General features: G+C 38.5%; 16 protein-coding genes, 1 long non-coding RNA gene and 6 other non-coding genes across 34 annotated transcripts; 14 read left to right on the top strand and 9 right to left on the bottom strand.

Moving 5' to 3' along the window:
- The first annotated feature begins 7,990 nt into the window (after window positions 1-7,990).
- On the top strand, window positions 7,991-10,138 carry LOC121772209 (pentatricopeptide repeat-containing protein At5g39980, chloroplastic). Its single transcript, XM_042169219.1, has one exon. The coding sequence runs from the start codon at window positions 8,046-8,048 to the stop codon at window positions 10,020-10,022; it is 1,977 nt and encodes a 658-aa protein (XP_042025153.1). The 5' UTR covers window positions 7,991-8,045; the 3' UTR covers window positions 10,023-10,138.
- A 914-nt stretch (window positions 10,139-11,052) lies between these two features.
- LOC121772636 lies at window positions 11,053-13,033 on the top strand. 3 transcript variants are annotated; one of them, XM_042169821.1, is made up of 4 exons: window positions 11,053-11,111; window positions 11,194-11,689; window positions 12,198-12,483; window positions 12,740-13,033. In XM_042169821.1, exons 2-4 carry the CDS (start codon window positions 11,333-11,335, stop codon window positions 12,796-12,798), a joined length of 702 nt encoding a protein of 233 aa, XP_042025755.1. In that variant the 5' UTR covers window positions 11,053-11,111; window positions 11,194-11,332; the 3' UTR covers window positions 12,799-13,033. The 3 variants fall into 3 exon arrangements, with proteins under 3 accessions (XP_042025755.1, XP_042025754.1, XP_042025753.1); XM_042169820.1 differs by having other exon boundaries at window positions 11,067-11,689; window positions 12,743-13,033; XM_042169819.1 differs by having other exon boundaries at window positions 11,068-11,689.
- A 1,365-nt stretch (window positions 13,034-14,398) lies between these two features.
- LOC121772169 (inositol hexakisphosphate and diphosphoinositol-pentakisphosphate kinase VIP2-like) lies at window positions 14,399-23,990 on the top strand. Of its 4 annotated transcripts, none has more exons than XM_042169167.1 (28): window positions 14,399-14,864; window positions 15,075-15,134; window positions 15,266-15,312; window positions 15,393-15,476; window positions 16,064-16,127; window positions 16,795-16,948; window positions 17,059-17,129; window positions 17,658-17,762; window positions 18,367-18,459; window positions 18,647-18,721; window positions 19,248-19,333; window positions 19,535-19,741; window positions 19,822-19,921; window positions 20,009-20,079; window positions 20,156-20,237; window positions 20,372-20,656; window positions 20,729-20,791; window positions 20,878-20,952; window positions 21,055-21,183; window positions 21,270-21,511; window positions 21,583-21,627; window positions 21,747-21,813; window positions 22,024-22,095; window positions 22,338-22,591; window positions 22,702-22,795; window positions 22,880-23,047; window positions 23,192-23,266; window positions 23,386-23,990. In XM_042169167.1, the coding sequence occupies exons 1-28, from the start codon at window positions 14,796-14,798 to the stop codon at window positions 23,650-23,652; spliced, it is 3,204 nt and encodes a 1,067-aa protein (XP_042025101.1). In that variant the 5' UTR covers window positions 14,399-14,795; the 3' UTR covers window positions 23,653-23,990. The 4 variants fall into 4 exon arrangements, with proteins under 4 accessions (XP_042025101.1, XP_042025102.1, XP_042025103.1 ...); XM_042169168.1 differs by having other exon boundaries at window positions 22,738-22,795; XM_042169169.1 differs by lacking the exons at window positions 14,399-14,864; window positions 15,075-15,134; window positions 16,064-16,127 and having other exon boundaries at window positions 15,276-15,312.
- A 4,297-nt stretch (window positions 23,991-28,287) lies between these two features.
- Window positions 28,288-28,390, top strand: LOC121773079. Its single transcript, XR_006044655.1, has one exon. It is a non-coding gene; the product is annotated as a U6 spliceosomal RNA (small nuclear RNA).
- Window positions 28,391-32,941: 4,551 nt separating this feature from the next.
- Window positions 32,942-38,511, top strand: LOC121770589 (plasma membrane ATPase 1-like). The gene is made up of 21 exons (XM_042167333.1): window positions 32,942-33,001; window positions 33,072-33,169; window positions 33,258-33,377; window positions 33,484-33,582; window positions 33,897-34,034; window positions 34,112-34,246; window positions 34,352-34,531; window positions 34,637-34,843; window positions 34,929-35,048; window positions 35,133-35,252; window positions 35,403-35,525; window positions 35,605-35,709; window positions 35,808-35,952; window positions 36,121-36,285; window positions 36,441-36,679; window positions 36,876-36,908; window positions 37,054-37,135; window positions 37,241-37,401; window positions 37,493-37,693; window positions 37,767-37,949; window positions 38,026-38,511. Exons 2-21 carry the CDS (start codon window positions 33,116-33,118, stop codon window positions 38,296-38,298), a joined length of 2,883 nt encoding a protein of 960 aa, XP_042023267.1. The 5' UTR covers window positions 32,942-33,001; window positions 33,072-33,115; the 3' UTR covers window positions 38,299-38,511.
- A 325-nt stretch (window positions 38,512-38,836) lies between these two features.
- On the top strand, window positions 38,837-38,909 carry TRNAA-AGC. Its single transcript has one exon. It is a non-coding gene; the product is annotated as a tRNA-Ala (tRNA).
- A 533-nt stretch (window positions 38,910-39,442) lies between these two features.
- TRNAA-UGC lies at window positions 39,443-39,515 on the bottom strand. The gene has a single exon. It is a non-coding gene; the product is annotated as a tRNA-Ala (tRNA).
- A 258-nt stretch (window positions 39,516-39,773) lies between these two features.
- LOC121770590 (protein arginine methyltransferase NDUFAF7 homolog, mitochondrial-like) lies at window positions 39,774-43,087 on the bottom strand. 4 transcript variants are annotated; one of them, XM_042167334.1, is made up of 10 exons: window positions 42,712-43,087; window positions 42,536-42,597; window positions 42,310-42,453; window positions 42,018-42,128; window positions 41,716-41,920; window positions 41,460-41,518; window positions 41,164-41,216; window positions 40,854-41,076; window positions 40,382-40,490; window positions 39,774-40,250 (listed from the first exon to the last, which is right to left on the bottom strand). In XM_042167334.1, exons 1-10 carry the CDS (start codon window positions 42,935-42,937, stop codon window positions 39,988-39,990), a joined length of 1,455 nt encoding a protein of 484 aa, XP_042023268.1. In that variant the 5' UTR covers window positions 42,938-43,087; the 3' UTR covers window positions 39,774-39,987. The 4 variants fall into 4 exon arrangements, with proteins under 4 accessions (XP_042023268.1, XP_042023271.1, XP_042023269.1 ...); XM_042167337.1 differs by having other exon boundaries at window positions 42,310-42,448; window positions 42,536-42,616; window positions 42,712-42,853; XM_042167335.1 differs by having other exon boundaries at window positions 42,536-42,616; window positions 42,712-42,847.
- Window positions 43,088-43,236: 149 nt separating this feature from the next.
- Window positions 43,237-43,309, top strand: TRNAA-AGC. The gene has a single exon. It is a non-coding gene; the product is annotated as a tRNA-Ala (tRNA).
- Window positions 43,310-43,842: 533 nt separating this feature from the next.
- On the bottom strand, window positions 43,843-43,915 carry TRNAA-UGC. The gene has a single exon. It is a non-coding gene; the product is annotated as a tRNA-Ala (tRNA).
- Window positions 43,916-49,513: 5,598 nt separating this feature from the next.
- LOC121772376 (protein arginine methyltransferase NDUFAF7 homolog, mitochondrial-like) lies at window positions 49,514-52,782 on the bottom strand. 2 transcript variants are annotated; one of them, XM_042169455.1, is made up of 10 exons: window positions 52,400-52,782; window positions 52,224-52,285; window positions 51,999-52,142; window positions 51,707-51,817; window positions 51,405-51,609; window positions 51,149-51,207; window positions 50,853-50,905; window positions 50,543-50,765; window positions 50,072-50,180; window positions 49,514-49,940 (listed from the first exon to the last, which is right to left on the bottom strand). In XM_042169455.1, the coding sequence occupies exons 1-10, from the start codon at window positions 52,623-52,625 to the stop codon at window positions 49,678-49,680; spliced, it is 1,455 nt and encodes a 484-aa protein (XP_042025389.1). In that variant the 5' UTR covers window positions 52,626-52,782; the 3' UTR covers window positions 49,514-49,677. The 2 variants fall into 2 exon arrangements, with proteins under 2 accessions (XP_042025389.1, XP_042025390.1); XM_042169456.1 differs by having other exon boundaries at window positions 51,999-52,137; window positions 52,400-52,479.
- Window positions 52,783-59,207: 6,425 nt separating this feature from the next.
- TRNAA-AGC lies at window positions 59,208-59,280 on the top strand. Its single transcript has one exon. It is a non-coding gene; the product is annotated as a tRNA-Ala (tRNA).
- Window positions 59,281-59,954: 674 nt separating this feature from the next.
- On the bottom strand, window positions 59,955-66,036 carry LOC121772374 (ATP-dependent RNA helicase DEAH12, chloroplastic-like). The gene is made up of 3 exons (XM_042169454.1): window positions 65,020-66,036; window positions 61,484-64,631; window positions 59,955-61,297 (listed from the first exon to the last, which is right to left on the bottom strand). The coding sequence occupies exons 1-3, from the start codon at window positions 65,899-65,901 to the stop codon at window positions 60,060-60,062; spliced, it is 5,268 nt and encodes a 1,755-aa protein (XP_042025388.1). The 5' UTR covers window positions 65,902-66,036; the 3' UTR covers window positions 59,955-60,059.
- Window positions 66,037-73,265: 7,229 nt separating this feature from the next.
- Window positions 73,266-75,931, top strand: LOC121769813 (50S ribosomal protein L6, chloroplastic-like). The gene is made up of 4 exons (XM_042166572.1): window positions 73,266-73,356; window positions 73,677-73,757; window positions 73,878-74,186; window positions 75,460-75,931. Exons 2-4 carry the CDS (start codon window positions 73,723-73,725, stop codon window positions 75,794-75,796), a joined length of 681 nt encoding a protein of 226 aa, XP_042022506.1. The 5' UTR covers window positions 73,266-73,356; window positions 73,677-73,722; the 3' UTR covers window positions 75,797-75,931.
- A 520-nt stretch (window positions 75,932-76,451) lies between these two features.
- Window positions 76,452-78,667, bottom strand: LOC121769731 (probable RNA 3'-terminal phosphate cyclase-like protein). Its single transcript, XM_042166475.1, has 6 exons — window positions 78,309-78,667; window positions 78,003-78,152; window positions 77,708-77,886; window positions 77,433-77,608; window positions 77,113-77,320; window positions 76,452-76,893 (listed from the first exon to the last, which is right to left on the bottom strand). The coding sequence occupies exons 1-6, from the start codon at window positions 78,511-78,513 to the stop codon at window positions 76,684-76,686; spliced, it is 1,128 nt and encodes a 375-aa protein (XP_042022409.1). The 5' UTR covers window positions 78,514-78,667; the 3' UTR covers window positions 76,452-76,683.
- A 3,169-nt stretch (window positions 78,668-81,836) lies between these two features.
- LOC121772534 (probable auxin efflux carrier component 8) lies at window positions 81,837-84,831 on the bottom strand. Of its 3 annotated transcripts, none has more exons than XM_042169670.1 (7): window positions 84,371-84,831; window positions 83,723-84,163; window positions 82,885-83,059; window positions 82,675-82,760; window positions 82,409-82,566; window positions 82,235-82,311; window positions 81,837-82,152 (listed from the first exon to the last, which is right to left on the bottom strand). In XM_042169670.1, the coding sequence occupies exons 1-7, from the start codon at window positions 84,456-84,458 to the stop codon at window positions 82,086-82,088; spliced, it is 1,092 nt and encodes a 363-aa protein (XP_042025604.1). In that variant the 5' UTR covers window positions 84,459-84,831; the 3' UTR covers window positions 81,837-82,085. The 3 variants fall into 3 exon arrangements, with proteins under 3 accessions (XP_042025604.1, XP_042025603.1, XP_042025605.1); XM_042169669.1 differs by having other exon boundaries at window positions 82,885-83,065; XM_042169671.1 differs by lacking the exon at window positions 84,371-84,831 and having other exon boundaries at window positions 82,885-83,065; window positions 83,723-84,362.
- On the top strand, window positions 82,459-86,318 carry LOC121772535. Its single transcript, XR_006044357.1, has 3 exons — window positions 82,459-82,589; window positions 84,862-84,900; window positions 85,131-86,318. It is a non-coding gene; the product is annotated as an uncharacterized LOC121772535 (long non-coding RNA).
- Window positions 86,319-87,421: 1,103 nt separating this feature from the next.
- Window positions 87,422-89,218, top strand: LOC121772533 (probable pectate lyase P59). Its single transcript, XM_042169668.1, has 2 exons — window positions 87,422-87,716; window positions 87,935-89,218. Exons 1-2 carry the CDS (start codon window positions 87,529-87,531, stop codon window positions 89,073-89,075), a joined length of 1,329 nt encoding a protein of 442 aa, XP_042025602.1. The 5' UTR covers window positions 87,422-87,528; the 3' UTR covers window positions 89,076-89,218.
- A 2,234-nt stretch (window positions 89,219-91,452) lies between these two features.
- Window positions 91,453-96,859, bottom strand: LOC121772262 (FACT complex subunit SSRP1-like). The gene is made up of 16 exons (XM_042169283.1): window positions 96,718-96,859; window positions 95,692-95,877; window positions 95,348-95,453; window positions 94,993-95,129; window positions 94,320-94,403; window positions 94,149-94,243; window positions 93,953-94,061; window positions 93,704-93,790; window positions 93,514-93,606; window positions 93,083-93,280; window positions 92,845-92,990; window positions 92,596-92,749; window positions 92,365-92,463; window positions 92,099-92,278; window positions 91,934-92,012; window positions 91,453-91,859 (listed from the first exon to the last, which is right to left on the bottom strand). The coding sequence occupies exons 1-16, from the start codon at window positions 96,769-96,771 to the stop codon at window positions 91,732-91,734; spliced, it is 1,935 nt and encodes a 644-aa protein (XP_042025217.1). The 5' UTR covers window positions 96,772-96,859; the 3' UTR covers window positions 91,453-91,731.
- An 8,028-nt stretch (window positions 96,860-104,887) lies between these two features.
- Window positions 104,888-106,608, top strand: LOC121771096 (AP2-like ethylene-responsive transcription factor At1g79700). Its single transcript, XM_042167887.1, has 7 exons — window positions 104,888-105,161; window positions 105,306-105,314; window positions 105,397-105,485; window positions 105,571-105,644; window positions 105,728-105,778; window positions 105,872-105,948; window positions 106,032-106,608. The coding sequence occupies exons 1-7, from the start codon at window positions 104,888-104,890 to the stop codon at window positions 106,589-106,591; spliced, it is 1,134 nt and encodes a 377-aa protein (XP_042023821.1). The 3' UTR covers window positions 106,592-106,608.
- A 1,196-nt stretch (window positions 106,609-107,804) lies between these two features.
- LOC121771958 (AP2-like ethylene-responsive transcription factor At1g79700) lies at window positions 107,805-109,446 on the top strand. The gene is made up of 7 exons (XM_042168862.1): window positions 107,805-108,091; window positions 108,206-108,214; window positions 108,303-108,391; window positions 108,473-108,546; window positions 108,635-108,685; window positions 108,769-108,845; window positions 108,941-109,446. Exons 1-7 carry the CDS (start codon window positions 107,845-107,847, stop codon window positions 109,444-109,446), a joined length of 1,053 nt encoding a protein of 350 aa, XP_042024796.1. The 5' UTR covers window positions 107,805-107,844.
- A 449-nt stretch (window positions 109,447-109,895) lies between these two features.
- LOC121772245 lies at window positions 109,896-112,076 on the bottom strand. Its single transcript, XM_042169268.1, has one exon. It carries the CDS (start codon window positions 112,021-112,023, stop codon window positions 110,014-110,016), a length of 2,010 nt encoding a protein of 669 aa, XP_042025202.1. The 5' UTR covers window positions 112,024-112,076; the 3' UTR covers window positions 109,896-110,013.
- A 480-nt stretch (window positions 112,077-112,556) lies between these two features.
- Window positions 112,557-117,134, top strand: LOC121770788 (V-type proton ATPase subunit d2). The gene is made up of 10 exons (XM_042167558.1): window positions 112,557-112,842; window positions 113,497-113,617; window positions 114,346-114,453; window positions 114,532-114,634; window positions 115,092-115,172; window positions 115,274-115,359; window positions 115,434-115,493; window positions 115,567-115,615; window positions 116,340-116,474; window positions 116,656-117,134. Exons 1-10 carry the CDS (start codon window positions 112,662-112,664, stop codon window positions 116,785-116,787), a joined length of 1,056 nt encoding a protein of 351 aa, XP_042023492.1. The 5' UTR covers window positions 112,557-112,661; the 3' UTR covers window positions 116,788-117,134.
- The last annotated feature ends 6,987 nt before the right edge of the window (window positions 117,135-124,121 follow it).

Below are 124,121 nucleotides of genomic sequence, written 5' to 3' on the forward strand. Positions count from 1 at the left end.
TGGAGCTGGTATTCTACTTATCGCTCCCGACGGACACGAAGTAACTTATTCACTTCGGTTCTTATTCCCAACCACTAATAACGAAGCCGAATACGAAGCCCTTCTTGCCGGACTTCAGTTAGCGCAACGTCTACTTGTCAAATCTCTCAAAATTCATTGTGATTCACAAGTCATAGTGAATCACATGCTGGGTACAAGTGAAGCCCGGGATGAAAGGATGAAAAAATACTTGGACAAAGCGCAAAGTATTAGCCGAAATTTCTCTTATTTTCGGATAATCCACATTCCCAGAGCGGGAAATAGCCGAGCAGATACTTTAAGTAAGTTGGCCTCATATCCGAGCTCAAAGGTGGAGGAATTACCGCACAGAAGCATTGATGAAGCTGAAGTACACTCAGTAACCAGTTCACCAAACTGGATGACGCCAATATTAAAGTATCTAGATCAAGGACACTGCCCGAGGATAAGAGAGAAGCAAGGAAAATCACATGCCGAGCACGTCGGTATGAACTTCATGAAGGAGTCCTATATAGAAAGTCCTACCTTCAACCGTTATTGCGATGTGTAGGACCAGAAGAGACGGATTACATCCTTAGAGAAGTTCATGAAGGATCTTGCGGTAGCCACATCGGAGCTAGAGCATTAGCTAAAAAAGTTCTGAGATGGGGATATTATTGGCCAACTTTGGTACAAGAAGCAGTACAGCTAGTTAAGAAATGTACGAAATGCCAAATCCATGCAAATATCCCAAGGATGCCGCAGACTGATCCATGTGCTATGCAAAGCCCTTGGCCTTTTATGCAATGGGGCATAGACATAGTAGGACCACTACCACAAGCTCCCCGGCAAATGAAATTCTTGATCGTTGCCGTGGATTACTTCACAAAGTGGGTGGAGGCTGAACCATTAGCTACGATAACAAGCTCAAAGGCATTAGATTTTGTCTGAAAGAACATAGTTTGCCGATTTGGCATACCCCATATCCTCATTTCAGATAATGGGACTCAGTTTACTGACAAAACATTCAAGAATTGGTGCCAAGAGTTGAATATTCAACAGCGGTTCACTTCGGTCTCTCACCCACAAGCAAACGGACAAATGGAAGTAACAAACCGTACTTTGGTGAAAGGATTAAAAACTCGGTTAGAACAAGCCAAAGGACAATGGGTAGAAAATCTTCCTCAAGTCCTATGGTCTTACCGAACTACACCAAAAACCTCCAACGGTGAAACTCCGTACAGTCTAGTGTACGGCACTGAAGCCGTAATTCCGGTTGAGATCGGCATACCCAGCCCCCGAACCCTTAATTTCTCAACAGAACTGAATGACGACGGACTGAGAGCCGAACTAGATCTTGCCGAAGAAAGAAGAGAATTGGCCTTCATAAAAGAAGCCAAGTACAAGGAGCAAGTAACCCGGTATTATAACCAAAGGGTGAAAAAGCTGCAGTTTCAAGTGGGAGATCTCGTATTGAGAAACAATGAAGTAAGCCGAGCAGAAAAGCTGGGCAAACTTGAACCCACATGGGAAGGTCCGTATCGGGTGTCAGAAGTCCTGGGAAAAGGGTCTTATAAATTAACCCACATGTCAGGAGAACAAGTACCCCGAACATGGCATATTTCCAACCTCAAGAAGTTCTATTTGTAAGAGACAAGGTCCGGTCAGTCTTGTGTCTAGTTCGGTCCTAGGGTTATGTGCTTTCATGTTTTTATTGCTCTTGTGTCTAGTTCGGTCCTAGGGTTATGTGCGTTTTGTCTCTTACAAATGTTACTGAGGTATATTGTTCCTTAAAGGCTGATCCCCTTTTTTTAGAGCATGTATTAAAGACAATTGTGAGTCCAAGCTTCTAAGGAAGATACAAGATTCCACAATTCAGCTTAAGAAACAAGCAATTCGTCTGAAACGAACTGCAATAAGCCGAAAACCACTTCGGTTAACTAGGGAAAGTCCAATCCAAGCGATAAAACTCGCCAAATAAGGACACTAACTAAGTCCGGTCAAAGAAGAGTTTACTTCATAAGACCGAGGACGAGTACAGGGAAAGTCCAATCCAAGCGATAAAACTCGCCAAATAAGGACACTAACTCAGTCCGGTCAAAGAAGAGTTTACTTCATAAGACCGAGGACGAGTACAATAAATGAAATAAAAAATCGCTGAACTGTAAATACGCAGTGATAGAAGCGAAATGAAAAAATTTCATTTACTAAGTCTTGTTGGGCATACAATTCCGCTGCCCTACGAGAATGCGTTACACCATTACAAAGGACTACTCTACTGTCTACGGTTGCTAAAGTTGAGCCACCTATCCAAAAAGTCCTCATGATGCTGAGTTCGGGCGTTCCGAGCAGTTGAAGAATCAGTAGGTGGACGAGATGCTCTGACCGACCTACCGCCTCTTCCCTGAGTCCGGGAAGTTCTAGCACCTCGGCGGCGAAGAGTCTCTTCACGAAGCATTTGCTGATCTTGCTCACTCATATTCACAACTCCTCTACGAACTTCAGGGCGTTCTTGTCTTGACGTTTCCGGTTGCTCCTGAGTCCGTTGCTGATTTGGAGTAGAATTTTGAGTAAGTGGATTAGAGGTTTGAGTTGGAGTGTGAGCATCTGTTAGCGGGAAACGGCTAAGGAATCTCTCGATTGAGGGACGCCGGGAAAGAATGATGTCGTACAGAGAAGCCAAGCGCCGCAATGATTTCACAACTTGTTGGCAAGCCGAGCTCTCCAGCACATTGTTCTTCCGGAGTACATGAAGCTCCTCCCACAGTTCATCAACTTGATTCTGAACTTCAGATATAGTCATTCCCCCGCGCCCGCAGATGAAATCTTCATATGCAGTCCTCTCAGCGATGACAGTATTCAGCTCGGCCTCCAGATCTTTCTTTATGCACTCTAAGTCCTTATTGTTGGACTCCAGCTCCACTAAACGAGCCAAGAGTTCATCATACCTCATCTGGTCATCTATAGCTTTTTTCTCAGCTTCATTTAAAGCCAAAGAGTATAGCCGCTTCCAGTGAAGTACCTCCAGCTCCTTAGAGTTAAGAATACGAAGTAGCTATGTCAGTTCGGCATTTCAGTTTACCGAGCAGGCAGTAAACCACAATAGGAGTAAAAGAGATTAAGAAGAGCTATAAGGAAGACACGAGTGTAGAAAGAAGAATTTTTTCCATTCACAAGAAAAAATTTACACAAGGAGGGCTTCAAGGCCATTTTACAAATAGAAAGAAAGAAACTAAACTAAGAGAAGGGAGACGAAATCATACTTCGCCAGTTTCGTCTCCGGCTTCCCTGGGGATTTCAGCTTCTTTCTCCTTATCTACCTCGGTCTCAGCCTCGGCCTCCCTACTCCCTCCCTCCTGCTCGGCGCCCCCATCGCCGGTCTGCTGATCCTTCTGCTCGGTCTCCTGGCCGGCCTCATTTTCCTGCTCACCCGCTTCTTTGAAAATTGAAGCGGGTGAAACAGGCCCCAAGGAGGCAAAGATGGCCTCCATGTTCTCGTCACGGTCAGCCCGGCAATTACGGACTCGTTCAGCAGAAAGCAGGACCGATGAAGACGCAAGCTCCTCAAGGAGCGGCAGACTCTGGAGGCGCGCTGCAATCTCTCGGCCATACAGCGGCAAAACGACTTCGGGTTCCTGCTCAGCGTTATCGGTCATCAATTTCAGCAGATCGCCGATAAGGGCCGAAAATTGATTGCTCAAAAAGAGTTTCTCCGTGTAAACACGGAGAGCCTCCCCCTGAGCAACCACGGCAGCAGCCTCCCTCTGTTTCGACTGCTCTCTCTGGATGATGAGCTGGTTTTTGGCACGCTGGGCTTCATCCTGAGCCGAGATCCTAGCGGCCCTTGCCTCCTCAAAGTCTGCCCGAGCCTGTTCGGCCTGGTGACGAGCAGCATTCAAATTCCTCTGCATCTCATCATAATCGCTGGACGCTTTAGAGAGTTCAACTGTGACGAGCTTGCAGAGCATATTGTTCCTCTGAAAATGGAAAAAGGAAAAAAGTCAACAGAGGGGCCACAAAAAATATAGGAAAGAAGCAAAACCAGAAAATCAAGAAGGAAATTCACCTCCACAAAGTCCTTTGGCCATAAAAAGGGCTCAGAGATATGTTCCGAAGTGGCCGCAACCGCTCCGGATCCACAACCCCCCAGGACAATGTCTCTTTGTGGCGCTTTTGGGGGTTTCTGAGTCTTCGCCTTCCCCTTTGCCGAAGTCGATTCCGGCTTTTTTGGATCCGAAGACTGACTCGAAGAGGTCTTCTGCCTCTTCGGATTCTTCTCGGCATCAGACGCCGAGCTGGTGGCTCTCTGTTTCTCCGGCTCCTTGGATTCGGAGGATTTGCGACCTAGCCTGCTTAGCATGTTCACTGCCAAAAAGCGAGAAAACAAAGTTAGTTTTCGCCGCTAAAGCAGTAAAGCATAAAAAAGAAATCCTCACCCTCAGTCTCTTCGTCCGAAGACGAGGAATCGAACACGAAGTCACCCTTGACGAGCTCAGATTCCGAATACTGTTTCCTAATCATGGGAATCTTATTGAGCTCGCCCTCGAGCTCGTCCAACGGTTCTACCCGAGGATGAGGAATTACGGACTTCGGCCCTCTCCAGGAAAAGTCCGGAGCCGCTGTCCTATTGTAAAAAAAGAAACGATTTTGCCACTTCGGCCATTTGGTTTTACAGAATGCTCTGAAGGGCTGTAAAGGGATCAAGTAAAATCAGGATCCCTTTCTCTTAAACTGAAAGAAATTAAGGATTGCCCTCAGAGACAGATCCTTTTCTAGTCTACGCAGCTCGGCAGCAAAGGCCGATAAGTGCCTCCAAGAATTTGGAGTCACCTGACCTAAAGGAAGTTGAAAAAAATCAAGAAGCTCTACAAAGGCAGGGGGAAGAGGGAAACGAAGCCCGCATTCTAAGCAGGCTTCGTAAACGGTGGCATAACCCTCCGGCGGCGAGTTAGCCCTATGAATGTCGTCGGGAATCACCACTAACCCCCCAGGAAGAAAATATTTTCCGTGTAAGGATATCACAGTATCCTTACTCAAAATGCTGTGAAAATATTCTACCGTCTTCTCCCCGGACTTTTTCCGGCCAGAAGATCCCTTACCCCCCTTCCTACCACTACCTGATTCAGAAACAGTTTCAGAAGAAGAAGACATGATTCTTACTCTTTGATGGTCGAAAGTCTCTGAAGAAATTCTTGAAGAAGCGGAAGAAAATTTTACGAAAAAGAGAGAGAATGCAGAAGAAATAATCGCAAAAGTGTTCCAATGATGAAGAAAGGAAATATTTTTCAAATTCGTCGCACCGTTTCAAATCCCACTTTTTCTGGATTCTCTGGCCGGATTTGCTGTCACATTTAATGCAGACACGTGCAGAGCACGTCCCCTGACGTCAGCCTCCCCCTTACACTTATCCGAAATGCCGAAGTGATTCACTTCGCTTTTCAGGGGGGGTGGTGATGGGATACGAACTAAACAACTAAACAATAATTGCGAGCCCAATAGCAGTGACGGCCCATCAGCCCAAAACCCAAGAAAGAGTATCAGTTCGGCACAACCAAAGAGTTCGGTCACAGCCTATAGCTCGGTAAAAGCCGACCAATCGAGCTCAACTCTCAGATCGGCAAAAGCTGATCGGCAAAGTTCAGCAGTTCGGTCCAAGAAAGAGTATCAGTTCGGCACAACCAAAGAGTTCGGTCACAGCCTATAGCTCGGTAAAAGCCGACCAATCGAGCTCAACTCTCAGATCGGCAAAAGCTGATCGGCAAAGTTCAGCAGTTCGGTCCAAGAAAGAGTATCAGTTCGGCACAACCAAAGAGTTCGGTCACAGCCTATAGCTCGGTAAAAGCCGACCAATCGAGCTCAACTCTCAGATCGGCAAAAGCTGATCGGCAAAGTTCAGCAGTTCGGTCTCAGTATTCGACCGAACAAGGAGATAGTGGACCCATGCAGGATCTCCACGACCTCCATTACACCCACGATCTATTTAGTGGTATTAAGCAGTTATCAACCTGCAAACCACGATCTTAGTTCGAATGTATAAATAGAACTTAGATCAGATAGACGAAGGTTAAGCTCTCTAGATCCTGAATCTTATAGCAAATTAGTATTGTAATCTGTAAGCGAGACCAAGCAATACAAATTTGCCCTCTCTTCTTCCCGTGGACGTAGATTTACCTCAGTAAATCGAACCACGTAATTTTCCGTGTTGTGATCGTTTATTACTTGCATTTATTCCCATCAAAAATTCGCTAAATCATCAGTCATTATTATGCTTATTCTCGACGTATTATAAACTACAACTGCAGTCAATTTATGGGAAATTCGTGATACATTTCTTTGCCCATTTTTCAGATCTTCTTCAATGTTAACTTAAATACCATAGAAGAACAATTCTTCAGAAACAAATGAGAATTATCATGGTCGGTCTAACGTGCTGTGACCAGTAAATTAATGAGACATTGACTTAGAATTTAGTTGGTGGAAAATAAATTGAACTTTGAGAAATAATAGAACCTTGCGTGGGCATAAATGATGCAAATACCGTGAGACGCAACTATCAAAATTGCCTAATATTTTGGACTTTGTACAAGTAGTGACCATGACGAAATTCGAATTTAGGTAAGAAACACTTTGGTCTATACTATAAGACATGGAGTATTTAGTGCACCCTAGCCCATTTGGATTGTTATTTACAATGTTATATTTACAAATTACTATATATAAATTAAAAGTTTATTTATTCATTTATTTGAACTATATAAAAAATAAAGATCAATACTCCCTCCGTCCATAATTTAAAGAGTCATTTTGACTCGACACGGGTTTTAAGAAATTGTTTGACTTTGTGAAGAAAAGTAAAAGGAGAATGTGAGTGAAATGTGAGACCCATTTAAAATATTAGTTTTATGTGGAAATTTTGAGTGTAAAAAGTTGGTGGAATGTGGGGTTTGCATACTAAAAGTGGAATAAAGTAAATTGTTTTTATAAATCGTGGACAAACCAAAATGACAAAATGACTCTTTAAATGATGGACGGGGGAGTAATAAACTTTATGTAAATTATAAACTTAATGAGAACAATAACAATTTTTTAAGTTAAAATAAAATAAAAATGGAAATAAAAACAAACAAATAATGCTAACATAGATTACACAGTAACCATGTCCAGAGCATTTGTCCTAGCGGCAAAGAGCTTAGACATTATTATATGAGGTGGCGAGTTTGAGCCCTCTTAACATTAATTGTAATTTTCACCTTCGTTTTGGAGTTTTTTTAAAAAAATTACACGATAACCACGTTCACAAATCACAGTATACGTCACACCAAAAAGTAATTTACTCCAATCATTTACACCAAATTCAAAATTTACATCATTTATGAGTTTTTGTCTCACATAATTTTTGCAGTAACACTATATTTGGTGTTGTTTAACAAAAAAATATAAAAAATGGGTTTGAGTTTGGTCTGGTGTATGACTGGAGAAGATTTCTATACCAAAACTCATTTTTGAAGTATGATTAGATGTTCTCAATAGAAATCCTAGCTGAGTTGAAGTTGGGAGTTGCAAACTCCAACCCAACTTCCAAGTAGCGGTGAGATGCAAACCGAAGTCATAAATTGAAGATTCGAACCTCAAATATTGAGAACAATAAACTGCATGCCCCAACGATGCAAATTAAAAGGAAATGGCATAAAATTGATTAAAATGATGGAATACACAGAGAGAAACTTCCAAAAAATAATATTGCACCTATTCTTCGACAGTTTCTAGACATAATCTCAATAGTTTTAATCTTATTCATAGTTCCGATTCTAATCTAAAGATTAAATTTTGATCTCTAATCGATTGTACTCCTACTCTATTATTTATTGATCACTAATTGACCACTCCTACTCTAATTTTTTTATCAGAAAAAAATCTTCTGAAAATAGTTAAGAAAAAACAAGTTTAATTGGGTGAATTGAAAAATCTGAATTCCAATAATTCCAAAAAGATGTAAACTAAAACGGATAATATGAATATCCACCTCACACAATTCGCGTAGATGACAGATGAGTTTACCCATTCCGCCGCACACGCCATTTCCCGCTCATCCTCCGCCTCCACAACTCCGCCGCGCCGCCGCCATCCTCCTCCCCTCCCACCATGTCAACAAACGCCACCCCCACTTCCCAATCCTCGCATCCTCCTCCTCCGACAACCACACCAGGCGCCCCGCCGCCGCTGCCGCTCCTCACCGGCCACGCCACAGCTCCGGCTTCCTCGACCACAGCGTGGACATGGAAGACCTCCTCTCCTCCATCCACAGCACCTCCGACGACCGCCAGCTCTTCGCCCTAATGTCCCCTTACAAGAACCGCTCCCTCTCCACCCGCTTCCTCGTCTCCCTCCTCTCCCGCGAGCCCGACTGGCGCCGCTCCCTCGCCCTCCTCGACTGGATGCACGACGAGGCCCGCTACACCCCCTCCGTCTTCGCCTACAACGTCGCCCTCCGCAACGTCCTCCGCGCCAAGCAGTGGGAGGTCGCCCACGGCCTGTTCGATGAAATGCGCCAAAGAGCCCTCTCCCCCGATAGATTCACTTATTCCACCCTCATCACTCAGTTCGGCAAGGAAGGCCTCTTCAACGACGCATTATCCTGGCTTCAGAAGATGGAGCACGATCGAATCGCAGGGGATTTGGTATTGTACAGCAATTTGATTGAGTTATCACGTAAGCTCTGTGATTACTCCAAGGCGATCGCAATTTTTTCTAGGTTGAAGAAATCGGGAATTACTCCTGATCTTGTAGCGTATAATTCAATGATCAATGTGTATGGAAAGGCGAAGCTTTTCCGTGAGGCAAGGTCTTTGATCGACGAAATGAAAGAGGCGGAGGTGATGCCGGATACAGTGAGTTACTCGACGCTCTTAACAATGTACGTTGAGAATCACAAGTTTCTCGAAGCTCTGTCTCTGTTCTCGGAGATGAGGGAGACGAATTGCTCGCTTGATCTCACTTCGTGTAACATAATGATCGATGTGTATGGGCAGCTTGACATGGCGAAGGAGGCGGATAAGCTGTTCTGGAGCATGAGGAAGCTTGGGATTGAGCCGAATGTGGTTAGCTACAACACTCTCTTGAGAGTGTATGGCGATGCCGAGCTTTTTGGTGAGGCGATACATTTGTTTAGGTTGATGCAGAGGAAGAGCATTGATCAGAACGTTGTGACATACAATACTATGATAATGATTTATGGCAAAACAATGGAGCATGAAAAGGCTAATAATCTCATTCAAGAGATGCAGAGCAGAGGGATTGAGCCGAACACCATAACTTATTCGACCATAATCTCAATTTGGGGGAAGGCGGGGAAGCTAGACCGCGCTGCCATGCTGTTTCAGAAGCTCCGAAGCTCTGGCATCGTGGTTGATCAGGTTTTATACCAGACTATGATTGTGGCATACGAGAGGGCCGGTTTGGTCGGCCACGCCAAGCGCCTTCTCCACGAGCTGAGGCACCCGAGCAACATCCCTAGAGAGACCGCGATTCTCATCCTGGCTGGAGCCGGGCGGGTCGAGGAGGCCACTTGGGTGTTCAGGCAGGCGGCCGAGGCAGGGGAGATAAAGGATATAGCGGTGTTTGAGCGGATGATGAGCCTTTTCTCGAAATACAAGAAGTACGGGAATGTGGTTGAGGTGTTTGAGAGGATGAGGGAAGTTGGCTACTTCCCGGATTCCACTATGATAGCGCTCGTGCTGAACGCGTATGGGAAGATGCAAGAGGTGGAGAGGGCGGAGGGGGTGTACGCGGAGATGCAGGAGGAGGGGTGCGTGTTCTCGGATGAGGTGCATTTTCAGATGATGAGCCTGTACGGGGCGGGGAGGGAGTACGGGAAGGTGGAGGCGTTGTTCGAGAGGCTGCTGGAGGATCCCAACGTTAACAAGAAGGAGCTGCATCTTTGTGTTGCTTCCATTTATGACAGAGCGAATAGGTTGAACGATGCTGCTAGGATAATGAACCAGATGAGTGATAGGGGGATTGTGTAGTGAGTTCTTGGAGGTGTGTGTAGATTTGGTTGCAGTTTTGTGATGTTTTTTGTGTTTGTAGATATTGTTTTTTACATCTGCTCCTTAGATTTTTGTCACTCCAAATTTGAATATCAGAATGAGGACATTGTCATCAATTAATTTATTTCTAGTTTAATAATTAATCAATTAGTAGTAATTAATAAGGTATTTTTTCGGAAGAAAAAGGTAATCCACTAGACAGCAATAATTGAATGCGAATGCAATTTCTCGTATCCACTTGCAATGCGAATTAATCCACAGTCCACTGTGTCCAAAATTATTCTGAAGTTTTGAACATTCTACTATACAATGTTCATTATTATAATTAATTATTTTTATTTTGAATTCGTCGAAATCTGTAGATGCTATTATCAGTATGTAAGGATAAAATTCACATTTTTAATAGTACTAATATATACAAATCACACTTAAAAATTAGATCTTGCAAGCTCGAATCTGAAATACTATAATAAATATAAAAATCAGAAGCATATGTATATAATTAAGTAATTAATTAATTAGTTAAATAACGAACGAGCAAACCAACTCGTGCCGACACCACCGTTCAAAATTCAACGGTCATTTGCTGCTCTCACATTCACAACTAATTGAAAATTCTTGAAATTAAACTCGCAAAGACTATCAGTTGTATACAATTATGCAGTGCGTGTATTTTTCAACATTTATTGTCTTAATTGTTATGGACTAAAAAATGACTTATGTGAGCACCACCCACATGTTTAATATTTATATACATATTTTATTTTATTTTATTTTAATACATTAAACATTAGAATATTTTTTGTAAATATTTATGAATAGAATTAATTAATGAAATTCGAAATTTATTTATTAAACATATTAAAAACGAAATAAGATACGTATTTATTAATTCTGAATTAATAAGAAAATAAGAGACACTAGTTTATGAGTAGTTAACGTCATAGACTGTTAACTGTTAAAATATGTAAACGAGATTAATGAAAAATGTATTAAAAAGTTTAAAAATATCTATTTCCAATTCCCTTTGCTGGATGTTTCCGCCATTTACCACCAATGAAAATACAGGTAAGAAACTGATCACTGCTCCTGTAAATAAAATTAAATCGAATCAAATCCGATCAACCGATTCTGCCATGGATTTCTTCAGCAAAGCCAAATCCGTGAAGCTGAAGAGCCTCCACGAGAAATACCTAACCGCCGACGCCGACGGCGCCTCCGTCTTCCAGGATCGGTCGGATTCCGCGGCCGCGATTTGGGCGGTGGAGTTCGTGGAGGGCGCGGAGGGCATGGTGCGGCTGCGGAGCTGCTCCGGCAAGTACCTGACGGCGAAGGACGAGGAGTTCCTCCTCGGCGTCACCGGCAGGAAGGTCGTGCAGTCGGTGCCTCCGAAGCTGGACTCGTCGGTGGAGTGGGAGCCCGTCAGGGAGGGGATGCAGGTCAGGCTCAAGACCAGGTACGGCAACTACCTCCGCGCCAACGGCGGATTGCCGCCGTGGCGGAATTCGGTGACGCACGACATCCCGCACCGGCACCACGACTGGATCCTGTGGGATGTTGAGGTTGTGGAGATGCGCTCCGAGGCGGATTTGTCGGAGGAAGACGTCAGGTGCTCCAATTTCAGTCTCCTCCTGCCGAGTAATCTGGTCAGTGTTTTTTTCTCTGTAAACCATTTCTTTGGTAAATAAACCAATTGAATGTCGCCGTGGATGAGTTGAATAACGTCGTATATTCAAAAACAAAATGATGCCGTTTAGTTAAAAACATAAACAATATATGTAGGTGATCAGATTTCTTCACCTTGGGATAACTGCGAAAAAATCAAATTTTATAGTAAGTAGTTGTTTTTCCTGCTGATTTAAGTTTCGTGATGAACCAGAATTTGATCAAGTTTCTGAAGTTAAAAAAAAACGATATAAATGTGAAGGTTTAGAAATAGAATGAAAGACTAGATTTTGCGTGTATTATTTTATTTGGATAATTAGCCGAATTGTTCCATCAACAAAAGAAGATCAAACTTTAAGCTTCTAAATTTGTTTAAGAGCCTATTTTAAGTGTATATTCATGAAGCTTGAACATGCATTGCGATTGGAGTTGTAGTTTTGTACAAGTAGTTTTTGTCTAGGTAGGAGGATTGACTGTTGTGATGATCAGTCTAGTTCTTCGGATGATTCATCGAAGAAATACGAAGGTCGCCTCATATACTACTATGTTGTGGACGATGATGGGAACGCTGATGATTCAGTTGAAGGGCTGAGCTTTCAGCTTAAAGGGAGTAGGCTAGAGGACTTGATTCAGAGGTTGGAGGAAGAAACCGGGCTTGTGGATATTATCGTGTGCTCACGTAGTCGTCTCTATGGCAAGCTCTATCCCCTTCGCCTGGCTCTGCCTCCAGACAACGCGCCTATGCACGTCTTCATAGTCCCCTCGACCTCTACAGGTATGCACTTCTCTTGAAATATTTGTTGAGGGGCTCTTTGGTTTCTTGATTATTATAATTCTAGAATACATTAGATTAGTACATCATGAAACATGAGTTATCTTTGCAATTTGCAAACACAGTTTCTCTTTTTTCTTGTCTGAAATCTAACTTATGACACTCTTCATATTACATTGGGGGTTGATCTGTTTATCTCTGTCCAAACTTTACTACTAGTTATGAATCGTTGTTCACCTTTTTCTTTTTCTTTTTGCAGCGGCAAATGAGTTCATGCCAGCAGCTTCACGTTCGCCTTCTCTTGCTCCTCATCCTTAGAATTTCTACTCTCAGGCACGACGTTGTCTATCTATCTATCTATCTGTCTATCTATTTATCGATGTGCCATCTTCAATGAATTTTTATGGCCGTCAGTCTAAAAACAACACTTTTTTGCCATGGGAGTACTATTGTTTCTACAAAGGAAGCTTAAGAGAGCATATTGTTCATTTGTTTGTCTGAAAAATGATACTAACACTGAACAAATAATTTCTATGTTTTTCTTGAGTTAAAACTTTTCTATTAGAAATATGAACAGATAATAAAAAGGCATCTTATTCTATCTTGGCTATAGACATTACGCATATATAGTCAAGGAGACTTTTATATGTGTCAGCTTTGATAGAATGGATATTAAAATAGCAAAAATTATAATTTTATGTATTCCTTTTTTTTAGCATTATATACTTTTAGTAGTATTTTGTTTGAAATTATAATTCTTTCCCTTCACTATCATCATCCGTTGTCAGTTCATTTCAAGATAATTCGTTTAAGCGAAACTTTTCCTCCTATAGAGAGAAAGAAAGAAAGAAGATTACATTTCTATCTAATTAAAGAAAATCAGTAGTTTATACTCTTAACTAATGTAAATGAATAATGTATAAAGCATGTTATTAATGAAAAGAGATACTAGTAGTAATTGTTTCCAACACTTTAGCTAAAGATGTGAAACGAGTTTCCCTATTTGAACACAAACTACAATTTAAGCTTAACATTATAAGTTACACAATTACATTCAAAAAGGTGATTTAGGTTTGTGTTTTTATCAGCTATTTGTCTAACATCTTGGTTTTGTAATATTTCAGTTACATACTACTTACATTATTATTAGTGAATAGATTTGTACTGAAATTGATGAATTACACGTGGAAAACTATGCTATAAATGTACTCAAGTTAAATCAATGATTCATCAAATTTTCTTTTAAGCCATCACAAAATATATTGAAAGAGTGAAGTATATTTGATTATAGAAGACCAACTCCACCCCTTTAAATCATCCAAAAAGGTATACATGTTCACTTTTTATAAACGAAGCACCCTTCAATCATGTCTTTTATATTGCTTGTCGCTCTCAATGTCCATAGCCAATCATAAAATGGTCCAAGTTTTCATAATTTATTATTTTTGATGTAAATGATTAAATCTCAAAGTACATATATATAATAAACACTTGACAATTGTTCGGATGGATTATCACATGAATATATTTATTTTAATTTAATTCATTGTATGTAAATAGCATTCCTAAGCGCATTCACCAACAGTCACTCTTAATCACAAATAAGTCCTTTTTTTATTAAAAATAATTAATTGCCATTAACATAAAGTTACTTTCATTTAAAAGAACAATTCCTTTAACAAAAAAACACTACTACTACTACTACTAGTAAACTTTGAAACAGAGTACTACTACTAGCTTTCACAAATAAGAGTATTTTTTTTAACTCATGCTTGTACAAATTTTTGTCATATTATTAATAAATATACATAAATACATAGATCACACAATTAACGTGCGTATCGTAGAAGGTAATAAAATCAATATAAAGCCCACAAATTCCTAAGAACCGTCACTTTCCATATCCATGTTCATCACTTTATCGTATATTCTACATTTAAATAAAAAAAAACTGATTTTCCAAAATACTACAAAACCCAGAAAAAATCACACGTTCTTGAATTTTTGTTTTGGGCCTGTTACCCAAATGATTCTATAAATTAATTCATTTTTAAAATGAAGAAGCTGACGAGTGATTTATGGCCTTTTTACCATATTGGTTGCGGATTTATTGCATCTGGCCTAACAACTTCGTAGTTATTTATGCGTTTTTTCTTTTGTATTTTTACATTTTTGGTTGCAACGAATTTGCGCAGGAATTATATTGAATGTACATAATTTGCATGAATGTGTGCCGGAATTTCTCCACTAATCAGCTCGGAGGAGATTGAGAAGTGGTGGGCAGTGCCCAAAATTTAATCTTTTTGCGGTTAGAAATGGTGGGCGGTGCTGTTTCTCGCTCTCGCAAGAAGGTTGCAATAGGAGTGTGTGTTATGGAAAAGAAGGTGAAATGCGACTCCGAAATTCTGTTTGTTTCTTTTTGTTTTATGTCACTGAGATTTTTGCTCCAAAAACCAAGCACCTTTTTTTGTTTTGTTTTGTTTTATTTTGTTTTGTTTTGTTTTGTTTTGTTTTGTTTTGTACACTGTTGATTTGTGCTGATTAAATTATGGAGTGGTGTTTTTGTAAACCTTTTGTTTTGGGATATTTTTCAGGCCTTTTCTGGGCCGATGCTGCAGATTTTGGAGAGGCTGCAAGCATTTGGAGAATTTGATGTGAGTGATTCTTTGCCAGCTTTGGGCAGTGAAAGATTCAATGCAATGATGTTTGAGGCCAAACTTGGTTGTTCAATTTTGGATACTCCTCTGTTTATTTGACCTTTTTTTCGATTTCAAAATGATTGTAGATTGTACATTTTGGGGACAAGGTAATCCTTGAAGAGCCTATTGAAAGGTGACTTCTTATCCCTTGCAAATTTTAATGTTTAGTTCTTACTTTCTTTGGAAGAAATTGAGATAAATGTATAACTGCAGATGGCCTATATGTGACTGTTTGATTGCCTTCTATTCTACTGGGTATCCTCTTAAGAAGGCTGAAGCGTATGCTACTCTAAGAAGGTAAGCATACATCTCTAATTACTCCAATGTGCAGCCTCTCATTGTGCCCTTACATTTTGTAGGCAAATCTGTTATATGCATATTATTTTTCTTCTTACTGTATACATGCAACGAGAGTTAGGGCGAGCACACATTGGATGATAACGATGTTGAAGGTTTTCAGGAATATTGTAGTTCCTTTTTGCTCCTTCTGTTGGATATATTAGTCTTTTGAAGAAGAAGGAGCTACTAGGAAAGGCTGTGTTGCGCCTGAAGGCATATAGTTTGAAGCATTTGAGTTACGTAACATCTGTGACTTTGCTGCTGATGTTAAAACCATAGGAAAAGCTTGTTTGCTTCATTGAGTTCCCCCTTCTCCTATCCTTCTGGCATTCCTTTCTGGAAGTAGAAGCATTTTCAGTTGACGATGATGTTGTAGTTCCTTTAAATGGTACTTTTAGTTGGATCTTTCCGCGTCCTTCTGCATGCAACCAGTGCTAACATGATTAATTTTACTTCAAGCATATTTTCAAATTCAATGTATTTTGCATGCTATGTTTTCCAAGTATCCGTCAGTCTTGTTGCTTTTGTCATTTGGTTTGCTGTAGGCCTTTTCTTGTAAGCGAATTGAGAGATCAACATCTTCTTCATGATCGGAGGAGAGTGTATGAGGTTTGCATCCTTTTAATCCTTAAGAGAAAGTTGATATACGTTATAGACTTTGATATATTTTCTATTTCCTACTCATTCCTTCCCCATATCCGGTAAATTTGGAGCTGCGATGAAAACGAAAAATTGATTGTCTGGATTCTCACCCCCTCCCCCTTTTTCTTGACTTCCTCCCATATTATTCTCCCTAATCAATGCCAGAACTCTTGTATGTGCACACCTGTCTTGTTTCCTAGTATCCGCTTCACCCCCAAACTAAACAAGTAAACATCTTGTCGTTTTCTGGGGAGTGGTAGTTTTTCATATCTCATACTTCTCAAAACTCAATAGTCTCTACGTTTATGTCAGTGTACCATTTTGCAACTACAAGCGTAAAATTAATAGCAATATATTTTTCAAAATAAAAGTGTATCTCATTTATTTCTCTGTCTATCTAAATCATGCATTCATTCTTGAAACAGCCTACTTTTTCCAGACATAACCAAAAAGAGAACTGAAGTCCAGTGTTCAAACGAAAGTATACATGTGCACTGTGTGTGTTATCCACTGAATCGACTTCATACTACTTTTGACCAATATAATATGTAGTACTATTAGATAACTCTATGGTTTTCTTTTCCATCTAATAATAGAATGATTAAAGTGGTAAGTAGCCTTCATTTGATGGCAGAAACTTGAAATGTTTGGCATTAATGTTCCAAGATATGCCCTAGTGAACAGAGAGTTTCCAAATCAAGAGCTGGATTTTTTTGCTGAGGAGGAGGATTTTGTTGAAGTACATGGCAATCGGTTCTGGAAGCCTTTTGTGGAAAAACCGATTCATGGTATTCGATATTGAGCATATTCAACTGTAACCTTTTTATTCTGTGCACTCTTGTGTATCATTTTATTTTTCTAGAAATGAGTGCCAATTTTTATTCTGTCTTTTGTGAAGGTGATGATCACAGTATAATGATATATTATCCTAGTTCAGCTGGTGGGGGAATGAAGGAATTGTTTAGAAAGGTAAGAGCTTAGTATTTAAGTTCATTTCAGTTAGCCCTTGATGTCTCTAAAAGCTGTAACAAATAATTTTTTCTGAAAAATTTCACCTGCCGTGTCAGCATTATTTCCAGGTGTGATGGCCACTGTGGAGCATTGAAACTCGTTTTAGGCCACCGATAAATTTTACATTTCTCATAAATTATTGGTGTAGAAATGCATCACATTCACATAGTCCCAGGCTCTTTACTGGAGCTATTTCATATTTCATATTCAGATAATCATGTGTAAGAAAAATATTTAGATTATATCTTCATATTTGCATGTAGTATTCTGAAGAAATTATACTCGACCCCTTTTTACTTTACTCTCACCGGATATCTAATCCATGTGTAGTTCATCATGGTTGATAAAAAGTTTTTTCCTTTAGACAAATAATCTCAATATGACAAGTAATGTATAAGAAGCTTCCTTAGTTATTTTGGGTCAATTTCGGATGAATACGTGTTCATGTAATAGTGCGCATTACAGTTACCACCCTTTATTTCTCAGGTTGGTAATCGGTCAAGTGAATTTCATCCAGATGTGAGAAGAGTGAGGCGTGAAGGTTCTTATATATATGAGGAATTTATGCCCACTGGAGGCACAGATGTAAAGGTAGTTAATCTGCGCTGTTGAGTTTGATGAATCAATTCTTGATTGAACTTTTATCATATCTGTAGCTGCTCAAAATCCAAACAATCCAAAGAATGTGGAACTGGAATCATCTTGATATTCTTGAATCTATGAGAACTTCCAAATTGACTTGAAATTCCCTTGGGCTATTTAGGAAGATTTTGCAGAAGCATGTAAATGTATTTCTACTTAGTATCATGCAGTGACGAAGTCTTTGTACTTGAATTATTATGTTTTTCATTCTCTTGAGTGATCAGAATTAGGCTGAGACATTAAACTATAGTTAAGCAGCCACTCATCTTAAGGTTATAGATTTATGCTTTTAACATTTTTCCAAAGAACCTTTTCTTTTGGAGCTGCCTGATACAGTTTACAGTTTTTCTCGGACTAAATAGTAAACGATTAGTATAAAAATTATCTGACTGGAGTTATGTCGTAGAGTGATCTTGTGACCTTCGCCAAAACTACCCACAATGTAGTGGGAGTAGAAATAAACTTGTTTAGAATTCTTTCAGATATTTATTGCTCAATTCTGCTCGGGGATATTCTACTATAAACTGAAAAAGGTTTAACGTCTTATTGTTAGGTGTACACAGTGGGTCCCGAATACGCTCATGCAGAGGCAAGGAAATCACCAGTGGTTGATGGTGTAGTTATGAGAAACCCAGATGGTAAAGAAGTAAGTAACTTGTATGATCTTATTCCAAAAACTGATCTTGTCTTTTACGGCATGTAAGTTGAGATCTTAATATGAATTACTTGTAGCACAGTACAGTTAGGTTCTTTTTTACGATTACCAATTCTCTATATCCACTACATGAGGTCTAAAGTGGGATTATTGGCTATAAGAGTTTCTCCATGCGCAGGTTAGATATCCTGTTCTGCTTACTCCTATCGAGAAAGAAATGGCTCGAGAGGTTTGCATCGCATTTAGGCAAGCTGTAAGTAAATATAATACTTTCTGAGAGCAGTTGTCAATATTTATTCAATTCAGTTTTTATTCTTTGCCCCTCCCACAGTCCCCCAAATTACCCAATGATTTAGAAATGGTTGTTAGATTTGGTGGCCCCCGTTGTGGATGCCAGAAGTTTCATTACTGCCTCCAACAGCTTTGAATGATGACAATATCGTTTTTATGGCTTAGGAATTCATTTAATCGCTTTAGATAGTCTTTTTAATGGCTTAGGAATTCATTTATTCGCTTTAAATGGTCTTTTTAATGGCTTGGTATGTCAGTATTGCATTGTTTATTGTCTATATTTGATCATGCATTATAAGATATTCTCGATCAATTTCTTCATTATATTGATCTCATTGAACTTTAGAAAATGCTATTTTATCTTGGACTTTCTCAAGCTTTATTTTTGCTGTGTATGGCAATAATAGACCTTTTTAAGGAATATTTTTAGTAAAATTTCCTGATTTTTATGCGAAGTGGCAGCTTAGTTTCTCATAAACATGACACAGGTTTGTGGCTTCGATCTCTTGCGCTGTGAGGGGCGTTCCTACGTTTGTGATGTCAATGGGTGGAGCTTCGTCAAGAACTCTTACAAGTGAAATTTCCTGTTCATATTTCCATTGTTTTGTCAGATAGATTTTGTATCATTTGGTGAATTGGTTTCAACTAGCTAAAACTATGGACTAATAACATTGCAATGACCTCTTTTGAGACTTTGTTACACCCCTTCGTGTCGCTTCTCGTATCCCTTTTCTTTTCTTTTTTTTTTCTAAATATTTTGAAATTACTATGCCAGATATTATGATGACGCTGCATGTGTTATGAGGAAAATGTTTCTTGATGCTAAAGCTCCACATCTTTCATCAAAAATACCTCCAGTTCTACCTTGGAAGGTTAACGAACCTGCTCAGCCCTCTGATGGTCTAACACGGCAGGGAAGTGGGATAATCGGAACTTTTGGGCAGTCCGAAGAACTACGTAGCGTGATTGCCATTGTTCGTCAGTAAGATGTTGCCTTTTGTTTACAGTTCTAGTTAAATACCACACGTAGTATTATCCTTGATAAATGCTCCTTTTGCTCAGTGGTGACAGAACTCCAAAACAGAAAGTGAAGCTGCGAGTTACTGAAGAAAAACTTTTGAATTTGATGTTGAAGTATAACGGGGGAAAGCCTAGGGCAGAGGTGCTCGTTTATTCCTCCTTGCGATTCTTGTTTATTTTTAAATGCACCTTTTTTTCCTTTTTAATACCTTTCCATCCTTTCCTGCAGACAAAGCTCAAAAGTGCTATTCAACTGCAAGATCTTTTGGATGCGACACGAATTCTAGTTCCTCGTACGAGGTGTGTTATTTTTTTCCCCTAATTTAGTTGTATCCACTTATAACTTGGCTTTGTTTTGGTAATATGTATCTTGCAGACCTGATCACGAGAGTGACAGTGAAGCTGACGATATCGAGCATGCTGAAAAGCTTCGGCAAGTGAAAGCCGTGCTTGAGGAGGTCCATATCATTTTTCATTAGTAAAATCTCCTTTCATCTTACTTTTATTCCCCTACCATATATGTCTGCTCTGCTATTTGTAAGTGCTTTTTTGCTTGTAAGATTGTAATGGCTATCGATGCTGTGGTATCCAGGGCGGGCATTTCTCTGGCATTTATCGCAAAGTCCAACTTAAGCCATTAAAATGGGTCAAAGTGGCAAAAGTGAATGGCGAAGGGGAAGACGAACGGCCTACTGAGGCCCTGATGATTCTTAAATACGGCGGTGTCCTCACTCATGCTGGCAGAAAGCAGGCTGAAGAGCTAGGACGGTATTTCCGGAACAATATATATCCTGGTGAAGGTACGGGTCTGCTTCGTCTCCATAGTACATACCGCCATGACTTAAAGATATACAGCTCAGACGAAGGCCGTGTTCAAGTTAGTCTCCCTAGCTCTATAATGATGGCATATTCGGTGCATCTGAAACCTCTGTTTGTTTTCCATTCACAGATGTCTGCAGCTGCTTTTGCCAAAGGTCTTCTAGATTTGGAAGGGCAATTGACACCGATTTTGGTAGGTCAAACATTCATAACTTTGATTAATGCCTACGTTTTTTTCTCTGTAATCGCCATTTTCACATCTTCTTTAAACCGTCTAAGGTTTCGCTTGTCAGTAAAGACTCTTCTATGCTGGATGGGTCGGAAAACGCCAGTTCCGAGATGGTAGAAGCTAAGGTTAGTCTTTCGAGTCCCATTTTTTTGTGTTAGTGCATTTTTTATATGCCATCGTACCCTGAAAATAATATGCTTTTGTTTCGTCTTTGCTTTTTTCCCCAGGCCAGGCTAAACGAGATCATAAATTCCGATAACGATACCATTGAGAGCACTGATCCGCCGGGAGAAAAGCCTTGGATGGTAGATGGTAGTGGAGTTCCTCCGAACGCGTCCCAACTTCTTCCCGAAATTGTAAACTGCTGACTTCGTGTTACTCTTTGTTTTTGCATTTTGAGTATTATCCACGGACTGAATCCCTTCATCAAAACCAAAACCAGGTGAAGTTAACGAAGAAGCTCACGGAGCAAGTGAGAGTTCTAGCCAAGGATGAGAACGAGGAGCTTGCGGGGAAGACCTCTTACGATGTGATTCTGCCATACGATCAAGCAAAGGCCCTTGGCAAGACAAGTATGGATGTTGATCGGATCGCTGCCGGCTTACCTTGTGGCAGCGAGGGATTTCTTCTCATGCTCGCTCGTTGGAGAAAACTTGCGAGGGATTTGTATAATGAGCGCAAAGAGTATGTCTGTTCTCCCTTCATACTCTCACATTGTGCATCTTGAACTCAAAGTTACGCCCGTGCGATTGCAGGCGGTTTGACCTCACACAAATACCCGATGTTTATGATTCAAGCAAGTAAGGAGATGTACAGATTTTCTTTTGTAGCAAATCATAATATTTTGATTGTAATTTGCATCAGCAAGTTTCTTCAACTTATTTCTGATTTATCTTTGTTTCCCCTTTCGGCTTGACAGATACGATCTCTTGCACAATGCACATCTTAAACTAGAAGGTCTATACGAACTTTTCAAAGTGGCGCAGGTATGAAATAGCCAATCCTGTGATTTATGATCTCTTTTCGATTGCTGTCAATTGTACTGCTCCTCTTCGCACGGCCTCTACACGTAAATTGAAAGAAAAGTGAAGTACAATGGAGAATAATTATCTTCTTTGTGGCTGATGCTCTGAGGCCTCTCAATGGAGTCAAATGCTTAAATTTGTTGCATTAATTGAATTCCGATTTTCTTGTAGTTACTTGCAGATGGTGTTATTCCGAACGAGTATGGAATCAATCCGAAACAGAAATTGAAAATCGGATCCAAGGTATGTTGAACGAACCTACATCCATTTTGGACTTACCGCAGCATATTTTTTTATTGAGACGAATCTGCTGAAATATTTGTCTTCCTGTTTTCATCACAAGTAAATAATTTAACGAATCTTGTCTTGTTTGTCTTGTGCATAAATAAATGTATGAATCTTCTTCACATATAAGAAAAAGTTCACTGGCTAATCCACATATTTTTAAGCCTCAGTGCATCACCATGTAAGCTTTTTTTTTTCAGATTGCTCGTCGTTTGTTGGGGAAGATCTTGATCGATCTGAGAAACACACGGGAAGAAGCAATCAGCATTGCTGAATTGAAGAGCAACCAAGATAGCACTACAGAATTCCCTAGCATTGCAAGAGAAGATTCTGCAGATCTTCAAAAATCTCAGATTAATGTTGAAATTGCATCTAAAGCTAGTCTCGGGAGTGAGAAATCCGTGGATCTAGATGATGACGACGACAAAGAACCTAAGTACCGATTGGACCCAAAGTAAGTGTTTTTGCATAGTGTGTTTTTTATTTTGGCAGAGTTGTTTTTTTTAAAAGTTTTTTTCTTAGTAAAATTGGACTCTCAATTCAAACTGTTTGAAACTATGATAGTTTTTCTTCCAATGTATGTATGTTTACTCCCATCAGGTATGCAAACGTGAGAACACCGGAGCGACACGTGAGGACACGGCTATATTTTACATCGGTGAGTGAGTTTATATACTTTTCCCCATACAACTTCAATTCGAAACGTTAAACTCACCTGATTTTGCTTATTTTTGGTTCATAGGAATCCCATATTCATTCCATGATGAACGTTCTCCGCTACTGCAACTTAGACGAGTCCCTGCAAGAAGAGCCGAGCCTCGTGTGTGATAGCACCTTGGAGCGCCTGTGTCGGACAAAGGAGCTTGACTACATGAGTTACATTGTGTTCAGGTTATTCGAGAACACAGAGGTTCGTCTCTCTATCACTTAGCCCATTCGACATATTCTCATCCGTATCTATGCTACTACCATTGTCATACAAACTCAAAATTTAAACCAAAATATGCAATCTCGTGAGTTTATAGATGAATAATGGTATCTGAAACTGATGCAGTTGGCGTTAGAAGATCCAAAGAGGTTCCGCGTAGAAATGACCTTTAGCCGAGGTGCAGATTTGTCCCCTTTGGAGGTACACTTCAACTTTAACTGATTTGAATCCTCCTTTCTATCTCTCATCAAATGTTAGCAGCAAAATATAAGTATGCTGCAAGAAACCTACAGAAGTTCTTGATGTTCGATTTTTGGCAGGGAAATGAGAGAGATGCGCCTTCATGGCATCACGATCACACTTTGGCCATAAACGGCCCTGAGCGGCTTCAAGAAGTGGGATCATACTTGACATTTGAGAGGATGGAGAAGATGATCCGGCCCTTTGCAATGCCAGCAGAGGACTTCCCTCCGCCCACGATTCCTCAAGGATTCTCGGGCTACTTCTCCAAGAGCGCAGCTGTTCTGGAGCGCCTCGTCAATCTCTGGCCTTTCAACCGGCACTCATCACAAGCCAATGGGAAGTAGTTAAGCCGCATAGTCGTCAGCCTTGAAAAGTTTCCAGAGCATCAAGATCGATTTTTTCGCCCTTTCTCGCTCGAGATGATTGCTGCACGTGTGTTCAAATGGTGAGATTCTTCATGTTTGTGTTTTGTTAGATCAATGGTGACAGTTCTGTGACTTAGGAAAGTGGTTATGTTTTAATGTTTTTTTTCTGCAAATTTTTTGTTGTGGTGGGCCTGTAAATGGATCTTTTGAGCCCAACAAGATGGTGTTTTTAGGCCCCATTTGTTTCAAACCTACCATAAATATAATTATAGGAAATTTTGGGTTTATCTAGAATCTTAGTGGGCCCATTTCTTGAAGACATTTAATTTTTGGACGATGAATGAGTCACGACAATGACTCCTTACTCTCTCTCACACACAATCACAGAGATATATACACAACAAAAACAAACACAGACGCAGAGCCATTTTTGTCACACACACAACCTAAAACATTTTTTACCTTTTTCAAATTAAGATTTTTGTTTTCAAATCATAACCATACCATAATTTCTTTTCATAAAATTGTCAAATATTAGGCATTTTATTCAATTAGTAGACTTAAAAATTATGTAAAAGATGTCATCACCAAATTGCGACTCGTAACATATATCGCAATTTATGGTTTAAATTTTCCCTTTGAATAATAATCCATTTATCAAGAATTCCGGAAAAGGACAATAAATATCCATTTCAAATAGAAAAAACAAAGATACACACACACACACACACGTGTAATTATATGAGGTTTTAGTCCACACGGGTCCTCTCAATAATTAGATATTAGTGGTCCTTTTGTATTTATTTTGATTAATATATGTCAATAATATTCCTTGTTTAAACGGTTAAGTGTATATTTGTGGTTTGGAAAGTAGGAAATTTTATAATGTTACGAAATATCAACACAACTGTCCTTGGAGTTATTAATTGTAATAGTATTCTCCATTTTATTTTACTATTGGCTTAAATTATTTGAACATAAGTAATTGACCAAACAAACTAATTTGGTTTTCACCGAAACTATATTTTTATTTTCTATGTAATTATATCAGATTAATTGACTAGTACTCCTACTATTTAAGGTTGGTTCTTGTTTTTATTTAAATGTTCTCATTAGACTTTTAAATATAAAAATTGAAGAGAAAAAATCACAATCTAATTTGGCCTTGTTGGGTCCCCGGTGATGCACACCCGAACTTCACATTAGTATGATATTGTCCGCTTTGGGCAAAGCCCTCACAGTTTTGCTCTTGGGGTACTCTCCAAAAGGCCTCATACTAATGGAGTTAGGGTAGCCTATTTATATGCTTGCAACTCTTGTTCATTCTCCGATGTAGGATATGGTTTGCTTCACCACAGGCCAAAACTGGATGAAATTCCAATTCGCTTTGATAAACATTTTCAAAATAATTCGATTGATCAATTTTCACATTTGTCTTTAGTCGACGTACGATATGTAGCTTATGAATAGTCAGAATGAAATTAGAGTTGTTTTCACACCCACGTTTAGAATAGTCGAATGTCATAAATACTAAAACTAGGTCATAGTTAAATATGAATCAACAGTTTTTTTTCTTGATTTTTATTTTTTTTACTTTTCTTGAATTGATTGTATACTTTAGTTATTATCATGAACAAAAATAGCAACTTCTCCAAACGATTCACATTAGGTGCCCCAATTAACAACACTAAGGTTTTGCCAAATTATGCAGTAGTAGTTGTTTAGGTTGAATAATTATAATGAAATACTAGGAAAATCATATATACTTACCCATACACACAACTTTTTATGTTATTACGATCGATATTTATCGTATACAATATTATTTAAAAAAATATAAGTGGTGAAAGTTTTTGAAATTTTTTTGTTTCGAGCTTGTAGGGCTCTTAATTAATTGAGAATTGGCTTTGAGTTTGTATGACTCTCAAGTCTCAACTAATTTAGTAGCTATGTACTTAATTCTACCTGAATTAAAGAGTTGAAGATTATTCCACTCTGTGAGTGGATAATCATGGAATTTCTTTCGAATATCGATTTTCGATGAGTAAAAACAATAACTTGTTAAAATTGTGTGTGGTAAAACATGATAATTATTCTGGACCACGATAAAGTTACTTGAATTTGATAGTAATTATTTTAGACCAAGATAGAGTTTAACTTAGACCAAGATAGAAAAAGTTTCATGATCACTTGAGCCTTTTGCTATTTTGAACTGAAAAGTGATAGCATAATTTATACTATTAGTATTTGGTGGTTGGAGCATATTACTTTTATAATTAGAGATTTGACCTCATAATAGTAAACCTAATACCAATAATGTATATGATAACGTGTTTCATTCTAGTTCTCTTTACGTATTTAATTTGATGATGCCAATTATATTGGGGATGTGGTCATCGCTCTATTATATGTGCAATAACAACAAAGTAGAGAAATATATTCAGACTATAATATAGTCACAATTTCTTACTGTATTAAATATTGGATAGTCAAAAAAATCAATTACTTAAAATACTACCTCCTATCTACGTCCTTTGTTAACTGCGTTATTTTTTTACTGAAATTTTAAGAGAAAATGATGTTTAATTAATTAAAAATAATAATTTTAAAAGATTAAAAAGTATTGTTATTTTTAAAAGAGTGAAGATAGTATAGATACTTATTAGGAAACGTATGGAGTATTAGCAAATAATTTAATTAATTATACTCATTTGTAACTGATGGAGATAGAATACCCATAAATTCATTGTTAATCTTATTCTTTTCTGTGACATTCCAATTCCAATGTGAATGATTATTTCTTTTGGCATTCTCTTTCTAATTTCTTTTATTTCTCTGAACTTTATTTCTCCCTGGATAACTAAGAAAACTTTACTTTCATAAATTTTATGCCGAAAAGATTTACTCTCTTTTAACGAAGTATGGAGAAAGTATATATGCATGTTAAATAATACTCCCTCCGTCCCCGATTAATTATCACTCTTTGACCAGACACGAGTTTTAAAAAATGTAAAGAAAAGTTAGTTGAAAAAGTTAGTGGAATGTGAGACTCACTTTATAATATTAGTTTTATAATAAAATGTGAGTGAAGTGAGTTAGTATGACCAGAAGTATTAATTTGGATTTAATTTTTGAAATTATAGCACTAGTAAATAAAGATATTTAGAACGTCAGTCTGTTTTTGATACCTATACTTCCAACTCATGATGCGACACGCAATGAAAAGTGGAGACTTATGGTACCAATATTAACAATTAATTGCACATCAATTAAATTAGTAATTTACGTCATGCTTATTAGATGTGTTCATCGACTTACGAAAATTCCAAATAGAAGTGCAGAGGCCCAAATTAAATGAGGTAAAACATAACAAAATTGTGCAGAAGACATGAACAACGCGCGTCATCTCCAAATACAAAAATCAATTCTTAATTATAGAATTTTCTCATTAATTATTACCTCAATTAAAGTAATTTACTGTGCCTATAGGCAGGATAAAATTCAATCAGTAGTAAGTATGAAACCCATATAACTAAGTGCAATTAAGATATAGGACAAAAAATATTTATCTTTAGAGTAAATACCTTTGAAGTTGCAACTTTTAGAACGGTCTTAGAAAACGATGGTTCTCTATGTCATCATATGTTATATATTTGGATATAGTCTCACTGGGTCACAATTTATAAATTTTGTAACTATTAAAAAAAATTACTAATACTGTATTATATTATATATTATGGTGATATCGTTTTAGTTAGCTGGTGTAATATACGTAAACCATTGGATCGTTTAAAGTTTTTAACTTGAGATCAACTTTCATAAGATTTATATAAATGAAAATAGAATATTAGATTCATATTCACTGAGTTCCTAATTCAAGATCTCAATGCAATATTTTATATTTAAGCTTATAAATTTTATTAGATCATATCACTCCACCAATTAAATAGACCACACATGAATTACTTGCTATTAACAGAGGATATTGTCCAATTCATTTCTAAATTAAGCTTTCTTATTCTCAAAAAAGAGTTTAAAGGTCTCCAAAAAGAAGATTCAGCGTGATCCATGTGTTAAACATATTAATTATTATATCACCTTTTTTACTATAATCAGATACAAACAACTTTTAGCAGTTTTTATTTTTATTTATTCTCAAGCAGTTAATTTTTAATTGAAAAGCACGAGATGATTTTCCCTCGATAAACCTCCACCGGTTGAATTTTCACCTAAAAAATGCTCCAAAACTTTTCTGGGCATAATTGTCGAGAGATCACGTGATAGCTCATCCGTCACGTGAGATCGTCTACTTGGGCTAATAATTACGGTTCGTGAAGTCATGCCTGAAAACGTGGCGGATGAGAAATTAAAAATGAATCGTGTTTCTCAGTGGAATTCAGTGTCAGCGGCAGGAATCAGATACGGACAAGATTTTTGTCTCGACCGAAACGACGTAGTTCACCGGGGATAATTCCGTACGTCACTGCCGATTTTTAACAATTTTTTTGACTTTTTTCTCAACTTTCTGTCAAGTTACTTGCAGTAGAAATTCAAAAGACAAAAAGCCCTTAGAAAACACGAAAAATTAGAATCCTAGTCCAAGTCGAACGATTAGTCCCTTCGGGGACATCCGATAAAATTGGAACGATACAGAGAAGATTAGCATGGCCCCTGCGAATGGATGACACACATAAATCGAGAAATAGTCCAAGTCGAACGATTAATTTATTTATTTTCAATTGTTAAATGAGTATTTTCGTTTTAGTAGTAAGGCACCTAACGTTTACTTAATTGTACTTTTATCCTATAAAATTCAATTACTTAATTACCCACGACAATCACTTCTCCACTTATATCTATCAATTTTATTTATTAAAGAATAATTAACATGTAAAATGCATCATACCTGAATTCTATTTTGTACGTAATTCGCCCCAAAATACAATTTTCCAAATTTAAGATTGACAGGACAAACAGAACGACATCTTTTAATTATTATATTCTATTCCTAAATAAATGTCATACTTTCCTGTATATTTTTATCCCAATAAAAATGTTCACTTTTTTCCCCCAAAAATTAGCCTATAATTTGGCACATTAATTAGCACCACTATGGGATTATTTGAGGGAAACATGTTTTAAAAGGAGTTTAATTACTATTGTATTTTTGGTGGGTGTGTGAGTGTGAGTGAGAAAGATATATCTTTGCTTTACGTTATTTCTTATACTACTAGTATTATTTTTTCATCATTGCGTTATTTCTTATATGTTATCGTCAATGGATGAAGTTTCGAGGAAACATCTTGCACATAGGAAAATAGGAAGTGAACTATCTAATAGAAGATGGGATGGATGTCTTTATAAAACAAAAAAGAGTACAACCAAAAAAATTTCCTATCTTTAATTTTCCTTTTTCCTTTATTAATTTTCCTTTTTCCTCTTTCCTTTATAGGATTCTCATCCAATCCAAACCTCTTTTTTTTTGCCTTTACAAATCCTATCTTTTCAAAGCAAAAGTAACGAATGTCATGTCATGTTATTTTTACTAGTGAAGGTTGATGCACTTATTGCATGTGATTCGTGTGATTTCTCTGAATATATATGTTACTCAACAATGAAAAAAAGTTACAATGAGTCTAGAATATACAGTTGTAGATTGGTTACCAATATGAAATAAGAATTTAATTAACTAACATTATATGTGATCATGATATGACATGAATAACTTCACCGAATTTTTTTTTGCCAATTATTGACATCCATACCTCAAAAAAATTATTATGATAAAAGTATGTCATCACTTCACCTTGGAATTTGTACCTGATTCTTGAAAATTATGTCATAGGATCATATACGTGGTTTAACTTCATCCAACATACTATATACTATGATTTTGATACTAAGGAGTACTCCCTACGTCCGCCACTAGGAGTTTCATTTATTGGAGGCACGGGTTATAAGAAATGTTAAGAAAAGTAGTTGGAAAAAAGTTAGTGAAATATAGATATCGCTTGTATATGTTAGTTTTAAATGAAATGTGAGTGAAATGAGTTAGTGGAGGATGAAATCATATTATTATTTATAGTAAAAGTGAACCGGGACTCCTATTCGCAGACGGACTAAAATGGAAAAACGAGACTCCTATTCGCGGACAGAGGGAGTATAACTTAGAGGTTAACGAACAAAATTTGGTTTGTTAACAATTTATAGAGTTCGGAAGTATTATGAAAATATAAATTCTTATTTAACATTTCATGTCGGATGCTATATATGTACACTGTGATATTAATTGCTATATAAGTAGCATCTAACAATCAGTATAATAATTAAATGGTGCTACTTGAATTGCATGATGCCCACAAAAATGTTTGATATGAGTAAAATCTCGTGGCCATAATATTTTGGGGTTTTGTCAAAGATGACTAGTTTCTTAACAAGAAATGTCAAACAATAATATTCAAACTTTTAAAATTGTGTGGCTCGTGATTTATTAATTCATTTGACTAGTTGGCATATCATAATTGGCACGTAAGAAATTCTGGTACCTAAGAAACTTGGGTCGCATATGATCACATAAAAAATAAATAAAAAATCAATTAGTCAAGACCACATGTGTACGTGGTAGCTTTTACCAATATTAAATATTCAAAATATAATTAAAATAGTGGCCTAATTTTGTCTAGAATATTATAGTAGTAATAAATTATTTGTGTTTTAAAATCAAGTCGCTATTGTTAGATCAGTCTAGTTAGTTAAATTGAGAAACAGTGATATAATTCGATACATTCACAAATATGGATATGTAAATAATTAATCTTGTAACTTTTCCTTTAGATACATAGGAAATACTAACAAATTAAGGTAGGCAGGCAGAACACACGACTTGAAATACGTCTTATTTTATAGTATAAATATTTGTGTGACTATCTCAACTAACATGGATTAAGATTCAAATTCAAACTAATATTCTGAACGACATATATAATTTTGGTGATACTTGTGATCAATGGCGGATCTAGAAAATGAAATTCGTGGGGTCGAATATAGTAAAGAATATTTTTGTTATCTCCCGACTCTGATGGCGTCCTTTTCGTTGCTTCCTGCTCTGCTGTCGTCTTCATAAATCCTACTCCTTCCGTTCCATAGTAATGGAAACATTTTTTTTAGGCACGAAGATTAAGAAAAATTGTGTTAGGTGAGTTAAGTAAAGAGAGAATAAAGAGGAAAATGAAAAAGGTAAGAGAGAGTAAAGTAGCTATGGATAAATGTGTTGACTTTTACTAAAAAGGGAAATGATTCTATTATTATGGAACGGAGAGAGTACTAAAGTAATCAAATCTGCAAATATTATCAACATCTAAACTATTCTTTTCATGTTTAGCGAACTACATGTCTTAAAAATCGCAGCTTGCCGTAAATAATATTGTATCCTATTTTTAGTTCATTGTTAATGTAAAATCATAAACTCGATAAGAAGTCTTTTTGAAGGAAGAGTAATAAGATGAACAAATATATCAACATTAAAAATTGACATTTGACAATTGTTTAATTAGACAAAAATAATATGAAGCCTCTCGTAATGAATTAAAATTTTATGAAACACAACCTTTTAATATTATGAAATCATGTATTTTTAATCCTTTTAATAAATAAGATAGATATGTACATAAATAATTATCAATCCATGTATGAAAAAAAAAATAATTACTATGATTTATAGGTATTAATATGATACTAGTGGCCAATCACAGTTAATTATTACTTATAAAAAGTTTAATTATTGAGTGAATTATTAGAGATATTACAACAATTTTGTTAATTTTGAATACTACAGTACGTATTTAACAAAAGAGATAATAACAAACTAAAAGTTGGGTTTCACAATGAGTATTTTCTTTTTCATCTCCTTCCCTCTTCTCACCTGTAACTCCATTTTCACTCTCTGCAACTCAAAATTTTAAATTCTTCGTCTCAATTATTCAAACAACTCCTCTTTGTATATGAATTTCTTATCTCACACACATATGACCACCAAGAATCATGACTGCTCTTTTTCCCGCTCCGGTGCACCGTGGGGTCGGCGGCGACTTCAAAGGCCGGAACTAATGGACTCCCTCCTGCCTTAGCTGGCCGGCGGTGGGGTCGGCCGACCCCGCCCGACCCCACCTGGATCTGCCAGTGCTTGTGATCAATAATACTATGTCACTGTCATCTTAAAATAAGATAATCACACACAAGACCAGATTTTAAAAAATAGTATAGTTTATAAAAATATTTACTCATTTTATATGAATTATTATGAACCATAAACTCTGATTACCGACTTGAAGTTGGCTTGTTACCCATTATATATCTTATGGAAGTATTAATGGGTTATATAACAATATATTATAAGACGCATATGTAACACAATATATTTTTGATTTAATACTATAGTAAAAGGTTATGTGAACTATAGATGAAAAGATGTTTGAGCTTAACAATAAAGATTTGACCACTCAGTCAATTTGGAGAGAGTGACCCCACTCATCCAATAAATTACTTAGAAATGTTAGATTAATTCATCTCTGAGTTTGAATTCTATTCATTTTCTTAGGGTAAAATCAACGCTTACTATGAGACAAATAACATCAAGAAATTTCGTTCAGCACAAAAAAAAGAATCTTAAACACGATAGTTATAAATTCATCCACAACCCATACCTATGACATTACCATTCCCCTTTATTTATGCATGAAATATCTATTAGTTAAATAACATATATGGAAAAATGAAAAATTCATGCATGGAAATATGGAATAATTAATTATGGCCAATTCTCGTGCATGAGAAATTATATATGGAAAATTCATGCATGGAAGAATTATTAATTCCGATGCGCTCCATGCGCCACATCGGGCGCTACCAATAGTTGTGTGATCTCATTTTTAATATACTGCGATTTTGATTGCTTTTATTTATAAATTTCTACTGTAGAAGTAGGCAATAAATAAGATTTATTTAGTCATAAAGGTAAAGTAAAAAGAGGTGAGAAAACTGGGGTGAGTATGCAATTTCAACAGTAATGTGTCCTTGTAAATAATTAAAAAGAAAAGGCGGCTGAAATTTTGTACCCGCCAAGTACATGAACTTCTTACACCCACCTGCTTCATTCTGTACCGTACAGTGCTCTTTCCCGCATTCTCCCCACGCGCCGTCCCGCGCGTGGACAAATACATTAGAGAATTTCTATATATGTGGAAGGCTCACACTTGCTGCTTTTCCATTCCAACTCAATCACCATTTCACTTCTACACTGCTGCTACGTCCACTTCAGCTCATATTTGAGGTGATCTCTCTTTTTCTCTCTCTATTGTTTATACATTTACATGTATTTATCGGCAACTGTGAGTTTGCAGGTTTGCTGTGTTTGACTGAGGATTTTGACGTTTTTCTGGTAGAAATGGCGGAGAAGGATGATGCTATGGAGGCTCTCAAGAGAGAAGCAGTTGATTTGGTATTTTTTTGCTCCTCTGTTTTTAATTTTTCAAGTTTGCTCTGTGGTTGTTGATTGACATCCGATTTTATTTTAATTTTTTTGGTAGGAAAATATACCGATAGAAGAGGTGTTTGAGAATCTGAGGTGCACGAAGGAGGGGCTTTCAACGGAGGATGTTAACCGGAGGCTTGAAATTTTTGGTCAAAACAAACTCGAGGAGAAGGAGGTTAGAGTTTCTTCTCCTTAATTTTCTACCTCTGCTTTTTAATCGATTTTTGCCTCTTTCGGAATTTTCAGTATCTGATTTTACTTTTTTTTCATGATAATTGCAGGAGAGTAAGTTTCTGAAATTTTTAGGATTCATGTGGAATCCTCTTTCGTGGGTGATGGAAGCTGCGGCAATCATGGCCATCGCTCTCGCTAATGGAGGAGTTAGTTTCTGCGACTCTCTCTCCCTCTAAATATATATATATATATATATATAGGGTTTAGTATATATATAGTTTTGTATTGATCATTTTGTATTGAGATCAAGTTTTGTATTGATCATTTTCCTATATATATATACACATATACATACGTCTTTCTGTAGCTGATATTCCTACCACTTTTTTTTGTATCGGAAAACTCAAGTTATGTAGTTCTAGACATTTTGAGTAATTAATTAATTAATTAGTACTTTAATCAGAGAAACTCATGAATTGGATTATTTATTGATGATTATTTGTGTATCCAATGTGTTCAGGGGAAGCCGCCGGATTGGCAGGACTTCGTTGGGATCATTGTACTTCTCGTTATCAACTCGACCATCAGTTTTGTAGAGGAGAATAATGCTGGTAATGCTGCGGCCGCCCTCATGGCACGGCTTGCTCCCAAAGCAAAGGTTCGTGGTTTATGGTGTGCAACCTATTTAGCATTTCCAGCTCAGTGATTCGTGCTTAATGATGATATGTTGATCAGGTTCTTAGAGACGGGCGTTGGAACGAGGAAGATGCTGCCATTCTTGTCCCTGGTGATGTAGTTAGTATAAAGCTGGGGGATATCATTCCAGCTGATGCTCGTCTCCTTGACGGTGATCCTCTCAAGATAGACCAGGTCCTTATTTACATTACTTCTTGATTTGGAATATTTCATTGGATTTTGTATAGCTTTCCATTTGTTCTGCTGAATGCTGAGCTGTCATCCTGTTTTCTGTTGTAGTCTGCTTTAACTGGGGAGTCCCTGCCCGTGACGAAAGGCCCTGGAGATGGTGTGTACTCAGGGTCTACTGTCAAACAAGGTGAGATTGAGGCTGTGGTGATTGCAACTGGTGTCCATACCTTCTTTGGCAAAGCTGCTCATCTCGTAGACTCCACTAATCAAGTCGGTCATTTTCAGAAGGTGAGTACCATGAAGATATTGATCGTATCATAGCTATGTTACTACTCGTTTAATGGGAGCACCCTAGTATACACTGACATGCTTCTTTCATTTGTGCTTTTTTAGGTGTTGACCGCAATTGGAAACTTCTGCATTTGTTCTATTGCGGTCGGAATGATCATTGAGATCATTGTAATGTATCCAATTCAACACCGACCTTATCGTCCAGGTATTGATAACCTGCTTGTGCTTCTCATTGGAGGGATCCCCATTGCGATGCCAACAGTGTTATCTGTTACGATGGCGATTGGTTCACACCGTTTGTCCCAACAGGTAGAATGACCGGCCTCTTGGTTGAAACTGGTCTAGTTTGAAGATTTTTCTTACTATGAACATATTTTTCCTGCTAATATCTCAGGGGGCTATCACTAAGAGGATGACAGCGATTGAAGAAATGGCTGGAATGGATGTCCTCTGCAGTGACAAAACTGGAACGCTGACACTGAACAAACTATCTGTTGACAAAAACATTATTGAGGTTATTGCAACTATCTCTTGATTGGATGTGAAGTTGAATTAGGCCATTCAGACATCATTTAACATTTGATATTTCTTGTTGTAGGTCTTCACTAAAGGAGTGGATCCAGATACTGTTGTTTTAATGGCTGCCAGAGCCTCTCGGCTGGAAAACCAAGATGCTATTGATGCTGCAATAGTGGGAATGTTGGCTGACCCTAAGGAGGTATGAATCGTACGATGCTCTTCATGTAAATCTTGAGACATATGTAAACATATATCGCATGCCACTTTCTTCAGTTATTTGTTCTATGATGTGTCTTATTACAGGTGACCTCATTTCTTTGTGTTTTTAAAATGTTATCTTATTTTACAGGCAAGGGCTGGTATTCAAGAGGTTCATTTCTTACCATTCAATCCGACTGACAAGCGTACAGCTTTGACTTACATAGATAACGAAGGAAAAATGCATAGAGTCAGCAAAGGTGCCCCTGAACAGGTCTGCCTATATGTCCTAATAACTGATTGTTGCAGCATTTCAAATGGTTGTCTTAATCTGTTAAGCACTTGTTTTCCAGATACTAAACCTGGCATACAATAGATCTGAGATCGAGCGAAGAGTGCATTCTGTCATTGACAAGTTCGCAGAGCGTGGGCTACGATCACTTGCTGTGGCATACCAGGTGATGTGATGATTCCCTTGTTAATCTCCTGTATATTGTTGATACAGAAGCTGCGTGTGTCTCGGAGCTCACTCTTGTGTGGATTTTTTGTACTATAGGAAGTTCCCGAGGGAAGAAAGGAGAGCCCTGGAGGTCCATGGAAGTTTATAGGACTCCTGCCTCTGTTTGATCCTCCTAGGCATGACAGTGCAGAGACTATTAGAAGGGCTCTGAATTTAGGTGTAAATGTTAAAATGATTACAGGTGAGCATGTTTGGGCCTTTTTTCTCTTCTGTGCATATTTTGATGAACTAAACCCTCATGAGGTGTGAACTAAATATGGAAAAGAAGAGAAGTACTAACCCTGTGTACATACTGCATCTTTTTCACTGGTTATTAGATTTATATGTGCAATTGTGCAATCTTCTTCAGGTGATCAGCTAGCAATAGGGAAGGAAACAGGACGCCGTTTGGGAATGGGAACAAACATGTACCCTTCTTCTGCTTTATTAGGAAATGACAAAGATGAGTCTATCATTGCTTTGCCGGTTGATGAGCTGATTGAAAAGGCTGACGGTTTTGCTGGTGTTTTCCCTGGTATGCCTCGTTGCTCTAAATAACTAGCATGCTAGGGGCTTTGTATTCATCACTTGTAGCTTCGTCTCTTGCTTTCAAAGTGGTTGTTTGCCATCAATCATTCTTGTCTTCATAGCGCGTTATGGGCAATTAAAAATGTACACTCTCCTTTTCAGAGCACAAGTATGAAATTGTCAAGCGTCTACAAGCTCGGAAGCACATATGTGGGATGACTGGTGATGGTGTGAATGATGCCCCGGCGCTTAAGAAGGCTGATATCGGGATCGCTGTAGCTGATGCCACTGACGCTGCTAGAAGCGCATCCGATATTGTACTTACAGAACCTGGTCTAAGTGTTATAATCAGTGCTGTGCTTACCAGTCGAGCTATCTTCCAGAGGATGAAAAATTACACTGTAAGCTTCATTAAGCAACTAGAAACTGCCATTATATTGCTGTTTGAAACCAACATACTACCGTTAAATTTGATAAAGCACGTAGTTATATATCACTACAATATTGGAAATTTTGTCCACCGATTTCCATCATATTTTTAACTTTCCCCTTCTCATGCACAACTCGAGTTTGCTGACCAGTTCCTCTGAATTGCAGATCTACGCAGTTTCCATCACAATCCGTATTGTGGTAAGTCTGCAATACAATTATTTGACTAATGCTATTAAAGAATATCTTTGTCAAATCCATTACTAAGATAATAGTACTACATTACGCTCGAATTGATCCTATCAGTTTGTTTTGCTGAGTGACTACATTTGTTGCATTTTTGCAGCTTGGCTTTATGTTACTTGCTCTCATATGGAAATTTGACTTCCCGCCATTTATGGTTCTGATCATCGCCATACTAAATGATGGTACGTTTAATGGCTTATATGCATGATTTCATGGCATCTTGACTTCGTAGTTCTGTTATTATTTGTGTGTCTGTAGTAATAATAGGCAACATTCTGAAATTACAGGTACTATCATGACAATATCGAAGGATAGGGTGAAACCGTCTCCTTTACCGGACAGCTGGAAACTAGCCGAGATTTTCACAACTGGAATTGTTCTAGGTGGCTACTTAGCAATGATGACAGTGATCTTCTTCTGGGCAGTTTATGATACAGACTTCTTTCCAGTTAGTATCCCTTTTCACTTGAACTAGTGAAATCATAATGCCTAATAGTTTACATGTGAAAAAAATTGTATTGATGTGTCTCGAAATGCAGAGGACTTTTGGAGTCTCGTCGCTTGAGATACCAGCGGACCGTATCATGAGTCTCGACTTGAAAAAGAAGCTTGCCTCAGCTATATACTTGCAAGTGAGTATAGTCAGCCAGGCTCTCATCTTCGTGACAAGATCCAGAAACTGGTCTTTTATCGAGCGCCCGGGACTTCTACTGATGGGGGCTTTCCTGATTGCTCAGCTTGTAAGCCAACTCTCCCCTTAGATTCTGCATAGTATGTACCTTTTTCTCTCGTCTCAATATTATTTTCTGGCAGATTGCGACTCTGATCGCGGTTTATGCAAACTGGAACTTCGCTGAGATAGAGGGTATAGGGTGGGGTTGGGCCGGCGTGATATGGCTCTACAATATCGTGTTCTACTTCCCGCTGGATTTGATCAAGTTCTTCATCCGATATGCTTTAAGTGGAAGGGCTTGGGATCTTGTGATTGAGCAAAGGGTATGAATATAATCTTACTAAGTAATTAATTTGTTTAGTAGAATGTTAACACTAATCATCTATCTCCTTGATGCAGATTGCATTCACTAGGAAAAAGGATTTTGGAAAGGAAGACCGCGAACTGAAGTGGGCGCAGGCGCAGAGGACCCTGCATGGGCTCCATCCGCCACAGACAGAATTCAGCGAACGCAGCAATCACACAGAACTCAACCGGATAGCTGAAGAGGCGAAACGACGAGCAGAGATGGCAAGGCTGAGAGAGCTGCATACACTGAAAGGACATGTTGAGTCAGTGATAAAGATGAAGAATCTGGACATTGACACAATTCAACAATCGTACACGGTTTGAGTTTGATGGAAACGATCAATTGACAATGGAGGTCACTATCAACTTTTCCCCCTCTCTTTAGTCATATGAGTTGGGAAAAGCAGCATTTTGGAATCATAGCTATATACCTGATTTTGGTGTGTGTATATGTTATTCAGCTGCTGGTGAAAATTTCGCTGTATTTACGATTTAGGTTTCAGAACGCGACTCTAAATAATCGGCTACTTCTTACTACATTGCACTTGGTTCGTAACAACTAATAACTAACTTATGATCACAATTTCAAACTCACAACCATAGCGAGCTGGAATGCCATGCTTCTTGTTGATGATTGTCATGGATAAATAACGTGTTCCCATTCCGATAGACCTTTCCTGGTCCGGACGGACCCACCCGGAATGGGGCTTCGCCTACCTTGACGATCTGGTTAGTTAGACTTCTATTGAGGAACATATTTGGACTATACACATGCAAGATGTATATTAAAAGAATTACTACTATTTTACTTTACAATCATAGCTGGAATTTTAGTTCAAGAGACATAAAGGGAACATGAGATGGGGATGTAGCTCAGATGGTAGAGCGCTCGCTTAGCATGCGAGAGGTACGGGGATCGATACCCCGCATCTCCACTAATGTTATTTTTATTTAAAGTTATGTTTTTCTTTTTTTAAACTGCAGTTCTTTGTTTTTTCAGGGCTTGGACGAGAATAGTCAATGTGTTTGCGGTTGATGTGATATGATTTTTAAATTTAATATCTATAATTATGCAGGAAAAAAAAAGAATATGGAGTAGTTTCTGTGGGCATAGTCGATTGGTCTTGGTTTTTAAAATAGTAGTAGTAGTAGTAGTGAACTTTATTTTAGAATTCGATAATTTCTTATCTTTTCATTAATATAATTGCAATAAGTTTGCCTGTCTGTCCTTTGTTACTGAGGTGCCGTTTTAGTGGATTAATAAGAAAAGAAATACCGCAAAGATAACAATGTAGCTTATTTTAATTTGATTCATTGATTTTTTATATTTATTTAATTTTTATTTAAACAGGAAAATTAACTAAGAATCTTGAATATAAGGAAAATATTTAAAAAATTAAAACATACTTACCATCATGAGAAAATAATTAAAAAATTAAAACATACCTTTTTGTTTTAGAATAAATGTTGGAGATGCGGGGGATCGAACCCCGTGCCTCTCGCATGCAAAGCGAGCGCTCTACCATTTGAGCTACATCCCCTTTGGTTATTTCTTGTCTCGCATAACTATATAACGTTAAGTTAAAACGAATGTAGTACTTTAGATGATGGTATTTTGATTATTAATAGAACTTATAAATTTGAATATTCACAATAACAAAAATAGCCCACGAACATATACACTAAAAAATATATTGAAAAATAATATAGAAATACATAATGTATGTATATGAAATTTTAAAAATATTCAATTAAAGATTGATGTATGTTTTTCTGGACCTTATAACAATAACTTAATATACTAAATAAAGAATTTGAAATTAACTTAGATTATTATAACTTCAAATTCAATTCGCAATTCCAATATCATGGTACCAAACGGACTGTTAGTAAGCTACTATATCGTATACATCCAGAACAAGACTCCTCTTATGGTACTTCGTAACAGCAATTTCTACCAAGCCAATGCTGTTGTGTAGTAAGAAATGCATATAGCATACTTACACCAATATTCTACTCCTGATATGGAGCCGGAACGCCTTGCTTCTTGTTGACGATTGCCATTGCTAAATAACGTGTTCCCATTCCAATAGGCGTTTGCTCGTCCGCACCCTCCCAGAATGGAGCTTCGCCTTCCCCAACTAAACGCCAATATCCCGTCCTGAGAGATTCAGCCTGTTCTTCATTGCAGTTCTGCAACAGGGCTTCGGCCCGAAAGTTTATTCCCAGAGAACCAAGAAACTCGGACTGAGTTATTGGACCGTGGACAGACACATCTGCATCAACACGATCAACTGTTAGTTAGACTTCTATGGAGGCCATATATAGATACCGATGAAAGTTATTGGCCCTCTTTCTCTTTTCCGACTCATTTATAGATCTAAGCAATATGATGGACATAACATACTAGGAATTTCCTCAGCAGAATGCCTGATTGCTTCGAAATCAACGTATGCACTGAGATCAGCACTGCCTGGATTATCCAGTATGTCAACGAACTTATGCTTCCGAATTGCCTGCATGGTTCAATTGTGAGCTCAAAACTACATTTGCTAATAGTTGTAAAATATCAAGACCAGATAAACAAGCATGTAAAGGACAAAAAACCATAGTAGAGTATTTCGTAAAGTGCATAACTAGAAGCAACAGATTCGATCAACTCAATCTTCGCACAGTAATCCGGATATAAATAAATCAGATAATATAACAGCTCTGCTAATTGCGGAAGCTATATAATGGCAAGGTTTCATTTGAAGTTGGTTTCTCACTTTATATATTGGATACTAAGCATGATAGTCACAGCAAGTTAGACATAACATTTGAGTTTGTGGCCTAAATTGTGGTGTTAGAGGTGTGAGAATGGGCGGCCAGAATCAGACCTGTAGACTGTCTGCGATTACTCCATTGAGGCCATAATCAATCATGAGAGCTCCACCACCATCCACAGAAATTCTGTTGGCAATTTCTTGTGTTAAATCAATTGCTTTGGGGCAAACCTCAATTTGACTAAGCTTAGCAAATTCTTCAGCCCTAGACCACTTGCAGCGCTGTGCAAGATAGAGAGCTGCAGGTGTCGGTTGTGGAGATAAAACAAAACGGAACCTGCTCAATGAATTTACGAATATATGAGATAGTACATCAGTTCATCAAGCAAAACTAGTAGCAAATAGGATAGACTTGAGCCCTTACGAAGAATTTTCAGTAACATCAACCATCTTCTCACACCAACCACGAGAAGCTTTCTGCAAGACAATCGTGAACAAGCAATATTATCAAGATAACACTAATTCCCAGATCATATAATACATAACATGTTGAAATACCCACTCAACTATGGTCAGCAAACCATCATCGCTAAAGAACTTTCTCATGCAAGATTTGACCATTAATACAACTCAAGAGCACAATGGTCAGTTCTCTAGTAAAGAAAAGAGATCCCAGCAGAGAGCACAGAAACATCCAAATTTAAATGTTTCGTCAATCACCTGAAATTGGTGCACTGGCAAAGCATCATAGAACTCATGGGCGATGACAATTGTAGGCACTAAGAAAATAAAATAAAATAAAATAATTTCCATCAGATAATCCTTTAGAAAAATCAATAGCATAAAAGGTGTAGTGCGTAACTGCAATGTGGAAAATTAAAACCATAACGTTACAAATATATGCCTTTCATAACCATTCCACCATATTAGGTAATAAAGAAGCAAAATTATAAGCCATTAAACAGAAATTCCTTACATCCTGTAGGAACCTGCTCAAGCATTGCATGCCACGATACAGGGTTCCCTGCCAACGTGCTAATATGCCTCGTACCAGAATCTCCATCAACAGTTTCTTCTGTCGTGCACTTCAATTTCTGATACTGGAGTTTCTGTAGTGCTGGGCTACATTCAACCAAATGTAGTGCCAAAGAAGCCGTAAAGTTCTTGAACTTTGATGCACCCTATTTGACAAAATACCACTCAAAACAGTCAAAATTTGAACAAAAAACAATTGCATTTCTGTTAATTACATAAACCAGTGCTATATTTAAGCCATACACGAAGAAGATCAGCCATCAGAGTTCCTCTGCCGGGTCCAAGCTCGACTAAGTTGATCCTATCAGGCTGCCCCATTTGCTCCCAAAGGCACACTGCCCAGACACCAATCATCTGAAGGAACACAACAGTAACTACTCAGCAACTACTTCAGCTAAAATGTTTCTCTTGCTAGAGTGTTGACAATTCTATTGATTTTATTGAAGCCATTAAAAATTTAAAATGCAGAGGCTAACAATAACAGTTACCAAAAGAGGTTTTTCGCAATCATAAAATTAGAGAACTGAGAAATCACCTCTCCGAACATCTGGCTGACTTCCGGCGACGTAATGAAATCGCCTCCCTTGCCAAAAACATCGCGATTCATGTAATACCCGGATTTCGGATTCGTTAATACTTCCTCCATGTACTCAGCAACTGTAATCGGGCCACCTCTGAACTAAATTCAACAGCGAGAAATGTTATAGTAGAAACTATGCAATAAAAAGCTACACGAAAAAAAAATTGAAATCGCGTGACACCTTGATTACGTTCTTGAGGTGCTTAACTAGCTCCGAGTCGGCCGAGGGTTCGTGTGAATGCTCTGCAGGTAAATAAAACCTCTGATAAATCGATTAACAAATAGAGATAGGTAGCAATGTAGCATGGCAATTGCTGAGAAATTGCACTAAATTAGGAATGGAAGAGGGAGTATTACCAGTCGGATTGTACAAATTGGAGCGATCGATGGAGATGGTGGCGGAGGGCGGCGGCGGAAGGGTATCCTCCAACTGTTCGACGGAATGACTATGTGGAATGTGGGAGGATGAAGAAGAGGAGCATTGTCGGACGGGTGCGAGCGAGAGCGGAGAGGGAGAATAGGAAGGAGACGGCGGCAAGAGGCGGCGGAGGGCGGAAGGCCGGAGCAGCGCTCTTCTCAACATTTCTGCTGGCTGATTCAGTTTGAGTTGTTGTGCCTCTTCGATAAAGCACTAGAGTATTTTGCTTGACTGTATTGTGTATTAAGAGCATCCACAACCGTGCTCTTGCCAGCGGCATAGTTATGGGCCCGGCCCACTTTTTCTACCTGTTCTCTAGTGATGTGAATCAAATTTACATTGTTACATTGAGGAACATATTTGGACTATACACATGCAAGATGTATATTAAAAGAATTACTACTATTTTACTTTACAATCATAGCTGGAATTTTAGTTCAAGAGACATAAAGGGTACATGAGATGGGGATGTAGCTCAGATGGTAGAGCGCTCGCTTAGCATGCGAGAGGTACGGGGATCGATACCCCGCATCTCCACTAATATTATTTTTATTTAAAGTTATGTTTTTTCTTTTTTTGAACTGCAGTTCTTTGTTTTTTCAGGGCTTGGACGAGAATAGTCAATGTGTATGCGGTTGATGTGATGTGATATGATTTTTAAATTTAATATCTATAATTATGCAGGAAAAAAAAAAGAATATGGAGTAGTTGCTATGGGCATAGTCGATTGGTCATGGTTTTCAAAGTAGTAGTAGTAGTGAACTTTATCTTAGAATTCGATAATTTCTTATCTTTTCATTAATATAATTGCAATAAGTTTGTCTGTCTGTCCTTTGTTACTGAGGTGCCGTTTTAGTGGATTAATAAGAAAAGAAATACCGCAAAGATAACAATGTAGCTTATTTTAATTTGATTCATTGATTTTTTATATTTATTTAATTTTTATTTAAACAGGAAAATTAACTAAGAATCTTGAATATAAGGAAAATATTTAAAAAATTAAAACATACCTACCATCATGAGAAAATAATTAAAAATTAAAACATACCTTTTTGTTTTAGAATAAATATTGGAGATGCGGGGGATCGAACCCCGTGCCTCTCGCATGCAAAGCGAGCGCTCTACCATTTGAGCTACATCCCCTTTGGTTATTTCTTGTCTCGCATAACTATATAACGTTAAGTTAAAACGAATGTAGTACTTTAGATGATGGTATTTTGATTATTAATAGAACTTATAAATTTGAATATTCACAATAACAAAAATAGCCCACGAACATATACACTAAAAAATATATTGAAAAATAATATAGAAATACATAATGTATGTATATGAAATTTTAAAAATATTCAATTAAAGATTGATGTATGTTTTTCTGGACCTTATAACAATAACTTAATATACTAAATAAAGAATTTGAAATTAACTTAGATTATTATAACTTCAAATTCAATTCGCAATTCCAATATCATTGTAATAATGGAGTGCTCATTTCAGTTGGAAGAAGCTCGGCTAGAAAGGAGTTCGGTAAGCTCGGCTTACCGAGCTGGAACTAGCCTGGAACTAGCCGAGAAGAAGAAGGCAGAAGAGGGAAGCTCGGCTTTGAGCTGGAATGAGCCGAGAAGGAAGAGTTCGGTTGTGAGCCGAGAAGGAAGAGTTCGGTTGTAAGCCGAGAAGGAGTTCGGTTGTAAGCCGAGAAGGAGTTCGGTCTTGAACCGAGGAAGGAGTTCGGTCTTGAACCGAGAAGGAAGAAGCAACCTAGCCGAACTAGCCGTTGGAGCAGCAGTTAGTTAGCTGAGATGTAGCGGTTATTCTTCTTGCTTTCTTGATTCTTCTTGTAGTTAGTTAGTAGCAGTTGCTACTTGATTGTAGAGCTTTAAATAGCTCACCGTGTATGTAGTTTAGAGTAGAGTTTAATCAATAAAGAGTTTTCCAGTTTTCTCTCCAAGATTATCATCTTCAATACTCAAAGTGTGAGTGTGTGTGTTTTCTGCATTGTGTGATCTCATACAACAGTGAGTGTGTGTGTGTGATCTTCTTGAGTGTGTGAAAGCCTTGTGTGCGTAAATCCCAACAAGTGGCGCCGTCTGTGGGAAGGGATATTGAAGCTGATTTGCAGAGGATCAAACGGTTTCAGAGATGGCAGCAAGGCTTGATGCAGAAAAGTTCACAGGCAAGAATGATTATGGCCTGTGGAAGATGAAGATGAAGGCGGTTTTAATTCAACAAGGCTTGGCGGCAGTTCTTGCAAAACCAGAGGAGAAAGGAAAGGCTCCAGTGCTTGATGAAAAAGCTCAGGCAAAGATGGAGGAGATGCAGCTCAAGGCACATTCTGCAGTGATTCTGTGCCTTGGAGATAAGGTCTTGAGGGAAGTTCAAGAAGCCAAGACTGCGGTGGAGATCTTGGACAAGTTAGATGAAGTTTACTTGGCCAAATCCTTGGCTAACCGGCTGTATCTCAAGAAGAGGCTGTATGCCTATAGTTTTTCTGGAGATAGATCCATCATTGAGCAGCTAGAGGAGTTCAACAAGATCATTGATGACCTGGGATCTGTTGATGTCAAGATTTCAGATGAGGATAAGGCCATTCTCACATTGAATGCCTTGCCTAGCTCGTATGACCAGCTAAGTGATGCAATTATCTATGGAAGAGATAAACCTATCACCTATGCAGAAGTCTATTCAGCCTTGATGGCCAAAGAACTCCAGAAGACAGCCAACAGAGGCTCTGCAAGCTCCAATGTTCAAGCTGCAGAGGCCTTGAATGTGAAGAAGTTCAAGAAGCAGAACTTCAAGAAGAAGTTTGAGGGCTCTAAACCCTCAAGTTCTGATGCTCAGAAGGAAACCAGAGCTTGCTATTGGTGCAAGAAACCTGGACATTTGAAGAAAGATTGTCATGCATGGAAGAGAAAGATAGCCTCTGAGGGACACAACCAATCTGATTGTGTGGAGAGTGCTGATCCCCCGGCTCAACTCATGAATATTAGTGACAGTGGGGTCAGTCATAGGTGGATTATGGACTCAGGGTGCAGCTTCCATATGTGCCCAAATAGGAGCTGGTTTCATGACCTTCAAGAAGCAGCCGGCACTGTGGTGCTGGGTAATAATCACATTTGTCAGATCAGAGGAATAGGGAAGGTAAAGCTAAGCCTACAAGATGGCTCTATAAAGATCCTAACTGGGGTGAGGTATATTCCAGAAGTGAAGAGGAATCTCATCTCATTAGGAATGCTGGAGCAAAAAGGGTTCACCATATTGATGAGTCAAGGAAAATTGTTTGTTAAATCTGGAGATGCAGTGATGATGGAGGCTGACAGAGAGCATATTCTCTATTATCTGATGGCTAAGGCTGTTGATGGAGAAAGCAATGCAGTGTCAGATGATTCCATAATGCTATGGCACAAGAGATTGGGCCACCCAGCTGAAGGAAGCTTGAAAGAACTCATCAAGAAGGGTCTGATCTCGGGAGATTTCAACAAGATGAACCCCTGTGAGCAGTGTATACTTGGAAAAGCTAAGAAGGCACCCTATCCTACAGGTATTCACTCTTCTACAGCCCCTTTAGACTACATACATAGTGATCTTTGGGGGCCTTCACCGGTGTGTTCAATTGGTGGAGGAAAGTATTATCTAGCTATCATTGATGACTATACAAGGAAGTTGTGGGTATATATTCTTAAAGAAAAATCTGAAACACTCACAAAGTTCAAGATATGGTGTAAGGAGGTTGAGCTAGAGAAGGGTAGAAGTGTTAAATGCTTAAGGACAGACAATGGCCTAGAGTTCTTGTCTGCGGAGTTTGATCTGTTTTGTAAAGAGAAGGGTATGAAGAGGCATAGGACTGTTCCTGGTAATCCTCAGCAAAATGGTGTTGTGGAGAGGATGAATAGGACAATCCTAGAGAGGGTGAGGTGCCTACTTCTTGGTTCTGGTTTGAGCAGCAGATTCTGGGGTGAGGCTGTGTATACAGCAGCCTATCTCATCAATAAATGCCCATCTACTGCCCTGAAATCTGAAACTCCTGATTACATGTGGAATGGAGCTCATAGTGACTACTCAAAGTACAAGGTGTTTGGGTGTGTGGCCTATGCTCATGCTAGGCAAAGCAAGCTTGAAGCTAGGGCTCTGAAATGTATTATGTTGGGGTATCAGAGGGGTGTTAAGGGGTATAGGCTCTGGTGTATTGAGCCCGGTAAGCAGAAGGTCTTGGTGAGTAGGGATGTGGTGTTCTTGGAGGATCAGATGCCATACCTGAAAGATAAGCTGGACTCCAGTGAAGATGAGGGTGATTTCTTCAAGGTGGAGCCTGTGGGGGTTGGCCTAGGAGCAGGTGGAGTTATTGACTCAGGGAGTGAGTCTGATTCAGATAAAGAAGAGGCTCCAACTCAGGGCAACCAGGCTGGTGAGTCTATATCAGACTCTATCAGAGACTATCAGCTTGCAAGGGACAGAGTTAGAAGAGAAATAAGGCCACCAACAAAGTTCTCTGATGTTGTGTATTATGCTCTGTGTGCAGCTGAAAGTATTGATGGCGCAGATCCACTCACATATAAAGAAGCTATGCAGAGTAAAGATAGAGAAAGATGGATTGAAGCCATGAATGAGGAAATAGAGTCTTTACTCAAGAACAAAACATGGATTTTGGTGGACAAATCCAAGCTGAATACAGATGGAAAGGAGAGGAAGCTGATCAGTTGCAAGTGGTTGTTTAAAAAGAAGATTGAGACCACTGATAAGGATAGAGTCAGGTTCAAGGCAAGGCTGGTGGCTAGAGGCTTTACACAGCAGGAGGGAATCGATTTCAATGAAGTGTTTGCACCTGTTGTGAAGCACACTTCGATTAGGATTCTATTGGCTGTGGTGAATCAGCTTGACTGGGAGCTGCAACAGCTTGATGTGAAGACAGCCTTCCTCAATGGAGATCTAGAGGAAACTATCTTCATGGAACAGCCAGAGGGCTATGTGAAGATTGGAGAAGAAGGCAAGGTGTGCCTGTTACAGAAAAGTCTTTATGGACTTAAGCAAAGTCCTAGACAGTGGAATAAGAAGTTTGATGCACAGATGAAGAAGATTGGCTTCTCCAATTCAGAATATGATGATTGCATTTACATCAAGAAGGCAGGCAAGACTCCCATTGCCTACCTATTACTCTATGTGGATGATATGCTACTTGCAGGGCCTTCTATGACAGAAATTCAGAAAGTTAAACAAGATCTGAAGTCAAGCTTTGAAATGAAGGATCTAGGAGAGTCAAGGAAGATCCTAGGCATACATATTCAGAGAGATAGAGGCTGCAAGAAGCTGTGGATGCTGCAAACTGACTATATTGAGAAAGTTTTGCAGAGATTCAAAATGGAAAATGCAAAAGCTGCATCAACTCCTCTGTCCCAGAGTTTTAAGCTTTCAAAGGAGCAGGGCCCCTAAAACTAAGCAAGAGGCTGATGAGATGAAGGCTATCCCTTATGCTAGTGTTGTTGGGAGTATCATGTACACTATGATTTGTACAAGACCAGATCTTGCTCATGCTATCTCAGTGACTAGCAGATACATGGCAGACCCGGGGAAGGAGCATTGGAATGCTCTTAAGTGGATATTGAGGTACATGAAGTCAACTAAGGACTGGGGGATTGTGTTCAATGGCTGGGAAGGTGAATCTGAGGAGGTTGTGCAGGGCTATTGTGATGCAGACTATGCTGCAAACCTGGACAACAGAAAGTCCCAAACAGGTTATCTTTTCACCATGTTTGGAACTGTAATCAGCTGGAAGTCAGGGTTGCAAAGTGTTGTTGCTCTCTCAACAACAGAATCAGAGTATATAGCTCTCACTGCAGCTGTACAGGAGAGCTTTTGGATTCAGGGAGTGATTTCTGACTTTGGTTTTGATCAAAAGACAATGGTGATTCATTGTGACAGCAGCTCAGCTATGTGCTTGGCTAAACATCCGGGTTTTCATGAAAGGAGCAAGCACATAGACATAAAGTTGCATTTTATTCGAGATGAGATTGAAAAGGGGAGAGTGAAGGTGATTAAGATTAACACCTTGCACAATCCGGCTGACATGCTAACAAAGTCTCTAGGTAGAGACAAGTTTGATCATTGCAAGAAATTGATCAATGTTTGTGCAAGAACTGAGATGAGCCCTCAGGTGGAGAATTGTAATAATGGAGTGCTCATTTCAGTTGGAAGAAGCTCGGCTAGAAAGGAGTTCGGTAAGCTCGGCTTACCGAGCTGGAACTAGCCTGGAACTAGCCGAGAAGAAGAAGGCAGAAGAGGGAAGCTCGGCTTTGAGCTGGAATGAGCCGAGAAGGAAGAGTTCGGTTGTGAGCCGAGAAGGAAGAGTTCGGTTGTAAGCCGAGAAGGAGTTCGGTTGTAAGCCGAGAAGGAGTTCGGTCTTGAACCGAGGAAGGAGTTCGGTCTTGAACCGAGAAGGAAGAAGCAACCTAGCCGAACTAGCCGTTGGAGCAGCAGTTAGTTAGCTGAGATGTAGCGGTTATTCTTCTTGCTTTCTTGATTCTTCTTGTAGTTAGTTAGTAGCAGTTGCTACTTGATTGTAGAGCTTTAAATAGCTCACCGTGTATGTAGTTTAGAGTAGAGTTTAATCAATAAAGAGTTTTCCAGTTTCTCTCCAAGATTATCATCTTCAATACTCAAAGTGTGAGTGTGTGTGTTTTCTGCATTGTGTGATCTCATACAACAGTGAGTGTGTGTGTATGATCTTCTTGAGTGTGTGAAAGCCTTGTGTGCGTAAATCCCAACAATCATGGTACCAAACGGACTGTTAGTAAGCTACTATATCGTATACATCCAGAACAAGACTCCTCTTATGGTACTTCGTAACAGCAATTTCTACCAAGCCAATGCTGTTGTGTAGTAAGAAATGCATATAGCATACTTACACCAATATTCTACTCCTGATATGGAGCCGGAACGCCTTGCTTCTTGTTGACGATTGCCATTGCTAAATAACGTGTTCCCATTCCAATAGGCGTTTGCTCGTCCGCACCCTCCCAGAATGGAGCTTCGCCTTCCCCAACTAAACGCCAATATCCCGTCCTGAGAGATTCAGCCTGTTCTTCATTGCAGCTCTGCAACAGGGCTTCAGCCCGAAAGTTTATTCCCAGAGAACCAAGAAACTCGGACTGAGTTATTGGACCGTGGACAGACACATCTGCATCAACACGATCAACTGTTAGTTAGACTTCTATGGAGGCCATATATAGATACCGATGAAAGTTATTGGCCCTCTTTCTCTTTTCCGACTCATTTATAGATCTAAGCAATATGATGGACATAACATACTAGGAATTTCCTCAGCAGAATGCCTGATTGCTTCGAAATCAACGTATGCACTGAGATCAGCACTGCCTGGATCATCCAGTATGTCAACGAACTTATGCTTCCGAATTGCCTGCATGGTTCAATTGTGAGCTCAAAACTACATTTGCTAATAGTTGTAAAATATCAAGACCAGATAGACAAGCATGTAAAGGCAAAAAACCATAGTAGAGTATTTCATAAAGTGCATAACTAGAAGCAACAGATTCGATCAACTCAATCTTCGCACAGTAATCCGGATATAAATAAATCAGATAATATAACAGCTCTGCTAATTGCGGAAGCTATATAATGGCAAGGTTTCATTTGAAGTTGGTTTCTCACTTTATATATTGGATACTAAGCATGATAGTCACAGCAAGTTAGACATAACATTTGAGTTTGTGGCCTAAATTGTGGTGTTAGAGGTGTGAGAATGGGCGGCCAGAATCAGACCTGTAGACTGTCTGCGATTACTCCATTGAGGCCATAATCAATCATGAGAGCTCCACCACCATCCACAGAAATTCTGTTGGCAATTTCTTGTGTTAAATCAATTGCTTTGGGGCAAACCTCAATTTGACTAAGCTTAGCAAATTCTTCAGCCCTAGACCACTTGCAGCGCTGTGCAAGATAGAGAGCTGCAGGTGTCGGTTGTGGAGATAAAACAAAACGGAACCTGCTCAATGAATTTACGAATATATGAGATAGTACATCAGTTCATCAAGCAAAACTAGTAGCAAATAGGATATACTTGAGCCCTTACGAAGAATTTTCAGTAACATCAACCATCTTCTCACACCAACCACGAGAAGCTTTCTGCAAGACAATCGTGAACAAGCAATATTATCAAGATAACACTAATTCCCAGATCATATAATACATAACATGTTGAAATACCCACTCAACTATGGTCAGCAAACCATCATCGCTAAAGAACTTTCTCATGCAAGATTTGACCATTAATACAACTCAAGAGCACAATGGTCAGTTCTCTAGTAAAGAAAAGAGATCCCAGCAGAGAGCACAGAAACATCCAAATTTAAATGTTTCGTCAATCACCTGAAATTGGTGCACTGGCAAAGCATCATAGAACTCATGGGCGATGACAATTGTAGGCACTAAGAAAATAAAATAAAATAAAATAATTTCCATCAGATAATCCTTTAGAAAAATCAATAGCATAAAAGGTGTAGTGCGTAACTGCAATGTGGAAAATTAAAACCATAACGTTACAAATACATGCCTTTCATAACCATTCCACCATATTAGGTAATAAAGAAGCAAAATTATAAGCCATTAAACAGAAATTCCTTACATCCTGTAGGAACCTGCTCAAGCATTGCATGCCACGATACAGGGTTCCCTGCCAACGTGCTAATATGCCTCGTACCAGAATCTCCATCAACAGTTTCTTCTGTCGTGCACTTCAATTTCTGATACTGGAGTTTCTGTAGTGCTGGGCTACATTCAACCAAATGTAGTGCCAAAGAAGCCGTAAAGTTCTTGAACTTTGATGCACCCTATTTGACAAAATACCACTCAAAACAGTCAAAATTTGAACAAAAAACAATTGCATTTCTGTTAATTACATAAACCAGTGCTATATTTAAGCCATACACGAAGAAGATCAGCCATCAGAGTTCCTCTGCCGGGTCCAAGCTCGACTAAGTTGATCCTATCAGGCTGCCCCATTTGCTCCCAAAGGCACACTGCCCAGACACCAATCATCTGAAGGAACACAACAGTAACTACTCAGCAACTACTTCAGCTAAAATGTTTCTCTTGCTAGAGTGTTGACAATTCTATTGATTTTATTGAAGCCATTAAAAATTTAAAATGCAGAGGCTAACAATAGCAGTTACCAAAAGAGGTTTTTCGCAATCATAAAATTAGAGAACTGAGAAATCACCTCTCCGAACATCTGGCTGACTTCCGGCGACGTAATGAAATCGCCTCCCTTGCCAAAAACATCGCGATTCATGTAATACCCGGATTTCGGATTCGTTAATACTTCCTCCATGTACTCAGCAACTGTAATCGGGCCACCTCTGAACTAAATTCAACAGCGAGAAATGTTATAGTAGAAACTATGCAATAAAAAGCTACACGAAAAAAAATTGAAATCGCGTGACACCTTGATTACGTTCTTGAGGTGCTTAACTAGCTCCGAGTCGGCCGAGGGTTCGTGTGAATGCTCTGCAGGTAAATAAAACCTCTGATAAATCGATTAACAAATAGAGATAGGTAGCAATGTAGCATGGCAATTGCTGAGAAATTGCACTAAATTAGGAATGGAAGAGGGAGTATTACCAGTCGGATTGTACAAATTGGAGCGATCGATGGAGATGGTGGCGGAGGGCGGCGGCGGAAGGGTATCCTCCAACTGTTCGACGGAATGACTATGTGGAATGTGGGAGGATGAAGAAGAGGAGCATTGTCGGACGGGTGCGAGCGAGAGCGGAGAGGGAGAATAGGAAGGAGACGGCGGCAAGAGGCGGCGGAGGGCGGAAGGCCGGAGCAGCGCTCTTCTCAACATTTCTGCTGGCTGATTCAGTTTGAGTTGTTGTGCCTCTTCGATAAAGCACTAGAGTATTTTGCTTGACTGTATTGTGTATTAAGAGCATCCACAACCGTGCTCTTGCCAGCGGCATAGTTATGGGCCCGGCCCACTTTTTCTACCTGTTCTCTAGTGATGTGAATCAAATTTACATTGTTATTCCTATAACTTTACATGATTTATATAGTTTGATGCTTGCAAAAGTGTGTTTTATGGTGTAGGAAGAGGAGTAAATGGTGAAACAAAGAATGAAGCTCGGAGGGTGAAAAGCTGGGCAGAAAGTTCTCAAAAATAGTCACCCGGCCGGGTGAATTTTGTGCCCAATAATCCACTCGGCCGGGCAGATGAGCGAAGGCAGTTTATATTGCAGTTTCTTTTCCCAAGGTGGGGACGGTTCTGACTGAAAAAAAAGACGAAAAAGAATTGGGGAGAGAGAGAAAAAAACGGCTGAAGAAAGGGGACAATTGAGGAGCCACACAGGTGGCAGTTGAAAAAGGTAGCAGAGGAAAGTTTAATTGGGAGTTTTTAATGCCCAAATAGGGGGACAACTTGGGGCGAATTGGAGAGGAAGAGAGGAAGATTGGAGGCGCAACCATTCAATTTCCATCATTCCGGAGGAGATTTGCTACTATCTACACATCAATTTCATAAGTTCTTCTTGTTTATTGATTGTTGATGTGTAACTAAATTCCTACGTTGCTCCTAGTTTGTGAAATATGTGAATTACTTTAGGATTCTATGGATTAATGTTTTTCTATGATCTTTTCTACGGTGCTATTTACTTTGAATGATAATTCCGGCCTGATTTATTATTCAATCTTATCTTTTAGCCAATGTCTCTTTAACTTGGTTAAAAGGTGGAAACGTAGATAAAGAGTTTGAGATTTGTATCGTGTTCAGCATATGAATCTTGGATAAGTTGATTTACATGTCGTTACAATAATTGTTGTACATTTACTATGCGTCTGTAGGAATGTTCAATTGATTTTGTAAATGAATTATGTACGTTGGAACTTAGAAGTTGGATTAGAGCTTACTATGCGTCTGTAGGAGTGATAATCTGATGAGTACGAATTTGATCTTAGTGTTCAGCAAGGTTAAATTCAAGCATCTACGAACATGTTCAGTGCAAGTAGAATGAACGAGTTTTTTACAACTTTCATTAGATTAATCGTTAATCCATAGGTTAATTGGTCTGTTAAGTTAATTCACATCTGGAGCATATTAGGAGCAACGTTCTTTATCTCTTGAGTTTCTCCATTTTCGTACCTTAGTTTGTATTTTTTAGTTTATTAATTTTGTCAATTCTTGTTAAATAACCTACGCCTCCCTGTGGTTCGACACTCGAAGTACTACAGTCGACTCTGTACTCTTGCAGATAGATTGTAATATTAGAGCTATTTTATTAAACTTGTGTGTTAATAATCCATTAATATAAAAGCTCGAAAATTACACATCAAGTTTTGGCGCCGTTGCCGGGGAGGCAACTGGTTATTTAATTTAGGATTCTTTTTGTTTTTATTTTTGTATAGTTTTCTAACATTTTATTTTTTGTTTCAGAGTTGTAGCTAGAAGACTAAGTCGAGCCAACGACTTTAAACAAAGGCGCTAGTTGGGAGGCAACCCAATGAGTTTTTAGTTTTTTTTTTCTCTTAATAAATCGAGGGTTTTGTTTGCTCAATTCTTTCCTTCGATGTATTTTTTATGAATTGAGTATTTTTCTTTTTTGCTGTTTGAATCTTTTGTTTGTGTAGGAGCAACATGGAGATATGACTTATATTGGAGCTTATGATGAAGCACACCCACAAAGGAATATACACCCACCCTCCCACCCGAATGCACTATGGACATCATGCCAAGTTTGGGGGAGTATTCTATCCCTTTACTTTTTATGTTCTTCTTTGCATGCATTGAGGATAATGACGCATTCAATTTTTGGGGGTTGTTTGAGTTTGAATGATTTTTATGCATGTTTCTTGGGTGTATTGTATGATAAAAGTGTTTTGAATCATGTAATTGACGGGTGCATGCTAGATCTTTGGCTTTCTGGTTGGGAATTCCTGCTTGATTTTACTTGATCTTTAAAACTTAGGATGGATGGAATTTGTGCATGAATTTATTTGAAAAAGCATGTTGTGATTACAGCCGATTTCTTGAGTTGAGGAGAGTATGAAAATTACATGTCTTGTGGATATTATCTTGGATTGATTTGCTTTATCGAGTGAACCGCTTGTATTCATTTGTGTCAATGATTTGGGAGGATAAGGCATTAGGATGAACTCCATGGCCAAATGATCACATGCCTAGTCCTACAAATGATCCCCTAGAAGCCACCTTGAGCTTAATTCCCTATTATTTGTGTAAACACTTAGCCAATCACTTAGCCACTTAAATAAGCCTCATTTTAGCCTCATCAATGGACCTTGCTACTATTTGGGTGCTAAAAACAAGTTTGAGCTTTGGTGATTTGAGTTTTGAGTGTTGGGTGGTGAAATGTAAAGAGTAGACATATTTAGACTTGATGTAATGTATAGGTGAAAAGAATGAAGTTCTTAGAGAAAAAAAAAACAAAAAGAAAGAAAAAGACGACCTCCAAATTTGCAAAAGTCGAGGTCTTATATAAAAAAAAAGTTTGTGAAATAAAGTTAGAGCTTCTATTTGTTGCAATATGTAATCTTGTCTAGAATTGATCTCAAGTTTGGGGGAGTGAGAGTTTGGTTGTAAATCTTTGTTGTTTGATCTTTGGAAGGTAGTTGTAGGAGGGAAGAATTTGGCACTCAAATGTGTAGCCTTTGAGCTCACTATCCATATTTATCCCACCTCATCCCTAGCCATATTACAACCTTGAATTAAGACCTTGGACCTTATTGTTGATGCTTGTGAATGTTGTGTAAATAACTTGGTAGAGTTGATGAAGTTTGATTTGAAATCCGCGAGTCTAAGTGGTAAGTAATGCTTGACGAGTCAATGATGACGGTTTGAGTTGTTTGATCACATGTTTGGACTTACTTTGAAATGCACCTTGACTTGAAGTTCTAAGTTGATAAGTGATGGTTCATGAGAGTGGGAAATCTTGATTGGAATTGTTGGGGGTTTAGACTGTGTCATTCATGTCTCTACGTGATTCACTTTTTGAAAACTTTTGAAAAAACTTTTGTGAGTTGAGCTTCAAAGTGTTGTGTTTTATATGATCTTGCCCGAGGACGAGCAAGTAAATAAGTTTGGGGGTATTTGATGTGAATCAAATTTACATTGTTATTCCTATAACTTTACATGATTTATATAGTTTGATGCTTGCAAAAGTGTGTTTTATGGTGTAGGAAGAGGAGTAAATGGTGAAACAAAGAATGAAGCTCGGAGGGTGAAAAGCTGGGCAGAAAGTTCTCAAAAATAGTCACCCGGCCGGGTGAATTTTGTGCCCAATAATCCACTCGGCCGGGCAGATGAGCGAAGGCAGTTTATATTGCAGTTTCTTTTCCCAAGGTGGGGACGGTTCTGACTGAAAAAAAAGACGAAAAAGAATTGGGGAGAGAGAGAAAAAAACGGCTGAAGAAAGGGGACAATTGAGGAGCCACACAGGTGGCAGTTGAAAAAGGTAGCAGAGGAAAGTTTAATTGGGAGTTTTTAATGCCCAAATAGGGGGACAACTTGGGGCGAATTGGAGAGGAAGAGAGGAAGATTGGAGGCGCAACCATTCAATTTCCATCATTCCGGAGGAGATTTGCTACTATCTACACATCAATTTCATAAGTTCTTCTTGTTTATTGATTGTTGATGTGTAACTAAATTCCTACGTTGCTCCTAGTTTGTGAAATATGTGAATTACTTTAGGATTCTATGGATTAATGTTTTTCTATGATCTTTTCTACGGTGCTATTTACTTTGAATGATAATTCCGGCCTGATTTATTATTCAATCTTATCTTTTAGCCAATGTCTCTTTAACTTGGTTAAAAGGTGGAAACGTAGATAAAGAGTTTGAGATTTGTATCGTGTTCAGCATATGAATCTTGGATAAGTTGATTTACATGTCGTTACAATAATTGTTGTACATTTACTATGCGTCTGTAGGAATGTTCAATTGATTTTGTAAATGAATTATGTACGTTGGAACTTAGAAGTTGGATTAGAGCTTACTATGCGTCTGTAGGAGTGATAATCTGATGAGTACGAATTTGATCTTAGTGTTCAGCAAGGTTAAATTCAAGCATCTACGAACATGTTCAGTGCAAGTAGAATGAACGAGTTTTTTACAACTTTCATTAGATTAATCGTTAATCCATAGGTTAATTGGTCTGTTAAGTTAATTCACATCTGGAGCATATTAGGAGCAACGTTCTTTATCTCTTGAGTTTCTCCATTTTCGTACCTTAGTTTGTATTTTTTAGTTTATTAATTTTGTCAATTCTTGTTAAATAACCTACGCCTCCCTGTGGTTCGACACTCGAAGTACTACAGTCGACTCTGTACTCTTGCAGATAGATTGTAATATTAGAGCTATTTTATTAAACTTGTGTGTTAATAATCCATTAATATAAAAGCTCGAAAATTACACATCATCTAGCAAGAGCACAACACCCACAGCTGTACTCTTTCGCAAGGACAAGCACAATTAATTTAAAATTCAATTAAACAAAAACATTTCCATAATACTAAAATTCATTAAAAAAACCTAAATAATATTACAAATGACAAATAAAATAAAAACGACATAATTAAAATCCTAAAAATTAAAAATTACATAATTAAAATACTAAAAATTAAAAAAAACCACTACTCGTTGCCGAATTTCGCTCACATGTGTTTGATTAGGTCTTCTTGTAGCTGAATGTGGGTTCGGGTATCGCGCATTGTGTGCCTTGTCTCGATCCTCCCGGTCCCGATGGATGTAGCGGCGAGTTGATCTAGTTCGTTGAGGAGGAGGAGCGGGGGTATTCGCCGCGACATATGCTTCGTAAGCGGCACGATGTTATTCGTAGTATTCTTGTTCTTCGCGCTCCGCTTCCGCCATGAGATGGGTGAAATCCATTTGAGGTTTTGAGTGAGAGATGAATGTGTTGATAGTTTGTATGAGAATTAGGCCATCCACAACGCTGTTCCCCCACCGTTCCTTAAACTACTATTTGCGGGCCCCACTGTACTTTTTTACTCCATTCCTTAACTAAGGAACGAAACCTGCAACCCTCCGTTCCTTATCCGTTCCTTAAATTACTATTCATTCAATTTCATTTTTTATTTTTATTTCCAACCCAATTCAATTAAAACAAACACACTTCATTAAAATTAAAATAACATTACAACTTAAAATTCAAAAAAATAGAAAAAGACATAATTAAAATCCTAAAAAAATAAAAAATGACATAATTTAAAATATAATTTTATAGAGACAACCAAGAATGAGTTTGTCCCACATCGAAAGTGGAACATAAAACATTCAAGGATGTCTCTATAAAATAGAGACAACCAAGAATGAGTTTGTCCCACATCGAAAGTGGAACATAAAACATTCAAGGATGTCTCTATAAAATAGAGATAACCAAGAATGAGTTTGTCTCACATCGAAAGTGGAACATAAAACATTCAAGGATGTCTCTATAAAATAGAGATAACCAAGAATGAGTTTATCTCACATCGAAAGTGGAACATAAAACATTCAAGGATGTCTCTATAAAATAGAGATAACCAAGAATGAGTTTATCTCACATCGAAAGTGGAACATAAAACGTTCAAGGATATCTCTATAAAATAGAGACAACCAAGAATGAGTTTGTCCCACATCGAAAGTGGAACATGAAACATTCAAGGATGTCTCTATAAAAGAGAGACAACCAAGAATGAGTTTCATAAATTCGCAAGCCCATCAAATATATATGGGCTAATACGAATTTCTAGTATTCATTAATTTGTAAAAATTGTTTTTAAATATAAAAACAATTTTTATAAATAAAAAATATTTTTTAAAAATTCATTTTTTTTAAAAAAATGAATTTATTGCTTCAGCGTGACGACGCCCACTCGCGGGCCGGCGAGTGGGCGTCACGCACGACGCAGGGCGAGCCACGTCGCCGAAGCGCGTGGCGGCACGGACCGTGCCGCGGGTCGTGCCGTCGGCACCCGGCACGGCTTGGGAACGACACGGAGACGGAACGCACCTCCACAACGCGTCGCGCGCCGGTTCCGTTCCGCCGGCACGAAACGCGGAACGCGGGCGGCCCGCGTTGCGGGTGCTCTTATGAATGAGAGATGATTTGATGTGATAAATGGATGATGAATGTGTGTATTTATAGATGATTTTGGGGGGGGGGGTCCAAAAAAATTAGTAAAACGGGCAAAAAATGGCAATATTTTTGGGATTTGGAAAATAATTGTTTTTTTTATTTTTTATCATTATTTATAATTAAATAACGAATTTTAAATAAAATAAAATTATTCAAAGGCAACGGCTATGCCGTTGCCCAATCGCGTGCCGCCACGTCACCTGCTCGCTGGCACGGCGCTGCTCGATGCTCTAAGTAGTATTATTAGACTAATAAGTATTATATATAAACATACACAAGCAAATGGGGATGTAGCTCAGATGGTAGAGCGCTCGCTTAGCATGCGAGAGGTACGGGGATCGATACCCCGCATCTCCACTAATAATATTTCAATTTTTTACTCAAAAAATGAGAAAATGTTAATTTTTCTTTGTTTTTATTTTGTTCCAATTTTTTGGCAAAACAGTAGGGTGGATTAAATAACTGTAATTAAAAAGAAATAGAAAATGAGTATGTGCTGGTTAAGAGACAAAGTGGGTCGTGAATGTGCTGGGTAAATGGCATAATCGTTTGGTCGTGGTGCGGTCAATTTAATAACTGTGATTAAAAAGAAATTGAAAATGAGTATTATCGTTGGTAAATTCGTCAACTCAATTTAAAAAGTCAGGTTAGGTTGTCATAATTTTCAAATATGGATAAAGAACTATATGATCAGTTTGATTGGAATCATTTATAGCATATAAATAATTCGTTGGTAAATAAAAGACTATATTACAATTCGATAAGTTGTTATCTTTTTATAAACATAATTGCAGCTCGTAATCTATGTGTAGTCCGTGCAAAGCCTTTTGCTAGTGAGATGTCGGTTTGGTGGGTCAATGTGAAAATAAATAGCACAAAGAAAACACTACAATCTAAGTCCATGTAAATTATGCCAATATATATATGTACATCATCACAAATGCTTCACATCATCACTATTTCCTCTACTAAGAAAGAAATGTGTGATTTTGAAATACTAGAAAAAAAGGTGAGGCATAATGGAGAAGCAATAGAGAAAATTGCACTTCACTAAGCATATATACAAAGGCAGTTACCAATAGTCAGCTCTACTTCCTACAGATATTAAAAATGACAAACAATACTAATACTATCTTTCATAACACATCAAACTCAAACATATCCGGCTCAATGTTTGGGTGTGCAGACCTCAGATGGCTGTAGCAGTCATCAGAACTGTCAAATGAATCCAAGCATACCCAGCAAACGTGTCTCCCGCACCTGCACTCGACGTGGTTGCACCCGTCCACCTTCTCGACTGTGGACCCACACCCAGGGCAGGTCTTCACGTTATCTTTCCCCATGCACCACTCCTTGAGCGATGAGTCGGGATCAGCTTTGAACTCGCGATACTTCTCACAGGACAGGAGCGGGTGGTATTCCATGTGGCACTTCATACACGTCTCCATGAAGCACACGCCGCATCTGAAGGCTGCATTGGGCCCACTGGGATCCGCTACTCTGTAAACTGAAGGGCAGTCGGTCGATGGGCAAAACATCAAAGCACCCCCACTAGCTGCCACATACGCACCCAAGGAAGCCTGGAAAAGTTCATGAAGTCTCTCGGGAAGCAAAGACCTCAAATCAGCAACCAAGATTGGAGCCTTGCAACCCTCTTTGGCACAGAGCAACGGGAAACAATCATGATTTCTGATAGCAGATTCACACTGCTCAACCAAACATGACCGGCAGGCTTTGTGATGGCAGCCCTCAAGCATGTAAGAATCCTCCACTTCACATAAGCAAATGGGACAAGCACTATGAAAATCATTCTCCAGAATTTGCAACTCATTTGGCCGTGCAAGATCACGTATTATGCTTTCAACTTCTTGCTTCAATGCTTTGTTACCTACAATAGATATAGTGTGATGTCTTACATTTAAAGACAGCTCCACCCCCGGCACTTTATCTCTAAGTCCACAAAGATCTGGCCCGAAATGCTGAACAACTCTCTTCATCATATCAGGAGGTAAGACTCCATCACGAAGTCGAATCTCCAGTTGCCTGCTGTCATATAGGGCAAGGAGACCTTTCACAAATCTCTGTTGTGCATACTCGATCTTTTCTGGAGGACCATAGACTCTCAAAGTCATTTTCTGCTTATCGAAGAATATCTGCGTTCCAGTCCCTCGCTCAACGGATTTCATAAGTAAAACCCCATCACGCGAAAAAAGAATCTGAAGCACAGAAGGGGTTATATCCGGATGATGTATAATCGTCCCTCCAACGAGCTCCGACAGAGAATTTTTCAACTCAAAAACAAGTCTCGTAGCGCTAGCAGATATCTTTACTCGGATGCCACCATTATAGGTTTTCTCCAGATTCCATTCTACACCTGCACAAAAGAAAAGGTTAGAGAACATCAGCAACATAACAGCACATTTAAGGCATCTTAATATAGTGCATTTCCACATCAAAATCAAGTCTCGCTCAGAAAACCAACATAAATTCACCCAGCATATTATGATAATAATGAGCAAATGACTGAGTCAAATATAAAACTACTCTCAATGTGAAGTACCTTGATAATGCGGATCATGCCGAAGCCTTCTGAGGAAATGATGAAACTCGTTCCAGATAACATGATATACAGAGGCAGGGCAATACACAGAGGCATCAAATAGTCGATGGCATACAATTTTCTGCCACGAGTCACACCCAGGTAGTACTTTTCGGTCAATATGCTCCAGGGCCCTAGCTGCCTCCAAATGTAAACTTCCATCAAAATCAATTTGGGCTCTCATAAGACTATCCTTTGCTTCTGGTGGAAATACCTTAACATTAACAGGGACACCTTGATTCCTTCTAGGCATGAAGGGAGAAATTTCACGTAAAATGGCATCCTCACAAGCCGGTGGTGGTGGTAAAAGATCATCATTTGCATTCTCTAGCAGCAGAAAGAAGTCCGTGATATGCCTACTTGTCGCAGCTCTTATGACCGGACGTATATCTTCTTGAGAAAGCTCCCTGTCAAGCCCAGTAATTTTAATGCTGTCCGGAAACTTATCACTTGGTCTACACCAGACAAGCCTGTCACCAATAACTAGATTGGAGAGATCATTGACCATTGCATCAACATCATCTGGATTGCATTTCACAAATGCAATTCCTTTGCTGCGCCGACGAGGCCATGAGATTTTGGCTTTGATACGATTGGACAACATCATCCTGAGATCACTGTCATGATTTTTCATAGAAGGAATGACCTTTAACAAGCCACCACTTAATTCGATCTCATTTAACACAGCAGCCTTCTCTGCAGCATCAGGTGTCAAAAATGTTACCCTTCCCCACTTGTCCTTCTCTTCATTTTCCGGACCAGAGGCCACCAACCTGCTAACAGAGCAAACCAAACCTGAAGTGAAACTCTCAAGAAAGAGTAGAAGCTCTTTCTGATCAAGTGCGCTAACATTAGAATGATATATGTCCACAGACAGACATCTCTTCTCAAGTTCCAGATGTTTTATCTCAGCACCAGCTCCAAAGAGAGCAATGGAGTTCAAGACCTTAGGGCCATACATAAATTCTTCAACACACTCATTCTGTAACAGCTTCTTTTCATACTCCAATGCTTCTATAACTAAACCCATCACTTTCTCAATATCCTGTGAAGAAGCATAAACAAGCACCTCATTCTGGTCAACGTCAACTACAACACCAATCCTTTCATCAGCATAGGACTCTCTTATTTTTGATTCAAGAAAGCGCACATTGCTATTAGATTTCCCACAAAACCTTTTCAACTGAACACTTCCAAACCCTGATAAAACCCTCTTATGCAACTGTTGGCTGTTCATTACCAAGAAATCAAATGGTAGAGAAGGAGAAAGGGTCGAGAAATAATCAAAATCACAAGCTGTAACACATGCTAAATACTCATTTGACACAGATATAATTTCCGAGAAAACCACCCAGGCTGGCCTCTGGCCGAAATTGAACAAAGAACAAGCGGGATGCAACTGCACATGTTTCCTTGTTAGTGCCACTTCATAACCAAGTTGATCGTGGCCAGAGTACATAGCCACATTTCCAGGCAAGGAAGAGAGTATTACATTTTTCAAAATTTTGTCATGCTCTCCATGTATTTGGGGATTCCAATACCAATAGTTCGGCACAATGATATTCATTTCATTTTTAAGGCAAGCTTCCAGCTCTATAACAGTGTCCTGGCATCTCCTCAACGTCTTTGCATTTATGCTATTTTCCCAACACCAAGTGTTTCTCTTTTCACGCGGCACAGATTCCCACTCTCTGTAAACACCAAGTAATGTGAAGAGATCACCAGTGGGATGGCAAAACCTCACCTTCAGGCAATCAGATTTCAACTTGGCATCCACCGTACCAACTCTGCAAAATATGCTACTAGAATTTGCCATTACTGCAGCAAGAACAAGACCCTCTTTACCCAACTGCTGGCGGAAGGATTGCAAAACTATTTTACCAAGTCGGGGCTCAATACCCAACTTAACTATGTGTTTCCCATCAGTTGTTAACTCATACGCACCATTTTTTAGGACAATTGTTCCTAGCTGAATGAGATTTCTGACAGCCATATCTATGGAACTGGCACTAGGTGCATCAACAAAGTCAAACTCCTGCAGATCCTTCATACCCAATGCCATAATTTTTAAAATTGCTACGCCAAGATGAACCTTGCGAATTTCTGGTTCCTGGTGGGGCAGCATTGATTCAAAATCATCTTCTGAGTACAGTCTATAGCATGTCCCAGGTTCTGTTCTCCCAGCACGGCCAGCTCGTTGTTTAGCAGAGCTCTGACTGATTCTGCCAACCTTGAGAATATTCATGCCTGTAGCAGGTTCATACATGCTCTCTTTTACCATTCCAGGGTCAACCACATACTTGACACCAGGAATTGTCAATGAAGTCTCAGCAACATTGGTGCCAAATATAACTTTTCTTTTACCTGGGTAGGCTAGAAATACTCTATGTTGGTCTTCATATGAAAGTTTTCCATGTAAGGGCAACGCTACAGCATTAGAAGATTGAAAATTCTCGCAAGCCCATTCAACTTCACTCTGCGACGTCAAGAATGCAAGAATGGTGCCTTCCCTCTCAGTTCTGTTGATCTTCAGTACTGTATTTAGAACATCATGTACATATGACGGCATTAATTTAGAAGCTGGAGACACTTCAGAATGGCAGGGTTCATATTTAACAGCAACAGGAAAGTTTCTTCCAGTCACATGCAAGGTCCTACAACCAAAAAAATAATCAGAAAATTGGTCTGCATCCACAGTAGCAGACATTATAATAAGCCTGAGACAGGGCCTCTGACAGAGTAAAGTCTTGATCAAAGCCAGAAGGAGATCTGTGTTCAAGCTCCTTTCATGAGCCTCGTCAACAACTATGCAAGAAATCATGGATAGTTGATTGTCGCTTATGTAGTGCTGCAACAGGCAGTGATCAGTTGCAAACACCACATTGGACTCAAACTCCTGAAGTGATGAATATGATGGGTAACAGACAACTGAAGTATCATCATAGCAGCCAAAGCTTTCTTCTTTGACCCTCTCTGCCAATGTGATTGCAGCAAGTTTTCGTGGCTGAGTGCAAATAATGGCACCGTCTCCACATATTCCAGAATCAGCTAGAAACTGAACCAACTGTGTGCTCTTTCCTGAACCGGTCTCACCTACCAGTACTGTGACCTGTGAAAGTTCCCATCCAAACAATTAAAATACATTCCGAATGCTTTAACTACAATTGCAAGCTACATGAAATATCCGTATCAAAATCGTGGCAGCCAAGAGGTATGAATTGATTATGATAAAGTTCGGAGCAAACAACATTAATCAATCATTCCTATTAGAATAAGACCTCCAGAATGACCTTAAAATTTAACAGACATCAATTTTTGTTTCTTTATACATTGATTTAATATGATGTTATTCCCTTTTCTCAAGCATACCACGATTGAGTTGGAAATAGTCACTCTTTCTTTTGTATAACTTGCCATGGTTAAAACATGACAATTAATACAAGAGAATGAGGAACCAATTCCAAGTGTGGAAATTCAAACTAAGAGGTTAGAGCAACCTGTTGGCAGTGTATCTGCTTCATGATCGCCTGCCGATGGGCATAAATAGGCAGTCCATCATCAAGCCTCCTGCATTCTCTCATCATCAAACAATAAATCCTTCCCCAATCAATCTTTCCACGTACAAATCGAAGAACTTCAAAATTGCGTTCCTCCTTGTCCCCATCCTCCAAATACTCTTCAATAGACCTAATGCCAGTTCTGAATTCCTCAATCCTGTTGGAGATAAAGGTACTTTCTCCCACCAAAACCTCCTTTTTCTCCAACAGCTCATTGATAACCCGTAAGCTTGCCTTAAGACTCAAAATCCTAGAAATCCTTTTAACTTCATCCATCACAGTACCCAATTTCTTCACCCACTTCTCCACCAACTCACCCTCCTTCAATCCCTTCAATTTCTCAAGAAACAACACCTTCAACCGACCGTTCAATTCCAACCTATCCGACGGAAGCTCGACGTTCGAAACAAGGCGTGGCACGAAGCTAAACCCCTTATCGTCCAATTTCATCTCCCACAACTGAACAATCGTCGCTAGAGTCTCGCTCCACTGCTCGTAACAGAGTGCGGCGGAGTTAATATTCGACATAACAAAATTCGTTCTCTGCGGCTGGAATTTCAGTTTCCAAATCACGGCCTCAACATCAGCTCGTTTGACGGAATTCGATTTCTGAGAGTCGGGGCGTAGCTGGACGATAAAATTGGGGCGGGCTGGGATGTCTCCAGGGGGGCGATCATAGTTGTTGGAGGGAAACTGTGATCCGTATTGGTGTTGCTGGTACGAAGAGCGGCGGAAGGGGGGCTCCTGGGGGTTGTGGCTGAGGTGGCGGGGACGAGAGGCGAACGGCGGCTGACGGCGGCCGGAGCCGCAGGATTGTGACATGATGTGGTGTGTGATTTTAGGGGGGAACAGAAAATTGTGAAAAACCCTAGGGCGGAATAGTGGTGAAAATTGTGTGGGTCGTAGAAGGAAACTCAACACGGAATGAGTGAGAAAGAAAGGGGGAGATATATGAAGTTTTGGGAAGAGTGGGAGAGAGAAAGAGGGTATCGCCGCCACTACTAAATTACTAGAGCATCCACGGCGGTGCTCTTCCGCAAGGACGGCGTCTGTGCCGCTGGCACTGCACACCCATGTCCGTCGATGTGCTCTTGCCAACGGCACGATTCTGTTCGATACATCGAGCACGTCCGTGCCGCTAAGCAGGGCGACGTGGCATGTTTTTATTGGCGGTAGGCATTTTCATTTTTTTAATCAAAAATAATACTAAAAAAATTTCGGATTCCCAAAAATATAGCCATTTTTTTGAAATTTTTTAAAAAAATTAATTCCAAAATCATCTATAAATACACATTCATCATTGGGCGAAATTCGCCCACGAGTGGTGTGTTTTTTAATTTTATGAATTTAATTATGTAATTTTTACATTTTAAGATTTTAATTATGTAATTTTTTGTTTTTTTAATTTGTAATAGTATTTCGGGTATTTTTAATGTATTTTAATATTGTGAAAATGTTTTTAGTAATTTAAATATTTAAATTAAATATTAGTAATTGAATACGGAGGAAAAATACTAATACGGTACGAGAAAAATTATAAAACGGCTTTATGAATATGAATATGGAGGAAGATGACTCGGTTTTGGGCCTTGGAAAATACTACTACTACTAATATATTATTTGCAATTTTATTAAATAAGATTTCATAAATAATTCAAATCAAATCAAATCAAATCCTAAGCCAAATCTAAATCATGTGTCCTTTAGAGCATCCACAACGGCGGCCGTCCCGACCGGGACGTCCGTCATTAGGCAGCAGGGAGGCGGACGCGGACGTCTGCGGCATTCCGGGGACGTCCGTCGTGACGCCCGTTATTGCGGTGACACGACGGACGTCCCGGCAAACATCCCGATTTTTCATTTTAAAAAAACTCTATATATACGGCTCGTTGAACTTCATTTCATTAACACCGCTTGTTTTAACAAGTTTCTATCTCTCTCTACGTTTCTTTTATATATCCAAAATGGCTAGTGGTAGTGGTGCGGGTGATAGTGGTGGAATTTCTGATGACGTACGTCGGCGAATTAGAGAACAGTTACGAGTCGTTACGTCCAGGGGGATAAATCGCGCGATACAAGCGGCCTTGCAGCAGCAGCCGGTGGTACCTCAACCCATCCATCGTCGAACTATAGTACCCCGGGACCACATCGCTACACACTGTCGGTTGTATGAGGACTACTTCGCTCCGGAGCCGCGGTTTGGGAAGAACATGTTCCGGCGACGTTTTAGGATGCATCGTCCGCTATTTCTGCGTATCGTGGGCATGGGTGTTGGTCCGGCCGTCAGTTTCGTCGCCAACGGCAACCGGCAAAATATGGGCTATTATTTGACGGATGGGATGTAAATGTACCCTATGTGGCTCGTCTTTGTGAAGACGATCAGATGCCCAACAGAAGAAAAGAAGATCTATATTTGCGGCATGCGGGTCGTCAGGAGGCAGCGCGCAATGATGTGGAACGGACATTTTGTGTGCTCCATACTCGATGGGCGGCAGTGAAGGGTCCATCACGGCTGTAGTATATTGACAGCATCGCTGATATCATGTACGCATGTATTATCATGCACAACATGATTGTCGAAGATGAAGGTCCAGCACTGACTGATTGAGCCAATGATGATGTTGATGCTGCCGGTCCAAGCCACGGCGTGGCCACCGCCAATGTATGTATGGAGATACCCCATGAAGAGGCCGATCGAGTCCGTGCATTTGCCGACATAAGCCAACGACAAGTTCATATTCGACTCCAGAACGATATAATTGAAGAGCTATGGACGCGGATGGGTCGTCGTTGATATTTATAATGTAATTTGTTTAGACTTTATTTTGTTGAAATGTACTTTTTTTTATTTTTTTAAAATGAAATTATCATTGCATTGTCTTCGTCCGTATTCGTGTCGAAATTTTAATTCCGTAAATTGTTTAATTTGGTCAATTTGTGAATTTTTATTATTGCGGATATCCGTCGGGATGTCCGTCATTGTGCAGTGGGATGTCCTTATGACGTGGCAATGCAGTGGGATGTTCTTATGACGTGGCAGGAGGTGTTTTTGGATGTCCGCCGGGACATCCATCCCAATGTGGATGCTCTTATATTATCTTCTTAGGAATTACTAAATGTGGTGTATATGTAATTGCGGGAGCGCCACATTGTTTGCAGAGTTGAATTGAAGACGTCGGTTGCAAATGCGCATGTCAAAATTGAACTCGAGACGTAGAACAATTGCTTGTATAAAGATACTACTGGTATTTGTTTATTTTATGCGTGATTGTCTTTATGATTTAATTTTATGGTTTATATGATTTGATTATTTAATTTATATAAAAATATTTGATTTATTTTAGAATATATACCAAAATAAAGAAAATAAATTTAATTATAACAACATGAAGATCCACCACAATTTTATGTACTAGTATTATAAAATAGAAAGTACACATGGGTAAAAAGGATTGAACTTTAGACTAGGGTTAAATAGCAAGTTGTTATAGTGTTTTATGTGGATAAAATAGGACAATAATGTAAATAATAGTAGTACTTTCAGTTACATTTGACATGCGTGTTGCGTGTATTTTTTTCAAATATCCGTATGTTCTCGCTGCATCTATTATTAGATTTTTATGCTACTACTATTATTATTCAATGTAAATAAAGCTTATAACATGAAATTGCATGCATAGCATATATTCGGGTTTCTCTTAAAATATCGTATATTAGTTACTACGGAATACACGTTGTTATTATTATTATAAAGATAATTATTGCGAATTAAAAGTATAGATAATGCATATGTGATATAATAATACTACTATATTAGTAATACATATGCTAGGAGCTTTGTTTTTTATAGAATATTGTAATAAATCAGTTTAACCAATTAAATTAGACTTGATTAGCACGTTTCAATTAATGCTATATACTGAAATTGCAAACAAGGTAGTGTGTGACAGTGACAGTGTGTAATAAGTAATCTTTACTAATCTCTTTTTGAAGGGAAAATGAAAGCTTATTGCGTAATGAATTTAATTTATTTTTTACAAATATTGCCATTATATACTGTTTGGGCGAGAAAATGGAATAGAGATAAAAGGCATTTACATTGGGGCGGATGATAGGCCGCTCGATGTCTCGGATGTGCCATCGTCCGTTACTGTGGGTGCGCGGACGATGGACGATGCATCGTCCTCGCCCTAAACTTAGTCTCCGGACGAAGCGCGGATGATAGGGGGACGATGACGTAGACGATGCAACGCGTTTTTTATTTTTTTAAATTCAAAAATTGTGTTTATATAAATACTCATATTCCACATTTCATTTGTAACCTTTCAATTCAGTTTTCCACTCTCAACTTACACTATAAAATGGATTCCGGTGAATATTCATGTCCCAATAGCCCGATGTTTGGAGGCGATGCACGTTGGCCAGGTACACAACCTGACGAAATGGTTGATGTTTCTCATTTAATCGTTGTGTTTTTTAATAAATTTGCATTTATATATTTGAAAACATTTAAAGTAATTAACAAAACAATAGCAAAGCGCTCCAATACAGGCAGAAAGATAAGAGGATAAAATGCTGACTTGGCGGTACATAGGGCGGGCTTTAGGGCGCCCCGATGCTGATGCCCTAATGACCACAGCTGTACCACATTTTGCATATATATAACCGACAATAATGTCAGACTGCTGGGGGTAAGGACAACGGCGGCGTTAAAAAGAAGATAGGAGAGGGAGGCAGACGAGCAGTGCAGCCTCCCAGCCATCCCACACGGCGACGGCGGCAGCGGCAGCGGCAGCGGCGAGGTGGTGTAGGCCGGGCAGGGATGGCGGCGGCGGCGGCGTGAAGGAGAGAGGGGAGGAGGGGGAGGCGGACGAGCAACGCAGCATCGCAGGCCATCGCATTTGGCGACGGTAGCAGCGGCGAGGCGTGCTGGCCAGATAGGGGCGGCGACGGCGTGAAGGAGGAGAGGGAGATTGATGTTAGGGTTCCTGAGTTTGAATCAGTTTTGGGCGACAATGAAAATGAAAAGGCTGACTTTTTTTTATTGGGCTACAGATTTGGCAACTACCAAGAATTTGGACCATGAGTTTAATCAAAAGGAATGGGCTGGGCAATTTAATTAAATGATGGGTCAAATAAATTTCTGAATAATGTATGGCCTAGAAGAATTAAAGCGTTGTACGACCTTTGCAAAATATTTATAACATTTAATTATTATTTCTGTACTGGTCATCTTTTCACAAAATATTTTAGAACACTGAAATATGGAAAATAAGATAGATTATCATTACGAACACTTTTAACAAATTATGATAAATGAATTAAATGAAAATAAAATAGATATGATAGATGAATAAATTATGAGAGATAAAAAGAGTAAAGCAATGAATACAAATTCTAAATAATTCAACAGAAATAAAACTAATATCAATATATAAACTTTTAAAAAATGTACTTCTCTCTTCTTACTTTAAGTGGAGCATTTCTTATTCGGCACATGATTTTATATATTTTTATTTTGTGAGTTGAGTGGGTAAGGAATAAAGTAAGATATCCGATAAAATAAAAATAATTATGTTTCCATTTCAAAAAATGTGTTAATTAGAATGAAGCATGTCCAATTTATGTTTCCATTTTATATATGTTCTTTATCAAACTTTTTAAATATTTTCTTTTCCATATCATTAGTACCATCAAACATCATTACAAACTAAAACTTTTAATTAGTCTCTAATTAACTAAACAATACTACTAAGTTTATAGATTAAATTATGGAATAAGATGAAATTATATATATTTAAAATTAAAAATAACTTATAAAGTTTGTATAAATTCTTAATGTAAAGAGTAGTGTAAATTGTCACATTATTCAAAACAAACAAGATGCATAAAATATTATCGTTATTTTAAGTAATAATTTATTATTTTCAATATTAAAAATTCATTTAGTCTTTAGTCATGTATATCAAGCTATGCTATGGTCTGGAATTAAATGAAATAAATAAATTGTCAAATAAAATGTGATTACTAGATAATAATACAAATTTTCTAACTTGACTTCTCAAAGAAGTTTGAAATTTTATGATTTAATTATTCATATATTTAATGTGGATATGTTTAATATTCCATATATATTTTCAAATTATTATTTTTAATTAAACTATTAAATTTATATATTAATTTAGTAAATTCTTCATTAGGAGTGAGTAAAGATAAGTACATTTTTTGTAAAAAAATATTCACATTGCTTTGAATTCTTTTTTATATATTTATTATATTTTTTATTCATTATTTGAAATTCTTATGTCCCGTGCATAGCACGTGTGTTAATATTAGTACTAACAATATGAAAAAGGGTAAATCTATAAAAAAAATGTACTAGTACTCCTTTAGAGCATCCTCAACGCTTGGGGCTGGGCCGCAATGAGCGAGTCCCGACCCTTGCCTTGCTTTAAACGTCGACGAGTTGCGGCCTGGGACCGTCCCGAGGACGCAGTTGCGTCCCGGGGCCGCGCCTGCGGTCCGGCCCGGCTCAGGGTTAACGACGCCCTTGCTGCAATGAGCGAGTCTCGGCCCGGCGTTAGATGTCTTCGGGCCAGGCCACATGTCCCCTCGATTTTATTTTTTATTTTTTAATTTTGTTTGCCTATTTATACACTTGTTGTACTCCATTCTACCACTCTTCCACACAAACTCAATTTCATTCCTCTTGTATTCCAATATTTCCGGCTTCTATGGATTGGTTTAATAGCGACCAACGACAGATGGACGATTTAGTCAACGCCAACAACTGGCACGTGCCGCCGACGCCCGACCCAAATGCAACGCTTAGTCCGGGGTTGCCTACCAACATGGAAATAACATCGCCAGTTAGCACTGATGAGTACGACAATGTCGGAGTTCGAGCTCGAGTTGCACCATGAGATGATCGGATACCTTGCGCACAAAAGAAGACGAAGTAGTTTTTTTAAATTTTCAGGATTTGTAATTTTCTTTTTATAGGATTTGTAATTTTTTTTTCGACTGAACAATGAATTTTCCCGGGTTTAATTGTTTAACGTATTCTACTTTACGAGTAAGATAGGTTGGAGTTGTGAATAGTGCAATTTAATAGTTCTTGCCCGGGTTGGGGCCTGCAGGGTTAGAGGAGTTGTGGTCTGGGTCTCTGGGACTCAAATTTAGGGGAATAATGACGTGGAGGGGACTTGGAGCTTGAATTTAGGATCGGATTGGGGATGTTCTTAATACATTGTATCACTGTATATCTGGCATGCGTTTTTTATTCAAATAGTAGTAGCCGTACATTCTCGCTGGACGATTTCAATGTATTAGAAAAAATAATTGGACGATTTCAATGTATTAGAAAAAATAATTTTTTTATGGGTACAAATATTTTCATAATGCTACTTGTATTTACTATAATAATAGTAATACAAATAGATGTATATATGATTTATTTTTACTCCATAAAACCTAGCACACGAAAAATATCTGCAATACTATTATTGTAGTAATCTGTAGATACAAGACACAATATTACGGAGTATTTTTCTTGTTTTCAGCATATTACTATTTAGAATTTTACTAAAGATTATGTTTGATAGTTTTAGATCTTTGATGGAGTATTATGAATTGTTGATTTTTTGGTTAAAGAGTGACAATACCGTTGAATAGGACAGACAAAGCCAAATTATCAAATAGTAACTTAAAAGTTAAAACTTTGATGAAATAGTTTATTAAATGACATGGCGCACCACAAATACCTATTTCTCTGATATGATTTCTCATCAAAGATATACTAGCTTTTATATTAATAAAAATAATTTGTTGTTTTAGAAAACCATACTAAAAAAATAAAGGAATGTAGTGAATATGCTATCATAATTTTTGTAGAGATTACATAATATTTTAATACTATTAATTAAATGATTATACCAATGAATATCAAGGCCAAAATAAGAAATATATTCCCTTGATACAGTATAATCGATAATTTAGTTCCACAAAAATTAGTCCCTCTTTATTTATTTTTGTAAATTTATCTCTCTATATATCAGACTTATTTGCATTAATAATACCTTGATTATTATTTTCTGTAAATTTTTGAGGAGTATGATAAAATAGGAGTAAATTTCAGTACTATAAAATATTGACATTTGAGTTGCAAAAAAATGAATGAAATATTAGATTAACGAAAATATAACAATCTTATCCCCAATTTCACTGAAATTCTATCCAGAGCTAACTTCTTCTCTCACTCCCTCTCTTCTACCTCTGGTACTCTGCTCTTCTTCTGTGTGCGCGCGCTTGCGCGCTTATTTATGTTCATGTATTTGTTGTTTGTGCTTTCATTTGTTTGTGGTAATTTGAAACTGAAACTGCTCCTTCAATGATGTTCTGAATTGCTTCACAATTAATTGCACATGACATCAGTTTGTTAATTAATTTTCTACTGGCAGATGATAATGATAATTAAATGTAAGATCTTTTGACAATTAGGTTTGCAAGTGTGAGAGATTGAAGACATTTATATTTTCGCCAAGAACTCTTACATTTTTTAGGGATTACATTTTTTGTTCTTTGTTTTTTGGCTACAGGGTATTTCAAATTGTGTAGGTTACTTAAATTAGCTCTAGGAGAGCAATGTCGGCTTCTATCAGTGCTCCTGTGCAGTCGAGGTGAGTGCTAATTATCTTTACATAATCAATGTGTGTGCATATATATGTAGGTTTCATTTTTAGAGTGACTTTGATTTCTGATCATGAGGATTTTGACATGTGTTTTGGCCTCGAAATTAGCTACCTGAGGTGCTCGTTTCTCGGGGATGCAAATAAAATCCGTGTTTCTGGGGCATCTGCACCTCGGGTTGCTGTTGCGAGGAGGACTGTGGAGTGTAAGGAGTCGAGAATTGGAAAGCAACCAATTACAATCCCCTCCAATGTGACTCTAACGATGCACGGGCAATACTTTAAAGCTAAAGGGCCTCTAGGGGAGCTTGATCTCACTTATCCACGAGAGATTATGGTTGACAAGGAGGAATCTGGAGCTCTTAGGGTGAGAAAGACCGTGGAGACAAGAAGAGCCAACCAGATGCACGGATTATTCAGGCATTTCTCTCTACCTTTCTTCATTCTTCCAGCCCCATCTCACCTTTATACTTTCCTGCAATTCTATACATGGTTACTTGTGTTAGATGTCCTGTATTTTTTGGTGCTAAGTTGATAGTCTAGATCTCCGTGAAGAAAATAGGAGTAAACTGTATTAGATTTACTCTATTTTTGGTGCTAAGTTGCTAGTCTAGATCTCCTTCAACAAAATAGGAGTGAACTGAGAAGATTTCTTTATTGCTGTCTATTTTTATTTTTCGATATGGCTAGAACAGCAAAAGATGGAATTTTAAAATGTATTCAACCATACATTTCAAAAGATTGAGGATTGATGACCTTTTCTGGTAGGCTGATGCTCTTCTTTTATTTTCCTGACAGTCATTGTGGATTTTGCTTAATAAATGGAATTTACAGTTTAGCAGTTTAGCTCAACTCAAACCAGTGAAAATTAAACTTCTACATAATCCCTTTGATCTTGCACTTAATTTGCTTTATCAACATACATTTTGATATCAATAGGAGTATATGATAACTAAATGATATACTAGTATCTATTTCCTATTTTTCAGTGCATGTCAAAGTTCAAACTACGTCCACTCTAAATTCTCTAATATTATTACACAGAGATCAAGCTGTGTGTGCCTTCTTCTCTCCCTGGGTTATTTCCATTCCTTTTCTTTTCTTGGGTGGAGTGGCTTTCTCATGACTATGGATTGGTTAGATAACCTTTTTAGGGTAGAAAAACATGCCATATACATGATGATTCATGACATTGTGCACCAGCTTATCAGAATTTAAATTACGAAAACAAAGACATTGCAAATTTATTTTAGTTCCTTCAGTTTCTTGCATCATGTGTAGCATTTCCTCACCACTTTAGTCAGCCTTCAAAAACTGTATGGTACAAAAAGGTCGCATAACACCTGTTAAAATCCTCCTTTTTTCTTTTTCTATGCTATTGAATAGCTTAGGGGTTATAGACTACATAATTTGCTGCATGTGTGAAACCAAACATAATCAGAACTGCAGCCTAAACTTGTTAAGAAAATCCATTCTAAAATGTGAGTTATGATACATAATACCTGTATTGCAAATTTTCATGTTGTAGCCCTTCCCTTAGAGAATTTTATATTTCTAATGCAATACTATATCTGAATGTGGGATTTTTGAACAATGCTGATTTCTCACATGAGATTATACTTCCTCCTAAATCTCTATATGGAGGTTGGATTATAACTCTATATCTCATTTGTTATCTTGATCATCTCCTCAGGACCCTAACTGACAACATTGTGGTGGGTGTTTCCAAAGGATTCGAGAAGAAACTCCAACTGATAGGGACGGGGTATCGTGCTACAGTCGAAGGGAAAGACATAGTTCTCAATCTCGGTTTCTCTCATCCAGTGAGGATGGCAATCCCCCCTGGCCTGCAGGTGAAGGTGGAAGAGAACACTAGAATTACTGTGAGTGGGTATGACAAATCTGAAATCGGCCAGTTTGCTGCGTCGATTAGGAAGTGGAGACCTCCGGAGCCATACAAGGGTAAAGGAGTGAAATATGCTGATGAAGTAGTAAGAAGAAAAGAGGGCAAAGCAGGCAAGAAGAAATAAATGGGTTGTTTTTCATGTGATCTTGTCTTGTCTATATGATTTTGGAGGATGTTCGTGAACGTTGTTGTTGATTCAACGCGGCTGTAAGAACTAATTTATCAAATGTAGCAATTCATTTTGATTCCCTGCTTTTAATCATCATAGAACTTCGAGTTATTGTTGTATCGTTGATTCTCTTTTACATTCACAAGCAAGAAATAAAAGCTTGGATTTCAAAATACATCCCAATATTAAGAGTGAGGTCCCCCGTCTCCAACAACAGATCGTCGTTCTTCCAGAACCCCAACTACAACCGGATGTCACGAAATGGGCCAACAGTCAAGCTCATCATCCAGTAACCTCCTTCATAACCCAAATTACCGAATCACCAACAGCTCGTCGTTCTTCCAGAACCCCAACTACAACCGGATGTCACGAAATGGGCCAACAGTCAAGCTCATCATCCAGTAACCTCCTTCATAACCCAAATTACCGAATCACCAACAGCTCGTCGTTCTTCCAGAACCCCAACTACAACCGGGTGTCACGAAATGGGCCAACAGTCTAGCTCATCATCCAGTAACCTCCTTCATAACCCAAATTACCGAATCACCATACACAATGAGGTCAACTTGTTTCGGTTTGATAGTCGTTTAAAATAAATAAAATTAAAAAATTAGTTCTGAATTATGATGTAATTTGCAAGTTAATAGAATGTCTTAAACTGGTCCCCAAATAAAACATTCTAAGCACAATAACAAAATCAACTGTGAATTCACTATAAAAACTGGAAGGAACAAAATCATCAAAATTTTCTAACCGCGATGCTACAAGACACAGTAATTGATTGTGTGGTTCTGATACAAGAATAACTTCAGGCAACCTTGGCAAAGAAAAATGGTGACGTCTCAGGACGCCTTCCTTGAAAGATTCTTGAGACCGCATCCAACACACTTGAGAATGACCGTATTCGTTGCAGGATCAGGCTTTATACTAAACTTCACTTTGAGAAAATCAGAGATATGCCTGAGAACTTCTATCCCATAAGGTGAGAGCTTCCCAACACGAACCTTTGACACATCGGGAGGGCACAATGCACAAAGGAGAAACAACAAACCCTGAAAAAGCAGATGAGTGCACATTGTGACAATAGTAATGTGCACAAAGAAAGCATCTCGATAACACTTTAACTTATGCATATAGCATACTTCACATGAAATTGAAGGAAATTGGATAAGCCTAATCCTCTTTCAATAATCTTACTTTATTAAGGCAAATATCCTCAATCAATAAGCTACTTAGAATTTGATTTCAATTAAACCGAATGGGATACAAACCTGATGAGTCGAATCAACGACTCCCCCCTGCTCGATCTCAGCCAACAGGGTCGCTGCAATCTTCTCACCGATGTCTCCTGGAGGACTCAATTCTTTCTTCTCCTCAAATTCATCCTCCTCCTCTCCCCCACGGTAGACTGCTGTATCAGCAGAAATGCAGCAGCCTGATGTGGTCTCAGCAACCAGAGTAATTCCGTATCCAGGGGACCTACAAACAAAGAAAAGTTCCCCAAGGATAGATATTAAGCAGCAATATCACTAAAGCACCATAACACAGCCCTAACAAATGATATTTTGAAGAATGCAATGAATAAACATACTCTCCAGCTTGCACTCCCGCTTTGTGGTCAGTGTATATGTGAACATCTGGAAGCAAACGATTGAAAATGCCACGAGCTTTATGCAGCATTTCATTCTCAAACTGAGACGATACTCTAGCTGAAAAGGAGTATCCTCTGATCCTCCTCACCAAGCCCTCATCAATCCAAATAGCTGCCTATTCGATGTCAAATGAGCAAGACATTAACAATTGGGTTTCATAGAGCAGTGCGGAAATGTGTTTATACGATAAACAAAAAAGTATGAGAGTATTTACTTCCAGTTCTTTCACAATCGGAACAGAAAGAATAACTTCTCCGCCACCTTTAGGAGGAACTCCCCGGTTCACGATTTTCAATTCGAGCCCTTCAGGAGGTACACCAAACTGCTTCAGTATAGGTAGTGTAGTTTTTTGAAAAGTGTCCACAGATGGATCCTTGGAATCATTTGTAATACCTAAAAATTTCAGGTAAATCTTAATCCAATGGAACAGAAGCTCTTCATTTTATTGGCAATTTGAACAAAGCAAGAAAAGCACCATTCATTCCCAATCAGCTAGAAAATAAAATTACCTTTAAGCTTAATAGTGAGGGGCTTCTTCCCAAACAAACCTAACACAATCAGTGGCTCCAAGAAATACCCAATCGACCGCAACGTGCCGCAATCGTGAACCAAATGCCTCCCGCCCATCACAATCCCTGGCTTGTACTTGAACTTTGTACCTTGACTCCCAAAATCAAACAACCACAATTACAATTGTTTCCAGCTACAACATATCTAGCTAAACTTATGATAAAACAACAGCAGAAACAATAATAATACTAGTTATTATTATCAATCAATAAGTGAACAGTTAGAAATTTGATTTTTCCAATTACCGGTTTCGTTGATTTCGACGGAGCAGTCGTCGGAAACTTCCTCCAGGAGGCGGAGGAACGACAACTCGTACGGGCGGAGGCCGGGAAGCGTTTCCTCGGCTCGTATGTCTTCGATTATAATCGGTGTGGATGATAGCGTCGAGAGGAGGAGGCGCAGCCTCATGTTCTGGCTGCCTTTCAGCTGCTTGTACTGAATTTTCCCCATTTTCGCACAAGCTGAATTAACTCCCAAACGCGGCTGCGGATTCTAGAGTCCTTCAATTTGCTGAAGCGCGGTGGTTGTTTCGTCGGCTCGATGCTAAGCGCCGCCGTAGGTGGTAGAGAGAGAGAGAGAGAGAGAGAGCCAGGGTTTTACTAGGTTTTTCATTCGTACAACATAAAATCACTATATAATATATTTACGTAATAAAAATATAGTAATAGCAAAAAAGCATACATCCTTATAAATTCCTTTAAATAAATACTAATAGGCACATTAATTTGAACATGAATCACTAAAAATTAGAATATACCTAATAAAAATATAGTCCTAATCAAGTTGTAACTTGCATAATATACTTGCATAAACTATTTTTTATTAATAAAATTTATTCGTTTTATTAGGTATATTCTAATTTGCTCATTGTACCTTTAATATCGATTAGTCTGTATATAATATTGTTACTTTATTAGGACTTGTATTTTTATTTATATATAGTAAATAAGAGTAAAATATAGTTTCATGATCACTAAAAATCTCCTAATCTCATAGTATATAGTAATAAGAGTAAAATATAGTAAAATCAATATGAAGATAGTGAGCAAGAACTAAAACCAAAAATGCAGGATGAAAACTCCCCTGATTATAATTCTTTCTTCTTATTTGATGTGTACATGATGACATGGGCTCTTATTTCATGTTATTAGTTTCTTTCGGGTTTTCAATGATTTTAAGTAGTATTTGTTTTTTTAAGATTCCACAATTTTTGTCTATTTTGAGCCTAAACACCGATTAACCACTGATAATACTAGTTTTTCAATGAATCTTATATTGTTTTTCCTAATTTCCCACAAATTTTGGTGATTTTGAGCCTAAAAATCATTAAATCCGAAACCGCTGATTTCTAGTTCAAAAATATTGAAATTTGAAACCAAAACCGAACATCGACAATCCAGTTAGTTTGTCAAGACCAGTTATAATTTTAAACGAGAACCATCAGTAGTCAAGTTCTAGACCAAACCAACTGTTCTTGTTTACCAAGAGTTTTCTTATTGTTCTTATCAGTAGTATTATCATCCTTTTCCTATTTCCTTTCCTCCATTTTCTTTCTTCAATATCAAAAGAGAAACGAAATAGTGCAGGTTGCTAGCATATTGATTTGCTTACTAGTTTCACATAGAAATTCAATGAGGGGCAAGACCAGAAGATAGAGATATTGGGTGCAGAAAACTTTTGAGTCAAATCCGATGAGAAAAGGATAAATGTTCTAACACATATTAAGTGATAGAAATATAAACTTGGGAAAAGTAAGCTGAAGCCTAGACTATTGCTAGAAGTCTATCAAAACAAGCCGCCAAACTAAGCAGGTTTTCGGCCACCACATCGCACCTAAAACTCCTCAGTTCAAATCCAATCTTTAACAAGGACAGAATCTCCCACTTAATAAGGCTTCAGGGCCAAAGCCAACCCAACCCAAACTTGGCACTCTTGTCGATGGACTTGGTGTCCACCTCAGCTGATAGAGTGATGAGCTACTTGGGACGCCATTCGTGCTGGATCAGACCACTAGCCTTGCCAGAGTTGTTCAGACAAGCCTTTGCAAGGGTCCAATGGGTCCAGCGCGTGTTGTGTCCCAACAGTAATTGTGTTCTCGTTGCTTGAGAAGCTGTGAGTCACCTCAGCACCAACAACAGTGTTGCTCACTATGTGGTAGTAGGATGCGCTCAAGGTGTCAAACTTGTCATTCCTAAAGCAAGAAAATGCAATTTGTTTAAACACGCAAGAAAAGGTCATTGGTGAGCACACAACAAAAGAAAAAAGAAATTAAAAGGCCCGCAAGGGCGTAGCGCAGTTAGCATACGAGGGCAAATCTTGCTGCAAAAAAAGAAATTAAAAACATACAGTGTCAGAGCAGCAATCAGATCAGAATTCGTGAATTAACTTTGTTGGTGCAAATCACCAAATCCGATGTTAAATTAGTGCACACATGTAAAATTTAGTGATGTCAATAATAGTGACATAAATACTTATTAATAGTATAACACGGCGGATGCGGGGATGCGGACGATTAAACGACATATTTTAAATTAAAGAAACTAAAATACATAAAAAAATAAAATAAAACAAATTTAGTTAAACGTGATAATCTGAAACTTCGTGATTTATTATGTTAAAAATTGTATAAGACAAACCAATTGATCATATTTCATACTTTTATAGTTATGTGATAAAATTTTTAAAAGGCTACAACCAAAGCCTAAATTATTGATTTATTTTGACGTAGAGCGATTACCGCTGAGCTTTAAACAACTTTTAAAAAGGAACGCGACTTTAACTGCAAGCTTGATGCTCTCAATTCAGTCCACGCCTCTGCTTCTCTCTCCCGCGCGCGCGGAATTTGCAGTAAGATTCATGTGAATATTGCCTTTCAGTCGTGTTGAATGATCCTGCTTCTACTTTGTACAGTGCATACGTTTTCCCCTGCTGAAGTTAACATTCAAAAAAATAATCTGTTTGTCTGAATCTTAAGCTGCATTTTGACGTGTTGGTGTAGGTTCTATTGTTCTTATACACACTTGTTACTCTTGTTATAATGATTGTTTAATTGTGCTTGGTTTACTCAATTTCTGTTTCCATTAGGCTATGCGTAGAAAGCATTTGAAGAAGGAATGCTGATTTGAACCTGTGCAATTCATGAATTCAATTTGAGGTGGACGATCAATGTATCCAAGTATTTTTTTAAAAAGCGAGGTTGTGGCTGGCTACCATTTCACTGGAAGTACTTAGTTGTTTGAGTCGTGATGAGACATGCTTATTGCTTAAGTCTGAAACCATGACTATGTTCTGTGGTGCACTATCATTCCGAAAAAATTTGGGCACTAGGCCTCCATTTTTTTTCTGAACCTTGAAATGAGTGATTTAGGCACTTGCATAGAGTTGTTTGTTTGAGAATTTGGAGAATTGGGAGTTGCGGAATCAACAGAATACGGTAATAGTTAAAATAATGTTTGTCTAGAATGTTGACTTTAGATAAATATCGTATTCGAAACTTGAAATAGTTGTGGGGATTTTAATATGGAGACATTATTTGCTGTGATTTTAATATCGTGTCTGGAAAATGAGATTTAGAACTGGCATTTTTTGTAAGTTCTGTAAACAAACATATAGTGGAACTTGGAGTTCTAAATTGAATACTAAAGTTCTAAAACAAAATCTCAGTAAGTTGAATTGTTTGCACCAAATATGTGCTCCATTCATACAATCAGAAGCAGTTTTAAGTTTCTGTTATCCATTTTTCTCTATTTTCAAATTCTTGGTGCTATTCTACATGTTAAATGACATTTTGATGAATGAATAAAATGATGTTCATGAACATATTTCTTTTCCTCGAGTCTCTGATTTTGTTCTACAATCAGTTCTTTATTTAGTGTTTTTTACATATATGTTTGCTGCTAATCAACCTAAAACCTATTCTGCATTGATCAACCAAATATAGCTACAAATAAATGACACTCAACTATAGATTTGTTCCAAATGCATTTGAAATAATTCTCCCTAGTTGCCAGCAATACCTTTCTTTATAAATCCAGCAGGAAGTAGTATGCTAATCCAATTGGAACAGCGATGAGCAAGCCAAATATAACCCTATAGGGAAAATAAACAGTTTCTGAAAATTTTCTTGTTTTTGAGTTGGTAACAATTACTGAAAAGTGAAAATATTGAATACCCGGTGCTTAGTATAGCTGGATGTAGATTATACTCCTTTGCAAACACAAACGGAACTATCCCCTGAGGGAGAGCGGCCTGCATCATGTTTATAAATTCTTCTGCTAAGTTTTAACATTGAATAAAGAATAATTCTCAGGTACTGATATGAGTAGAGACAGTGATACTTACGCACCTGCACAATTGCAACTTTAAGTAATGTTCCTCTTAATCCAAGTGCTAATGAGGGCACGGACATGAGCAATGGGCCTACTAGAAACTTCATCGCCATGGCTAATACTGCTTTTCTGGTACCACAGGCAATCACTCTGGGTTGTGAAGCCATGAATAGGCCTGACCAGAAAAAGATTAAAGAGGTAGAAGGAATTCCCTTAAGCGTATGAGTGTGTTTTTGTGTGCATGAACGGCATCTGATAGAAGTAAAACTTTAAACATGCATACCTAAGCTGAACATAGCCATTCCAAGTCCTCCATCTGACAATAGTGTAACTGAATTTTCAATTATTTTAGGCAATTTTACTTCCCACCTGCACATAATGACAGTCACAATGTGAGACTCACAATTGATCCATGGTGTTCTGGGATAGTCGAACTCTTTACCACCAATCGGTTACAACAGCCAATAGTCTGCATGAGTTTTGTTTGTATTACCTGAAATGTATGCATGCCCATATAATGCCAACAAAGGTGGCATATGTATTGGGATTTCTGATGAGCTTCTTTCCTACTGTTGAGATAATAATTTTTATGTTTCTTTTCCTCAGATCTTTGATTCCTTCATCTTTCTCGTCTACATTCATTGCTTCTGCTCTTTGCGGGCTCTCCACTGCTCCTTCAAAGAGATGTTCACATTTATTAAATCAAAGTAATTGGCAGAAAAAGTAGCTCAATTAAAATATTTTCACCGTAGTAACATTCATGCAGCATTATTTAGTTTATGGCCGTGAAACTTTGAAATCTTAGTAAGCAAAGAAAACATGACAAATTCAGGTGGGTTTTAGCTCTCTGTTCCTGGGGAAGGGATTAAATGGGTGGAACCAATCCTGCAGATAAAATTAATGGATTTAGTAATATCTGTCATTGACTGGTCTGTTACATAGGCTGCTTGGCCAAGTATTTTAATTGGAGACTTGATTTTCTGCTTTCATTCAAATCTGTGCCTATTTCTATTTGTTCTACCTTGTCTTTGCTCCTTATAATGTTTATTGATTTACTTCTTCTAGACTATAGAGAATGATATTTTCATCTTTAATGGAGCTGACCAAATTCTTCCAGACTTGTTTGAGTATTCATATGTTGCAAGTGTAAATAACATTGGAGGAGGCAAAACTTAAAGTAGTAGGGCCCAAAAAATTTAGCAATCTTTAAGAATGAAGAAACTGACAACTAGCTATTTGGAAGATAACTGTTGATGGAGGGAGCATATAATAGAAGCTAGATGAGTCTAAAAGTAAAAAATTAATTATTAACATAAACTCTCCATGCATACCTGTTACTTCTGAAGATGATGTTGCATTGATGGATTCCTCTGTAGCATTAATCTCAAAAAGAACTAACAGAAGGTTGTACCAAATAAGGCTTTGTAATACAACTATCTGGGCCAGGAGGGTTGATGCTTCTTTCCCATACATAGCCTCTATCAGTGGGAGTCCTAATATCAATGTATTAGGCAATGTCGACAAGGAGAGACCCGTTATCACCCAACTCAGGCTCCCTCTGGATCTTATTTTGGCTATTGCAGCCAGTATGATGAGAGCAAGAAACTTTTGAAGGAAATCAGCAGATACCAGTTTCAGGTTCATCTTATAAGGATTGTTTGATGAGATTACCTTGAAAGATAAAAGGGGGATTGAAAAATTTGCAACAAATTTGTTGATGCCGGAACACTGATCTGGTGTAAATAGTTTCCACCATTTTATCGACAGCAACGCTGCAATCATAGCGACATAGAGGGGGATTATTGATGCAATAACATGGTAGACATCAGTCAGGGTGATCATTGCTTTTTTTTATTTGTTGGAAGTGGTGAATTGCTTCCTTTTTTTCATGCTCTGGAGATATATATGTGATGAGATTTTATATGCTTATGTTGATGCGATGCCTGATTATTGAAGGAAAAGGTGGCAGATTAGATTACCTCTTTTCAGAGAATCTTCCTCGAGTGATATTTCATATGCACAATATGCACAAGTTTCTCTGCAGATGTAACTTTCTAATTCCATCATTAATCATTTTAATAGGGCTAATCTCGAATAGATTTTGATTAACAGTCAGTCCATTGCAATCATCCTGATTCATAAAGTTGATTCCAGTTTTCTTCTTGTGGTTAGATCCTTTCTACCATCTTCGTTTAAAGCCTAGCAATCCTAGATTATAGGCATAGCGTGGAATATATAAAGGAAAGTAAAAATTCCTTGATTGGTGATGGTTCTCCTCCTTAGTTTAACTTTCCGTTCCAATTTTATTAGCCAATCAGCTCTTGAAAATATATATTGCATCAAGTTCAATTTGTTTGATTTAAACTGTTTTTCTCTTTGCTTTTTTTTCTTGCTGAACCATGTTATTTACTTTCCTCATATAAAACTATCATCTGTCAAATCGAACCTTAATCTTGAGCATTTGTGTCAGATCTTCGATGGAGGAATAAAGAAGTGCATTGCAAGAGAAGTAAGTTAAATCTTGAGTAACAACTACAGTGAAGAAAGAATTTTGCTATTTATGTTAAAAGTGTGAGAATAAGTGTTCTAGAGAACTGCTATAAAGCTTGAAATTTTGCCAGAAAAATAAAAGGTCATGGCGTTTCTTCTTCAAGCTCCCTTTTTCTTTTTCAGTTAAATTTTTGTGTTTACTATCTAGATTTGAGGTTGATTACTCATAACCACTTGGGCTTGGACCAGGGTTTGGAATCTTGCAAAGTTAGTGAATCTATCCGATCACTCGGCCTAGGTTGCTGTTGAGCGTCGACAAGTGGGCCATTGGTAAGAAATTTTCAGCTCAAATTTGTTCGAATTCTTTAATATGCTTTCAGAGATATCAGACAGATGGGGCCATTACTATTATTATTTTTATTTATTCTTGTTTTTATTCCCTAGGAACAAAGAATGTCGACCTTTTTTTCCACTTACTATTATAACTATTGAAATAAGCTGTGAGTTTTGTAGGGATGGTGTATTTATCAATCTCTAATTTTGATAACACATGGAATTATTCCGAGGTCATCTGTCGCAGAATGGCATATACTGTGAGGTAAGGAAACATAAAATCAAACACTATTTGCAAATTAGGACTATTGGTAATGTTTTATCTTGATATTTGTTACAAATGCATATTTATATGTTGGCGTTGACAATAACCAATTTCAAAGATTAAATAATATAGGAAATCTAGGAAAAGTTTAGGTGGTTGAGTGTGGTTTCAATACGTGTGCTTTTCTCCCTTTTCTTTCTAGTGAGTATTTCATTTTCTATCAATTTGCTCCGCATGAAATATCTTTTGTCAAAAGAATAAGTGAGGCCAAATTCAATAAAGAGTATATATAAGGGTATGCAATTATTTTAGCACTTAATTTCAATTTGAAGCTAACTAAATGTTAAGTGGAATTTATAATATCTTTTTCTCTTAAGAATAGTAAACGTTTTGAATGCAACCTAGGGGGTTTATCTACGTGCTCAATATCTTCATTAGTTTTAAGTGTTCATGTGAAATATTACTAGTTATTTTTATTAATTATTATAGAATGCATGTGTATACATTTCCATACTTGATTATACTAAGAAGTAAGGAATATTTTAATTTTGTCGCCTGACTACCTTTTGTTGAGCTCTCTTTATTTCATGTTATTAGTATATATAGGTACCTAATTATCCTAGAATATAGCTTAAGATCAGCAGCTTGGCACATTTGATTTCTTTTCGTAAAGGTATCTCTATTAGCTAGAGTGACGACTCATCCTCACCTGCCGACCCATATATTTATGTTTTTATATACTACTACTGTGCGTTAGCGTTACATCAATACATAAGCTTGGTTTCATTTTAATTACCCAAGTAATTTCCACTATCTCTGGACTCTGGATATTGTATATCAAATTGATAAATATTACTCCTATTATATTGAATAAATCTGGTTTGTTTTTCAAAATTTAATTTTTTCTGAATTTTTTCGCGGCAAAGTTTTCTGCTTCGTTGAATACCTCTCGCACAACCATTCTCGTCTAGTCACGTCCTCTGTTTCATCTACCCCCATGGTTGACGGCTCCTCTGATTACCAATGTACACCGGCACTGGCAACATTCATATATTTAAAATATAGATCCCTAAATAATTGTTAATATAAAAATCAATTATGTATTATTTTGCTAAATATTCTTTGATTAAAACCACAGATAGAGCCGTAGAAGATTTAATACAAGTAGGAGAATTATAATACTCATAAAATAATTTACTGGTCTCACCTTTGTGTTGATGTATTCTGTAATCTCTTGTATGTGGACTCATGAAATAAAGATGAGAGGTCGAAGAAAATAAAAAGGAAAATCGAATGGGTTATCAAGTGAACATCGAACTCAATAGTAATTTAATTGCAATAGCAAAACGAAACTAAACGAATTTATTGAAAACCCGTAAGCATATGTGCTAGGAGTATTTATTTTATTTTCAGATTTTGTATAGTATGTTGTTGGATTGCATTCGGAATAAGATCATTAATCATAACCGTATGTTAAGCTACATGACCACCCTTCATTATTTTATAAAACAATAGATTATTATACAAAAGCAGATAAATAAGTGAAATTGAAATAAAAAGAAATTACTATATATGATGACGAGAATAATGTAATATGTCAGCCACACCATTTCATTATTTTAGTGACGCAAAAATATGCCGAATACTTGCGAGTTTATTTTGGGGACCAAACATTTATCGTGTGAATCAGATTGGACCAAACACTGATTCGCGGTAGAATTAATCAATTAACCAATCAGGTCTGATTTTTAGAACACAAACTGCAACATTGAAGACCACCACATGTTTACCTAAGTTTACACAAACGAAAAAGTCCTCTATTAATTTCAAAAATAGGCATTACCATTGAATCTGATAATGGTTCCCCGCAGTTTTTGCACCTGAGACAATGTTGTATATAATCACAATCTTACAACATGAAAAATCAATAAAACATCCCAGAATCACTCTGTCCTGGTATGATTTCAATAACACGGTCGGGAACCCCTAAAATAAATCTTTAAGGGTTCCATTTGACCAGACCGTGAATAAAAAAATAAAGGATACAATATGGGGCGAGGGGGGTTATATTCGCTCTCGCTTATCTTTGTTTTGACTCTTCCATTCGTCTCGGCTAATATAGCCCAATACGATGACTATTGGTCCAAGAAAGCTGCAGAAGCCTGGAATCGCACCTTGAAAACTTACGAGCCGATGCCGGCTAAAGTTGTCAATCATTTCAATGTCCATACCACCAGGTGAAATTAGACAGCAAATAGTCAAGGGGCTTATGTCACTGCCATGCTTACTTTTTTTATTCTTTTATAATATCTTCAAATTTATGCAAATTGTTATAAAGAGCTATCATCAATAATCAAAAACATATTTTTACATTTTTTTGAAAATATATGTGTCTTAATTTATAATATAAACAAATCAGGACGTACTTATTCTAATTGGTAAAACGTTATTATAGGACTCTATATGAGCTCGAGGGCTCGAACAACACGAGGAGGGAGTTGTCACACAGGGTTTACACCGGGCCATGCATGGCGACGAACCCCATCGACCGCTGCTGGCGTTGCGACCCAAACTGGGCCAACAACCGGTTCCGCCTGGCTGACTGCGCCCTAGGTTTCGGGCGCAAGGCCAAGGGCGGGAAAGGCGGCAAGATCTACGTGGTCACCGACTCCTCCGACAACGACATGGTCAACCCGAAGCCAGGCACCCTCCGCCACGCTGTGATCCAGAAGGAGCCCCTGTGGATCATCTTCGAGCGGAGCATGGTGATCCGGCTCAACCAGGAGCTGATCATGACGAGCGACAAGACCATCGACGGCCGCGGCGCGTCCGTCTACATCGCCCACGGCGCCGGCATCACCGTCCAGTTCGTCCACAACGTCATCATCCACGGCCTCAAGATCCACCGGATCGTCTCCGGGACCGGAGGCGAGATCCGCGACTCCGTCGACCACTACGGGTTCCGCACCCGCAGCGACGGGGACGGGATCTCCGTCTTCGGGTCCACAGACATCTGGATCGACCACGTGTCAATGACACGTGCCAGCGACGGACTTATCGACGTCATCTGGGGATCCACTGGTATCACTATTTCCAACAGCCACTTCACCGACCACAACGAGGCGATGCTCTTCGGCGCCAACGACGCACACTACATCGACAAGAAGATGCAAATCACGGTGGCGTTCAACCACTTCGGGAAGAGGATGGTGCAGAGGATGCCGAGGTGCCGGTTCGGATACTTCCACGTGGTCAACAACGACTACACGCATTGGAACATGTACGCCATCGGAGGGAGCATGAACCCGACAATCATAAGCCAGGGGAACAGGTACATTGCGCCGCCGTTGAACGGGTACGCCAAGGAGGTGACCAAGAGGGAGTACACGCCTGAGTCGACGTGGAAGTCATGGACGTGGAGGTCGCAGGGGGATATTTTCTTGAGGGGGGCTTTCTTCATTGAGTCCGGGGATAAGAGTTTCGTGGGGAAGCATCCCGAGCTTTACGACCATGTGGAGGCGGCGTCGGGGGAGAAGGTGGCGGTGATGACTAGGTTTGCCGGGGCGCTTGGGTGTAGGGTGGGGGAAGCTTGCTAGAGACTGTGTTGTAACCTTTGTTTTTTAGTTGCTTCATGATTTCTTTATTCATTCAATGTTTGTTGCATTGTTGAATATGTATATCTATGGGACTGAAGAAGAATGGTGATGATGAGTTAAAACGAGTCAGTTTTTTCCCATCATTTTTGTGTCTTTATTTCTGCATTATTCAAAATCAAAACCTGGAAATTTCGTTCCTACCATATATGTAACACCTTTTTATTTTGGTTTTATAATGGTTCATTAGGACTTAATTCGTCCAATTAATAGGGTATAATTTTTCTAATTAGCTTGCTGAAGAAAATCGTACTCCTACTCTACTTGGTGATAAAAATATGTACTATAAAGAATAGTCTAGTAGAAACTACTAGTAAAGTAGTGATCATCGAAAACTCACTAAATTGAAACAAGCTCAATGTAAATTAATACCACTATATATAATCAGGAAAAGTTGTAGCCTAATCAGTTTTTTTTTTGTAATTTATAATTACATAATAGAATGCTTTTGATTTTAAACCTTTCAGGGGAAACTGAATTCAAGCCTAAGTTGGAGAAGAAAAAGGCAATAATAAACTAAAGTGACTTGGGAAAAATCAAAGCTACACAAGTTTAATGAACAAATAAGTTATAAAAAAAACCTAGAGAAGTTGATGAATTAACTAATTATCTATATCTATATCTACATATATCTATATAAAAAGCGAGTTTTTGGCTATATTTTGAATATTTATTAAGTTTTGAGTAAGATTTTAAATATTTATGAGCTTTGGATAGTATTTTCAATTTTTTTGAATTATAGCTCTGAATTTTTGCACCATACGTTTTTGGGTTATGAACTGTGCATAACTGCCATGAATATTCAATAGGGCTCCATAATTCAGCCATGAATATTTGTATTAGTGAGACGTGTAGATTGAAGTTAGCCGATGGAAGAAATCCAAGAATAGAGGAGACAATTATTAAGAAACGGCCATTGATTTAATCAAGACTAGAGCTGAAAATTAGGAGGAAGCTGTCATTGTAATTACCGAATAAAGTTTTGGCATTTTACGTTATAAATTTTTTCATGTAACCGCCTATTCAATGGCCACTTTGGAGTTTGGACCAATCAATTGACAATTTTTACCAATAATTTTGAATGATTTCAAGCATAGAATATAATATTAAAAAAATGTAACATAGTTTATAAGGTTTAACGAACACAAAAATATGATGATAAAGAGTAATGTAAAATCATAGCAATAAATATGATGTTTTAAAACTTCTAAGATTTTATAATGTCATTTTTATTAAATGATTAATTGTTTTTATTCTCTTAATAATGGATTTGTTCATTACACCATTTAACATTAGCGCCATTACAAATGGATAATTAATGGATAAAATTCAAATCTATGGCTATAAATATATGTCAATTGCTAACTTCTAATTCACCTACTCACAAACTTCTCTTATTGCATCATTGAAATTTCTGAAAAAAGAAAATTTGAATTTAGTATGGATCTTGCTATACCTTTTTATATTCATCTACTTTACGCACTCTTTTTGTGTGATTATTATGTTACTAATATTTGTTGTTTGTGTTCTTACAAGAAAATTGAAACCATATTAAATGAGATTCACCTCCTTAGTGATCTTACAACCATTGGTCAATGATTGAGACTATGGAAGCATCCTTTTGCCAATTTTGGTTTTGGAACTGGTGAATATTTTGTGAAATTTTATAGTCATAAACTCTTGCGGATCACAATTTTTAACAGTGTCTGTAGTTGATTTTTGTGTGAAGTTCTTACCTACAACTGGGGGCACACTGGCCTGATGGAAAAGATGGCATGCCGATAAAAGTGTTGAAGACAATGAACAGATAAGATGAATGCTATTGAAGATAGATGGACATGGAGGCCGGTGAATGGTAGGGCAAAGCTCCATTAGCATATGCGATTCTGGATTCCATTTGTTATTGAATTTTCAATTTCTTGATTGCATTCTAATCAACTGCTGTATTTTTCTAATTTCTTGGTTCCTATTTTTCATCGATTCTCAATTAGTAATAATTGAATGTTAATTGATTAGTAAGTAAAGAGATTGATGGGTTATGTAATTAATTCAAACATAAATATTACATTTAATTTTGAATGTTATTGAAAATAATATATAAGACGATATAGGAAGCTATTTTGATCTTTCAACATCACCAAAATTATTTAAAACATAATCAAGATTGCTTCGTAACTAATATAATTGGTTTGCATTGTGATCTATAAACTCTATATAATTTTATTTGTATTTATAAATTCTATATTTGTTTACTTAATTGACAGTTTTATTTTTGTGTAAAGAAAATTTAAGTCGTGCACGCACGTGGGTGATACTAGTCTTGAATAAAATCTAACTTGCATTTGGCTCTCACAATAATACGAATTTAAATTACTTTCACATTTCAAAAAGGCTACATCTATTCCCAAACCCTCCACTTGATGTGGAACACTAACCTTTATCACTCCAAATTTGGTTCGATTATATAAGCACATGCATCAACATGGTTGCATTAGCCATTTCACAGATCTGTGTAACAAGACACATGTATCAGCTGTAAAACGTCATGGCTAGGAGACCGGCTATATGAAACCTCAGACAGTTCGTCAGCGATGGAACTCTAAGAGGTGTCAGATCCATCTGGTGAGTCGATTGCCATCGGCTGTGGATTCTTATAGCCACTGATCTCATCACCGTAGCGTTTCTTGTCAGCCCGGGCTTTTGCTTCATATGGAGCCTTCTCCTCGGCTGCAGAAACAACAGCATCAGCCTTGGGCTCGTAAAAAAGCAATGCTGTGTAGAAACTAGAATGTGGTAAATACCTGTCATCTTATTCCATCTTTCTCCTAGTACTTTTCCTACTTCTGTAAACGCAATTCCTGGATTAGTCTTCTTCACATCCTGCATCAGAAAAGCACACAAATTGAGTTAAGGGCACAATGATAGACACATTCAAACAAACTTGTGTACATTTAGGCTGTACAAACCTCTCTTTCGGCTTGAGAGAAGAACATGAAGGAACTCATTGCTTTTTTGGGGGCATTCGGATCCTTTTTCTTCTTTTGTTTCTTCTTCTTTCCATCATCATCGTCATCTTTTGTTTTTTTCCTACTCGATGACGCCTTAGCAGCAGAAGGTTCCTTCTTGGGCTTCTTTTTCGGTGTTGCCTAAACCACACCATAGATTCAAGTCAGGCTCCATAATTAATATTCAAATCAAAATATAAAAACAGATATGACGAGAGAGATGTTACCTCTTTCTCCCCTCCGCTGTCACTAGCATCAGAGTCGTCTCCCCCAGAGTCATCAGTGGGGGAGCCTCCGTCGTCTTTATCAATAACAAAATCTTCATCCTGTGATTAAGTTTGCACATTAAGTGATGACTAAATTCAATCAGTATTTAACTGTAGTTGGTAGTTGCATTTTGCAAATATCTGCATGTGATGTACTTCAGAAAGACGGGAAAAAGGAAATAGAAGCTGCACCTCCTCATCACTCTCATCTCCAATTGCTTCATTCCTGATTCTCTCGAGATGTGGATCAACAGCATCATCAATATCACTCTGCAGAACAGCTGCAACTCCTTCGGCATTCGGGACACTCCCCGCATTGAAATTCATAATCTTCAAATCTTTATCTCTGAAACATCATAATATCATACACCAAGTTATGACCAACTTCAATTATGAACTTCAATCAGAAAATAAGAAGGTAACAAGCAAGAGGCACTTCACTTGACAAATTGAAAGAGATTGTGATACTCATTTCTCTGAATATTTCTGAAAAGGTGCTCTTGCTCAGTCTTAAGTCTGATGAGAAAATCAAAATAATGCATGTTTGAACCTCCAGCAGTATGCCTCTCAAACTCCACGTAGTCAATCTATAATATGTTGGACAGAAGAGTGCTCAGATGCCATTTCATCTAAACATGGTAAAGATTAAAGAAGCCCAAAAGGTAACTTCATACTGTACCTCCTCATGAAGAATTAGAGTGGGTGGCTTGGGTAAAAAGAAAAAGCTCTTTTCAAGAGGATAGAGAACTCCATCTTCAGCTTTGAGCGATGACTTGACAGCATAACCATCCTGACTACTACGGAATTTTCCTGGTTTAGTGACTTTGGCACCAGATAAACCACGCAATATAGTAATGAAGACCTCATGGATGAGTCCCTGAAATTTAAACAAAAAGATAAGTCATGGCATATTTTCTCAGCTTACCAAGCAGACATATGAAACCCTCCATAGTGACAGAGGAAAGGATCCAGTAAAAAGAAATAAAGCTTTTGAGGGGAAATATAAGGCAAATGGTATGGGCTACCTACTTTACCTATACTTGCCAAGGAAGCAGTTTGAGATCCAGTGATCTGGGTCAAGCATTCTATAAAATAATAGTAGATCATTACCTTGTGATCTGGTTCAAGCTTTTCTTTGTATTTGGAATTGTAAAGGTCTTCACTCATTGACAAAGTGGTGTCCATAATAGCATCAGTCTCAAACTGTTATGAGATTAAAAAAAGAGAATCTCATAAAAACTTCAAATCAATCCTCAAATTTTCATATTCACTAAAAGAATTAAACCAATCAAATATCAACCTGCATCACAATATGTGGATACAAGGTTTGGCCCTTCCTAATTGGTGGATCAAGTGTCACAACAACAAAGGTGTGCGGTTGGTTGAACTGCAGGAAAAAAAAAGTAGCATAACCATTAGAGGTGGTTTATGAAATAGGTAATGTCCTGTTATTCGAGAAACAATTATGCAATTAATACAGTAGATTTCCCAATATTGGTATGTGCAAATACCATTCAAATAGGATTTTCAAGAAGGGCAAGAAAAATACCTTAGGCAACCAAAAAACACGAACTACACTACTGTACTGAATTTTGAAGTCATTAGCTTGTCCTTGGAGACGTAAAAAGGAAAGATGAAGTTCGACACTGTATCGTCCCCTGAACAAAAGTTAATGTCAGAAAATCTGCAGCAGAGAGATTACTGACGTCGGGCTGCAAATTATTCTAGAAACTGAGGTAACCCACCTAGGAGTAAGTATGGCGATCCCATCAAATGTAACAACAGCTTCTTCACCTCCTGCTCCAACATCTGCCATGGAGACAATCTTGTCTCTGAAAACCTGCAAAATGACATATTACTAATTACATAAATGGCTGAAAGATAACCAACATATGGGATTCATGCAAGAGAAATACCTGAGCAGAAGGTCGGTTTTCATCGCCAACAAATTGAGTATTTGAATTAGGGATGTGGAAACTTATTTCCATTAATGAGTCTTTCTGCAAGAAAATAGATTTATCAAATTTGCAAGAAATTACCAAATAACAAGAAATCAATCTAGATTGATGATAAATCTTAGAGCATCTCCAAGGGGAGAGGTAAATGGAGAGGTAAACTAATATAACTACCATATTTACCTTTTTTTCATGAAAAATCATTCTCCAAGGGGATAGGTATTTGAGAAGGTATTATACCTTTTCACATTTTGAAGAGGTATATTAACCACCCCATCAATAGAGAGGTAAATTCTTATAACTACTATATTTGCCTTCTTTTCATGAAAAACCCTTCTCAAAGGGAAAAGGTATTTGAGAAGGTATTGCACTTTATGTTTTTAATGCATTTTGTACTATTATTTTATTTTTTAAAAATAATTTATCTTTCTACATACCTTTTTCCCTTTGGAATGTGTTACTTTTTAAAAGGGTATATTTCACTTTTTAAGAAGGTAAATACATAATATACCTTTTCTATATACCTTCTACCCTTGGAGATGCTCTTATAGACAATAATTTTTCTACTTATCACAAGAGATGGCAATGAACACCAGACAACCATGAATATTGAATTACATGGAATAATAAGTACCTCGTTGGCACCAGTTGTATCATCAACATGGAATTCCAGCATGACATCATTTTTCCCTTGAAGTTGGGTTTGTGCTACATCGGCTAGAGATATCTCGAATGCTTGCTTATTACCCACAAGAAAAGTAAGTGTATTCCCTGGGAATCAAAGGAGTGTAACGGTCATCTATACATCCCACTTGATTCCAAAGATTTGATACCAATAAGGACATCATACTAATAAAAAACAAAATGAGAAAATGTTGACATTGTTTCAAATGAAACAACTGAGCATCGACAGATATATTTATATGATGACAAACAACCTTATGGACACAAAAGGAATATATCAAATGTAATGGGAGCTATACAAATACCATTTAAATCAACTTCTCCCCAATTTTTCCCACTGACAGAGAGCTGCTTCTCCTCTGGAGTTGCTGAAAAATTGGACTGGAAGAATGTATTAAGGCTTGCCACATCCTGCATAAAAAGCATCCACAAGCGCAAGTTATCATACCAAGTGGTTCATACATGCAGAGTATAAACAGATCAGGTTTAACTGCTTCACAAATTGATAAACGCAAAAAGTTCCATGTACTCCATCTTTTTAACTTACATGAAGTTTGAACCAGTTATGACACAAGTTAAGAATGTCTTAAATTACATGTTCTCGGGAGCTCGCAGTTCGGAAAAAGAATGAAAAGATATACACACCCACCTGATCCCGGAAACCAGTAAACTTGTAGTTGAGGCCATCTTTGGTCCGAACTCCAAGTTGGTTAGATCGAGGTACCTTCATCCATGTAAGGCCCAGCAAATCAGATTTATCAACATCCACGGCCTTGCCACCTCCTAGTTTCTTCCATATTATCCCACCTGAGTGAACTTTAAGTTGTCCTGGATTCTGCAAACGAAAGTAGGTCACAATTTCCTTTCTTCAATGAAAAAAAACTAGTACAAGACTAACATCAGATTCTCAAAAATTAATATCCACATCACAAAACCAGCAAAACAAGGCCTAAATTCAGCTTTTCATCTTCTTTGCTTCAATTTTTCCTTCTTTCCCTTCAAGAGTTCGACTAACTCTCCAGGAAAATCTAGTTCATTCGCCTTGACACAAAAAAGCCACATTTCTGATGGGCTATCCAAATATGGGAGCTCAGAGAAAAGATCCTACCCCTTATTAACATCAGTGTCACTGCGAAGGTGTTTATGGTTTTCAATTGCATAATGGATGTGAGGAGAAATTCAAGAAATGCAATTAATTTCTCCTCTCTCTCTCTCTCTGATGCAGATTAGTTAAGAGAGAGAGAGGAATATTGTTGCATTCTGGGTTTAGGCGGTTGAAATTCTGAGATTAGGGGATTAGTTTCCGATGACTTTAGTCCTAACTCCTAAAACATGTCAAATGTCATATTCTTCCCAACCAATTTGCGTTGTAGCAGAGAACTTAATAAGGGTTGATATAAGTATAGAAAATAAGCTTCAGGAACCTCAAAACAACAAACAAATTCTGATCACCTCGTAAGAAAAGAACGAACACGAAAAAAAACCCTAATTTTGGCACGACTATATGGATTAACACAGAATAAACTCGAAGTAACAGCATTTCTGACGCAAACAACACACACAAACACACAAAACTAGGGTTAGGGTACATATACACCCAAATTAGGTCAGGAAACGGTAATGAAGGATGAATTAATTCGACAATGAACAAACGTAGCAAAATAAACACACTCACAGTTCCTCCACGACCACCGAGAGAGATATTGTTGAAGGAATGACCGTCCGCCATGGTTGGGAAATGAGAGCACGCTGAGGCGTTCAAACTCTACGCGCCGGAAGGAAGCGAGTGCATTACGGCGGAAAGCTTGAAGAGAATGCTCAATTGATTGGGGTGCGCACAATGGCGCCAACAAATACTGCAGCAGAAATGAGGAAGGTCACGTGGTGGGCACGTGGGTTTCCGTTTGGGCTCAACTGATAATAGCCCACATTATTCAATAGAATGGGCTTCATAAAATAGCCCAATTAGTTTTGTAATGAGGCCCAATAAGCATTAAACTTGAATCCCGATATTGAATTCGCACTCAATCAGCTTGGATTGTACTTCTGGTGCGCCTTAATTAAAATTAATTTATATACTTCATGAATTGATTTTGGGTTTATTTAATTTTTTTTTCTTGAAATGCTTAATAACATCATTTTATTAATCAATTATAATTCAAATAATCTCCAAATAACTTTTTTGCTGCGTAAAAAAGTTACTAGTACAACCATCCACGATCAATAATCATGTGCTTTTGTTTACTTCTCCAAAAAATTTGTCACCCACTCTTAGTCCCTTAATCACTCTATTCATCTCTTATTTTATTAATTTTAATGTTATTGGTAGTGGTGAAGAACTGAAGATAGTAAATAATGGAGTATTCCACAAAATTGCATTGATTATTTAATCTGTATTACAGAATCCAAAAAATACCTACACAAAAAGTATTACTCCTTCAATATTTTTTCATTTAGATTTAAATGATGATCCTTCAATTTATCTCACATCATAATCAATTAATCGAATTCGAACCATAATTAAATGATTCAATACTCAAATCTAACTCCATCCTATCAATCTTACTCCATCTATCACATATACCTAATACCCCTAAATAAAATGACCACCCATGTCTTAATGTTGCAAAATGTGACTTTTTTTTTCTTACAAGTTCATACACGTAAAATTTTATGACGTTTCGCGCCAACAAACCATCAATTTATTGTTGGATATTTTTATCATTAAAAATGAAATATGTAGAATATTACCATGGTTGATTCCATTGTTAGAATCGCTGCACATAATTCAGTCACACTCCCCCCTTTGGAGGCACATAAATACTCACAAAATATAGATACTTAATATATAGGACAAAAACTGGAGTATTAGTGTTAAATTTAATTAAATAATTGATGAGTCTGCGAATTTTTGATGTTTGTAAATGCTGGTAGAGAATGAAGATCACGACGCAGAGAATTTACGTGGTTCGATTTACTGAGGTAAATCTACGTCCACGGGAAGAAAAGAGGGCAGAGTTGTATTGCTTGATCTGTTTTCTACAGCTTACAATACAGACTTGCTATTTTGTATTTTATCTCTAGAGATCGAGAGAATGTTTAGAAGCTAACCCTATCTATCTGATCTAGGTTCTATTTATACATTGAACCCAGATCGTGGCATGCAGCCATTTACTAGGTAGTGGATGTCGTGGAGATCGTGGCGATCTTGCATGGGTCCACTATCCTGCATGAGTTAATGACTGCTTGACACCACTAAATAGATCGTGGGTGTAGTGGAGGTCGTGGAGGTTCTGCATGAGTCCACTATCTCCCAGTTCGGTCGAATACTGAGACCGAACTGCTGAACTATTGCCGAGCAGCTTTTGCCGGTCTGAGAGTAGAGCTTGATTGGTCGGCTTTTACCGAGCTGTAGGCTGGGGCCGAACTCTTTGGTAATGCCGAACTGATTGGTTGGCTTTTACCGAGCTGTAGGCTGGGGCCGAACTCTTTGGTAATGCCGATCTGATACTCTTCCTTGGGCTTTGGGCTGATGGGCCGTCACTGCTGTTGGGCTTGTTTAGTCCGTACTCCATCACTACCCCCCCCGAAAAGCGAAGTGAATTACTTCGGCGAAGCGAGTCACTTCGGCATTCTGGATAAAGGTACGGGGTAAGTTGATGTTTGTCCTCGGTCTTATGAAGTAAACATCTTTGACCGGACTTGGTCCTTGGTCCGATAAACATCTTTGACCGGACTCGTCTTTGGTCTGATGAAATAAACATCTTTGTCCGGACTCGTCTTTGGTCTGATGAAATAAACATCTTTGACCGGACTCGGTCTTTGGTCTGATGAAATAAACATCTTTGACCGGACTCGTCTTTGGTCGGATGAAATAAACATCTTTGACCGGACTCGTCTTTGGTCGGATGAAATAAACATCTTTGACCGGACTCGTCTTTGGTCTGATGAAATAAACATCTTTGACCGGACTTGGTCTTTGGTCTGATGAAATAAACATCTTTGACCGGACTGAGCTTGTGTCCTAATTTGGCGAGTTTAATCGCTCGGATCGGACTTTCCGTTGTCCTAATTTGGGGATCGGACTTTCCCTTGTCCTAATTCGGCGAGTTTTATCGCGTGGATCGGACTTTCCCTTGTCCTAATTCAGGCAAGTTTTATCGCGAGAATCGGACTTTCGTTGCAGTTCGTTTCAGACGAAGTGCTTGTTTAAGCTGAATTGTGGTCTTGTATCCTCTTTAGAAGCTTTGACTCACAATCGTTGGCTTGTTGCAGCTCGTTTCAGACGAACTGCTTGTTTAAGCTGAATTGTGGTCTTGTATCTTCTGTAGAAGCTTTGACTCACAATCGTTGGCTTGTTGCAGCTCGTTTCAGACGAACTGCTTGTTTAAGCTGAATTGTGGTCTTGTATCTTCTGTAGAAGCTTTGACTCACAATCGTTGGCTTGTTGCAGCTCGTTTCAGACGAACTGCTTGTTTAAGCTGAATTGTGGTCTTGTATCTTCTGTAGAAGCTTTGACTCACAATCGTTGGCTTGTATATGTTCTAAGAAGGGGATCAGCCTTCGAAGAACAAGATACCTCAGTAACATTTGTAAGAGACGACACGCACAGAGACAGACAAAACACACAGACAAAACGCACAGAGACAAATAAAGACCAAGCAAACCAAATAAAGCACATTGACCGAACAGGACTCAAGACTGACTGACCGGACTGTCTCTTACAAATGGAACTTTTTGAGGTTGGAAATGTGCCATGTTCGGGGTACCTGTTCTCCTGACATGTGAGCCAATTTGTAAGACCCTTTGCCGAGGACTTCTGACACCCGATACGGACCTTCCCATGTGGGTTCGAGCTTGCCCAGCTTTTTTGCTCGGCTTACTTCGTTGTTTCTCAAGACGAGATCTCCCACTTGAAATTGCAGCTTCTTCACCCTTTGGTTGTAATACCGGGCTACTTGCTCCTTGTACTTGGCTGCTTTTATGCATGCCAATTCTCTTTTTTCTTCGGCAAGATCTAGCTCGGCTCTCAGTCCGTCGTCATTCATTTCTGCTGAGAAATTTAGAGTTCGGGGACTGGGTACGCCGATCTCCACCGGAATTACGGCTTCAGTGCCGTACACCAGACTGTACGGAGTTTCACCGTTGGAGGTTGTGGGTGTAGTTCGGTAGGACCATAGGACTTGAGGGAGATTTTCTACCCATTGTCCTTTGGCTTGTTCTAACCGAGCTTTTAACCCTTTCACCAGGATACGATTTGTTATCTCCGTTTGTCCGTTTGCTTGTGGATGAGAGACCGAAGTGAACCGCTGTTGAATATTCAGCTCTTGGCACCAATTCTTGAACGTCTTGTCGGTGAACTGAGTCCCGTTATCCGAGATGAGGATGTGGGGTATGCCAAATCGGCACACTATGTTCTTCCAGACGAAATCCAATGCCTTCGAGCTCGTTATCGTAGCTAATGGTTCAGCTTCCACCCACTTCGTAAAGTAGTCCACGGCAACGATTAGGAATTTCATTTGCCGAGGAGCTTGAGGAAGTGGTCCCACTATGTCTATGCCCCATTGCATGAAAGGCCAAGGGCTTTGCATAGTGGATAGATCGGTCTGCGGCATCCTTGGGATATTTGCATGGATTTGGCACTTCGGGCATGTCTTGACGAGCTGCACTGCTTCTTGTACCAAGGTTGGCCAATAATATCCCCATCTTAGAACTTTTTTAGCTAAAGCTCTAGCTCCGATGTGGCTGCCGCACGATCCTTCATGAACTTCTCTGAGGATGTAGTCCGTCTCTTCTGGTCCTACGCACCGCAATAACGGCTGAAGGTAAGACTTTCTAAAGAGGACTCCTTCATGAAGTTTGTACCGAAGTGCTCGGCACGTGATCTTCCGAGCTTCTCTCTTATCTTCGGGCAATTGTCCTTGATCCAGATACTGCAAGATCGGCGTCATCCAGTTCGGCGAGCTGGATACTGAATGTACCTCGGCTTCATCAATGCTTCGATGCATTAATTCTTCCGCCTTTGAGCTCGGATCTGAGGCCAACTTACTTAAGGTATCTGCTCGGCTATTTTCCGCTCTGGGAACGCGGATTATCCGAAAATAGGAGAAACTTCGGCTGAGGTTTTGCGCTTTGTCCAAATACTTCTTCATTCTCTCGTCACGGGCTTCACTTGTACCCAACATGTGATTTACTATGACTTGTGAATCACAATGGACTTTGAGAGATTTGACGAGCAGACTTTGCGCTAACTGGAGTCCGGCCAGGAGGGCTTCGTACTCGGCTTCATTATTAGTAGTGGGGAATAGGAGCCGAAGTGAGTAGGTTACCTCGTGTCCGTCGGGAGCGACGAGTAAAATACCAGCTCCACTTCCCATCTTGTTTGAAGCTCCATCTACGAATCCGCTCCAGCAGTCCGGCGGCTCTTCTTTGGATTCCAAGGGCTGTGCTAGTTCGGCATTGGCAGAATTTTTCTGTTCGGCAATGACGGGGATTGCTTGATCGAACTTGGCCTCTGCAAGAAAATCTGCCAAGACTTGTCCCTTGATGGCTTTCCGAGGTAGGTACTCGATTGAGTGTTCTCCTAGCTCTATGGCCCATTTGGCGATTCTGCCTGATGCTTCTGGCTTGGTCAAAACTTGCCGAAGAGGCAGATCGGTTAAGACGCATACCTTGTGAGCATAGAAGTATGGCCGCAGTCTCCTTGCTGCATTTACTAACGCCAGAGCAATTTTTTCCAGAGGTTGATACCTTGTTTCTGGACCTCTTAATGCTCGGCTTGTAAAGTAGATGGGAAACTGCTTTAGGCCTTCTTCTCGTACAAGCACCGCACTGATGGTTTGATCTGATGCCGCTAAGTATAAGAATATTACTTCGGCTTCGGTTGGAGCCGAGAGAATAGGAAGCTCGGCTAAATAACTTTTGAGTTCGTCAAAAGCCTTTTTCTGCTCTATGACTTCAGAGACGATTTAGTCTTCTCGGCAGGGAGAGCGTCAATAGTTAGGATTACTCCATCATATTGCGGCTCGTTGTCGTCTTCGGGATCCTGTTGCCTTTTCGGATCCTGAGGAGCGCAGTTCGCACCTCCCTGCTTTTTGTTCCTTTTCGGCTGCTTGCTTTGGTATTTTTTTAACGTCCCTGCTTTCACAAGGGCCTCAATACCTGCAGCCAAATGTCGGCACTCCTCGGTATCGTGACCGTAGTCTTGATGGAAGGAGCAATATTGATCCTGAGGTCGGCGTGAGGCCGATTTCGTCGTCCGCCTTGGCTTTTCGAACATATCGGAATGCAGTTCGAAAATTTCCGCTCTTGACTTGTTCAATGGTACGAACTGAGCGGGCGGCTTCTCGGGATTGAGACGGGGTCCCAATCTGTCTTGCACCGGAGCCCTTTGAATTCTTTCAAATGGAGTCCGGCGAGGATGTCCCCAATCGCTATGATCGGGCTTCCTTCTGTCTCCTCGGGACGATGAGCTGTCTAACGACCGTTTGCGACGGTCTGCCTCATCGGCCCGGGAGTACTGGTCCGCAATGTCCCACATCTCTTGAGCTGTTTGCGGACTGCATTCCACGAGCTTTCTGTAGAGAGCTCCGGGCTGGATTCCATTTTGGAATGCCGAAATGATAAGTAGATCGTTGAGATCATCTACTTGTAGGCATTCCTTGTGGAATCTCGTCATGAAGTCGCTGATCTTTTCGTCGCAACCTTGACGTATAGAAAGCAGCTGAGCCGAAGTGCTTCGGGCTTCCGCTTTCTGAAAGAACCTCCTGTGGAAAGCATCCATTAGATCTCGGTAGGATCTAATGCTGCCTTGAGGAAGGCTGTCGAACCACCTTCTGGCGTTCCCGATGAGTAGCTCGGGGAACAGCTTGCACATGTGGACCTCATTGAGACCCTGGTTCGCCATATTATACTGATAGCGTCCCAAGAAGTCATGAGGATCCACTAGCCCGTCATAAGTCATTGACGGTGTCCGGTAGTTCCGCGGCAAAGGAGTTCGGGTGATATCGTCCGAGAACGGAGTCTTTAATGCTCCGTACATGGCGAACCCGACATCTCTTCGGTACGGAGGAGATGGAGTTCTCCTGTGGTTCCGGTACCGAGGAGGAACAGGAACATGTCGGGGTTGAAGATTCTTTCTCCTGGAAGACACGTCACTACTGCGGTAGTGACTTTCATGTCTGGATGAGGAGGGAGAATCCGCCGTTGTCTTCTCCGGCTGTTGGCTCTTCTGCAGGAAGGTTAAGAACTCCTCCTGCTTCTCGGCCAAGAACAGCTTGACAGCTTCATTCAAATCAGGCTGCTGGGAAGACTCGGTGTGTGGACCTTTTGAGCGGCTTGTTCCTTCTCCGTGAGAACTGGAAGTAGATTTTTCACGAGGCTGCTTTCCAGGCCTATGGGCTGCTGGATTAGCTTCCTCATGGTTATCACGGACGGAGGCACGGGTGTTATGTGATCTGGTATGCATTTTTTTTGGTAGAAGAGGATCAAAGATTCGCTTTATCACAAATTTGGTTCTCTGTTTCCCACAGACGGCGCCAGTGATGAGTCTGCGAATTTTTGATGTTTGTAAATGCTGGTAGAGAATGAAGATCACGACGCAGAGAATTTACGTGGTTCGATTTACTGAGGTAAATCTACGTCCACGGGAAGAAAAGAGGGCAGAGTTGTATTGCTTGATCTGTTTTCTACAGCTTACAATACAGACTTGCTATTTTGTATTTTATCTCTAGAGATCGAGAGAATGTTTAGAAGCTAACCATATCTATCTGATCTAGGTTCTATTTATACATTGAACCCAGATCGTGGCATGCAGCCATTTACTAGGTAGTGGATGTCGTGGAGATCGTGGCGATCTTGCATGGGTCCACTATCCTGCATGAGTTAATGACTGCTTGACACCACTAAATAGATCGTGGGTGTAGTGGAGGTCGTGGAGGTTCTGCATGAGTCCACTATCTCCCAGTTCGGTCGAATACTGAGACCGAACTGCTGAACTATTGCCGAGCAGCTTTTGCCGGTCTGAGAGTAGAGCTTGATTGGTCGGCTTTTACCGAGCTGTAGGCTGGGGCCGAACTCTTTGGTAATGCCGAACTGATTGGTTGGCTTTTACCGAGCTGTAGGCTGGGGCCGAACTCTTTGGTAATGCCGATCTGATACTCTTCCTTGGGCTTTGGGCTGATGGGCCGTCACTGCTGTTGGGCTTGTTTAGTCCGTACTCCATCAATAATATAGACGATGAATCCAATAAAATGCTCGATTATGAACTTATTATGCTATCTGTCAATGTCATTTGAAAATTCTACACTGATACTATTATTTTTATATTTACTTACGCTACCTGTCAATGTCTTTCGAAAATATAAAACTAATTTTACTTTGACAACATGTTTTGGGCATCAAAATGATTTATTGTCCAAAATCAAGATAGCTTTGCCATATTAAAAAAAAAATTCTAATTTTACAACATTCCTCACATATAATGATATAATGGCATACACTAGTTTATGAATTATCAATTATGTGTAGAAGTAGAGCTTATTATAAAAGTCAATGAAAGGTTTAAATCCCCCAACGAGTTAAATTTGTTATTTTGTATATATAATCTCTTTCAAAATAAATTTATATTTCCGCTTGGATCTTCAATTATACTCCGTAGAACAGGATATAAAAAGCAAGTTGTCCGAAGTGGACCTCGTTTCCATCGAGGTTGCTAGAGTTAAAGACACAACATAATAACTCCAAAAACAGCATTGTTGCAATGCTGTCACTATATATATATACACATAGATGAATCCAGATTCCAGTTTATGCAAGAAAAAAAGAGCAGAAGCTGCAAGCAAAAGATGGCGATGACGATGAGGATGATAAAGAGCGAGGCAAGGCTCCATGCAGCCATGCACGGCGATACCACACGCGTCAAGCGCAGGCGAAGAGATCCCTCTGTCTCTGAAGATAAGGGAGCGGTGGCGGAGCCCAAGCAGGCGGCAGCAGCCACCACCGTGAAGAGAAGCTCCAAATACCGGGGCGTGAGCAGACATAGATGGACTGGCAGATATGAAGCACACTTGTGGGATAAACTGTCATGGAATACTTCTCAGAAGAAAAAAGGCAAACAAGGTTAGTTAAGTTTTTTCTTCTTTTCACTTTCTTCATTTCCTAATTTAACTCTTTTTCTTTACATAAAATAGCATCTTGACTTTAAACTCTTGTGTTTTTTATTTTCATGGTTTTGTGCTTGGAATGGAAACTGTAAATGTGCAGTTTATCTTGGTGAGTGAATTCACTTCTTCTTCAGGTGTTGTTGTTTTTACAAAGATTTTAATTGGGACTGATAGTTATGAATATTTATCAGGGGCTTATGATGATGAGGAAGCTGCTGCAAGAGCTTATGATTTAGCTGCACTTAAATATTGGGGAACATCAACTTTCACTAATTTCCCAGTATGAATATCACACTTATGTATATTTTTTCTTGTTTCATGAAATATTTTCTTCAACCAAATTAACTGTAACCCATCATGTTCAGATTTCTGATCATGAGGTAGAAATTGGAGTGATGCAAAGTACAACAAAAGAAGAGTATCTAGCATCATTGAGAAGGTACTAATGTGGTTTTATTTACTATTACTACCATTTTATTTTTCATTATCAGAATCATGCTAATTTTATTGATGCTAATGTAGGAAAAGTAGTGGCTTTTCAAGAGGTGTTTCTAAGTACAGAGGAGTTGCAAGGTAATGCCAAATCATGTGACAAAGCAAAAACATTTTTATGTTTCATATGCAAGGATCTTAATTCTAATAATAACATGTGATTACAAAATGCAGACACCATCATAATGGAAGATGGGAAGCAAGGATAGGAAGGGTGTTTGGGAACAAGTACCTCTATCTTGGCACTTACAGTAAGTTTTTGTAAAATTCATCCCATTTGTTCAGTCCATGCTCGGATTCGTGTTGCTGAAGCTGCCATTTCCACCCATTGCAGGTACACAGGAGGAGGCAGCACGCGCCTATGATATTGCAGCGATAGAGTACAGAGGGATCAACGCTGTCACCAACTTTGACTTGAGCAACTACATCAGGTGGCTGAAGCCAGGAGCAAGTGCTCCAGTCGCTGCAGCTCAAGACACGAAGATGGGGATAGATCTGCCGCCTTTGGCACCAGCTTACTTGGCAAGGGAGGAATCTCAACCTCTCTCTCCCTGTTTGAAAAGAAAAGCTTATAGTGCAGAGGACCTTCAAGAATCGTTTTCTTGCAAGAACCTCATGAGTCCTTGCAGCAAGCCGTCTCCAACGGCCTTGAGCCTGCTCTTTAGGTCGTCCCTGTTCAGAGAGCTCCTTGAGAAGAACTCGTATGCCTCGGAAGAAGAGATTCAAGATGGGAATACTCAAATTGAGACGAGGGTAGGGAGTGGTGATGGATATGGAGGGATGTTCTCTAATGAGAGCGGAGATCTTCCGTTTGTGCTGTCTGCAAACAGGCATACCATTGACCTGCAAGGACAGCTTGATCTCGAATATAGCTGCCCCGACAGTATCTTCTGATCAGGACACTGCATCAGCTCAACCCGAGGGTTCTGTGCGTCTGTACATACAAAAAAGAGCATTTATGTACACTTGAATGTGTAAATTAGAGACATGTATACATACCATAAACAAAATTGAAACAGAAAAATGTGTAAATCACACCAACTTGTACGAGAAATCATATTCAAATAGAGACATTTAAGCTCAAACACTGTGTGCCTTTTGAGGTTTCTCTAGTTTGATTTCTAACCTTTTTGCTGCACTAAAAAAATATACCTAAAATCATGAAACTCATCACAGACAAACGTATTTTTACCTCTCAGAGAATTGGTATAACACGAACCACGACAGTTAAAACGACGTAGATTTAAGACAAAATCGCAAAAGTATTCTATCAGTGCACACACTATCATGCACAATACAGGAATTGCATCAGTATACATACTATCTTGCAAAACAGTAGTGATACATTTTTTTACCTTCACCATTTTTTCTGTGCAAGTTTCTCATCCGAGCCACTTTAGTGACGAAATCGACAGAGATTGTCACGAGGCTTCTGATTACAAATGGGATTAAAAAAATCATTTTACCCAGGTTTAATCTGTTGTATCTTGCAAACTTTCTCCGGTGTAGATTTCTCGTTTGACTGTAAAAATTCGTGTAAAAACGAGTATAATCTGGCACAAAAACACTGTAAGAAAAAGAGCAGTGAAAAGAAGATTTCACTGTTTACTTATTCTGAGGCAGGAATATTTCCAGCAATGTGTAACTATGAATCTTGTCCTACATATTTCCACAGTTTTAACTTATTGCATCAAATATATACAAAACTATTAGTTGCTAGCATTGGTAAGTCCGATGTTAGAAGCAGACAAGACAAACTGGAATGAAAATGGCCCTTGGGAATGAAGAACAACATATTCCATATCAAGAGTTAAACAAATATAACTCTTGAGTTAACTGATCCAAATGGGAGGCTGCTTATCTAGATACCCTACAAAGACTGTATTAGCGTTGTCTCAAACTCAAAAACGAGCGTCATTGGAAACATCTCCCTTTCTGTCCTCGTACGATAAAGGACATGGCAACATTGGACAAGACATAATGAGACCAGAAGAAGCGTAGGCCTTATATAAACATGTGGTTTCGCATTCCTGTTTATCAGGCAATAGCATTTCATAGAACATTTGCAGGAGACGAAACAAAGCACAGTAAAAATGGAAATGGCTTTGGGAGAAAGTGAAGTGTACGGGAAGAGGCAGTACTCGTGCATGACAGACTGTGCAGCTCCTGAGATGAAGTGTGTGAAGCGTAGACGAAGAGGCGCAACTGCTTCTGTTCTTGGTAGCACACAGCCGGTGCAGCAGCAAGAGAGTGACTCGATTTCTGCTCCAAAAACTGTCAAGAGGAGTTCGAGATTCAGAGGCGTCAGCAGGCATAAGTGGACAGGAAGATATGAGGCACATTTGTGGGACAAACTTACATGGAATGTTACTCAGAAGAAAAAGGGAAAGCAAGGTGAATAACCATAAACCGTTCTCTTTTTCTACTCTTATTACTTACAGTTCTTGACATGAAACCTGTGTATTCTTTCATGTTGGATTCTGCTATGGATATAAAAAACGGCAACAGTCTATCTTGGTGAGTACAAACTCATTTTTTTTCACCATGAATCTCAATGACACTGTTCAAGACGAACATAAACATTATCTTTCAAATATTCTTTCAGGTGCATATGATGATGAGGAAGCTGCCGCAAGGGCTTATGATCTAGCTGCGTTGAAGTATTGGGGGACGTCGACTTTCACTAATTTCCCGGTAAGTAATCTAGACATGAAAAATGTGTAATGGTAAACAAACCCCGTACCTAATGAAATACTCATCTATTCACTGCTGCAGATACCAGATTATGAGAAAGAACTTCATATAATGCAGACTGCAACAAAGGAAGAGTACCTAGCCTCTTTGAGAAGGTAAATTTTAACTGTTTACGCCGATGAAACAAGTTTTTTTCTGTTTCGGAGATGAACCAATTAAACAAAAAAATCTTCATATTTGCAGAAAGAGCAGTGGTTTTTCAAGAGGGGCATCAATATACAGAGGAGTGGCAAGGTATATAATCCAGAAAAAAAATGATTTTTTTTCTCTTTTCGTGTAGCTATTATCAGTGAGTTCTGAACTCATAATGAATGCAGACATCATCAGAATGGAAGATGGGAAGCCAGGATTGGAAGAGTTTTTGGAAATAAGTACCTCTACCTCGGCACCTACAGTAAGTGAAATTCAGCAAAAAACACGAAGAAAAATAAAAAAAATTGAAGTTTGAAAAGCACTGGTTCTAAACATCATGAGAATTTATGTGTGTAGGTACCGAAGAAGAGGCTGCACGAGCATACGATATAGCAGCAATAGAATACAGAGGAACGAATGCAGTCACCAACTTTGAGTTGAGCTCCTACATTAGATGGTTAAATCCGAGAGCAAACAATTCAGTCCCTCTTCAGGAATTAAAAGCAAGCACAAATCAACTAGATGCGCTGTCGCCTCTTTGCTTGAGTAAAAAACCACACTTTTCGTGCTTACCAGCAAAGCCTTGCAAGATAAACCCCATGGCCACAAGCATGCAGGAGGAGTTCAGAAGAAACACTGGATTTGGCTCGTGCAACAAGTCCTCCTCACCAACAGCATTAGGTCTGCTGCTGAGATCTTCGATCTTCAAGGAACTGGTTGAGAAGAACTCAAATCTGTCAGGAGAAGAGAGCGGTGATGAAAAAACGAACAACTTGCAACAGAGCAATGAAGGAAGGGATATGTTCTACAGTGTCCCATTTTCACTGTCTTCAAATAGCCATTGGATTGAGCTGCAAGGATAACTCCATCATGGTCACAAACCCTCTATTTACAGTTTTCACCTGCAAATATATGTATATATGAAGCTTTTTTTTCTTCTGCCTTTTCATCATTATGACAAGGTGCCTCGAAACATGGTTTTGGAAATGTATCTTCATCAGTTCTCTTCTCAGTCGTTACTGCTTATTTTCTGATCGTTTAAACATTCATTTCAACATTAAATTAAGAAAGAAAGATCGAGACCGATTCAGCATGGTTTTAATTCAAGATTACGACAATAAAATTCATCATGTCCATTGTCCTCAAGTCTGCAATATAAAAAATTCAAAACTTCATACTTCGAAAAATGAACATAACAAAATCTTGATTCAAACTTTGAAATTCTGACCTCACAAAGCATCAAGGTAACATATCATGAATCAATGTAAGAGAATTAGAGAAGTAAAACTATATTTGCTGGGCAAATCAAGTATAAAGCTGAACAAAATTCCATTCCTCGAACAAGTGAATTATACATTGCAATCACCTCTCCACTTGAAATACAGATGTGTTGATCCAGACATGCTAAGAAGCCTAACATTTGCAAAACCTTAAAACTGTTTCCTCTTGTTTTGAAAAAACTTGTCCCTTTTCGCATAAGCAAAGACCAAAGCAACACAAATCCCAACAGACATGAGAAAGGACGCCCATGGAAAAGGTGGATCCTTGAAGCAGACAAGTGACGCCTCCAGCTCCTGGGACGCTTGGTACACGAGCGAGTTCATCCCATACAGGTCGTGATCAGATGACCTCAGGTAGTACAGTGCCATCTCGTAGTCAAAATGCGAAAGAGCAGAGATTGACTTCTCCAGCTTGTACCTAAACAAGTTCCACCTCTGGTAGAACTCAGTCCGCCGGTTATGCCCCAGAAGCTTCCTCTCCCCGCCATGTGCAACAATCGACTCAAGAACATCAATCCCACTTGTGATGCTGTAGTTCAATGAAGTAAGGAACACATTCCTACGGGCAGCATCCTTCTGGATAAAAGACAATGAGGGCATCTCCGAGAACGGCCCAAACGGGGTCTGTCCAACGCTCCACGTATAGTCCATGAGCGAGCTGTTGTGCCTCGGGCTCCATACCATATGAGTTGGAGAAACGCCCCACATACTCTGCAAGATCGAGCCCACCAATGGCCTCTCAAGCTCACGAGTCTGTATGAACACGTGATGCCCATTGCAGCTGTAGTCACTCACAGCCTGCGTGCTCTTCGTCCTGATCGCTATCACCATGTCCTTAAATGCCACGGACTGGTGATACCGGTCGAGCAACAGTATCGCATTGATATCAAGATCAAAGACATACACAGGAAGAATTCTCCCGAATTCCTCCTCAGGAACCCCACCCACCCTCCTAAACTCATTATTAGATTCCAAAATCGTCTGATGCAAACGCTTTGAATCCAAATACTCACTCACAATCAAAGTATAGTTATCAAACAAGTATCTAGACGTGTATGAAGTGGTAGCCCTAGTAATCGCAAACGAACAAATAGAGCACTCTGAATACTTCAATTCATATCTCTTGAAACTCAAGCTCTGATCCCCAACCAACAATCCACGGTCACTAACATCATCTCTGAAATTCCTCTCAATCGAATTCCAATCCAATCCCACACTACCACCACCTTTACCGTCATTGATGTGAATGAATTGAACAACCAATTTACTTTCAAAAGGCACAGGAATCCTCAGAGATGGAACTAACAGTACCTGATACGCACTCGACACAAGCGATGCCAAGTCAGAGAGCAGCGCCTTCTGCGATTTAGGCCGGCCGTGGAGCGCCGCCATCGGATGAAACTCGCCTTTGGGGATAACTCCGTCGCCGGACAAGGCAGGACCGTAATCGACCGGTCCAGCACCCAAATCGATCCATAAATAGCGTTCTTTTCCGGTCCAGATTGTGCCGAGGCATTTGGTTGAGCCGGGGGAGCTCTCGCCGGGGGTATAACTGTAAGCGTAGGGTTTGGTCTGCTGCGAACCGAGGTGGATGATGTAGATGTGGAAGGAATTGGCGTGTTTCTCATTGTCGAAATCGTCGCGGATGATCTGATCGACGAGGGAGTAGGGCACGGGGGTGAGGGAGGAGCGGATGGGGTGGGGGTGGGAGGAGAGGTGGGCGGAGAGGGCGGAGGAGATGGAGGTGGAGAGGGAGGGAGGGGAGAGGGCGGGGGTGAGGTGGAGGGAGTGGGAGAGGGAGAGGTGGTGGGAGGAGGAGTCGAAGGGGGTGATGACGTGGAAGAGATCGGAGGTGAGGGCGGAGGAGAGGAAGGAGGCGAGGAGGGAGGGGGCGGAGGTGGTGAAGGTGGGGCCGACGAGGTGGACGGAGACAGGGACGGGAAGGGAGAGGGAGAGGAGGGAGGAAGGGGTGGGGGGGTGGGTGGGGAGGGGGTGGGAGAGGGAGGTTTTGATGGAGGAGGGGAGGGAGACGAAGGAGTCGTTGGAGGCGGGGGGATCTTTGCGGGCTTGGAGGGAGAGGAAGGAGTCGAGGCCGGAGATCGGGGCGGCGGAGGCAAGGAGGAGGTGGTGGAGAAGGAGGAGGAGGGCGGCCGGCGGCATTTTTGCGGCGGCGATGGATTGGTGTTTGGATCTCAACTGCGGAATTGACTTGGTTAGAGTGAACGAAACGAAGCTGGTCAGTAGTGCTATATTTCTTTTTCTTTTCTTTTTTTTTAAAAATTTTATTTTCTGACATAAATAATGGTAAATTACTCCTTTTTATAAATTAGTTGTTAAATGCTTATAAAATAGTAATAAAATTTGAAAATTTCTGGTTTATTTAATATTTAAATTTGAAATGAATCATGGAGTTTTTAAAATAAAAATATATCAATTGCTAAAGTATAGATGTATTTTTCAAATTTAATTTCTGAGAGAAAAAATGTGAATGTTGAAACACTATAATTAGTAAAAAGATATTTTAAAATTCAGTGGATATGACACCCATAATTCATTTTAAAAATTGAAAAAACTAAATACTATTGTTTTTTAATGAAATTTTCAATAATTCGCAATATTTAATTTATGCTATATAAACAATTAAATAAGGCTACGTGGCGATATATATGTGTTTATTTAGGGATATTTTAGATCAAATATATCTACATGCAGTAATTCATCCACCTCGACAAATCTCGATCTCAAGGTTCTTACTTCTTACCGATTCCGATCACGCTTCAGATCTGTAGCATCCAACCATGTACGGATTCGAAGCTATGACCTTCAACATCCATGGCGGTTACCTCGAGGCAATCGTCCGGGGCTACCGCTCTGGCCTCCTCACCGCCGCTGATTACAACAACTTATGCCAGTGCGAAACCCTAGACGACATCAAAATGCACCTCTCCGCCACCGAGTACGGACCCTACCTCCAAAACGGTTAGTCAATTCACTAATTTTATATTCCAATTGTTAGTTAGCTACCGGGTTTCATATTTCGAAATTGATGATCGGATTTCCATTCCGTTCGCTGCGAGGCTGATCCGATTCGATTTAATCTCTGGTTGTGTGATTTCGTGGGAAATTAGACCCGGAAGATGTAATTTTTTTCGTTTTGGGAAATATTTTTTAGATCAGGGGACGATTACGTAATTAGTGCATTCCGGTAAAGTAGTTGATCAAGTTTCAGTTCATAATTTGCTTTAATGAAGTGACTCTTGCTAGTTTTGCTTATTGAGTCATGTTCTTCCGTGAGCATTGTCAGGTTTTGTCTTATAATAGAACAAGTTACATTTGTTACTGTTATCAGTTATCACATACCTTTTCTTTTACAAGCCTATGTGAAATTCCCCTTGATCTTAAAAGAGCTTGCTCGTTGCTGGGGTCAGTAGGAAAATTCGCCTGTTTTTTCTTGTTGAGCTTCTTTTCTAAACTTGCCTACTGTATACAACTAGTTGGTCTCTGAAGTCGAGATTTGCTCATTTAATTAGTAATGACAGACATGATTTTCAGTTTGTTAGTAATTTTTTTGTTTTCTTGTGATTATCCTAGCCTCTTAATCTTCAACTCTTGTTCGTTGTCTTTTTGATGCAGAGCCATCTCCATTGCACACGACAACAATAGTGGAGAAATGCACCCTTAAACTGGTTGATGAGTATAAACACATGCTGACCCAAGCTACTGAGCCCTTGTCAACCTTTCTAGAGTACATCACGTATGTATATATCTCTTCCACAGTTTCTCTTTGACTTATTTTCAACTCAATTGATCAGTTGACGGGATACCATTATGGGAGAAGAAAGTAGCAAACCTTCAAAAATGCAAGTAGCTCCTTTTCACTTTCGGGATTCTTTCCGATCAAGTGAAAGGAAAGCCTTTTCCAGATTCGTAGTTTGTAACATGTGCTTGTGTACTGTACATATCTTTAGGGGCTGTTTGCTAAGATAGATAACTTAAAGATAATAAAGTTATTTGATCTAAAATGTATGTGTTTTTCTCATATTTTGTCTCATCTCATCTCATCTCATCTTTCTTGTCAAACTATTCTTTAGTGTGGGTATATTTGAATGTTATAATATTAAAAGACATCTTAAATAGGGCTTTAAGATTGTGTGAATTTTTTAATGAGAACCAGTTACTTTTTGGTGTTTATGACAAGCGCGAGACATGCCTATATTGTTTCCTTGGTTATTCTTAAAGGTTAATCAGATATGTTTCTTACCTATATTTTTAAACAATGAGGCTGGTCATACTAAAATGAGTTTTAGAGAATTTCTAGATGCTATTGAATCTGAGTGGAGACAAGACAATCTGAAGTTTGTTGGTTTAATATCATTTGCTCTTCTTCCCAAGCTTTATGATACTAGTGATATATGCTTTACACTACCAAAAGAAAGGACATAAATAATCATTGTTAACCTTGATTGTTTGGTTATTATGTAGATATGGTCACATGATTGACAATGTCGTGCTAATTGTCACTGGAACTTTGCATGAGAGAGATGTTCAAGAACTGTTGGAGAAATGTCATCCTTTGGGAATGTTTGACAGGTAGTATATCTCAATCAAACATTTGGATACAATCTGATTTTTTTTCCCGCAAAATAACTCAGCCATTCATTTCTACAGCATTGCGACTCTGGCGGTAGCCCAGAACATGAGAGAACTATACAGACTCGTGCTTGTCGACACACCCTTGGCTCCATACTTCTCTGAGTGCATAACTTCTGAGGTCTTCATTAACTGCTTCCTTCTCCCCCTTGTTTTTCTTCTTCTTTCTCTCTTATAAATTTTCAAAATTTGGATTATTGTGTCCATACTAATTTTGGTCTGACTTTATTCTGCACTTATATACTACTCCCTCAATCCCTCACTAAGTGAGATATTTCTTTTCGACACGGAATATAAGAAAATTGGGTTTTGTTAGTTAAGTGGAAAGAATAAAGTAGATAGATGAAAAAGTAGAGAGGAAAACGTACGAAAGAGAATGCCAAAAAAGGAAATGAGTCACTTAGCTTGGGACGTCCGAAAAAGGAATATGAATCACTTAACCAGGGACAGAGGGAGTACTCACCATTATCGTTTTACCTACATTGAATTAATTTCTATTGCCAAAATATATGAACACCACAGACTTGTATTTTAAGTGTTTGAAGTTTGAACTTGTCTCTTATTTGGAATTTTTATAGGACTTGGATGATATGAACATAGAGATCATGAGGAATACACTTTACAAGGCATACCTTGAGGATTTTTACAGGTTTTGCCAGGTAAGTGGTCATTTTTCAGTGTCTAAAAATCCTTTGCTTTTCTATATTTTTATAATCTGTTTTTTTATTTTTATTTTTATAACTTAAATATCTGCATATAGAAACTTGGTGGGGCCACCGCAGAGATTATGTCTGACCTCCTGGCATTTGAGGCTGATAGAAGAGCTGTCAATATCACTATAAACAGGTTCCAATCCATGATAAATTTTCCTAGTATCAGTTCCAGTGCAGTATGTTAACCCCTCATGCTCCTTTCTCCAGCATTGGCACTGAGCTTACTCGGGAGGATCGTAGGAAGCTGTATTCTAATTTTGGCTTACTGTGAGAATTCTGCATTCTTTATCTGGTTTTCTGGTGCCTCTTTTCCTTCCACTAACTCATTCTTATATGATAGATATCCTTATGGTCATGAGGAGCTTGCTATTTGTGAGGATATAGACCAGGTACTTACTCTCTTCCAAGAAGAGTTTTAATTTGTTTTCAGGTTTAATTGTTAAGTGGTAATTTTGCCAATGTTATTTGGTGTGTTTTGCAAACCCCCCCCCCCACCCAACAAAAGAAAAAGATGTAATGTTCCAGTGTTGCCTCAGAGCATACCTCAGAGAAGTTGCACCAACTTAAAAGTTAATTAAAGAATCATGTAAGGCTGAATATCCTTTTTTTCTCCAGGGTCTAGGCATTTATAGTTTTAGACTATGATATTCTTTATTTTTAAGTGTTGGAAAAAAAAGAATACTTGTAATCGCTTCAAACCTATTTACAGTATGATGCTTGAAGATCTCTGTAACTGATGCACTTTTCACAATCTTCTATCCAAACAAAAGGGGGAATACACATATTAAGACCTCAATAAGATAAATTATTTCGTTAACGAACTTGCTGCATGCTTGCTTTCCATCCTGACTACTTTTCTTTATCATATGCTGTACGATCGTTGGTTGCGTGAGGTTGCTTATCTAACTGTCATATTTATGCGGTTCTTTTTCAATTTTGTCAAGTTAATAATGACACCCCCTATTTTGGAGGGGTCCTTTTGCATCCTATATCATACTCTGAGCTGTTTTAAATTTATTCCTCTAATTGTGGCCTTCTCATTCAGTATCTTGTCATCTTCATCAAATTCTCTAATTTTTTAAGCAACTCATTCGTTTTTTCCAATCTTTCTAGGTTCGTGGTGCCATGGAGAAGTATCCTCCATATCAGTCCATCTTTTCCAAGTTATCCTATGGCGAGAGTCAGATGCTTGACAAGGCATTTTATGAAGAGGAAGTGAAACGACTTTGCTTATCATTTGAACAGCAGGTTTATTTTCCGAAGCTTGATGTTAAAATATTTTAAAAATAATAGTATCATTTATTACCAGTTACTTTAAACTATATTTCTGTAATTGTATGCATGATAACAAATATTCTATGTATTACCTGTATGAACTTTCCAGCTATTCATGAATACAGAACTGATATCCTCACTTTGGTTTATGCAGTTCCATTACGCTGTATTCTTTGCTTACATGAGGTTGAGAGAGCAGGAGATCAGGAATTTGATGTGGATATCTGAATGTGTTGCCCAGAACCAGAAGTCGAGAGTGCATGATAGCGTTGTTTTCATATTTTAGCAAGTCTCATCATCATTGCATATTTATGTAAGTTGTTTGCATCCAGCCCTTGGTTGATGGGAAGTTGCTGAGAGTATTTGTTCATACTTTCAACAATAAGTTGTGTGGTTAAGTGGGAGAGTTTCTATTGGCATAAAATAGTCTGTGCCGACGAATTATTCTACTGCACAATAAGATAGCACAGATATGCTTCGTCTTTTTCTTTTGTATTTGGACATATATTTTGCTCGATCAACAGCAGTAAGAATGTGTAAATCAACCTAAAAGCTTTGCTTTGATATCTTCATGTATTATTTGTTTGAAGAGATATGATGCTCTATGAATCAATTTATTTTGCATTTTGGCAATTTATTTTAGCCTTTAGCAGTTTGGTCAATTATTTTTTATTGTTGATTAAGTTATGGTTCTTTCAATAAACAAAATTTTGTTGAGCTTGGTGATTGCAAGTATGCAACTGCTAACTAGATTTTCAAATTTGTTCATTGCAAGTTTGCAATTTTATTTAGTTGAGACGATTATGGCCATTCAATAACTAGGATGCAAGTAGATTATCTTATGTGACCTGTATTTATTTACTTAGTTTTTTGGCAGCATGATTATCTTTTAGTATATTTATTCAAATTTTGATTCATTGGAAATGATATCAGACATATTCAACCCCTCCAAGTTGGCCTTTTACATATTTACACATGATATATATGGACGTAGTCCAGCAATTAACAAAGAGTTAAAGGAGCTGGTTGGTTGCATGTTCTTTTAAAATGGTTTAAATGGTTATGAAAGAAAAACAAAACACAAATTGAGTGGAGTAGATTGATGAGAATCAAGCTTGAGGTTCTCGAGAGTTTCATCGATAACTTGAGTTGAGAGCTCTGGCTCACTCTATCTTTCGACTAAATCATTTCTAATTTTATTATTTTTCTAAGAGAAATGATGGATTTGTAGAAACAGAATAATGTTAATATTAAGATCATCTTCAATCATACATCAAAACTCATTTTTAGTGTAGAAAACTTTGTCAATCATACATCAAAACTCATTTTTGGAATTTTCTACATAGCTAAATTGGTGCCACTGCAAAATTTATGAAATATTACAAATCAATTCATTATTATTTAATTAATGCAAATTTAAATACAAAAGTAGAATGAAAAACGTAATCTAATAATCCGATAAATCATAATTAGATCTTCCAATATTATCGTAGTACGAAGAATATGTTCTAGTTGCATCATCATACGCAAAACATGGCCGTAATGAGAACCCTGCTACATCTTCAACACTACATAGGTTAATTAACTAGAAAACTCCAACAACGACCCAACATCAAAAACAACCACACCATCGTCCTTCTATTCAACCGTGACACCCAAGGTTCACCCGGAACGGGAGGATGGGCCAACTACGTCCACAACCTCAGGAATGTCGTTCGGATGAGGACCGAACAGCTGCTTAAGGTGTCCGTACTCGGGTTCGTCACAGAGGTAGTACGCCGCCACGAATGCATCCTTCTGTAACAGCCACAACAACGAGGGTGCTTAGTATGTAACATAAACCCTAAACACATATATTGATAACGTACATGTATCATCTCCACCCATGTGTCCGTACTCGCTCTCACGTATTCATCCAGAATTTCCCACACCGCGCCTTCATAGTTCACGACAAAGTTGAAGGTGACGTACTGCTTCTTAAAAAAGCAATGCGTTTTTTGATGTCACTCTTTGTATGCCAACACTCGAACTCCTTTTTGACCTCTTTGTAAATGTCACGAACGAAAGCGTCATCGAATTCCTCACGATTACCGGCTATCTCGGCCTTCACCTGGGCTGTTAGCATGAACTCCATCAACGTGTTGTCGTCGTTGGCGTTCCACCCATCGAAGTAGAGGTAGTGTGGCTGGGAGTGAGGCAAGCGGATGTCCATGATTTCTTTAGGAGAGCAATGATAGAGGAAAAAGTGTATGTGTGGTGTATAATATGGTGTATTGTAAAATAAATAGAAGGAAAAGTGATGGACATCTACCTACCCACCCATCCCCTGGTCAAAGCAATAAAGCGTACAAGTAGAGGTGACGTCGCATGTTAACCATAAATGGTATTCCTACTACACCATGCCAATTGTAGCAGCCTTTGGTGCGGGTACCGAGGGTTGTGACTTGTGAGTGTGACAAAAATATAATCCCTATCGTTGTTCATTTTCCACCATTGGTAGACAGAGAAAAACAATGGCAGCCGGCGGTTTACCTCTACCTCCACCGCTTAATGGTGACGTACGGTATTTACGCCTACCATCTTTCCTTACGATCCTCTCACGACAACACCATATGAAAGAGCTCGTACGTACTCTCTTCATGCAACTTTTTATTATATTGTCAACTTTGCCTTTAAAAAAGAGAATGCGACCGTGCATGTTGTAGGGCTGACCGGAAAATAATGTAATGTAATACATCAGTCCTTGGTTTTCTTACAGTGTCTCCCACCGGAATTCGATGAGGTTCATGGCTTCGGACTACCCTTTCAATGTAGGTTAGTAATGCCGACCCGTGTTAGATGGAATGTCCGTCGGCTTCGAGTTGCGAACGGGACTTATTTTCACGTGGGTTGGCTGAAATTCATACGGGATAATGTTTTCAAACACAGGGACTTCTTGACCTTCACTTTAGTTGGTGATGGAATCTTCCACGTGAAGAGATACGACGTCCACACAGGCGTTCCTCCCCGCTCGGACGACAAAGGTAATCAACTACTTAGACTGACTCCATAGTTGCATATTTAGATGAGTATATATTCATGTGCTTGTAATTTGACAGATATAGTGAAGGAGGACGCCGACGACAACCCTACCGCTCCTAAAGGTCGTAGCTCAGATGAGTATCAACCATCGGAGACTGAAACGGATTCCTCCGATGGTAGTGAGTATGTGGATGATCATGGAGCGCTAGACGTGGATGGTTGTCCTACATTTGTGGTTACCATCACAACCTCCCATTTGGATCGCACCCTCAAGGTACCTTTCGGTTTTTAGAATCGTTATATTCGAATTGGTGCCCTTCAAGCGCCGGTATACTTCGTTACTGGGGAGAATACTTGGACGATTACCCTAGGGTATAGCAACTCTAAGATATGGATAACGCATGGATGGAAATGTTTCAGAAGAGCCAATCGACTTCTACTAGGGGATCGTTGCAATTTCAAGTTGTTGAATGGGAATGATGTCACGTTCTACGTTTGGTTTGACTGTGCATAGGTGGTTTGGCCGTATGTTGGTTGGGTGATGTTTTCTATGTGTTCTTGACTGTCGTGGGGTGGGAGTATTAGGTTGGTATTGGATGAAAGTATGGACCAATACCAATGTAATTGTCTATGTGGAGTGGGAGTATTGTAATAGATTGGTGTGGTCGTATGTATTGACTAGTAGACCTAAAGTTGTTTATGCTTAGTCCTTGTGTTTGTGACGATATGGTGTGCAAGTTTGTTTTGTAATGTGGACTCCTTGAATTTGGAATGCACCCGTTTAGTTGTAAACAACCGTTTGAAATATAAGTAAAAATTAGATGTAGTCAAAATTGAATGTTGCAATCATGATTTTGTTGGAAACTTATGTTGATATTAAACTATTACTATTTGAATCAATTCAGAGACACCAAAAAAAATTGAATAATAGACAAAATTAATATGTCTCGTGCACAAGATGACATGCATAAATAGGGAAATATACTAGTGATTAATCACCTAATTACATTAAAAACCACTAATTATAGAAGGTGGGCCTCTGATGGGCCTGGGCTGGTCATGGTCCTGGGCTGGGCTTCAGATGGTCCTTGGCCTAGGTCGGGCCTGGGTTTACAAAATGGCCCAATTGAAGCCCATCTCAACTAATGAGCCCAGGCCAAGACCGCTTCGTTTCACTGGTGGGCTGGCCCAGCCCAGTTGACAACTCTAGCTATGAGTTTCAAATTGAACCCTAACATTCGGGTCATTCAAATCAAAAAACAAGAAAACTGCACGCACCACCTTAAAATTTTAAAATAGGAAAACTGCACGTACCATCTTAAAATTTAAAAATAGAAAACTACACGTGTCACCTTAAAATTTAAAAATAGAAAAACTGCACGTACCACCTTAAAATTTAAAAATAGGAAAACTGCATGCACCATCTTAAAATTTAGAGGGAATTTATTTTATGAACCACAAAATTTGTCAAACTATCATTTTAGGTTAGTAAACTTTGAAAATATTATTTGAGGTCCGTCAAGTACGAGTTAATATCAATTGAATGACTTTTTTACCATTTCCAAGTAATGGAGTAATAGATATAACCAACTACAGCTTTAAATGTTAACGTATGTCGATTGGTTACAATAATCTAAGCAACAGTGAGGGAAAAAAACACGGAAATTGAAAGAAATTGAAAATATGTACCAATTTGAATTATTCACACTAGGGGACGACAATAAAATAAGCGGATATAATCATATAAGCAATTGCAAATTCAACCAAATTGAGAAAAAAAACTGACTTTGAAAGAAATTAAACTTATATACCAAATCGATTTATTCACACCAGGGCCGACAATAAATTAAGCGGATGGGTTCAATTCAATTTATTTATCCTCTAATGTTTATTCTACCAATCACGTTCCTTCTCTACATTAACGGCAAGTTTTGATTAGCCACGCTAATTTGTATCTAATTTCATTTCATTTGATTAGCCACGCTAATTTGTATCTAATTTCATTTCACCCTCCATTCTGAAATTTCTTAATTAGTTCCATGTTTCCAAGTGAGGATAGAATAGGATAGGAAAGACAAATATACTCCATAAAACATTATAGGAACACACAATTTAAGTCTCTACCTTTTTCCCTAATTATGTTTGCACTTTATAATAAGATAAATTTTACATACATATTCACTATTTAATATATAATAATACAGTATTTTGTGTAAATTCTAAACCATGCAATGAAACTACCATAGAAAATAGTAGTAGTACAAGATTTTATAAATAATTTTATCTTCCAAACATAATTATTTCTAATTTTTTTTATTTACTAAAATACTCCACTCGTCTCATAAAAATATGTGCACTTTCCATTTTCGTTCGCCCCACAAAAATATGTGCATTCCACTTTTGGAAAGTTATATCAATTAAATAATGTAGATCTCACTATCCACTAGCTCTACTTTAACTACTATTCTCCTCACATCTCTTACTTTACCATACCATTCTCGCCCTCATTCTTACTTTACCAATTCTATTTTAATTTACATGCCATATTCATTGCATTTAAAAAGAGTGAGTATAAAAATACATGAGAAATTAAAAAAAACTACTGTATATAAAAAACAATTTATTATGCAGTCCATCCCTCAGCCCATTCACCGAGTGGAACTACCCAACTTGGCCCAAGATGGAATTGGGTTGGAATGGGCTGGGCTGGGTTTCAATTCATTCCCCAAATTTCACCCAAATTAAATAATAACCTTCTGTCTCATAAAAAGTTTCATATTTTTGGCCCAAGTGTAAATAGGTTTAAGTGAAGAATGCAAATTCATGCTATAAAATCTAATAAAGCCGCGATATTATCAATTTCTTCTACAAATTCTCTTTGAAATACGTTCCTTTAGACTCATTTTATTCTCTATATTTATCCATACATGTAATGTACTCATTTTTAATGGAGTATTAACAAAGCCATATATTTTTATATTTTATTTTGTTTGTTCACATAAATACAGAGATATATTTAGTGGTATTTGCCTCAATTAAATATCACCAAATTACGGATATAGTAACAATAATAATATCATCATCTCTGCGATCAGAATTTTAAATAATTCGTATAAATTCTTGCTACTGCAGAAATCAAGCTCACGAAATTCATGTTTGCATTAGCAACAAACTTTTAGACCAAGTTACCCACCAGATATCATTACATAATCTTTTGTAATTGAAGAATCAAAATTTGATCCAGGATAGAATATATATATATATATATATATATATATATATATATATATATATATATATATATATATTATGCTCATGACTTTTATATTCGGTTACATTGGAGTATTGAATTTGTAATATTACTAATAGAAAAAGGCGATTAAAATGAACTTTCATGTTTCGACGCATCCTAAATTACGACCCACCTTGAACAAAGCAACACGTGGGAATCATCGTTGATAAAAGGACAATCTTACCCCTAATTGTACATTTTTTAGTACCCCAAAAATTTTAACAAAAATATTATACCCACAGTATGGTAATTAATTAATTACTGAAATATGTATTTAAAATGTGAGATTTGTTTGCCATAATTTATAAAATGTTAATGACACAATTATTTGCCGAGAGAGGGGAGACGGTAAAAAAATTGAAAAATCATACCCCCAGTATGTTAATTAGTGATATTTTTGTATTGTAGTGACAAATTATATGCACCTATTTATTTAAAGTTTCTTTAGGGCAAATAAGAAAACTCCAACATAGGCCTAGCAATCAAAGTCGTGACTTTATCGATTTAATTAATAGAAGTCCCAATATGCATTCTTGATACATGTTTTTTTTATTTTTTTTAACACAAATGATAAATAGAGAATTATTTCGGCAAATCTGTATGGAACGTAATTGAGATAATTCTTTGAATCAAATAATCAACAATCGTAATAATGCCATTTTTGTTAGAAAATATCACCAAGCTTTCTTTTGTTTGGGAACATATTTGCCTTGTTTTCCATCATCTGAAATATAATTTAAATTTGATAGTATAATTGTTCTATATTCTGCACAACATACTTAAATTGAAAATTATAGATAGAAATCATCATCATCTAATTAATTTGTGTGGCAGTTCACTTAGCTGTCACAGTAATTTGTTAAATAGACTCCAGATTCACCTATCTTTATTTTAAATTGGAAAAATATAATTAAGGATCGTGTGACATGTGTGTATTATTATGCGTCATTGCGTGAATAGCTAACACATATACTTGTTTCAAGAAAAAAAAAGCCTATGACCATCTCTAATTATACTCCAAAAATGAGTTTTGGTGTAGAAATTTTCTCCAACCATACCCTAAACTCAAACTCATTTTTGGTGTTTTTTGTGAAACAACACCAAATATGGTGTTACTGCAAAAATTATGTGAGATAAAAACTCAAAAATGGTGTAAATTTTGAATTTGGTGTAAATGATTTGAGTAAAATTACTTTTTTGTGTGAGATATACTAAAAAATGAGTTTGGATTTGGGGTAAATGATTGGAGATGGCCTAAATACTCCAATGGGTACTTGTGGTTAATGCATAAGTAGGATTCGACGGTT

Source organism: Salvia splendens, chromosome 16, assembly GCF_004379255.2.
Source record: "Salvia splendens isolate huo1 chromosome 16, SspV2, whole genome shotgun sequence".
NCBI classification, from domain to species: Eukaryota; Viridiplantae; Streptophyta; class Magnoliopsida; order Lamiales; family Lamiaceae; genus Salvia; species Salvia splendens.

Coding starts and splice junctions, on each gene's coding strand:
- LOC121771958 (XM_042168862.1), top strand. CDS start 107,845: ATGACAGACTGTGCAGCTCCTGAGATGAAGTGTGTGAAGCGTAGACGA. Junction 108,547..108,634: donor TACCTAGCCTCTTTGAGAAG/GTAAATTTTAAC, acceptor TCATATTTGCAG/AAAGAGCAGTGGTTTTTCAA. Junction 108,686..108,768: donor ATATACAGAGGAGTGGCAAG/GTATATAATCCA, acceptor TAATGAATGCAG/ACATCATCAGAATGGAAGAT.
- LOC121772534 (XM_042169669.1), bottom strand. CDS start 84,458: ATGATGGAATTAGAAAGTTACATCTGCAGAGAAACTTGTGCATATTGT. Junction 84,164..84,370: donor GGAAGATTCTCTGAAAAGAG/GTAATCTAATCT, acceptor CTATGATTGCAG/CGTTGCTGTCGATAAAATGG. Junction 82,761..82,884: donor TGGGCATGCATACATTTCAG/GTAATACAAACA, acceptor CATTATGTGCAG/GTGGGAAGTAAAATTGCCTA.
- LOC121770589 (XM_042167333.1), top strand. CDS start 33,116: ATGGCGGAGAAGGATGATGCTATGGAGGCTCTCAAGAGAGAAGCAGTT. Junction 35,253..35,402: donor TGTTGGCTGACCCTAAGGAG/GTATGAATCGTA, acceptor CTTATTTTACAG/GCAAGGGCTGGTATTCAAGA. Junction 35,953..36,120: donor AAATGTTAAAATGATTACAG/GTGAGCATGTTT, acceptor AATCTTCTTCAG/GTGATCAGCTAGCAATAGGG.
- LOC121770788 (XM_042167558.1), top strand. CDS start 112,662: ATGTACGGATTCGAAGCTATGACCTTCAACATCCATGGCGGTTACCTC. Junction 114,635..115,091: donor CTGAGTGCATAACTTCTGAG/GTCTTCATTAAC, acceptor GAATTTTTATAG/GACTTGGATGATATGAACAT. Junction 116,475..116,655: donor GCTTATCATTTGAACAGCAG/GTTTATTTTCCG, acceptor TGGTTTATGCAG/TTCCATTACGCTGTATTCTT.
- LOC121770590 (XM_042167334.1), bottom strand. CDS start 42,937: ATGTTGAGAAGAGCGCTGCTCCGGCCTTCCGCCCTCCGCCGCCTCTTG. Junction 41,519..41,715: donor TGAGCAGGTTCCTACAGGAT/GTAAGGAATTTC, acceptor TTATTTTCTTAG/TGCCTACAATTGTCATCGCC. Junction 40,251..40,381: donor TTCTGCTGAGGAAATTCCTA/GTATGTTATGTC, acceptor GTGTTGATGCAG/ATGTGTCTGTCCACGGTCCA.
- LOC121772245 (XM_042169268.1), bottom strand. CDS start 112,023: ATGCCGCCGGCCGCCCTCCTCCTCCTTCTCCACCACCTCCTCCTTGCC.
- LOC121769731 (XM_042166475.1), bottom strand. CDS start 78,513: ATGGGGAAAATTCAGTACAAGCAGCTGAAAGGCAGCCAGAACATGAGG. Junction 77,321..77,432: donor GCGGGAGTGCAAGCTGGAGA/GTATGTTTATTC, acceptor CTTTGTTTGTAG/GTCCCCTGGATACGGAATTA. Junction 76,894..77,112: donor TCGTTGATTCGACTCATCAG/GTTTGTATCCCA, acceptor CTGCTTTTTCAG/GGTTTGTTGTTTCTCCTTTG.
- LOC121772374 (XM_042169454.1), bottom strand. CDS start 65,901: ATGTCACAATCCTGCGGCTCCGGCCGCCGTCAGCCGCCGTTCGCCTCT. Junction 64,632..65,019: donor AGCAGATACACTGCCAACAG/GTTGCTCTAACC, acceptor GAACTTTCACAG/GTCACAGTACTGGTAGGTGA. Junction 61,298..61,483: donor GCATGATCCGCATTATCAAG/GTACTTCACATT, acceptor TCTTTTGTGCAG/GTGTAGAATGGAATCTGGAG.
- LOC121772169 (XM_042169167.1), top strand. CDS start 14,796: ATGGTGGGCGGTGCTGTTTCTCGCTCTCGCAAGAAGGTTGCAATAGGA. Junction 18,460..18,646: donor GAAACCCAGATGGTAAAGAA/GTAAGTAACTTG, acceptor CTCCATGCGCAG/GTTAGATATCCTGTTCTGCT. Junction 19,334..19,534: donor TTCGTCAAGAACTCTTACAA/GTGAAATTTCCT, acceptor TTACTATGCCAG/ATATTATGATGACGCTGCAT.
- LOC121772533 (XM_042169668.1), top strand. CDS start 87,529: ATGGGGCGAGGGGGGTTATATTCGCTCTCGCTTATCTTTGTTTTGACT. Junction 87,717..87,934: donor TTCAATGTCCATACCACCAG/GTGAAATTAGAC, acceptor ACGTTATTATAG/GACTCTATATGAGCTCGAGG.
- LOC121772376 (XM_042169455.1), bottom strand. CDS start 52,625: ATGTTGAGAAGAGCGCTGCTCCGGCCTTCCGCCCTCCGCCGCCTCTTG. Junction 51,610..51,706: donor TGATGGCTGATCTTCTTCGT/GTATGGCTTAAA, acceptor TTTGTCAAATAG/GGTGCATCAAAGTTCAAGAA. Junction 50,181..50,542: donor TAATCGCAGACAGTCTACAG/GTCTGATTCTGG, acceptor TGAACCATGCAG/GCAATTCGGAAGCATAAGTT.
- LOC121772262 (XM_042169283.1), bottom strand. CDS start 96,771: ATGGCGGACGGTCATTCCTTCAACAATATCTCTCTCGGTGGTCGTGGA. Junction 92,750..92,844: donor AATCTCTTTCAATTTGTCAA/GTGAAGTGCCTC, acceptor ATGATGTTTCAG/AGATAAAGATTTGAAGATTA. Junction 92,464..92,595: donor GAGATGAGAGTGATGAGGAG/GTGCAGCTTCTA, acceptor ACTTAATCACAG/GATGAAGATTTTGTTATTGA.
- LOC121772209 (XM_042169219.1), top strand. CDS start 8,046: ATGAGTTTACCCATTCCGCCGCACACGCCATTTCCCGCTCATCCTCCG.
- LOC121772636 (XM_042169819.1), top strand. CDS start 11,078: ATGTTTCCGCCATTTACCACCAATGAAAATACAGGTAAGAAACTGATC. Junction 11,690..12,197: donor TCCTCCTGCCGAGTAATCTG/GTCAGTGTTTTT, acceptor TGTGATGATCAG/TCTAGTTCTTCGGATGATTC. Junction 12,484..12,739: donor AGTCCCCTCGACCTCTACAG/GTATGCACTTCT, acceptor TTCTTTTTGCAG/CGGCAAATGAGTTCATGCCA.
- LOC121769813 (XM_042166572.1), top strand. CDS start 73,723: ATGTCGGCTTCTATCAGTGCTCCTGTGCAGTCGAG. Junction 73,758..73,877: donor AGTGCTCCTGTGCAGTCGAG/GTGAGTGCTAAT, acceptor CCTCGAAATTAG/CTACCTGAGGTGCTCGTTTC. Junction 74,187..75,459: donor CAGATGCACGGATTATTCAG/GCATTTCTCTCT, acceptor TCATCTCCTCAG/GACCCTAACTGACAACATTG.
- LOC121771096 (XM_042167887.1), top strand. CDS start 104,888: ATGGCGATGACGATGAGGATGATAAAGAGCGAGGCAAGGCTCCATGCA. Junction 105,486..105,570: donor CAACTTTCACTAATTTCCCA/GTATGAATATCA, acceptor CATCATGTTCAG/ATTTCTGATCATGAGGTAGA. Junction 105,949..106,031: donor CCTCTATCTTGGCACTTACA/GTAAGTTTTTGT, acceptor CACCCATTGCAG/GTACACAGGAGGAGGCAGCA.